The sequence below is a fragment of the Loxodonta africana genome, chromosome 15, assembly GCF_030014295.1.
Source record: "Loxodonta africana isolate mLoxAfr1 chromosome 15, mLoxAfr1.hap2, whole genome shotgun sequence".
NCBI classification, from domain to species: domain Eukaryota; kingdom Metazoa; phylum Chordata; class Mammalia; order Proboscidea; family Elephantidae; genus Loxodonta; species Loxodonta africana.
In genome coordinates this window covers 84,975,919-85,120,097 of record NC_087356.1, presented here as the reverse complement: position 1 = coordinate 85,120,097, position 144,179 = coordinate 84,975,919, and the positions used below count along the sequence as shown (strand labels likewise).

General features: G+C 45.2%; 1 protein-coding gene across 1 annotated transcript; it reads left to right on the top strand.

Annotated features, from left to right (window-relative positions):
- Nucleotides 1-50,188: 50,188 nt before the first annotated feature.
- Nucleotides 50,189-126,098, top strand: NCAM1 (neural cell adhesion molecule 1). The gene is made up of 20 exons (XM_064268336.1): nt 50,189-50,273; nt 54,372-54,446; nt 56,171-56,389; nt 57,468-57,611; nt 57,998-58,135; nt 59,252-59,369; nt 59,818-59,984; nt 72,448-72,590; nt 79,080-79,109; nt 83,321-83,471; nt 83,830-84,014; nt 84,543-84,639; nt 84,907-85,077; nt 86,211-86,342; nt 107,370-107,494; nt 109,173-109,350; nt 119,823-120,030; nt 121,671-121,787; nt 122,997-123,803; nt 125,299-126,098. The coding sequence occupies exons 1-20, from the start codon at nt 50,189-50,191 to the stop codon at nt 125,420-125,422; spliced, it is 3,414 nt and encodes a 1,137-aa protein (XP_064124406.1). The 3' UTR covers nt 125,423-126,098.
- Nucleotides 126,099-144,179: the final 18,081 nt, after the last annotated feature.

Genomic DNA, 144,179 nt, shown 5'->3' with positions numbered 1-144,179 from the left:
ACCTGTCTTGATTGTCGTAGCCCTTGAATCACTTATGTCCTATTACTAGGTGGTTTGGGCTGTTACCAGATATATAAGCCTAAGAGTCCATTCACTGTTCTTGAGTGGAATCTGATTTTGGGTCATCAAGTGTGGTGCAGACTGTCACCTATCCACCTAGAGAAGTAGTGGTGATAGTTTTGTGCACCAGATTCTAGTAGCAGCGGGGTTTCACACTCCAGGGGGGGCAGGATGCTGACAGGCTTCCCCCAAGTGCCAGTGAGGTAGGTGTGTCTCTATTCCTAAAGCACTTTGGTGGGTGGGCTCTGCAGCTGTACCTTAGGCCCCCAATGCAAGTACCTCTACAGATTGGTCGGTGTCACCCTCCTTAGACCCCTAAGGCAGGAGGCTAGGTGGTCTGGGGGGAGCTTAATCCCTCAGTTCCCTGTTGTGGGTCAGTGAGGGCTCTGTTGAATACGCAGAGAAATCAGACCTGGGAAACTTGTCTTTCCAGTAATCCGCTAAAACAATTGCGGTCAGATCCCTATCAGAAATGCCTTTGCATTATAATAGCCACCTTGTTCCCTGTAGGGATGAAAGCCCAAGACTGTGGATCACATATGTTTGGCTGGAGCTGGTTCTGTGTTTTTAGTCCAGTCAGGGAAGGATTTTTAGTCCCTGGGTTTTTTGTAGCTGCTTCTCTCAGGCCAGGAGAATGGGTTAGGAAAAGACAAAAAAAAGAAAGAAAGAAAAACTGCAGTGCACTTCACTCTCTGGCTGAGGAAATTCCAATATTAATGAAGCCACCTGGGAAGGGGACGGGAGAGTTCAGATAAATAGGAGAGAGTAGTACCCCGGAATATAGACAAAGTTACTAATCTTGCTTTGGATGACTGTTTTATCTGAGATTCCCGCAGGGCACGTTGACTGTGTGCGCTGGCTGGGTAGAGATTGCCCCCGAGGGTCAGGTCCGCGTCCTGTGCTTGCGCTGTCTCAGAAGCTGTGATCAGTTCCCCCACTCCCAGTCCAAAGCCCAGCGCCAAGGTTCCCCGGCTGGGACGCTGCACTGCAGGCTCCAAAACCAGTCGCTACCTCCTGGTGACTTCTCCTGTCAGCCACGTCACTGCGCTGCCTGTGTGCACTGGCTGGGCTTCCCGTGAGGTCACTTCTGGGGGCTAGGGCTGTGTCCCTTGTTTGCGCCGTCTCAGGAGCCGTGCTCAGCTCCCCTCCGCCCAGTCCAAAGCCCGGCGCCAAGGTTTCCTGACTGGGTTGCTGGCTCCAGGCTCCGAAAACAGTCACTGCTTCTCCATGGTTGTTCGTTCTCAATCTCTGTCACTCAGGTCAACTCTTTAGATCTGTGTTTGATGGTCAGAGTTTGTAGATTGTCATGTATGTGATCGATTCACTTGTTTTTCCAAGTCTTTGTTGCAAGAGGGATCCGAGATAGCTTCTACTAGTCAGCCATCTTGGCCCTGCCTCCTCAGCACGTTTTTCATTTGCTTGTGGCAAAAAGAAACCAGGTCCCATGAATATTTTTACTAAGGTAAAGAAAGAGCTGCCATCGAGTTGGCCACTGACTTATGGCAACCCCATGCACAACAACACAAAAACACTGCCCATCCTACACCACCCCCATGATCCGTGTGAATCAGACCATTATAAGCCATAGGGTTTTTATTGGCTGATTTTCAGAAGTAGATGACTGGGCCTTTCTTCCTAGTTCATCTTAGTCTGCAAGCTCTGCTGAAACTTACTGAGCATCACAGAAACACTCAAGCCTCCCCTCATGGTCAGGTGGTGGGGACTTACGAGATACACTGGCTGGGAGTCAAACCCAGGTCTGCCCCATGGAAGGTGAAAATTCTACCACTGAGCCATGATGGAGCCACTGAGTCATGATGGATATGGTGTCTTGTGGGCTGCTGTGTTGCTGAAAGCTCCACCACTGGTGTGTTAATACCAGCAGGGTTACCATGGTGGATGGATGTCAGGTGGTGATCAAATTCCCAAAACTAGCCGACAAAAACCCTATGGATCACAACACAATATCATCCATGCCAATGATCATGAGAATGACACAAGACCGGGCCACATTTTTTTCTCTTGTGCATGGGGTCACTATGAGTCAGAGCCTACTTTACAGCAGCTAACAACACCACAGAAACAGCAAGCGTGGTGAAGAGAAAAACACAGTGTAGAAGGTGGATTAGGGTATGGGGGATCTGAGCAAGGAAGTCTCTCTTCGATGTGTATCCCACCAAACGTGTGCATACGATAATGGACTCACTCCAGGCCCAGCAAATAAGCCTCCATCCTGAGAGAATATAGCCTTTGCATCTGCTGGAGGAGGTTGTGTGTGTGGTGTCTGCACATGAGTTGGAGACTACAAGGCTTCCTCCTTGAAGCCCTTACCAAATAAAAGTCTGCAGAGGTGCCTTGGCAACTGAGATTGCTGGGTGATGCCATACCGTTGTGGGAGATCTGTATTTCTTAGATTGACTGAAACCTTCAAACACTAACTTTGATGTGCTATGTTAACCATCTGGAGACGTTTTGAAGTTGTTGTCGAAAGGTTGACTGAAGTCTCTAACGCAACACCAGGAGTTGATGGAAGCTTAATAGTTTACCAGTTGCACTGATTTGTGAATGACAGCACCACACTAACCCTTGGCCCAGGAGATGGAGGCTACGTGTGCTGTTGGAATGAAGGTGGCAAGAAGTGGAATGTGAATTGTGCATTTTGTAACAATTTGGAAGGCACTCGAATTGTGTACATCAACCCTAGTTGGGAAACTTCGCCCTGCTGGTCACATGTGTGTTGTTGATTTATTTACCACTTATTCACTTTGTTGAAAGTTCTTTTGATTAAGAAGTTCTGCACTTCAGTCCCCAGTCTTCAATACCCATCAAGTCGATTCCAACTCATAGCAGCCCTATAGGACAGAGTAGAGCTTCCCCCATAGGGTTTCCAAGGAGCAGCTAGCTGGTAAATTCAAATTGTTGATTTTGATTAGCAGCTGAGCTCTTAACCTCTGTACCACCAGGGCTCCAAATTCTTCAGTAAGCAGTGTGATATATTTCTATATACAAAACCAAAAAACCTGTTGCCATCGAGTCATTTCCGACTCACAGCAGCCCTATAGGACAGAGTAGACCTACCCCATAGGGTTTCCAAGGAGTGCTAATGAATTTGAACTGCCCGCCTTTTGGTTAACAGCTATATCTCTTAACCCCTGCACCACCAGGGCTCCTTCTATATACTGCACATGTGTATTTGGTTTTGGAGTCCCTGGGTGGTATAAAGAGTTACCACGCTGGGCTGCTAACTGAAAGGATAGAGGTTTGAGTCCACCCAGAGGTGCCTCAGAAGAAATGCTGGGCAATCTGCTTCTGAAAAATGAGCCATTGAAAACCCCCATGAAACACAGTTCTACTCTGACGCACACATGGGTTCTCCATGAGTTGGAATCGACTTGATGGCAACTGGTAACTAGTTTATTTGGTTTTAGACCTAGGCCAGAATTAAGCTTCTAGGGAGTTAGCCTATGTGCCTCCACGATCTTGCTAGTGAGACGGTAGGACCTTCAAAAGGATGGATCTTTGAGCTTTGCTTGTTGTTTTCATTTGGAGAAACAAGTGGATATCTTTGTGTTCATACAATTTGCCATTGTGAAAAAAACATTAGATACACTCCCCTCATATCTGTACACATAGTTGTTTCCTTATATTTATAAACTTAACACATTTATGTGTGTATGTAAATATGCAGATATAAAAGCACAGGAGAGAGGGAACAGAGAAAAAGACAAGAATAATTAATATGGGAATACTGTTGAAAAAAAATAAATTGGATGCAACAATACAGGAGCTGGTGGGTGGGTAGAAGAGGAAATGATGTGTGAGTGAAGACAAGAGGATGATAAGAATGTGGGTAGCTGGTCAAATCACCACCAGATGCTGTCTTTTTTGTTTTTGACAAAATACAACAGGTTGTAGTAGAATAGGGCCTAGTGATCAGAGACTTGAATGGGAAGAACACAGAGCTGGGAATCTGGAGATCAGAATGGGTTCACTTAAGTACCTTCATCAACTCTGTTAAGCCCCAAGGAATGCGCCAAGAATCAGGCTGGTCCTAGGGGTACAAAGGTCAAAGACAAGGCCTGACCCTTGCAAGGCTTAAAGCTGTAGGAAGAGTGCTCAGTAGCCTTTTAAAAGCAAAGGTGTGTGGTAGATTCCTGATCTTACTCTAAATTAAATTCTGCTTTGATTATGTTGAAGAGTTAGTACCAGGAAGTAGCCTCAAGGTCAGAAAAGATGCTAGCTGTTCTACAACTCTCGAGGCAGTTTCATCCACAACTGCTGGGATCATCATATTTTACAAGAGATGAGGTGTCCAATTCTCAGACATCTTGAAAAACAATGAGGGTCTGTTCTGAAGTCACATCCCACACCACCTCTGAGAATACCCACTAGTCTGGGAAGGATAAACACAAAACTCTCCACATTTTCAAGGGAGATATTATGGGTTTTGGCAAAGATTGATTTTCTTTCAGAGTTACATCTTAAGATATGACATCTCTGTAAATCTCCCCATTGTTTTGTTTTTGTATGTTTAATTTATGTGGTTTTTCTCTGTGGTCACTGGGATGGGGCCAAATTTAACTTAAAAATTCCTAAAGGCAGATACAGCCAATGCTTCCCAAGTGTTTCCACTGTACCATAAAAAATATATATACCATTTATTTCCCAGCCTGGTGGGGAAAGTTAGTCAATCAATTTTTTATGAAGATTACGTCCTCGATGAAAAATCAACATGCGGAAGGACATGAAAGTGATGTGCTGCTTTGGGTTTACCAGAAATGATCAACTTGGCTTTGGAAGATTGGAATTCATGGTCATGCTTTATCTTCTCCAAGCTTCTCAAGAAATCGTTCTGGCCTGACAGTGTGATAGGGCTCATTGGCAAGATCACAAAATGTTACCTCAAACATATCCTGGGATATATTTTCCTGGCTGTCTCCAATTCACAGATTGCATATTTAAACATATCTAGGGTTGGAATGTTTGTAACACTGGTGTTCCTCATACTCATGTGCGAAGTAGGCCTGGGTGTAAGCTGCTGCCCACATGGGGTGATTTGAAAGGCAATGACTCTTCAAGCCTCCATCTGTCCCTGGCATTTCCACCACCAGGCTAGGTTGCTGCCCTCCCTCCTATCTTGGTTGGCCTGAAATTCTCTCATTATAGTCATTTCTCTAGATCAGGTTGTAAGACAGATACCTTGTCCTCAAAAAGGCCACTGTTACAGTCATCTGGAGGATCATCACATTTTTCTCATAGTTTGTCATCAAACACAACCTTTTTTGAGAGAGGCAGGAGGAGTGTAGGTCAGATCCACGGTGGAGATTAGGCTGATCTGGGAAATGCCGACTGTGGTCCATAGATTTGAAAGGATCCTGGGAGCAGCTGAGGTGGGACTGCCCTCCCATATCTCTCCATTTCTGGTGTTTCCTTCTTATCCTGTCTGTCTTGTTTGTTATCTTCATATTCTCTCTCCTTCTTTCACTCGCTCAAAAGAGATGCCTAAGCAACAGTGAAAGGAGAATTCACTAGAGGGGAGTGGGTAGGAGAAATACTATGTTAGAAAATTATTTTCTAAATAATTTTACAGCCAAGCTGTAAAAAGAAGTGCCTTGAAGACTGTGTGGGATTGAAAACCCAAGAAAGAAGCGAGATAGACCATACAGATGAAATAAACACAGAGTTGCCCCTGCCTAACAGTTTCCTTCTTTCTTTTTCATCCTATTCTCTCTGTGCCTCCATATAGAAGAGAAAACGAAGGGGGAGAGAGAAAGCGTGCCTTTGAGAGCAGAGGAGAGTCAGGGTGACAGACAAAAGGGGCCAAAGTGGAAAGAAAAGCACAGGAGAGGAGTCATATAACTTAGTAGGGGAGGCACTCATGCTATACCACACACCTCCTGAATAGATACGTTGATAGTAAGGCTGCTCCAGACGCTTCTCGTAAGGAAGTTTCCTGAAAATAGGCTGACAAGGAAACAAGGTGGGCTGGTCTTCTGCCCTTAGCATCCAGAGCGGAAGCTGTCCTGCACCACCATCTTCTGTACTGCCATCTCCTCCAAGCCCGTCCTCTCCTGATAGGCAGGGGGTTCATCTCCTAACACAAAGCCTAGCTTCTCACCTTAGAAATGATTGGAAGTCAGTAGCAGGATGATGAAACATGGGGGCATATACCAACTGTCTTGAAATGAAATAGCACATTCAGGCTGGTCCTGTATCCTATCCATGGGGCCCTGATGAAACTCCTTGATCCTAGAGGCCGACCAGTTTTTTGTTTGGTTTGGTTTTTTGCAAGTTTCTCAAAAAAATCTGGGTTTTTGACAAATGTGGGGTAACCGAAGCAAGACTGCCTCCTGGGGGTCAGGAGGAAGAGCTCAGTAAAAAAGAAAAAAGACTCATTTCTTCTTCAGTAAAAGGCATGGAGCTCTCTCATTGACTTCGGAACTTAAAATGTTTGCTGGATTTCTGAAGAGTGAAGAACCTGAAGGTTGGTAGAGGCCAAGGAGTGATAACTGCATGGAAGATTACAGTAAGGTCTTAGCGTTCCGGGACAGCTGGCCTTTGAAGCACTGAAGCGTGTTAGTCTAATTTGCATCACCTCATTAACTTGCGCAAATACTATGTGAAGATCCACTCGTGATTCTGTAACCCAGGATTAGGGCTTGAATGTCAGCAAGGATAGCAGTATGTTGGAGCTGGCTTGTATTGGCTAACCAAAAAAAAAAAAAAACCAAACCCAATGCCGTCGAGTTGATTCCAACTCATAGCAACCTTATAGGACAGAGCAGAACTGCCCCATAGAGCTTCCAAGGAGCACCTGGCAGATTCGAACTGCCGACCCTTTGGTTAGCAGCTGTAGCACTAAACCACTACGCCACCAGGGTTAGAGAGAGCCAATCAGCAACATGACGTTGGTAGCAACATGATGTTTATAGTTTCATAGTGCGAGTATTTATACCACAGAAATCGGCAAGTGCTGCAAATCAGAGTTCCCACCTCTAAGAGCTGGTTGATAAATATTTAACAGCACACCACTGATCAGGGGGAAATACCCTGATGAAAGTGTATTACATATTTTAAAACCATCAATTATTTTTAGAAAGTAGTTGCCATCATTGTTGTTGTTGTTAGATGCCGTGAGTCAGCTCCGACTGATAGTGACCTCACCTACAGCAGAACGAAGTGTTGCCTGGTCCTGCACCATCCTCACAACACTGTATCAGACAATGTTCTGCTGCTATTCAGGTTTTCACTGGTCAAATTTTTTTTGGGGGGGGGAGTAGATCACCAGGTCTTTCCTCCTTGTCTGTCTTAGTCTGGAAGCTCCACTGAAACCTGTCCACCACAGGTGACCCTGCTGGTATTTGAAATGTTCATGGCATAGTTTCCAGTGGCAACACGTAGGCCATCACAGTAGTACACGCTGACAGGCAAGTGGAGTAGAGTGGATTCCAAGTCATGGCAACACTGTGTGTGTCAGAGTAGAACTGTGCTTCATATAGTTTTCAATGGCTGATTTTTTGCAAGTAGATCTCCAGGCCTTTCTTCCTAGGTGCCCCCATGTGCGCTCAAACCTCCAACCTTTAGGTTAGCAGCCAAACATGTTAACCATTCATTTTTAATTGTTTTAAAGCCTAGTCTTATTCTCTCTGAGAGTGTATGTTTATGTATGTACCCCCCAACTTGTTGATTCCCAAGTAAAAAATTCACCATCCTTCAGCTATGAAGTAAAATGAGAACACATTTCCATTTTCAAGGTTTGTTTAAGAATTTTTGCAAGAAGTTGGAAGAAATCATGTCTGCTCAGCTAAGCAATTTGGTGTCAGTTGATAGCCAGACAGCCTGGGAAATTATCTTTGCCTCAGCTCACCCACTGTGCAAGGGAATGATGCTGACAAGCTGCCTGCTTCCAAAGGCCTCTCGTGTGGGACTTGGCAGCACAGTGGCAAGGGAGAGGCAGGTATATGATTTCGCCATCTCTTGCTCTCTCTCTGCTTTGCATAATAAATGAACGCAGCCAGACAGCATTTGTGTGGCTTTCTGTCAGCACTTGGGTCATTTCTTCTCTTCCATCCCTCGGGGTGGGGGGCTGTGATAATGTATAGACAATTACCAATACGATTTTAAAAACAACCTCTGCTGAACCACATGGAAATTTCTAGAAATAGGAGGATGTTTGAAATTTCCTTAGCATGAAAATTCACAACTTCTTTTGCTTTTAAATTATGTCTCTTAAAATATGGAGACCCTTGGCTTTGGTGACAGTGATCTTTAAGGGGTATCATGGGAAATAGGAGAAAGTGGATAGAGTGAGTGCCTTAGCCATCTAGTGCTGCTATAACAGAAATACCACAAGTGGATGACTTTAACAAAGAGAAGTTTATTCTCTCACACTCCAGTAGGCTAGAGGTCCAAATCCAGGGCACCGGCTCCAGGGGAAGGCTTTCTGTCTCTGTCAGCTCTAGAGGAAGGTCCCTGTCATCAATCTTTCCCTGGTCTGGGAGTATCTCAGTGCAGGAACCCCGTGTCCAAAGGACACACTCTGCTTCCAGTGCTGCTTTCTTGGTGGTATGAGGTCCCCATGTCTGTCTGCTCACTTCTCTATTTTATATCTCAAAAGAGATTGGCTTAAGACACTATTTAATCTTGTAGACCTCATCAGTATAATTGCCGCTAATCCATTTTATTGCATCGTAGTGGTAGGATTTACAACGTATAGGGAAATCACATCAGAAGGTAAAATGGTAGATAGTCATACAGTCATACAAAGGAGTCATGAGACAATTCAATCCATGACAGTGAGATTCAACTCATTAATATTCTAGAGTCCAAGAAGGTTCATATTTAATCTCTGTGACTTTATGAATGAAGGAATTGGGGAGCTAGAGGTTATGTGACTTTCCTGAGGTCAGCACACAGCACAGGAGCCCAAATGCCCAGACAGCAACGGGAGCAGCTGCCCCTGCCGATGTTCCATCTTCTCTCACCAGCACTGTTTGTCCAGCCCTGACTGTGGCAGGCACTGGGAAGAACTTTCTACACGCTTCCTCCTTCATCGTGTAAGCATCAGGCATCTGCTGGGGCGCAGGTATCAGCCGAACACCTGAAAGACGCAAAGAATGGCAGGACATTACCCTTGTCCTAAGGAGGCTTACAGTATCATTCTAGGAATAAAACATACCATGATAAAGAGTGCTTTGAGGTTGAAGGGCAGGAGAAAGCAAATTTGGTTGAGGCTTACCCATTGTTGTCTAGCTGATTCCAACTTACAGCAATCCTATACGACAAGAGTAGAATTTCCCCACAGGGTTTCCAAGACCATAATCTTTATGGAAGCAGATTGCCACACCGTTCCCCTGTAGAGCTGCTGGTGAGTTCGAACTGCCCACCTTTTGGTTAGCAGCGGAGTGCTTAACCACTGCACCACCTGGGCTCCTTTTGTTGAGGCTTATGACTATCCCAAAGATTCTTTCTTGGGGCTGCATTTGCTAAAAGATGAAAATAAACTTTTAGAGACAAAGGCAATAGGGCAGAGTTTTTCTTGGCATGAGACTTTGTGCCTAAAGAATTATACGGCATATTCTCTGAAATGATCTTTCAAAAAGCCTAGTGTCTGGGAGCCTGACCCGCAGCAGAGCACACCCACAGGGAGCACTGGGTCTCTGAGAAGTGTGAGCATGATGCGTGAGTGTGCAGCAGAGCACACCCACAGGGAGCACTGGGTCTCTGAGAAGTGTGAGCGTGATGTGTGAGTGTGCAGCAGAGCACACCCACGGGGAGCACTGGGTCTCTGAGAAGTGTGAGCGTGATGTGTGAGTGTGCAGCAGAGCACACCCACGGGGAGCACTGGGTCTCTGAGAAGTGTGAGCATGATGCTTGAGTGTGCAGCAGAGCACACCCACAGGGAGCACTGGGTCTCTGAGAAGTGTGAGCGTGATGCTTGAGTGTGCAGCAGAGCACACCCACAGGGAGCACTGGGTCTCTGAGAAGTGTGAGCGTGATGTGTGAGTGTGCAGCAGAGCACACCCACAGGGAGCACTGGGTCTCTGAGAAGTGTGAGCGTGATGTGTGAGTGTGCAGCAGAGCACACCCACGGGGAGCACTGGGTCTCTGAGAAGTGTGAGCGTGATGTGTGAGTGTGCAGCACAGCACACCCACGGGGTGCACTGGGTCTCTGAGAAGTGTGAGCGTGATGCTTGAGTGTGCAGCAGAGCACACCCACAGGGAGCACTGGGTCTCTGAGAAGTGTGAGCATGATGCTTGAGTGTGCAGCAGAGCACACCCACAGGGAGCACTGGGTCTCTGAGAAGTGTGAGCGTGATGCTTGAGTGTGCAGCAGAGCACACCCACAGGGAGCACTGGGTCTCTGAGAAGTGTGAGCGTGATGTGTGAGTGTGCAGCAGAGCACACCCACAGGGAGCACTGGGTCTCTGAGAAGTGTGAGCGTGATGTGCGAGTGTGCAGCAGAGCACACCCACAGGGAGCACTGGGTCTCTGAGAAGTGTGAGCGTGATGCTTGAGTGTGCAGCAGAGCACACCCACAGGGAGCACTGGGTCTCTGAGAAGTGTGAGCGTGATGCGTGAGTGTGCAGCAGAGCACACCCACAGGGAGCACTGGGTCTCTGAGAAGTGTGAGCGTGATGCGTGAGTGTGCAGCAGAGCACACCCACAGGGAGCACTGGGTCTCTGAGAAGTGTGAGCGTGATGCGTGAGTGTGCAGCAGAGCACACCCACAGGGAGCACTGGGTCTCTGAGAAGTGTGGGCGTGATGCGTGAGTGTGCAGCAGAGCACACCCACAGGGAGCACTGGGTCTCTGAGAAGTGTGAGCGTGATGTGTGAGTGTGCAGCAGAGCACACCCACAGGGAGCACTGGGTCTCTGAGAAGTGTGAGCATGATGCGTGAGTGTGCACTGCAGTGACAGACTTCCCTGTAGCATTGCTGGCTCTTTTCTTCCACCCTCTCTCTTAGAATTAGCAGCAAAGATCTGTATTTATATGAAAAAAAGTAGGAGAAATCAGTCTTCTATTTGAGGCCCCACTGGAGGCATCATGATGCAAATCCTAGCTCTTAGCTCCCCAGTTAGCTGTGTAATGTTGAGCAATTCACTTAACCTCTCTAAGCCTCAGTCTCCTCATCTGCAAAATGGGATAACAGTAGCCTCCTGCAGAAGAGGATGTAAGGTTCAATGACGCAGTCCCTGAGTGTGCAAGGACTGTGCTGGCTCTCAGAGATGACGTTTGTAAATTGTCTAGCCCGGAGTTAAACGCTTGGTTGTGGATGTGAGTGTTGCTGTGTCAAGGATGGTTGTGTTGCAGGGTGCCATCTAGTGGGTTTGGACTCATAGCGACCCCATGTGACAGAGCAGAACTGCCCATTTAGGGTTTTCTAGGTTGTAAACTTTACAGGAGCAGATTGTCAGGTCTTTATCCCATAAAGCTGCTGAGTGGGTTCGAACTGCCGACCTTTTGGTTAGCAGTTAAGCACTTAAACGCTGCATCACAAGGGCTCCTTGTCTAGAATGGGGGCCTTCATTTATACCATAGTTTCTCTTTACTATTCAGTACAACTTTCAACCAGAATAAAAATATCTCTGATCTGGAATTAGCAAGCCTGATTCTTCTGCAAGGGCTTCTTTGTCATTTTGTTTGACTGTGAGAATCTGCTTAGAGGAATTTGCACCTGATTAAAGAGGGCAGTGAGAACTGGTCTGAGCATCTGTGGTGTGGGGGCATTCTGGGCAGTCTCTTGGGCACTGTCAGCCGTGTGGTTCCAAGCTTCCCACTCTCCTCCTGCTCAAGTCAGCACCACCCCCGACCTTCATTTGTGGGATTTAGACTGTCTGGCCTTGGCATGCACAGACTCCGAGGCCTGAGGACCTGTTGTGAGTGTGAGCAGGCCTGCAAAGATATGACCAGATTTTCCATAGGAAAGGGGTTCACCCTGCGGTTTTGTTCCAGACAGTTTTTCCTCCCTCTGCCAGAAATCGGACTGGACCTCAGAAGGACCCAGGGGTCCTGGCAGTGCTTGGCTTGTCCGGCCTCTCTGGTTCTCTGAGGATTTCACTACACTGACAGATAGCCACCTGGCATTAGACTGAGAGGCTCCACTCTATTTTTGACACGCTAGTTTCCAGAGTTTAAAATTCTTTGAATGAGGCCACTTAGCCACTTTAGCTTCAAAAAGTATTCCTTGAAATAGGCCCCAGGGGTACATCCAGAATATGCACGTCTATGTAGCTACTACTGCATAAACCCAAGGGAAAAAAAAAGAAGGAGACAAATACAGGCAACAATTTCTCTCTAGCCCCTTGGTTTTCTTATAGCCCTGTTGCAATGACGTTATTTGGTAAAACACCGCTTACTGTCCTCGGAGTTATCCAATCACCTTCCTTAAGTCCGTAGGGATTGCTTAACACTTGAAGAAACATCAAGCTTTTTGACTCTACGCCAAGGGGATTAAAAGCCTTGATAGAAGAATAGTCTGTCTTGTCTTCTATTTTTCCTAGCTCCCTCTTCCACCAGACGGTAATACGTCCAGGGACTACTAGAAGCACATTAGAGAAGTGCAGCAGCTTAGCTTCTATGATTCTTACTGTCGGTCAAGCCAGAGGTGCAGAAAGTAGGTCTGCCAGCTCCATTCACTCATCACCCACTGGGCTGGTTCTTTTCTTGTTTTCACAGAATATAATTAACAACTACCTGGCACTTCCATTTTTCTGCCTTATATCAGGGTTATTGGAATCCCTGGGTGGTGCAAATGGTCAGTGCACTTGGTTGCTAAGGGAAAGGTTGAAGGTTCCAGTACATCCAGAGATGCCTCAGAAGAAAGGCCTGGCAATCTGCCAAAAAATCAGTCATTGAAAACTCTACAGAGCACAGTTCTACTGTGATGCACAGGGGGTCACTATGAGTCAGAGTTGACTAAACAGCAGCTAGTTTGGTTTTTGGCTTTTGCCTCTACTTTTCTCCTAATTTATAGCTGTGGCACCAGTGCCACGTCATAGATGAGAAGATTGGAGAGCAGACTTTGACCTCCTGCCCCATGGGTGCAGCGGTTCTCTTTCCAGTGGACCTCTGCCTTGCTCTTGGGGATTGTGCTGGGCATTTCTATTGAAAGCAATTTCAAACACATTTTTTAACCGAGTAGTTTAAGAAATGATATTCAAGGGGGGTGGGGCCAAGGTGGAGGAATAAACAGACGCTTCGGCGAGCCCTCTTACAGCAAAGGCCCAAAAAAACAAGTGAAACAAGTATATCTTATAACAAGTTAGGAGCCCTGAACATCAAAGACAAGGTTAGAAAACGAAATGAGGGTAGGGGAAGGAAGAGACAGTTCAGAAGCGGAGAGGAGTTACTGGACCTGAATCCCCGGGAGCCCTCAGGCACCATTGCCAGAATGGTGGCGGTGGGCTGGTACTAGCGTTCAGCCACAGTTTCCTCAGGGAAAAGCAGCCAGCCACACAGCCTACTCACACCTCTGGAACCAGAGAAGAATGGCGCTCTCAGCAAAAGCTAAGTACTTGCAAATATTTTACTGTGCCCCACCCCCCGCCCCCACCAGGCAAGCCGGCCTCAGCGGCTGACTTCCCTGGGCCTGAGATAGGCACTGTTGAGCACCTACAGCCATCCTCCCAGGCTTGGAGAAGGAATAAATTTGCAATTTGTGGAAAAGATAATTTGCCAGGTCCACTAACCGGGGGAGCTCAGCACAGAAGCAGCTCCTGTCCAGGCATAAACGGTCCATGGACTTTGAGTATCTTTCCCCTCTGTATGGACCTGTGTGGGCCTATTTCAGGAGAACAGGCCCTTGTTAGCAGACTACAACTATTTCAGCTGTGCAGTGGAGAGGTGGGTGTTTGATATTCGAAATTGCTTTGCCTATTAAACAGGGTCCTCACCTACCCACATCAGGGACCTAAGGACTGGTGGCTCCACTCAGGAAACCTAGCCACCTGTGACAGGGGTCCAAGGATAACTGGAACCTCCCAGTCCTTAGAACCAAAAACATCAGGTGCCCATGATCCACCTGCAGAACCCACCCACCTGTACGCTCTAGGGAACAAAGACACCCTTTCCTCAGAGACACTTGGGGGATGATTTGCAGCCCCCTGCCTTGTTCAGAGCATCACACCCTGCTGCAACCAGATACCGGTACCTACACCAATCACCCCTAGCCCCTCTAAGACTGTAGACAGAGCCTGAACCACAGTTGATGATCAGCTACCTGGACACCTGAGCTGAATTCATACAAGAAAAGTGAACGGACTCCTAGACTGATATACCTGATAACAGCTATAACGATCTGGGGACAGGACGTCAGAGCTCCAAAGGCAAAAATAATCAAGCCAGCTCACTCAAGCAACCCATTTGGGCGTATCAAAACAAAACAAAGCAAGAAGCTATGACACAGTAAGCAAACATAAAATAAACTAATACAGTAACTTATAGATGGCTCGGAGACAACAGTCAATATCAGGCCACATAAAGAAACAGACCATGATTGCCTCAACAAGCTCTCAAAACAAAGAATCGAGAAACCTTCTAGATGAAAGCCCCTACCTGGAATTACCAGAGGCAGAATACAAAAGATTAATATACAGAACCCTTCAAGACACCAGGAAGGAAATCAGGCAATACGCAGAACAAGCCAAAGAACACACAGATAAAGCAGTTAAAGAAATTAAAAAGGTTATTCAGGAACATAATGAAAAATTTAATAAGCTGAAAAAATCCATAGACAGATAGCAATCAGAAATTCAGAAAATTAACAATAATATTATAGAAGTAGACAGAGGAGCAGAATTGAGCAAGTGGAAGGCAGAATTTCTGAATCTGAAGATAAAGCACTTCGCATCAATATATTTGAAGAAAAATCAGATAAAAGAATTTAAAAAACGAAGAAACCTTAAGAATCATGTGGGACTCTATCAAGAGAAATAACCTACGTGTGATTGGAGTTCTGGAACAGGAAGGGATAACAGAAAATACAGCAAGAATGTTGAAGATTTGTTGGCAGAAAACTTCCCTGATATCGTGAAAGCTGAGAAGATATCTGTCCAAGATCTCATCAAACTCCACATAAGGTAGATTTTAAAAGAAAGTCACCAAGACATATTATAATCAAACTGGCCGAAACCAAAGATAAACAGAGATTTTAAAAGCAGCTAGGATAAACGAAAAGTCACCTACGAAGGAGAGTCAATAAGAATAAGCTCAGACTACTCGGAAGAAACCATGCAGGCAAGAAGGCAATGGGATGACATATTTAAAAAATTGAAGGAAAAACATTCCCTGATGAGAATCATATATCCAGCAAAACTGTCTCTTAAATATGAAGGTGAAATTCAGACATTTCCAGATAAACACAAGTTGAGGGAATTTATAAAAACCAAGCCAAAACTACGAGAAATACTAAGGGAGCCCTTTGGTTTGAAAATCAATAATGTCAGGTATCAACCCAAGACTAGAACACTGGGCAGAGCAATCAGAAGTCAACCCAGACAGGGAAATCACAAAAATAAATCAAGATTAAAAAATGCTCAAAACAGGGAAACAGCGATGTTACTATGTAAAAGAAGAGAATGTTAAAACAATGAAGACGGACTAAGAAAAGTAGTCATAGATCTTCCACAGGGAGATGAAGACAAGGCGATACAAAGAAATAAAAGTTAGGTTTAAATTTAGAAAAATAGGGGTAAATAATGAGGTAACCACAAAGGAGACAAACTATCCCACACATCGAAATAAAATACAAGAAAAAAATACTCAGCAGAAACAAACTCAACAACAAGGAATATGAGGAAAGGACAGTATATGAAAATAATCTACTCAGCACATAAAATTAAGTGGGAAAGAGAAACTATCAACACACAAAAAAATACATCAAAATGATAGCACTAAATTCATACCTATCCATAATTACACTGAATGCAAATGGACTAAATTCACCAATAAAGAGACACAGAGTGGCAGAATGGATTAAAAAAACAAGATCCGTTTATCTGCTGCCTACAAGTGACACACCTTAGACTTAGAGACACAAACAAAGTAAAACTCAAAGGATGGAAAAAATACATCAAGCACACAACACTCAAAAAAGAGCAGGGGTGGCAATATTAATTTCTGACAAAATAGACTTTAAAGTTAAATCCATCATAAAGGATAAGGAAGGACACTATATAATGATTAAAAGGACAATACACCAAGAAGATATAACCATATTAAATGTTTATACACCCAATGACAGGGCTCCAAGATACGTAAAACAAACTCTATCAGCATAGAAAAGTGAGATAGCTCCACAATAATAGTAGGAGACTTCAACATACCACTTTCGGTGAAGGACACGACATCCAGAAAGAAGCTCAATAAAGACACAGAAGACCTAACATCCACAGTCAACCAACTTGACCTCATAGACATATACACAACACTCTACCCAACAGCAGCCAAGTGTACTTTCTTTTCTAGTGCACATGGAATATTCTCTAGAATAGACCACATATTAGGTCATAAAGCAAGCCTTAGCAGGATCCAAAACATTGAAATATTACAAAGCACCTTCTTTGACCATAAGGCCATAAAAGTAGAAATCAATAACAGGAGAAGCAGGGAAAAGAAATCAAACACTTGGAAACTGAACAATACCCTGCTCAAAAAAAAACTGGATTAGACAAGATATTAAGGATGGAATTAAGAAATTCATAAAACCCAATGAGAATGAAAACACTTCCTATACGAACCTTTGGGACACAGCGAAAGCAGTGCTCAGAGGTCAATTTATATCAATAAATGCACACATACAAAAAGAAAAAAGGGCCAAAATCAAAGAATTCTCCCTACAACTTGAACAAATAAAAAGAGAGCAACAAAAGAAATCCTCAGGCACCAGAATAAAAAAAATAATAAAAATTAGAGCAGAACTAAATGAAATAGAAAACAGAAAAACAATTGAAAGAATTAACAAGACCAAAACCTGGTTCTTTGAAAAAATCAACAAAATTGATAAACCATTGGCCACACTGACAAAAGAAAAACAGGAGAGGAAGCAAAAAACCTGAATAAGAAATGAAATGGGTGATATTACAAAAGACCCAACTGAAATTAGAAGAATCATATCAGATTACTATGAAAAGTTGTACTCTAACAAATTTGAAAACCTAGAAGAAATGGATGAATTCCTAGAAACACACTAACACAAACAGAGGTAGAACAACTAAATAGACCCATAACAAAAGAAGAGATTGAAAAGGTAATCAAAAAACTCCCAACAAAAAAAAAAGCCCAGACCCAGAGGGCTTCACTGCAGAGTTTTACCAAACTTTCAGAGAAGAGTTAACACCACTACTACTGAAAGTATTTCAGAGCATAGAAAAGGACGAAATACTCCCAAACCCATTCTATGAAGCCAGCATATCCCTGATACCATAACCAGGTAGAGACACCACAAATTACTGACCTATATCCATCATGAACTTAGATGCAAAAATCCGCAACAGAATTCTATCCAACAGAATTCAACAACATATCAAAAAAAAAAAAAGTCCACCATGAAACAGTGGGATTCGTACCAGGTATGGAGGGATTGTTCAACATTAGAAAAATGATTAATGTAATCCACCATATAAATAAAACAAAAGACAAGAATCACACGATTTTATCAGTTGATGCAGAAAAGGCATTTGACAAAGTTCAACACCCATTCATGAGAAAAACTGTCAGCAAAATACGAAGAGAAGGAAAATTCCTGAACATAATAAAGGGCATTTATACAAAGCCAACAGCAAACATTATCCTAAGTGGAGAGAGCCTGAAAGCATTCCCCTTGAGATCAGGAACCAGACAAGGATGCCCTTTATCACTACTCTTATTCCACATTGTGCTGGAGGTCCTAGCCAGAGCAATTAGGCTAGATAGAGAAATAAAGGGCATCCAGATTGGCAAGGAAGAAGTAAAAGTATCTCCATTTGCAGATGACACAGAAAACCCTAATGAAACCTCAAAAGAAACTACTGAAACTAATAGAAGAGGTCAGCAGAGAATCAGGATACAAGATAAACATACAAAACTCAGTTGGATTCCTCTACACCAACAAAAAGAACATTGAAGAGGAAATCACCAAATCAATACCATTTACAGTAGCCCCCAAGAAGATAAAATACTTAGGAATAAATCTTTCCAGAGATGTAAAAGACTTATACAAAGAAAACTACAATACACTTCTTCAAGAAACCAAAAGAGACCTACGTAAGTGGAAAAAACATACCTTGCTCATGGATAGGAAGACTTAACATTACAAAAATGTCTGTTCTGCCAAAAGCTACTATAATTTTAATGCAATTCTGTTTCGAATTACAACAACATGTTTTTAATGAGATGGAGAAACAAATCACCAACTTTATATGGAAGGGAAAGAGGCCCCGGAAAAGTAAAGCATTACTGAAAAAGAAGAACAAAGTGGGAGGCCTTACTCTACCTGATTTTAGAACCTATTATACCGCCACAGTAGTCAAAACAGCCTGGTACTGGTACAAGAGATACATAGACCAATGGGACAAAACTGAGAATCCAGACGTAAATCCATCCACATATGAGCAGTTGATATTTGACAAAGACCCCAAAGCAGTTAAAAGGGGGAAAAGACTGCCTTTTTAACAAATGGTGTTGGCATAACTGGATATCCATCTGCAAAAAAAATGAAACAAGACCCATGCCTCACTCCATGCACAAAAACTAACTCAAAATGGATCAAAGACCTAAATATAAAAACTGAAACGATAAAGATCATGGAAATAAAAATAGGGACAACGTTAGGAGCCCTAATACATGGCATAAACAGTATACAAAACATAAAGAATGCAGCAGAAAAACTAGATAACTGGGAGCTCCTAAAAATCAAACACCTATGCTCATCCAAAGACTTCACCAAAAGAGTAAAAAGACTACATACAGACTGGGAAAAAGTTTTTAGCTGTGACATTTCTGATCAGCACCTGATCTCTAAAATCTATATGATACTGCAAAAACTCAACTACAAAAAGACAAATAACCCAATTACAAAATGGGCCAAAGATATGAACAGACACTTCACTAAAGAAGACATTCAGGTAGCTAACAGATACATGAGGAAATGCTCACGATTCTTAGCCATTAGAGAAATGCAAATAAAAACTACAATGAGATTCCATCTCACTCCAACAAGAGTGGCATTAATCCAAAAAACACAAAATAATAAATGTTGGAGAGGTTGTGGAGAGACTGGAACACTTTTTGTTTTTTTTTAATTAACTTTTATTGAGCTTCAAGTGAACGTTTACAAATCAAGTCAGACTGTCACATATAAGTTTATATACACCTTACTCCATACTCCCACTTGCTCTCCCCCTAATGAGTCAGCCCTTCCAGTCTCTCCTTTCATGACAATTTTGCCAGCTTCCAACTCTCTCTATCCTCCCATCCCTCCTCCAGACAGGAGATGCCAACACAGTCTCAAGTGTCCACCTGATATAATTAGCTCACTCTTCATCAGCATCTCTCTCCTACCCACTGGAGACTGGAACACTTTTACACTGCTGGTGGGAATGTGAAATGGTACAACCAGTTTGGAAATCGATTTGGCCCTTCCTGAAAAAGCTAGAAATAGAACTACCATACGATTTAGCAATCCCATTCCTTGGAATATATCCTAGAGAAATAAGAGCCTTTACACGAACAGATATATGCACACCCATGTTCATTGCAGCACTGTGTACAGTAGCAAAAAGATGGAAGCAACCAAGGTGCCCATCAATGGATGAATAGATAAATAAATTATGGTATATTCACACAATGGAATGCTCCGCATCGATAAAGAACAGTGATGAATATGTGAAACATTTCACAACATGGAGGAATATGGAAGGCATTATGCTGAGTGATATTAGTCAGTTGCAAAAGGACAAATATTGTATGAGACCACTATTATAAGAAGTCAGGAAATAGTTTAAACAGAGAAGAAAATATTCTTTGATGGTTATGAGAGTGGGGAGGGAGGGAGGAAGGGGTTATTCACTAATTAGTAGACAAGAACAATTTAAGGTGGAGGGAAAGACATCACACAATACAGGCAAGGTCAGCACAACTGAACTAAACCAAAGGCAACGAAGTTTCCTGAATAAACTGAATGCTTTGAAGGCCAGCGTAGCCGGGGCAGGGGTCTGGGGACCATGGTTTCAGGGGACATCTAAGTCAATTGGCATAATAAAATCTATTAAGAAAACATTCTGCATCCCACTTTGGAGAGTGGCATCTGGGATCTTAAACGCTGGCAAGCAGCCATCTAAGATGCATCAATTGGTATCAACCCACCTGGATCAAAAGAGAATGAAGAACATCAAGGACACAAGGTAATTACAAGCCCAAGAGACAGAAAAGGCCACAGAAACCAGAGACTACATCATCCTGAGACCAGAAGAGCTAGATGGTGCCTGGCTACAGCCGATGACTGCCCTGACAGGGAACACAACAGAAAACCCCTGAGGGAGCAGGCAAGCAGTGGGATGCAGACCCCAAATTCTCATAAAAAGACCAGACTTAATAGTCTGACTGAGACTAGAAGGACCCCAGTGGTCATGGCCCCCAGACCTTGTGTTGCCCCTGGACAGGAACTATTCCCAAAGCCAACTCTTCAGACATGGATTGGAGTGGACAATGGGTTGGAGAGGGATGCTGGTGAGGAGTGAGCTTCTTGGATCAGGTGGACACTTGAGACTATGTTGATATCTCCTGTCTGGAGGGGAGATGAGAGGGTAGAGGGGGTTAGAAGCTGGTAGAATGGACAGGAAAAGAGAGAGTGGAGGGAGGGAGCGGGCTGTCTGTTTAGGGGGAGAGCAATTGGGAGTAGGTAGCAAGGTGTATGTAAGTTTTTGTGTGAGAGACTGACTTGTAAACTTTAACTTAAAACACAGTAAAAATTTAAAAAAAGAAATGATATTCACCTTAGGAGATAAAAGATGAATGAAAGGAGGGATGCCAGGCTATGAAGAACATTTTTGGGAACCTGCTGGGTATAAAAACAAAAAAAAAACAGGTACTAGACACTTTGAAATTACCAAAAAAACTTGACCTCACTGTAGATTGCTTATAGCCATGCTTCCGGGTGTCATCCTCCTATTTCCCTCTTTTCCTCCCATTTATTTTACTTGAGTCATCTCTTAAATACTTTTATCAGTTTCTAATCTAAGATCAAGATGTTTTCAGCTACAAATTATTTCACACTAGAACTTGAGGGTTGGGAGTTTTCCTCTGTTAATTTGCATGGATCATGACTTAACTACCTTGGACTGCCATGACAAAATACCTCAAATGGGTGGCTTTAAAAAACAGAAATGTATTGTCTGTCAGTTCTGAAGGCTTTAAGTTCACATCAGGGTCTCAGCCCTGTCAGTTTTCTCTGAGGACTTTTAGAGAAGAACTGTCCCACGCCTCTCTCCTAGTTTCTGGTGGCGGCCTGCATTTTTGGTGTTCGTTTGCTGACTCCAGATGCACCTGCTTACGTCCTCACGTGGTGTCTTCCTCTGTGTGCCACTCTTTCTCAGTTATCTCCTTTTGTAAGACACCACTCAGGGGGATTAGGATTTTTGGACCCACCTTATTCCAGTATGACCTTGTTTAACTGAATTGATAACAAAAGAAAAGCGCTATTTCCAAACAAGGTCTCTTCACCGGTACAGGGTTAAGACTTCAGCATATCTTTTTTCGGGCGACACAGTTCAAACCACAACAGGCCACTTGGAAATCCAGTGCGAAATCATCATCTGGTGCATGGGTGACCGTCTGAATCCTGAAGATTTTGAATTCTGCAGATTAACGTCCTCAGGAGAGCAAGCTCTGTTTGAGTCTTCAGTGTAATCTGAGTTTCTTTTGATAGTTTAAAATATAGAACCATACTTTTCATATATGGTATGAGGTATGGATCCAGGTTTATTCTTTTGTTTGTCGAAATCCTGTTGTCCCAGCACCATGTATTAAAGAGACTATTGTTTTCCCACCTGGTAGACGTGATACCCTTGTTGAAAATCAGTTACCATAGATATATGGGTTTATTTCTGGACTCTTGGTTCTGTTCCCTTGGTCTGTATGTCTGTCATTATACCAGTACCACAACACCTTGATTACTGTAGCTTTATAATTCATTTTGAGGTGCGGAAGTGTGAGTCCTCCTACTTTGTTCTTTCTCAAGATTGCTTTCAGAGCCCCTTACAAGTTGCATGTAAATTTGAGAATGGGCTTTTCCGTTTCTGCAAAGAAGGCAGTTAAAATTTTGAAATTTGAGTGCTTGGGGGACACTGAGCTTCTGTTGAGGGTGATGGAGAAATTTGGAAACAGATAAGGGTGATGGTTAAACAGTATGATGACCATGAGTAATGCCGTTGATCTGTACACGTGAAGAATGTTGAAGTGGCAGATGTTTTGTGACATATATATTTACCACAAAAAGCAAAACAGAGGGAAAAGAGAGTTTATAGGAAAATATATTTATACCTTTTCTATCAAGGCATTTAATCCCCTTGGGGTACAGTCAAAAAGCTTCATGTCACTATGAGTTTGAATCGGCTCGATGGCACCAGGTTCTTCTATAGCTCCTACACGTAGGCAACTTATAACAAGACTGAACTATAGGGAGATCCACACTGAATGGTCAGAAAGATCTATAACTCCAATGGAAACGGCGTCATCATTCAAGCAGTAGTTATGAATTTCCACTTTAGTGAGAGAGATAATGAATCATCACATGGCTTTTTCTTTTAAAGTGAGGCATCTGTTGTAGGGAGGGAAGAAAAAAATCAATGAACAAGCAGAGAGTTATTAAGAATAAATAATAATCTTCTTCATGTAAGAGGATCATTTGTCCTTGGAACTCTGCAGCTTTGAAAGCAAGACGAATCCAGCCAAGAATTGTCTGAAACAATTGGAAGTTTTTTTTTATCGGGTTAAGCAGGGGATTGAGAGGCCTCGTTAATGTTCCGGTAGAGGTTTGAAATGCATCGATATTACAGGATAAAGGTAAGACGCAGGTCGCCTCGTATTCTGTGGATCACGAAGCTTTCTTGGCTAAAAGTCTGGCGTTTAGTCCTGGGTATACTTTTTAACTGCCGTTTTGAAGATACTATAGTATTAATTCATCTTGTTTTATGATTAACAGCTAATTCCACGTTTCTAAAGACTTTGTAACTTCTGAACACCAAAGTCTTATTAGAGGAATATTGGGTCTGATTCCTCATGCATCTCCTCACCTTTCTTTTGTCTTATGGTTAACAGTGCTCTGCCCTGAACTTCCAGAAGGTATATTCTCACCCCACATCCACTTAGTGACCAGAACATTTATCTGTGGGAAATTTAGACATGACTTATACAGGGAACATTTCAAGCTGATCTGCTTTACAAAGCAAGAGGAAGATGACTGAGTTGATCAACTGATGCTCACTGAGACCCTCCATTTGCAGCACACAGGTTGCCATCCTGGACTAAGGGTGGGACCCAGGATACCAAACTGTATATTATAGAAAGTGGTACCCACTTGTAACTTCCCATCCATTTTGATTGGAGGTCATACTCATTTGTAGAAAAGCATGATTTCTTTTTATTCCTTTCTTTTCTTGAACAGCATTACTTATTACCTGCCTTATGCTTTCTAGCTGTGTTTCGCCATAACTCACATGTTCCCCGAGCCACTCTTTTATCATGAGGAGAAAAGCATGATTTTTAAATGTATGTTGGTTTTGAGAGTATAGTATAGGATTATACTTCCTAAAGTACTAGTGTGGCAAGCTTGAAACAAATGTATGAAATTTAGGACTTTCTACAGAGCTGTGTCACATTGTTTAATGTGATAAATGGCAAAATGGACAGAACAACATAAGAACAATTGTAAACTTCAAAAATTTCAGGCAAAGGGAGGCGGGGCCAAGATGGCGGACTAGGTGGACGCTACCGTGGATCCCTCTTGCAACAAAGACTCGGAAAAACAAGTGAATCGATCACATACATAACAATCTACGAACTCTGAACAACAAACACAGACTTAGAGATGGAAAACGAACAAATACGGGCAGACAGCGACCGTTTTCAGAACTAGGAGCCAGCGTACCAGGCAGGTGACCTTCGGAGCCCAATCTGGGGCAGAGCCCAGGGGGGCAGACGGCAGAGACAAGGGGCCCAGCCCTACCCACCCCAAACCCATCCCGGGAGGGAGTCTAGCTGGTTGGCGCGGGCGGCGTAGCAGCGCTGCCGGTGGGAGAAGCACCCGGGAGGCAGTGACTGATCTTGGAGCGGGGAGAGCAGCGTCCCAGCCGGGGAGCCGTCCCGCCAGGAGTTTGGCGGGAAGCAGGCGTAGCGCGAGCGGGGGGATCAACTATATTTCCCTAAAGCGACCCCGGGGCGGGGCCCACACGTTCGTGCGGGGGACGCCCACCCAGTGCGCGCGTGCGGCGCACCGGAGGGAGAAGTCCCCAGGAGGAAGTGACCGGTCTTGGAGCGGGGAGAGCAGCATCCCAGCCGGGGAGCCGTCCCGCTGGGATTCTGGCGCGCGCGGGGGGGCGTGACCGCGGGGTCCAGTTATATTCCTCTGAATAGACCCCGGGGGCGGGCCCCCCTGGTTGTGCGGGTGACGCCCACCCAGTTCGCGCGAGCGGTGTGGCGCACCGGAGGGAGAAGTCCCCAGGAGGAAGTGACAGCTCTCGGAGCGGGGAGAGTAGCGTCCCAGCCGGGGAGCCGTCCCGCCGGGATTTTGGCGGATGGGGGCAGAGCGTGAACGTGGGGATCTGCTCTATATTCTGTGGTGCTACACTCCTAGCTCTCTGATCCCTCCCCCACCCTCCCCAGGCGGCTCCATTAACATCCGAATACCCTGAGCTAGAGGGAGAATTCAGATAGGGATCTGACTGCATTTTTTTATAGCTGATTACCTGGAAAATCTAGTTTCCGAGTGATGGCTCGGAGACAGCAGTCCATATGAAACCACATAAAGAAACAGACCATGACAGCTTCTCCAACCCCCCAAACAAAAGAATCAAAATCTTTCCCAAATGAAGATACAATCTTGGAATTATCAGATACAGAATATAAAAAACTAATTTACAGAATGCTTAAAGATATCACAAATGAAATTAGGCTAACTGCAGAAAAAGCCAAGGAACACACTGATAAAACAGTTGAAGAACTCAAAAAGATTATTCAAGAACATAGTGGAAAAACTAATAAGTTGCAAGAATCCATAGAGAGACAGCATGTAGAAATCCAAAAGATTAACAATAAAATTACAGAATTAGACAACGCAATAGAAAGTCAGAGGAGCAGACTCGAGCAATTAGAATGTAGACTGGGACTTCTGGAGGACCAGGGAATCAACACCAACATAGCTGAAAAAAAATCAGATAAAAGAATTTAAAAAAATGAAGAAACCCTAAGAATCATGTGGGACTCTATCAAGAAGGATAACTTGCGAGTGATTGGAGTCCCAGAACAGGGAGGGGGGACAGAAAACACAGAGAAAATAGTTGAAGAACTCCTGACACAAAACTTCCCTGACATCATGAAAGACGAAAGGATATCTATCCAAGATGCTCATCGAACCCCATTTAAGATTGATCCAAAAAGAAAAACACCAAGACATATTATCATCAAACTTGCCAAAACCAAAGATACACAGAAAATTTTAAAAGCAACCAGGGAGAAAAGAAAGGTTTCCTTCAAGGGAGAATCAATAAGAATAAGTTAAGACTACTCAGCAGAAACCATGCAGGCAAGAAGGGATGGGACGACGTATACAGAGCACTGAAGGTGAAAAACCGCCAACTAAGGATCATATATCCAGCAAAACTCTCTCTGAAATATGAAGGCAAAATTAAGATATTTACAGATAAACACAAGTATAGAGAATTTGCAAAAACTAAACCAAGACTGCAAGAAATGCTAAAGGAGATTGTTTGGCCTGATGACCAATAATATCAGGTACCAGCACAATACAAGGTCACAAAACAGAATGTACTGATATCAACACAACTCAAATAGGGAAAGCACAAAAACAAACAAATTAAGATTAATTCTAAAAAATAAATAAATAAACAAAATAATACACATAACAGGAAATCATGGAAATCACTAGATAAACGATCACAATAATCAAAAAGAGGGACTAAATATAGGAGGCATTGAACTGCCAGATGGACAGTGATACAAGGCGATATAGAGCAATACAAGTTAGGTTTTTACTTAGAAAAATAGGGGTAAATAATAAGGTAACCACAAAAAGGAATATCAATTCCATAACTCAAGAAAAAAGCCAAGAAAAACGTAACGACTCAACAAACATAAAGTTAAACATTATGAAAATGAGGATCTCACAAGCTACTAAGAAAAACGTCTCAGCACAAAAAAGCATGTGAAAAAATGAAATGGCCAACAACACACATGAAAAGGCATCAAAATGACAGCACTAAAAACTTATTTATCTATAATTACGCTGAATGTAAATGGACTAAATGCACCATAAAGAGACAGAGAGTCACGGACTGGATAAAGAAACACGATCCATCTGTATGCTGCCTACAAGAGACACACCTTAGACTTAGAGACACAAACAAACTAAAACTCAAAGGATGGACAAAAATATATCAAGCAAATAATAAGCAAACAAGAAGAGGAGTAGCAATATTAATTTCTGACAAAATAGACTTTAGACTTAAATCCGCCACAAAGGATAAAGAAGGACACTATATAATGATAAAAGGGACAATTGATCAGGACGACATAACCATATTAAATATATATGCACCCAATGACAGGGCTGCAAGATACATAAATCAAATTTTAACAGAATTGAAAAGTGAGATAGACACCTCCACATTTATAGAAGGAGACTTCAACACACCACTTTCGGAGAAGGACAGGACATCCAGTAAGAAGCTCAATAGAGACACGGAAGACCTACTTACAACAATCAACCAACTTGACCTCATTGACTTATACAGAACTCTCTATCCAACTGCTGCAAAATATACTTTCTTTTCTAGTGCACATGGAACATTCTCTAGAATAGACCACATATTAGGTCATAAAACAAACCTTTGCAGAATCCAAAATATCGAAATATTACAAAGCATCTTCTCAGACCACAAGGCAATTAAAGTAGAAATCAATAACAGAAAAACTAGGGAAAAGAAATCAAATACTTGGAAACTGAACAATACCCTCCTGAAAAAACACTGGGTAATAGAAGACATCAAGGAGGGTATAAGGAAATTCTTAGAAAGCAACGAGAATGAAAATACTTCCTATCAAAACCTCTGGGACACAGCAAAAGCAGTTCTCAGAGGCCAATTTATATCGATAAATGCACACATACAAAAAGAAGAAAGAGCCAAAATCAGAGAACTGTCCCGACAACTTGAACAAAAAGAAAGTGAGCAACAAAAGAACCCATCAGGCACCAGAAGAAAACAAATAATAAAAATTAGAGCTGAACTAAAAGAATTAGAGAACAGAAAAACAATTGAAAGAATTAACAAAGCCAAAAGCTGGTTCTACGAAAAAATTAACAAAATTGATAAACCATTGGCTAGACTGACTAAAGAAAAACAGGAAAGGAAACAAATAACCCGAATAAGAAACGAGAAGGACCACATCACAACAGAGCCAAATGAAATTAAAAGAATCATTGCAGATTACTACGTAAAATTGTACTCTAACAAATTTGAAAACCTAGAAGAAATGGATAAATTCTTGGAAAAATACTACCTACCTAAACTAACACATTCAGAAGTAGAACAACTAAATAGACCCATAACAAAAAAAGAGATTGAAACGGTAATCAAAAAACTTCCAACAAAAAAAAGTCCTGGCCCAGACGGCTTCACTGCAGAGTTCTACCAAACCTTCAGAGAAGACTTAACACCATTACTACTGAAGGTATTTCAAAGCATAGAAAAAGACGGAATACTACCCAACTCATTCTATGAAGCTACCATCTCCCTGATACCAAAACCAGGTCAAGACATTACAAAAAAAGAAAATTTTAGACCTATATCCCTCATGAACATAGATGCAAAAATCCTCAACAAAATTCTAGCCAATAGAATCCAACAATACATCAAAAAAATAATTCACCCTGATCAAGTGGGATTTATACCAGGTATGCAAGGCTGGTTTAATATCAGAAAAACCATTAATGTAATCCATCACATAAATAAAACAAAAGACAAAAACCACATGATCTTATCAATTGATGCAGAAAAGGCATTTGACAAAGTTCAACACCCATTTATGATAAAAACTCTTACCAAAATAGGAATTGAAGGAAAATTCCTCAACATAATAAAGGGCTTTTTTTTTTTTGCAAAGCCAACAGCCAATATCACTCTAAATGAAGAGAACCTGAAAGCATTTCCCTTGAGAACGGGAACCAGACAAGGATGCCCTTTATCACCGCTCTTATTCAACATCGTACTTGAAGTCCTAGCTAGGGCAATTAGGCTAGACAAAGAAATAAAGGGTATCCAGATTGGCAAGGAGGAAGTAAAGCTATCACTATTTGCAGATGACATGATCGTATACATGGAAAACCCTAAGGAATCCTCCAGAAAACTACTGAAACTAATAGAAGAGTTTGGAAGAGTCTCAGGTTATAAAATAAACATACAAAAATCACTTGGATTCCTCTACATCAACAAAAAGAACACCGAAGAGGAAATAACCAAATCAATACCATTCACAGTAGCCCCCAAGAAGATAAGATACTTAGGAATAAATCTTACCAAGGATGTAAAAGACCTATACAAAGAAAACTACAAAGCTCTACTATAAGAAATTCAAAAGGACATACTTAACTGGAAAAACACACCCTGCTCATGGATAGGAAGAATTAACATAGTAAAAATGTCTATTCTACCAAAAGCCATCTATACATATAACGCACTTCCAATCCAAATACCAATGTCATATTTTAAGGGGATAGGGAAACAAATCACTAATTTCATATGGAAGGGAAAGAACCCCCGGATAAGCGAAGCATTACTGAAAAAGAAGAAGAAAGTGGGAGGCCTCACTCTACCTGATTTCAGAACCTATTATACAGCTACAGTAGTCAAAACAGCCTGGTACTGGTACAACAACAGGCACATAGACCAATGGAACAGAATTGAGAACCCAGATATAAATCCATCCACGTATGAGCAGCTGATATTTGACAAAGGACCAGTGTCAGTCAATTGGGGAAATGATAGTCTTTTTAACAAATGGTGCTGGCATAACTGGATATCCATTTGCAAAAGAATGAAACAGGACCCATACCTCACACCATGCACAAAAACTAACTCCAAGTGGATCAAAGACCTAAACATAAAAACTAAAACGATAAAGATCATGGAAGAAAAAATAGGGACAACCCTAGGAGCCCTAATACAAGGCATAAACAGAATACAAAACATTACCAAAAATGATGAAGAGAAACCAGATAACTGGGAGCTCCTAAAAATCAAACACCTATGCGCATCTAAAGACTTTACCAAAAGAGTAAAAAGACCACCTACAGACTGGGAAAGAATATTCAGCTATGACATCTCAGACCAGCGCCTGATCTCTAAAATCTACATGATTCTGTCAAAACTCAACCACAAAAAGACAAACAACCCAATCAAAAAGTGGGCAAAGGATATGAACACACATTTAACTAAAGAAGATATTCAGGCAGCCAGCAGATACATGAGAAAATGCTCCCGATCATTAGCCATTAGAGAAATGCAAATTAAAACTACGATGAGATTCCATCTCACACCAACTAGACTGGCATTAATCCAAAAAACACAAAATAATAAATGTTGGAGAGGCTGCGGAGAGATTGGAACTCTCATACACTGCTGGTGGGATTGTAAAATGGTACAACCACTTTGGAAATCCATCTGGCGTTATCTTAAACAGTGAGAAATAGAACTACCATACAACCCAGAAATCCCACTCCTTGGAATATACCCTAGAGATACAAGAGCCTTCACACAAACAGATATATGCACACCCATGTTTATTGCAGCTCTGTTTACAATAGCAAAAAGCTGGAAGCAACCAAGGTGTCCATCAACGGATGAATGGGTAAATAAATTGTGGTATATTCACACAATGGAATACTACGCATCGATAAAGAACAGTGACGAATCTCTGAAACATTTCATAACATGGAGGAACCTGGAAGGCATTATGCTGAGCGAAATGAGTCAGAGGCAAAAGGACAAATATTGTATAAGACCACTATTATAAGATCTTGAGAAATAGAAAAAACGGAGAAGAACACATACTTTTGTGGTTACAAAGGGGGGAGGGAGGGAGAGGGCTTTTTATTGATCAATCAGTAGATAAGAACTGCTTTGGGTGAAGGGAAAGACAACACTCAATACAAGGAAGGTCAGCCTAATTGGACTGGACTAAAAGCAAAGAGGTTTCTGGGATAAAATGAAAGCTTCAAAGGTCAGCGGAGCAGGGGCTGGGGTCGGGGGAACTTGGTTTGAAGGGACTTCTAAGTCGATGGGCAAAATAATTCTATTATGAAAACATTCTGCATCCCACTTTGAATTGTGGCGCCTGGGGTCCTAAATGCCAACAAGCGGCCATCTAAGATACATCATTTGGTCTCAACCCACCTGGAGCAAAGGCAAGGGAAGAACACCAAGGTCACACGACAACTAAGAACCCAAGAGACAGAAAGGGCCACATGAACCAGAAACCTACATTATCCTGAGACCAGAAGAACTAGTTGGTGCCCGGCCACAATCGATGTCTGCCCTGTCAGGGAGCACAACAGACAACTCCTGAGGGAGCAGGAGACCAATGGGATACAGACCCCAAATTCTCATAAAAAGACCATACCTAATGGTATGATTGGGACTAGAGGAATCCCAGAGACAATGCTCCCCAGAACTTCTGATGCCACAGGACAGGAACCATCCCCGAAGACAACTCATCAGGCATGAAAAGGACTGGTCAGTGGGGGGGGGAGAGAGATGCTGATGAAGAGTGAGCTAATTAAATCAGGTGGACACTGGAGAGTGTGTTGACAACTCTTGACTGGAGGGGGGATGGGAAGATAGAGAGAGAGAGAAGATGGCAAAATTGGCACAAAACGAGAGACTGAAAGGGCTGACTCAATAGGGGGAGAACAAGTGGGAGAAGGGAGTATGATGTATGTAAACCTACATGTGACAGACTGATTGGAATGGTAAATGTTCACTTGAAGCTTAATAAAAATTAATTAAAAAAAATAAAATAAAAATAAAGCTATACAGCATAAAAAAAAAAAAAAATTCAGGCAAGGGCGTGAAGAGTTTAAATGGGTTTGATGTTTGTAATTCATCTTTTATCCCAGGTAGGTTGCTGACTAGGCCAGGGATTGCGAATCTGGCTGCATATCAGAATCCCCTGAGGAGAATTTTTAAATTACAACTGCTAGGGTCCCACTGTAGAGGTACTGAGTCGGAACCTTCAGGGGTGCAGCAAGGGAACTTGGTACTTTTAAAATGCTCCCAGGTGGTTCTTAAGCAGCTAGTCTGATATTGGTCCTTGGCCTGCACTTAGGAACTATTAGGTTGATCTGAACCTAATAGTCATGAAAAGACCTTCAGGTTAATTCAGCAAATGTGTTTTAAGGCATACTATTCAATGAGTTTAGGTTTTACATACCAAGTGGAATCCCTGATTGGTGTAAGTAGTTACCACACTCTGCTGCTAATCGAAAGGTTGGAGGTTTGAGTCCACCCAGGGCCACTTCAGAAGGCAGGCCTGGCAGTCTACTTCCAAAAAATCAGGCACTGAAAACTCTGTGGAGCACACTTTTCTGCCACACAGGGGGTCACCATGAGTCAAAGTCAACTTGACAGCAGCTGGCTCATTATATATCCATCATTATTTGAAGGCTTAGAGGTGCAAAGACTCAGTCCTTGTAGAGGCCAGTGTTTAAATAGAATTAAACAAAATATATTGCATTATGACCCAGGTAAGTGCTGTGATGAAGGTATAGTTCATTGCTACTGAGCAAGGTGAATGATCCAATTGTAAGTGAGCATAAATAAGTCCATGCTTATCTTGCTTATTGGGTCATCTGCCCTTGTCAGGGATTGTAAACTTGAAGAGAGGACTTGATTTTATAGGAAAGTGCTGTGGGGTTGGGGGAGAGACAGATGCCAGCCATACCTACAAGCAGAATCTTTGATTTAGTTAAAAAATGTGAAATTGTTCACTATAGATGATCTGGTAAGCAAGGTAAACACCATGCTTACCTTACCATGCTTACCTTGCCTATTGGATAATTTGCCCCTATTATGGAGACACAGAGGAGGGAGTGATCTTCATATCTCTACCTTCAAATTTCTTTCTATAATGGCTTCCATGGCCTTAAAGAATCCTGGGACCAGATTTTGATAGTTAAGGCCAGGAGATAGAACCAGATCAGCCCAGCAGTGGCCTGGATTGGTTTTTCATGGAATGGGGAACCCTGAAGTGTCACTTTTTCAGAACCATAAGGGACCATGCTCTACTCCTTTCTATCTAGCCTGTGTGACTCTCTGTGCAGATAGTAGAGGTCTCTTTGAAGGTCCTGGTGAAGACCTCTGAGTCCAGAGCAGACAACAGGAAGGAAGAGGCTGTTCACACATAGCATGGGTGTGAAACTGATAACATAATTGGTGGTTTCGGGAAGGTTATGAGAAGCATCATAAATAGCATATAAGGTGGCTTCTTACTGAGGCTCATAACAGGCTGTCAGTCACACTATGTTAATATGTCACTCGGTTAATTCCATCTCTTTATCCTAATGGCACTTTCCTTCTAGACTGCCATTCTCAGCTCTTCTCCTTGACATATTCCCACCTTTGCAGGTTTGCCCTTTGCAACTGGTATCTAAGAACTTCTTCCACTACGAGAGGAGACCCCATCTCTGGGCTGTACAGCAAGGCCTTTCACTAAGAGGCTAGGCTAAGTACCCCGGTTTGGCTCAGCATTTTTTTCCTCCGTGGAGAAACGCGGGGAAACTAGACCCAGCCCTCTTGACTTCAGGCTCTGGTCTCTGGGTCAATCTCCCTCAAAACACTACAGAAATGGATATGGTCCAGGGTCAGGAACAACCCTAGATTTGAACCTGCTTTGGTCATTTGATAACCTTACCCTCAGGGTTCAGAAAAAAGAACAGAGCAAAGGGTAAGAAGTCTTTGACATGGTAGTTTTTTGTTTCTTTTTTTTCCAGCATTATAACTTACCTAGCAGTTTGGGGGCCGGGGGGGAGACTTGGATTTTATCATCACCTCTCCTTACCTGGAAACCCTGGTGGCATAGTGGTTAAGTGCTATGGCTGCTAACCAAAAGGTCGGCAGTTTGAATCCACCAGGCACTCCTTGGAAACTCTACGGGACAGTTCTACCCTGTGCTATAGGGTTGCTATGAGTCAGAATCGACTTGACAACAACAGGTTTGGTTTTTGGTTTTTTTCTCCTTTCTTGAGCCCCGGTGGCACAGTAGTTAAAGCCCTCAGCTCCTAACCAAAAGGACGGTGGTTCAAGCCCACCAGCCACTCCGCCACCTGGTCTGCAGGAGAAGGATATGGAAGTCAGCTTCCATAAAGATTTACAGCCTTGGAAACCCTATAGAGTCGCTATGAGTCGGAATCAACTCAACAATGGTGGGTTTGGTCCCCTTACCTAGGAAACAGACATATAACTCACAGTCCAGTGACTTTTAAGACTGACATTGTGCAGATTGGAGATGTTAGTGTGTGTGTATGTGTGTGTGTGCATGTGCGTGTGCGTGTTTTGGAAATATCTTTGTAGGCTCTTCAAAATGTGTCATCTTGCTTGAATGGACTCATTGAGAAATGGACAGCTACGCGTAGACCCCATACAGAAAAAGAGGAGGTGTCAAGTCGAGAGTAATGGCTTATACCCCAAGAGAGTAGGATGAGTTCAGAGACAGATCCATTGTCCCAGAGGGAGTGTAATGGCACTGCTAGGACTGCGTACTCTTTTTTCCTCTAGCCATTTACCCTGGCAATTCTGGCCTTTTAGTATACTTGGTTGTCAGGTTGTCACTGTTTCATAGCTTTCTATAAGATACTGGCATCTTTAAAGGCCAACAACTGATGCTGAAAGCAAAGCTATGAGTTGTTTATAAAATACTGACAGCTTAGCCCTGTTATAAAATAGGGCACACTGCCTGAACAGGGGGTATATATCCATGGGTATCAGTGCTTTTTCTCGTTGGCTAGAGTTTGTTGCCATTGTTGTTGTTGGGTGTGTAGGACTTCTGTCTCTCTGTCTTATGGAAGTAATTTGAAGGTCGTTGCTGAGAATCTTACATCAACAGTATTGTGTGTGTGTGTGTGTGTGTGTGTGTGTGTGTGTGTGTGTAAGTGGGGAGAGAGGACTGAAGGAGACCATATTAGGGACTCTGTTAGACAAAAGACAGGTCTGTTGAAGAGAGCCCAGCCCATGTGAATCCAGTGGCCCAGCCTGTCACAATTCATTAGAATAGGAGACCAAAAACCGCACTTCAAAGAGAGCTGCCTAGTGACCCCAGGAGTCTAGAGTCATCCTGAGAGCAGGAGGGGGTTTCTGATGCAGGCAGCGGCATTGCTGCTATAAGCCAGTAGCAAGCACAGCATCGGCTGTCTGTCCCTAGGCCCCTGAAGCATGGAGGTTTTTAATGGGATAAAGAGAACCGAAAGTTAAACTTCTCGTCACAAAGCAGCATCACCTTGTGTGAGCTTCATGATTTTAAAAATGTTCAGATTGATGTAAGTCTTAGGGCTTCTTGGTTTTGTAGCTATCAGCTCAGTTTGGAATAGAAGCTAGTTTCTGTGCCTCGAAGTTTAGCTACTGTTGATCCTATTTTTATAAAGGAAAATTTAGTGACAGATGACCTGAGCTTTTTTGAAGGAACCCAGTTTCACCTGGTCACTGTGACTTGACACCATTTTGAAAGTTCAAAGGGTTAGTTTCCAGAGGGTAATTCACTGTCTAGGGAGACAGGGTGAGGAAGAATTGTGTGTGTGTGTGTGTGTGTGTGCATGTGTGTGCATGTGCATGTGTGTGTGTGTCCTCCCTGTTTCCAGTCCAAGTCTCTCATTTAGAATTGTCGCTGGAACTGCCAGGGAGGACCACCATGGACGCTGTAAACTCCCATTACCCAGAAAAGGGGCTCAGTCTTCTGAAGATGGGAAGATAGTTTCCACAAACCTCCCCTGAAGAGGGCATTTGTCTCTTGGTAGGTTTTTCCCTCTCATACTGACTAAAGATCCAAGAATAAGAAGCTTTAGGTTACTTGGTTTTAAAGTTGCTTTTAACTATAGTGTGTCATCTTAAGGGGGAAGCTGAGACACTTTGCCTCTGTAAAACTATTCCCGAAAGAAGATTCTGCTGCCATAAGATGGGTTTGGTTTATGTTTGTTTCTCATGGGTGAGCCTCATTATTGCCCCTGACCTTTGAATTGACTCCTTGGGATCCCACTCGGATTTTAGTCCTTGAACATCAAAGTACATTATGACACGGTGCCATAGGGGAACTGTCTTTAATGTTTCTGTCTTTGAATTTGCAGACTGGAATTCAAAGGCTGTACTGCCTATTGGATAAAGCAAAATGAATTTGTCAAGGACAGTGGGGGAGGGGAGGAGGCTAAGTGAATAATGAGAGAACTCAGTAATGGCTGCTTAAAAAAAAATCTTACTGCAATACCAAATTCAAGCAAACAAAAACTATAAGGGCTATCATAAGGATATCATTCCGTATTTTACTTCAGTTCTTTAGGGTTTTAGCATTATTCCAAGTCAGAAAGAAGCATGCTGAGCACCTGGGGAAGGTCCCAGCTATCAAGATGGGTGCAAACATGGAGGATTTGATTGTGTTCTCTCAACCTTCTTGCTCCTACCCAGTGGAGCCATTTTTTCCAGTCCTCCTAGCAAACCCTACTCAAATCTTTAATTAATTATAGGACAGAAAAGATTTATACCGACCCAGAGGGTAGCCAGAGGCTTTGCTGTTATTAGCTGTATAAATTATAAGGGACAAGTACCAAGAATGAAGATGGAATATCACTAACCAGCCTAGGGTTGAGGAAGGGTTTGGGGGACTCTTCAGGGTCCCTAAAATCATACGGTGTGAAGACAAAAAGAGGCCATTAGTGGAGCCAAAGGACTTTTAACTGAGAATTGGAAATTAATGTTATGGGTAATTCTATGGATCGATGGTTCATAAAGTTGGCGTACATAATGCTGCAGACTCACAGAACGAGGATGTTCTTTGGATGTGCCAGCACTGCCACACAGCCACCATCTGCTGCTGCCCTCTTCTCTCCCCTTGTCCCCCGCCCTGGCTGCGAATGCTTTCCACTCTAAGTTCCTGATAAGCCATCAGAATAATGATGGAGAGGCATGGATGCCAGGGTCAGCTTCATTATTTGTTCCCTAACTCAGGAAAGCTACACAGTTGTTTCTTAGAATAGTGGGTGTACCATATGGAAAGTTATTTTTTAAATGCCTGGGTTTTATACTGCTCAACCCTCTCCAAAATTTTGTATAATTTAGTTCCATGTATTATTCAGAGACCCTGGGTGGTATGAACAGTTAAGCACTCGACTACGCGCGGAAAGGTTGCTGACTGGAACCCACCCAGAGGCATCTTGGAAGACAGGCCTGGTGATCTGCTTCTGAAAGGTCACAGCCTTGAAAACCCTATGAAGTAGTTCTGCTCTGCACACAGGAGGTAGCCAGGAGTTGGAATTGGCTGGATGGTGTTATGGATTTAATTGTGTTCCCCCAAAATGCATATCAACTTAGCTAGGCCATGATCCCCAGTATTGTGTAGTTATCCACCATTTTGTGATTTTGAAATCCTAACCCCTGTGATATTAATGAGGCAGTTATGTTAATGAGGCAGAACTCAATCTACAGGATTAGGAGTATTTTGAGTCAATCCCTTTTGAGATATAAAACAGAGAATCCAGCAGAGAGGGATTCCTGTTGGTGTTCCCACCTTGTCTACTGGTTGTACAGGCCATTCTCTACTTCCCAGCTACTGCCACTGCCAGTCAGATGGTGCCTGACCTGTTGAATCATACGGTAGAAAAGTGTTGTTGTTAATTGCCATATGTCTTAGTTACTTAGTGCTACTGTAAGAGAAATATCACAAGTGAATGGCTTTATTCTTCCACAGTCTAGGAGATTTATTCTCCCACAGTCTAAGAGGCTAGAAGTCCGAATTCAGGGCTCCAGCTCCAGGGGAAGGTTTTCTCTCCCTGTCAGTTCTGGGGGAAGGTCCTTGCCATCAATCTTCCCCTGGCCCAGGAGCTTCTCAGCTCAGGGACCCTGGGTATGGACACGCTCTGCTCCCAACGCTTCTTTCTTGGTGGATTCTCTGTTTTGGGGCCTTTGTCAAATATCAACTGCTCATATGTGGATGGATTTATGTCTGGATTCCCAATTCTGTTTCATTGGCCTATGTTATCTGTTGTTGTACCAGTACTGGGCTGTTTTGACCTCTGTGGCGGTATAATAGGTTCTAAAATCAGGTAGAGTGAGGCCTCCCACTTTGTTCTTCTTTTTCAGTAATGCCTTATTTATCCAGGGCCTCTTTCCCTTCCATATGAAGTTGGTAATTTGTTTCTCCATCTCAATAAAGAAGGTGGTTGGAATTTGGATCAGAACTGCATTAAATGTATAGATTGCTTTTGGTAGGATAGACAGTTTTATAACGTTAAGTCTTCCTATCCACGAGCAAGGTATGTTCTTCCACTTATGTAGGTCTCTTTTGGTTTCTTGCAGAAGTGTATTGTAGTTTTCTTTGTATAAGTCTTTTACATCTCTGGTAAGATCTCTTCCTAAATATTTTATCTTCTTGGGGGCTACTGTAAATGGCATTGATTTGGTGATTTCCTCTTCACTGTTCTTTTTGTTGGTGTAGAGGAATCCAACTGAGTTTTGTATGTTTATCTTGTATCCTGATTCTCTGCTGACCTCTTCTATTAGTTTCAGTAGTTTTTTTGAGGATTCCTTAGGGTTTCCTGTGTATAAGATCGTGTCTTCTGCAAATAGGATAATTGTACTTCTTCTTTGCCAATCTGGATGCCCTTTATTTCTCTATCTAGCCTAATTGCTCCGGCTAGGACCTCCAGCACAATGTTGAGTAAGAGCGGTGATAAAGGGCATCCTTGTCTGGTTCCAGATCTCAAGGGGAATGCTTTCAGGCTCTCTCCATTTAGGATGATGTTGGCTACTGGCTTTGTATAAATGCCCTTTATTATGTTGAGGAGTTTTCCTTCTCTTCCTATTTTGCTGAGAGCATTTCTCATGAATGGGTGTTGAACTTTATCAAATGCCCTTTCTTCATAAATTAATAAAATCATGTGATTCTTGTGTTTTGTTTTAGTATCAACATTTTAACAAGGGACGATAGCATCAGGAGGAATCCATAGATGGAAAAATCCAATTCACAGCCTCTGGCCCTATCCCTGTTGGTGGCCACCACCAATACTGGGCACTAGAGGCAGCAAAGAAGGCTACAGGTAGGCAGTGAGCCTGGTACAGATGGTGGGGAGAAGGGGGAGTAAAGAGGTTTTAGTTCAGGGAGGACGGCAGGGCTACAGCAGGCAGAGGAGTGTGGCCTGGTGGGCTCAGGAATTCAGGCACACTGAATTTCCAGCCCTTGTTCAAAATCAGTATCTCCTCAGGTCTGAGAGGTCCTGGGGTAGTGCAAGCAGTTTGCACTTGACTACTAACCTAAAGGTTAGTGGTTCTAGCCCGCCCAGCAGCACTGCAGAAGAAAGTCCTGCCGATCTGCTTCTGTGAAGATAGGAAGCCAAGAAAATCCTATGGAGCAGTTTTACTCTGTAACACATGGGGTCGCCTTGAGTCAGAATCGACTCATTGGCAATGGGTTTGGTTTTGGCTTTGGAGTCAGTATATCCCCAGGTAGATAGTGTTTTTGTTCTACTTATATTCCTGTCTGCCAGTTCCTCTAACAGAAAATCAACCCCATTTTCATGAAAACCAAAAACCAAACCCATTGCCGTCGAGTCAATTCCGACTCATAGTGACCCTATAGGACAGAGTAGAACTGCCCCATAGAGTTTCCAAGGAGCGCCTGGTGGATTTGAACTGCTGACCTCTTGGTTAGCAGCTGTTGCACTCAACCGCTACACCACCGGGGTTTCCCATTTTCATGAAAGTCGTCTTTAATTGAGACTAACTTTAAATGAATATGTACTTAACAGCATGGACCCTGAAACTGGATCTGCCTGGGTACAAGTCTTGGCTCTACCATTTACCAGCTGTGTGACCTTGGACAGGTTACTTTACCTCTCAGTTCCTCAGTTTCTTCATTCATAAAATAGGATTAAAACGGTACCAGTGGTAGAATTCTCACCTTCCGTGAGGGAGACCAGGGTTTGATTCCCAGCGAATGTAGCGCACACACAGTCACCGCCTGGCAATCCGCTTCCCAAAATCAGTCAGTGAAAACTCTGTGGATCACAATGGTTTGATCCACATCCAATCATGGGGATGGTGAAAGGACCAGGCAATGTTCCGTTCCGTTGTGCTTGAGGTCACCTTGAGTCAGAGGCCAACTCAGTGGCAGCTAATAATAACATCTCATAGGATTGTTGCGAGGATTAAATGAAGTAAATTGCTTGAAATGTGCCTGGCACATAACAATCACTACATACGTCTTCGTTTGATAGTGTGGAATTTTTCACTTGGCAGAAGCCAAATTTAAGAATTCTTTGCACTAGTTGTTTGAGTGATTGTAAGCCTTTTGTGTTCTCAATAGTCCAGATGTGCTTAAAGCTATGAACACATAAAGACATTTCTAAAAGATACGGGCAGGAAGTAAAATTCTCACGATGAAGTTGCACGCTAGCATTCTTTAAATTTCTAATTTCTGGGTGCAAAGAATACAACATCTGCAAATAACAGCTGGACAAATATTGGAAGATATTATTCCAAGTTCTTGCTGTGTTGGCAGAAGCTGTTGGGAGGGAGGGAGAGGATCCGCCTTATATCGCTACCTTTTTATAGCTGGAAGAAAAGAAACTCCATGAGTCATTTTGTCAAGACAAGGTTTGAGGAGAGAGGATTTAAGAAAACGTTGTCAGGGGCATCCCGGAAGCAATCAGATAGTTTGCAGCCTTTTACTAAGAAAGTCTGGCTTATCAGCGCAGATTGACAGATTGTAGACTGTTTATCTGGAGAACCTTAGCTGAGTTCCAAACATCTGTTTGGTCCCTGCGCTACATTTCAGTAACTCTGCTTTACGCAAAGTGCTGGCCTGCAAGCAGGGTCTGCCAGCAAAGGGAAACAACACGGAGGACAGTCTTTGGAAAAAGGGGCAGGGAAGAGAACATCTGTTAAAAAGTAACCCTGGTGTTGGAAGTAGGGGACAATTTCATCAACTGTGACAGCCTAGTAGAGCACACACCGTTGTTCCAACATGCTTCTTGTTGTTGTTAGGTGCCATTGAGTCAGTTCCAACTTGTAGTGTGACCTTATGTATAACAGGACAAAATGTTGCCCTGTCCTGCACCATCCTCACAATCATTGCTATGTTTGAGCCCATTGTTGCAGCCACTGTGTCAATCCATCTCATTGAGAGTTTTCCTCTTTTTTGCTGACCCTCTACTTTACCATGCATGGTGCCCTTCTCCAGGAATTGGTCACTCCTGAATACAATGTCCAAAGTAAGCAAGACGAAGTCTCGCCATCCTCGCTACTAAGAAGCATTCTGACTGTACTTCTTCCAAGACACATTTGTTCGTTCTCCTGGCAGTCCGTGGTACATTATTACCTGCAGTTAATAGAACAGCCCTTTCCCTTTGACAATTCTTGCTCTTTTGGGACAGAAGTGAGACCAGGGGAAACCAAAGAAAAAACACTTGGTGAAACAGCTACTGAGAGCACCCTAAGAAAATGTGGCCTTAGGTCAGGGGTGAGCATGTGGGTTCTGACCCCAAGGCTTTTGAGCCTTACTGTAGGGATCTGAGATGTCTGCTCCTCGCATTTCCCATCTGTAAAATGAAGGGTTTGGAAATTGTGTATCAAGTCCCTTCCAGCTCTTTGTTACTGAAAGAATGTATAATCCTGACTGAGGTCAATCACATGGAGCAGAAGATTGAGAAGTCATGTTATAAAGAGACCACATTGACTCCCTCTTGGTGTACACTCATGCCCTCAGCAGTATGCCCTTCAGAGCAAGGAGCCACAGAACATTCCTGCCTTCACCCCTGGTGGGACTATACCAGGCTAAGGCTGGCCCACTGTAAAAGGATTGCACTCCTGGCCTTGAACCTGGCCTATCTCAAGCTCAGTGGAGATGCTTCTGACTTTTTGATGCTTTGATCAATGAATCTTCCTTTCTGAGGCTCGATTAAAACAAGCAAACAGACAAGCTCCTTTTTATCAGAGTCAGGCTGGATTCCCTCCTGGCTGTGTTTCTGGTCTGTGGGTTTGGTGCAGAACTTGTTTGGCTCAAGCCCCTGCTCACTACCCGCTCTGAGTCACTTCTCCTGACTACCCATTAAAAATGGCTCTGAGCACTGTAGTAAGAACTGTGCTTTCTTAGCCATGGAGGCGGCTTGTAGGAGGAAAGGCCTGTGGAACAGCGTGATTCTGTTACTTTCGAGCAGATTAAAGCAAGGTATAGATTTTCTTGCCCTGCAATCAGAAGCACAGGACACTGTGTGATGTGAAATTAGGCAGATTTTCTAACTGTTAGTTGTTAGTAGGGGTAGCAACCCTGGTTTGAAACAACTAACTTCTTTCTATCAAACTAAACCATCTGATTTTTAGAATCAGTCCTAATGAAATGCTAATTTGACCCAGGGAACCTGGGAGGCCAAGAGAGCTGAAGCCGGTATCTGCCTTGGCTCTGTGTTCTGATTTGAAGTCAGCACGTCCCCACCGCCCCACTTGGAACAAAGCCAGTACCCAATTATTCCTGATTTCTTCCCAGCAGTTCACATAATTTATTATGCTAAGAAATAGAGCCTCCTGCTTCTGGAAATGTTGTTTCTGTTGTTTGGCAACCAGAGGTCCATAGGATAGAATATTTGGGGTGATGGGCTATCAGATTCATTACCTGGGCCTCAGTTGTACAGTGACGTGAAATATTTTCTTTCTTACTATCAAGCCATTGCAACCTATTGCATAGAGTACTGGAGAATTCTGAAACCATGTCCATCTTCTCCATACCTCCCCCTTGTCACTCCATTTGGAAGAGTCATGGAATTTGAGGAAATTGAAGAGAATTTCCACCGGGACTACTTATTTCATAGTTTTTGTATTTGAAACACTGCCCAGTTACAGTGGCTTTATTAAAATGATAGACTTTGGCAACATGCTTGGTATATGAGTGTAAAGAGCCCAGTGTCTCTTTCAAGTGAATTTGGTTTAGAAATGTCTGTGTGACTTACCTTCCTACCAGGAAACTCCAGTTTCCCCATTCTAAAACAAACAAACGACAACAACAACAAAGAAAAACAGTTGCCATCAAGTCAATTCTGACTTAGGGTAACTCCATGCGTTTCAGGGTAGAACTGTGCTCCGTAAGGTTTTCAAGGCTGTGACCTTTCAGAGGTGGCTTTCCAGCCCTGTCTTTTGAGGTGCCCCTGGGTGGGTTTAAACCCCAAATCTTTTGGTTGGTAGTCAGGTGCTTAAGCATTTGTACCACCCAAGGTCTACTTTCCCCATTCTGGTGGTATAAAAAATGAAGCCACCACTGCCGCCCCCAAGAGTCAGCTTCCCCTCACCCTTCAATTCAAACTCTGCTTTCACATGTCTGCTATGCTATGTGCTATTGTTCCTAACCAGGAAAGACCACAGCTTCCTTGAGGGTTTTCTTCACTCTCTGGGCTGGCTTGCATCTTGGGGGACACCAGGGGCTCAGGGACCTCTAGGAGTTTACACAGAGGGCCTCCCAAGGGTTATATTCAGTAAATCTCCATATATTGGTCTCAGGTTGGAAACTCTAGCTAGATTACTTCTGGGTATTCAGGTTTAGAAGGGAATTAGAATTCTCAACATTTATATAGGTAGGGCCCCAACTAGACTGACTAAAGAATTGTCAGCAAAAAAACTTCAAATTAGGAATACTCAGCCCTAAGTATGACTTCTAGATGATTTCACTTGCTGCTGTGCGACAGCTTTGAGCAATGAGGACATGTACAGGGGCAATTAGACTATGGTCTGCCATTACGATACATTATATAGAACCGGAAGCCAAAATCTATAAGAACATGTATTTCATAGTTCCTTTTAAATGGCACTCTTGGGTTAATATTTGGAAATAAAGTCATCTGCCCCTTTTTTCTTCTTCTACCCAGCTTTATCTGTGATGTTATACATAGTAGCTCAAGCCAGAATTGTAGGATCCACATATCAAGTCCATATACCATGGACTGCCAAAAAAATGAACAAATCTTGTCTTGGAAGAAGTACAACCAGAATGCTCCTTAGAAGCAAGGATGGCAAGACTACATCTCACATACATTGGACATGTTATCAGGAGGGATCAGTCCCTGGAGAAGGACATTATGCTTGGTAAAGTAGAGGGTCAGCAAAAAAGAAGAAGACCGTCAATGAGATGGATGGACACAATGGCTGTAACAGTGGGCTCAAGCATAGTAATGATTGTGAGGATGACTCAGGACCAGGCAGTGTTTTGTTCTGTTGTACACAGGGTCTCTATGAGTTGGAACCGACTCAACGGCACGTAACGACAACAACATGTCAAGTATGGATGAGAACACGCTGTCATTCCTGATAGATACGCTTACTTAAGTCCAGCTGCTTCTCGTAACAGTATCAATCAGACAAATTACATTACTCTATTAACACATACACACATATATGTTTATATAGGCTCTCACTGGATGTATCTGTATATACACAGAGATACAAACACATATACACACACACCTTAATAGACTGTGGACCAGTTGAATCCAGAACTATATGAGATATTCCTGCTGTCTCATTCTCATCACATTATTGTTTGTTTTGTGTGTGTATAGCTTCAAAATACTATCACACGTATAACGTCATATTAAAAAAACACAGCCTGACCCAGTAAGACACTTCACTTACATTGTGTTCTAAAGGATCTCAACATCCCTGTGAGATCACTAGGGTCATTCTGTCATTTACAGATGAGGTAAACATTTACAGATAAGGCCCTGAGATTTGCCTGAGCTGTCAGAGTTGGAATTTGGACCCAGGTCCTCCTGTCTCCAGATCTTGAGTTCTTAACCATGACACTCTGCTAATTGTTTAATTCTTGTGATGGTACAATCATATGAATTCAGCTCTACTGCCGTCCCTATTTCACAGATAAAAAGACTGAGGCCGAAGTGGAGTGACTTATCTAGACCCCTCGTCCCTGCGTTAGCGGGTTTTGGCTCTGATTGAATTCAGTCTTATATCTGTAACATTCTAACCGGGAGTCCCGGGTTAGTGCAAATGGTCAACACGCTCAGAAGAAAGGCCTGGTGGTCTAGCTCTGAAAACCCAGCCAAGGTCTCTCCTGTGGCTAAGTGAAAATACTTTCTTCTTAAAAGGTTATAAAGACACTGACTGCTGAGGAAGACGGACTGAAGACGTGCAGTGGGTCTAGGGCCAATGTAGGCACATCTGAGGAAGATGTCCTGGTCCCCAACTTATGAGATGGGAGAACTACAGAGGATTAATCTGATCAGTGACAATGCATGAGATAAGGGAAACTTCCAGCACCTGTTTAATAGCCACTGAGAATTTTTGAAAAAGGCATCGAATTGTGAATATATTTGGAGCGAAGTTCTACTCAGATACACATGGGGCTGCCATGAGTCAAAATCGACCTCACAGCAACGGGTAAAGTTTTAACCACCAAGTAAAATATCTTCGGTTAATGTAGAGGGTGCATTCATGGCGCACGCAGTCAGTTGGATCAGGCGGGAAGGTTGCTGTGTTTTAAACCATACAGTGAAATGCTGCTTACGTCAGAAGTAGTAACCGAAATAATTTCTTTAGAAAGTGTAGTTACGATAGGCTTATTATGAATAATAACACTTAAAAAGTAGTAAATGCTTATTATGTGCCAGGACTACTCTAAGCGTTTCATACATTATTAATTCATTTAATCTTCCTAGCAACCCTATAAGGACGATTCTGTTTCCCCATTTTACAGACAAGAAAACAGAGGCACCAAGCCATTAAATAACTTGGCCAAGAGTGGTAGAGCTGAGGTTCAAACTCATGTACCCTGGCCCCAGAGTCCTTGGCCTCAGTCATTTTGTAGTACCGCCATGGTAGGTTTAGTTTTACTTTCAGATTAATTTGGCAGATTTAACCATGAGGATGCTCCTTGTTTTCCTTGGAGTACTTTGCAAACTGCCACAGGTAAGCACTGGTACCTCAGTTATTATCGTTGTAGTCCAAACATCTGGATTTCCCACAGCTATGGTAAGATGAAAGACTTTAGCATTCAGTTATACTTTGAAAAATAAAAAATAACTCTCCATTAAAGAGGTTAAAGATAGCAATATTTAAGGGTCATTTCTAGAACAATAGCAAAGCAAACATATAGCTACAATTTGATGCCTTTTTCAAAAATACTCAGTGGCTATTAAATAGGTGCTGGAAGTTTCCCTTATCTCATGCATTGTCACTGATCAGATTAATCCTCTGTAGTTCTCCCATCTCATAAGTTGGGGACCAGGACATCTTCCTCAGATGTGCCTACATTGGCCCTAGACCCACTGCACGTCTTCAGTCCGTCTTCCTCAGCAGTCAGTGTCTTTATAACCTTTTAAGAAGAAAGTATTTTCAGTTAGCCACAGGAGAGACCTTGGTTTACTCTCTGCTCTCACTCCTACCACCTCAGGTACGTTAGAATCTGAAAAGAAAACCAGTAAAATTAAACTGCCACAAGAAGTTGCTGACTCAAGTAAAATCTAGAAGCTCCTTTTGAAATCAGAATCATTCTTCTCTGCTGCCTTGCCTTAGCAAGATGCCCACCTCTTCTGAGAAGCACCACAGCATCTTTTATGAACCACAATTTTAATTCACTTTTCTTTAGCAACTAAGACTTTATAGCCTACTTCTGCTGTGGAGTTGGGAGTTACACAACTCCTATCTATGCCTGAAGCTGTGTGCTAAACGAGTTGATAAATCTTTCAGCATCAATTAAAAAAAGAGAAAAAAGACATTTAAACAGAAAACACATTTTACAACACGTAAGTTTCCCACAAGGTTATTTTAATTTTTCAGTAAGATAGGGAAAGAGAGAATCCTTTAATTTTCAAGAGAACTTTTTTCTACCTGTTCACAAAGGATAGAATAAGGTGAGAGAAAATGGCTGGGACTTGATTCCACCATATCTAGGTTTGAATCTTGGCTCCACCAAAACCATTGCTTATGTCTCTGACCCTCCACTTCCCCATCTGTAAAATGGGGGTTATAATACTGTGATTATCTGTGAGACATGAGGCCAGTTATAGATAACCAGGACAGAAATGATGGCAACTGCTCTTTCTGACCTGTGATTGGAAAGAGAGCAAATGGTAACTAAGTACCTGTATTAATGTTGTTGTTAGGTGCTGTTGAGTCAGTTCCAGCTCATAGGGACCCTGTGCACAACAGAATGAAGCACTTCCTAGTCCTGCGCCATCCTCACAATCACTGCTATGCTTGAGCCCATCGTTGCAGCCACTGTGTCAATCCATTTCATTGAGAGTCTTCTTTTTTGCTGACCTTCTATTTTACCAAGCATGATATCCTTCTCCAGGGACTGATCTCTCCTGATAACATGTCCAAAGCATATGAGATGTAGTCTCATTCTGGTTGTACTTCTTCCAAGACAGATTTGTTCATTCTTTTGGCAGTCTGTGGTATATTCAATATTCTTTGCCAACACCACGACTCAAGTGCATCAATTCTTCTTCGGTTTTCCTAACTCATTGTCCAGCTTTCGCATGCATATGAGGCAATTGAAAACACTATGGCTTGAGTCAGGCACACCTTAGTCCTCAAGGTGACATCTTTGCTTTTCAACACTTTAAAGAGGTCTTTTGCAGCAGATTTGCCCAATGCAATCCGTCTTTTGATTTCTTGATTGCAGCTTTCATGGGTGTTGATTGTGGATCCAAGTAAAATGAAATCCTTGACAACCTCAATCTTTTCTGCATTTATCATGATGCTCCTTATTGGTCCTATTGAGAAGATTTTTATTATCTTTTTGTTGAGGTGTAATCCATACTGAAGGCTGTGGTCTTTGATCTTCATCGGTAAGTGCTTTGAGTCTTCTTTCAGCAGTCAAGGTTGTGTCATCTGCATACCGCAGGTTGTTAATGAGTCTTCCTTCAACCCTGATGCCCTTTTCTTCTTCATATAGTCCAGCTTCTCGGATAATTTGCTCGACATACAGATTGAATAGGTATGGTGAAAGGAAACAACCCCGACACACACCTTTCCTATCTTGAAACCATGCAGTATCCCCTTGTTCTGTTCAAACAACTGCTTCTTGATCCATGCACAGGCTCCTCATGAGCACAATTAAGTGTTCTGGGACTCCCATTCTCTGCAGTGTTATCCATAAATCGTTATGATCCACACAGTCCAATGCCTTTGCATAGTAATAAAACACAGGTAAACATCTTTCTGGTATTCTCTGCTTTCAGCCAGGATCCATCTGACATCAGCAATGATATCCCTGGTTCCCCGTCCTCCTCTAAGTCCAGCTTGAATTGCTGGCCGTTCCCTGTTGATATACTGCAGCAGCTGCTTTTGAATGATCTTCAGCAAAATTTTGCTTGCATATGATATTAATGATACTGTTCAATAATTTCCATATTCAGTTGGATCACTTTTCTTGGGAATAGGCATAAATATGGATCTCTTCCAGTCAGTTGACCAGGTAACTGCCTTCCAAATTCCTTGGCATAGACGATTGAGCACTTCCAGCACTGCATCCGTTTGTCGAAACATCTCAATTGATATTGTCTCAATTCCTGGAGTCCTGTATTTTACCAATGCCTTCTGCGCAGCTTGGACTTCTTCCTTCAGTACCATCAGTCCCTGACCATACGTTACCTCTTGAAATGGTTGAATGTCGACCAGTTCTTTTTGGTATAGTGACTCTGTGTATTCCGTCCATCTTCTTTTGATGCTTCCTGCGTCGTTGTAATATTTTCCCTGTAGAATCCTTTCTTATTGCAACTCGAGGCTTGAATTTTTCTTCAGTTCTTTCAGCTTGAGAAATGCTGAGCACGTTCTTCCCTTTTGGTTTTCTATCTCCAGGTCTTTGCATATGTCATCGTTATACTTCACTTTGTCTTCTTGAGTCACCCTTTGAAATCTTCTGTTCAGTTCTTTTACTTCATCATTTTTTCCTTTTGTTTTAGCTACTCAACTCTCAAGAGCAAGTTTCAGAGTCTCTTCTGACATCCATTTTGGTCTTTTCTTTCTCTCCTGTCTTTTTAATGACCTCTTTCTTTATCGATGATGTCTTTGATATCATTCTACAACTTGTCTGGTCTTCAGCCATTAGTGTTCAATGCACCAAATCTATTCTTGAGATGGTCTCTAAATTCAGGTGGGATATACTCAAGGTCGTACTTTGGCTCTTGTAGACTTGTTCTAATTTTCTTCAGTTTCAACTTGAATTTGCGTATGAGTAATTGATGATCTGATCCAGAGTCAGCCCCTGGCCTTGTTCTGACTGATGATACTGAGTTTTTCCATCATGTCTTTCCACAGATGTAGTCAATGTGATTTCTATGTATTCCATCTGGCAAAGTCCATGTGTATAGTCACTATTTATGTTGATGAAAAAGGTATTGGCAATGAAGAAGTCATTGGTCTTGTAAAATTCTATCATGCAATCTCCAGCATCATTTCTATCACCAAGGCTGTGCTTTCCAACTACCAATCCCTCTTCTCTGTTTCCAGCTTTGGCATTCCAATCACCAGTAATTATCAGTGCATCCTGATCGCATATTTGATCAATTTCAGACTGCAGAAGCTGGTAAAGAGCGTCAGTTTCTTCATCTTTGGGCTTAGTGTTTGGTGTGTAAATTTGAATAATAGTTGTATTAACTGACCTTCTTTGTAGGCATATGAATATTATCTTATCACTGACAGTGTTGTATTTCAGGACAGATCTTGAAATGTTCTTTTTCATGATGAATGCAACCCCATTCCTCTTCAAGTTGTCATTTCTGACATAGTAGACCATATGATTGTCGGATTCAGAATGACCAATACCAGTCCATTTCATTGCACTGATGCCTAGGATATTGATGTTTTTGTGTTCCATTACATTTTTGACTATTTGCAATTTTCCTAGATTCTTACTTCGTACATTCTGGGTTCCTATTATTGATGGATGTTTGCAACTGTTTCTTCTCATTTTGAGTTGTGCCACATCAGCAAATGGAGTCCTGAAAGCTTTACTCCATTGACGTCATTAAATTCGACTTTACTTTGAGGAGGCAGCTCTTCCTCAGTCATATTTTGAGTGCCTTCCAACCTCAGGGGCTCATCTTCTGGCACCATATCGGGCAGTGTTCTGCTGCCATTCAGAAGGTTTTCACTGGCTACTTCTTTTCAGAGGTAGACCGCCAGTTCGTTCTTCCTAGCCTGTCTTAGTCTGGAAGGTCAGCTGAGATCTGTCCACCATGGGTGACCCTGCTGGTATTTAAATACCAGTGGCATAGCTTCCAGCATCACAGCAACACACAAGCCCCCACAATGTGACAAACTTACAGGTGGGCAGGGGCCTGTATTAATAGGTTTTATAATATGCCTGTTCAGAGGCAAACAAAAGGTGGGTAGCTGGATGAGTTGTGGAGTATAGGGGAAAGAGCTTGAGCCTTAGAATTGTTAACTGCCACTGAGTTGGCCCCTGACTCGTGGCTACCCCATGCACAGTGGAACAAAACACTGCCCGATCCCGCACCATCCCCATGATCAGTTACAGATTGAGCGTTGTGATCCATAGGGTTTTCATTAAACTCATTTTTGAAAGTAGACCACCAGGCCTTTCTTCCTTGTACATCTTATTCTGGAAGCTCTACTGAAACCTGTTCAGCATCATAGCAACATGCAAGCATCCACTGACAGACGGGTGGCTGTTGCACATGGGTGCGTTGGCCACAAGTTGAACCCAGACCTCCCCCACGTGGAAGGTGAGAGCTCGACCACTGAACCACCACTGGCCCTGCCATGGGATCGCTGCTTTGTGCTGTGAAGTCAGTTCTCATAGCAACCCTACAGGACAGAGTAGAACTGCCCCAGAGGGTTTCCTAGGCTGAGATCTTTATGGGAGCAGATGGCCAGCTCTTTTCTCCCACGGAGTGGCTGGTGCCTTTCGGGTGGCAGCCAGGCACTTAGCCATTGCATCACCGGGGCTGCTTTGCCTTAGAGTTAGGTGCTTTTTAATCCTGGCATTGCTACTCGTTAACTGAGTTATCCCGGATAAGTCATTTAATTTCTCTGAGCCTCGATTTCCCCTTTGGTGTAGTGGAGACATTAATATCATCGTTTTTCTCTCTCAGAACTGTTGTGAGGATCAAATGAAATAATGAAGTGAATTTTGTAAGCCAGAAACTGTGAACCATCACACTGCAAGATGCTTTGGGGGTTGAGTAGTTACTGAAGGCAATATGGAAAAAGCACTGAATGAGGGCGGTTCTCAGCTCTGCCCCGGGCCCTGTCCACGTCTTAGCGTCTACACTTCTAAAGCATGTATCTTTGGATTCAGCTATGTGTTTATGCAAAGGTATTTATGCAAAGCAGGAGATGGGATACTTTTTCAGTGAGGACTGTCTTCATATATGTTTCTTTAAAGGTGTAAGTTATACCTGGGTAGGAAATTTCACTTACATATGCAACTGAAGAAAGGTGAAGGTTGAGATAGGCGTTTTTATTGGAAATAAGGAAAGGATGAATAGAGTAAGAAAAAGGCAGCAAGAAGTGGAGGGAAGGAGTTTGGGGTTTGGTGCAGAATTTCCATTTATCGTTACTAAGCCATGTATTTCAAGGTTTGTCGTTTGGGAAAGAATAACCAGCCATTGTCTGCGTCCTGCCGTGGAAAATCTCCAAACTCTAATTTTCAGAGAGGCTGGGGTTCCTCTGGCCCAGCTTTGTCTCCAGTGTTTTGAGGGAGGAATTGCTATCTTTCCCATAGTTCAAAAGGTCAGGAGTCTAAATGGATATCTGTTCTTTTAAAAACGTCTGTGATGATAAATATGTACATGGGATCTGGCCAAGCTTGGAATTCCTTTGAAATTCTCGTTTCTTATTTCTCTCTGTGGCCCAGAGGTAAGATACTGGCCACATTTGGGTAGGAAAACCCCTCAGCCTTGCCTTGTTCTCCTGCCCCCTGAGAGTCGAGCTCGGTTTGAAAAGAGATGAAAAAATGAAGACTGTTTTTTCAATTGAGATCAGAATATCCTTCCCCAAGCAGAAGAGGCCTCTGTGAGAGTAACGGGATCCATATGTTGAAGCTGGCTGCTAATGCTCAGCATATGGGCCAGAGAATCTTCCAGACAGAAATATGCCTCTCCTTCGCTAAAGAACGCCCCAGTAAACTCCAAAGAGACCATTACTTAGGTGACAGATGGCATAGATATAGCTTCCGGATGTATAGGCCTGCCCATTATTCCCAAGGAAGGTGAACCGTAGAAAAGGTCCTGGTTTAGCCTTGAAATGGATGTCCCTGGCATATTACTATATCTCCCTATAAGGCCATCCAGGACACAGATCCTGTGTTCTTCACATACTATGGGGCCTTAGAACCCTGGGCTTATTCACTTCTGTTACTGATGGTTGTTACTCATGGCACCAAGTTGTTTGCTAAACTGAATGGAAATATTTTACCCTCCCCTCTCAGAGGTAGCATTCCATAATGGAAAGAACATCCCCCTAGGAGCCAGGAGCCCTGGGCTCTGGGGCCACCTTGGCCCTCACTAGAAGCAGCCTTAGGGAAACCACTCATCTGGAAAATGAGGAGTCAGGACACGGTTGGGCTGTTGTTCCTAGGAACCCCCAAAGTTCTCCGGCTTAGAGCGGGACCGTAAGCCTTCTCAAGGGGTCAGGAACATTGAAGGCAGAAAGCCAGCTGCTGTAGAGTCGATCCCAATTTGTTCTGGCTCTGACATTTTAGAATGCAGTGGAACCCGGAAACGGAGCCCTAGCCAGAAAAGAAGAAGAGAAAGCAATCACAGCTAGTCACACTTGCCAGTAAGGCTTTTATTGTGCTTAGGTAAGAATTCAGTCCTAAGCCAGAAATAAGTAGTCGTCAACAGACTGAGGGAGAGACTCCAAAAAAAAAAAACCAAACCTGTTGCCATCAAGTCGATTCCAACTCATAGTGACCCTGTAGGACAGAGTAGAATTGCCACCATATGGTTTCCAGAGAGCTGCTGGTGGATTCAAACTGCTGACATTTGGGTTAGCAGATGGAGGCTTAACCACTGTGCAACCAGGCCTCCAAGGGAGAGACTGGCTGCCCAGATCTCCCCAACCAGAGTTTTGAAGCCTTGAGTTCCCATCTCTTGTTCAGTGGAATGTGCAGCGTGCTCTCCTTTTCTTGCCCCATGCCTGAGTTCCTACCCCAGGCTCCTCCCCTGTCCCAGGCTCCTCCCCTGTCCCAGGCTCCTCCCCTTTTCAGTTCCTTTCTCCCCCAAGTCATCCTTTTCTTCCTACAGCTTTACAGGGTTTCCCATGAACTGTGTTATCTGTTGGTAGAATGGCTAGGAAGGCTGTGCCCCCAGTAGCTGAGTTGCCCGCCCCCCAACCCTTCCTCTCCCTTGCCCAAGCAGGGCCCAAGCAGGCCTTTTGATCCCTGTATTCCTCGGAGGCACATCTGTGGTCTCTTCCTGGAATGAGCAAATGAGGGAGACCTGCAGCAGCCATGCCTGCAAGTCGGTCACCATGGCAACGAGCACTGCCTCCATTCTACTGTGAAAAGAAAATTGCTGTTCCACAGAGGCGTTCACTGAGCCTCTCCTGCCGGCCTGTCTTGTTCAGGCACCTCCTGCATATTGCTTTTAAGAAGCTGCATGCATTGAACAAAATGCCCGTTTGCCTTTAGCTTTCAAATTGAGTTTACTTAAGAGGAGGAGAGCAGAAGGAAGTTGAATTCAAATGAATAAAGCATTTTTTCCTCCTAAACCCTATTTTCATGAGGAGTGGTTATCTGCTCCGAGCAGATAAACCGGGAACAGAATGAATACAGGGATCTGTGAGATCTGGTGCAATGTATTTCATCTTATCAGTGGAGTGGGATGACAGAGCATGTGGATATTTAAATTAAAATTCCACGAGAGTAACCAAAGAATACAGGGTCTCCTGCAGGAAGTAGCCTACAGAATTTCAGAAGAGTATCTGACTAATTGGGTTGACAATGTTTGATGCTGGCTTCTGTTGTGGCAAGAAGCAAGCTGGTTCTCTTTCTCATGAGGTAACATGAATGTTTGTCTGGCAATTCAAAACCGGTTTGAATCTTCACATTATCTTTCTCCATGGCTATTAAACAGAGGGCAAGAGGGCAGGGAGAATTGACAAAAGACTTTTGTGCATAGTTCCAAAGTGGTAGGCTTCCTGCTGGCTCAATTTGGTCTCGACACACTCTCTGCCTATGGGGATACTTCCAGTTGATATTTGAAAGGACCTGGTTGGACACATGGGGTTACCCTGAGTTGGAATTGACTCAATAGCGACAGGTTTGGTTTGGTTTGATTGGTTGGGTTGGTATTCTGGTGAATCCAAGAAGTTTTGAGCAGGACCATAAACCTCCTCACGGGGTCAGAAACATTTAGGGCAGAAAACCAGTTGCCATGGAGTTGATCCCAACTCATGGCGACCCCATGTGTGTCAGAGCAGAAGTGCTCTGCAGGGTTTTCAATAGCTGATTTTTCAGAAGTAGATCTCCAGGCTTTTCTTCCAAGGGGCCTCTGGGTGGACTTGAACCTCCAACCTTTGGTTAGGAGCCAAACACATTAACCGTTTGTACCACCCCGGCACTCCACTGAGAACAGAAGTCACCCCAGATCTGATAGGGAGAGCACTTTTGTCTGGCAGTGGTCTCGACCGTGTCCACTTCTGGCTGCAGCATGAGGAGCTGTAGATACTTTAGTGGTGACAAGTTTTCAAATCCCAAACAAGTTCCTCCCCTTACTCTTTCTTAAAGTGAGTTGGAGGAGCCCATTTTTTAATGGGAACTCTGGTTTCCTTTCTCAAAAGTTTCAAAGTATGTTCAAACTGGACTTTCTCTTTTTCAGTGTCTCTGCAGGTGGATATCGTTCCCAGCCAAGGGGAAATCAGCGTTGGAGAGTCCAAATTCTTCCTGTGCCAAGGCAAGTCCCCCGTGCCCCTCTGTGTTTCAGAATTTGCCTGAGACAGTCCTGGGGCAGAGCGGGAGCCAGTGGGCCATGCCTGTGCCAGGCTGATAGTACCATGCCTAGAATTCTTGCCATTGCTATGCTGTAGGATCAGCAGTGCAGCCCTTCAAGTCAGGGGAGCTCCAGGACCCTCTTCCTTCCCCTTTCAAAGGCTTCCCAAGGCAGTTAAACGCGTCATCTAGATTCCTGCTTGGTAATGGAGGGGAGTCTAGGGACTTACTTAGGAAAATTAACACAACTAATGACAGACTAGTGAGTCCTCCCCAGACCTCTCTGCTCAATTTACGTCCAGAGTTCTGCCAGTGTCTCTCGAGAACAGCACTGCTTCAGAAGTAATACTTCAGTGGGTTGCTTTAAGGCTTATTTTTTAGAATCTCCCAGAACAGGAAAATCCAAGAAGGTCTAAAACATGCCTGAAAGTGAATTGAGGACTGGTTTCCCTTTAGCTGTGAGGCCATACGTCCTGAGTTTTCTAGGGCAACTGTAAACGCAAATGCTCTGACCTGTTGTTCCAGCCAGAACGCTAGGATTTATCAGACCTGGTGCCCTTGTTTCTTGTTTAGAAAATACACCAGCTTCCACAGCCTCAGATAATGACCAGGAAATGTCTGGTGGGGGAAAGGGTTCCAATTAGGTGGCGGCTTCTCTGGATGTGATATTTCTGGGGTTGGGAACACAGGAGAACCAGGAAAGAGCTGAGCTAGGTGTAAACTGTGACATTTAGAAAGCAGCTTTTGAGGGGAGGAGCCTTTAAATGCAATCATGATTTGCGTTGGATGTGGGGGCTGGTGGCTGGCGTATGTGTTCGCTACAGTTTTGCCTTCGTTACAGCAATTTAAATGATCTGGAGTTGCAGCCGTGGAGCCCACAGCACATCTTGCAAATAGTGGTATTTATTGAAAACATGATGGGCCCTGAAAGGAAGGCTGCCTCATTTCCATGCTAAGCATCTGTGCAGGGCCAAGCCACGTAGGCTGGGGAAGGGCGCTGTGCAAGGTAGGGCGGAGCCACATGCAGGATCCAAGAGCCCTGTACCCTGCTTGGGCTCAGGGTCTGCGAGAGCTAAGCAGCAGTCTGGCTGTCTTAGGTGCCTGGGGATAGGAGGCATGGGCGATCCTGGCCACCTTCTTGGCTGCATTTAGTAAATTTGTCTGTCTGAAGCAGGGTGTGCTGAAATGGCAGATGCTAGAATGAAATGGTTGGAACCCATAGTCCTAGATGAGCTGTTGTCTAGTCCTCAACTCAGGAGTCCGTAATCTAAGCCCTCGCAAACAAGCTGACCAGCTGGCTCAGACCAGCTAGGCCCTTGAGCTCGGATTCTGTGCGTGTTAACTCCCTTTGTTCCCCATGCTGTGTGGCTTGTAAGTACCTAGTTTAGTGGCTGGCACACAGTAGGTTGTCAACAAATTTCTCTTCCCTCATCAAGGATTGGACCACTGTGTGAAATACCAGCACAAGTGTTTGTTGAGTTCTTTCCAAACATAAACCATAGAAGGTGTTATGAGTATATTAATGAAACACAGAAGCCAGAATAGAGCCACAATGATCATCCCTCCCTGACGGCCAAGCCTGACTGATCCGTTGTTCAGTAGCTCATAGTGAGCACCCACTGTCACTCTGGAGGGGACTTTGTCTTTTCATCTTCCTCCTGGTTTGAGAATAATCTTCTTTTTCCATAGTGGCAGGGGATGCTAAAGATAAAGACATCTCCTGGTTCTCCCCTAATGGAGAAAAGCTCACCCCGAACCAGCAGCGGATCTCAGTGGTGTGGAACGATGATTCTTCCTCCACCCTCACCATCTACAACGCCAACATCGACGACGCTGGCATTTACAAGTGTGTGGTCACTGGTGAGGATGGCAGTGAGTCGGAGGCCACGGTCAATGTGAAGATCTTCCGTAAGAGCCTCTATCTTCTCCTGCTGTAATAATCCCTGTCCCTTCCTTTGGCCACGGAGACACATGGGTAGTAAAAAGGATGGGGTGGCAATGCAGGGACAGGACGAGGGCTTGGCAGGTCCCCTTCCCTCTCCCTAACTGAGCTAAGAGCTCCGATACACTCTTAAACAACCTTTGGCCAACTCGGAACTCACAATCCTGGTTCACACTGGTCATAGTCACCCCCTGCTCCCTGAACTCCATCCTCTAAATTCAAATTACACAGTTTTCAGAGGGTAGTTAGGGGTCCCCCACCCCTTCTCCAAGCATTGACTATTAATACCATTCAGGTTTTCTCTTCTTATTTCACACTCCCCTCCTGGTAATGGAGCCCAAGTGTTCAGTGGGGTTGGGGGATTATATCCAAACACCCTGTGCCACTCAGAGCAGGCAGTTCCCATTGCCACTGAAACCCTGTCTGGAGGTGGCATCTCAGTAGATATTATCATTGCATCTGTCCTGTTGGGCAGTGCAATGACAACTAATGGAACAGTAAGTAAGTAAATAAGTTAAGGAAGTAAGGGTGACAGCTAATGGAACAGTATTGATTGCCATAGTATTTATTGCCATTAAGCCTGCTTTTCTTCTGTTCTCGTCCTCAGTGGGGGCGGGGGGGGGGGGACAGAGTGAGAGACAGGGAAAGGACTGTCTATTGTTCACTGTAGAATAGGTATTCTACCCATTCGTTCCACCTTTGCGTTGTCTTTCTTTAGCACCATCCCACATGGCAAGGGGTCCTTGGTAAAGATGGTCCTTTCTCCCCATGGACACTTGTATGCACAAAGTATGATAAATTTGTCACTCAAATGGGTAGATATTGGCTGCCAAACAATGAAGACACATGCTGACATTACTTGTGCCAGCTTCTATGCCTAGGTGTCTTTGGCCAAGTGCTGGGTACAACCCCTTCTTATACAACTATGTATAGGGATTGAGAGTTGCCCGGGACTCAAATCCAGCCAGCATGGCTCTAGTGGAAGGGGATCTCTTGTGGGAGACACAGCTGCCTCCCCTCACTCTTGTCTTGCTCATTTTCCAGAGAAGCTCATGTTCAAGAATGCTCCAACCCCACAGGAGTTCAGGGAGGGGGAAGATGCTGTGATTGTGTGTGATGTGGTCAGCTCCCTCCCCCCAACCATCATCTGGAAGCACAAAGGCCGAGATGTCATCCTGAAAAAAGATGGTGAGACCTGAATTTCCTGGCAGCTGCCTTTTCCCCAGGGCCACCGGGTTCCCTATGTTTTCCACCTCTGCCAGCCGTTGAAGCATCCCAGTCCAAAGTCAGATTCAAGCGCCCTAAAAATCCCATGCAGTTTCCAGGGCCAAAGTGGTCATATATCTGTCACTAGTATATTCAGGTACTTGGTTTTCTCTCCAAAGCAGAAGATAAGTTTCCAGTAGACCTTTGCTCTTGGGTGTATTCCAAAGCTAGGGACACATTTTTGTATTTCAGCTTAAAGCCCCACCCATAAGACTGGAGCTAGGCAGAAGGAAGGCCCAGCTACCTGTCTGCAGATACCAGAGTTCTCTGACTGATCCTTGGATGAACCTGCCTCTTGTCTCTTCCAGTCCGATTTATAGTCCTGTCCAACAACTACCTGCAGATCCGGGGCATCAAGAAAACAGATGAGGGCACTTACCGATGTGAGGGCAGAATCCTGGCTCGGGGGGAGATCAACTTCAAGGACATTCAAGTCATTGTGAATGGTGAGGCAATCCATTCTTCCTGCTGTCCACATTGCTACAACCTCGGTTCCCCAAAATCACTCTCGTTAACTTCCTCTTCGGTCTGTAAAATAAACCCTGTCCTGTCTCGTCTCGTTCATTCATTTCAGATGAATCGTTCATAGCCTCTGGCTCTTTTTTTTTTTTTTAATACACTTGCTTTTTTGGTCTCCCTCTATTATGGGGGCTTTTGGTGTAGTTATGAATGTCTTTCATTGTCTTATAAATCTAGAAACTTTCCCCAGACTTGCTAATACATCCTTACTCATCCTAATTGTCCTTGGCGTTACAGTAATTGTGAAGTTCATCCCCTGGTTCAGTGTTCAAAGGAAATATTCCAATCAATTCAGGCCTCAGAATAGTTAGAATCATGGTCCATGGATTTAGTCATCTTAATTTGCGGTGGCAACTAAACACACCCGTGGAATCAATCTGACATTTACAAGATGTTTACAGGAAATTATAATGTCAGTACTAAGAAAATAAGTAAATCATGGTTGAATTGTTTTGGTTATTGATCTGTTTTTCTGCCAAACTCTTCCCCCTTTCATTCCTTTGGTAAAAACCGTTTGTGCATTGGGTCGTTTTTGACAATCCCAGAGAAATGTCACTTTCTAGTGAGCTGGTACTTTGCAAATTGGTATTAACCATTTAATCACCAGAAAGAGTGGTTTCCAACCTTTTCCAGTATTAAGAGGCCCTTTTTAACATGAAGTTCCACTGACCATGGTAGTTGTAAGTTTAGTGTGCATCGACTGAGAAAATAAAAAAAAAAAAAATACATAATGATAAATAGCTATTGTAAATCTAATACCATTTTAAAATGAATGGAATGCGTTATTATGACTTCTAAACTCTTGAAAAACAGTAATGCTTGTTTTGGGGTGAATTATTTATTTAGTTAGAAGTACTTATTTTGTACACACATGAATTTAGATCCCTTATGCTAACTCCGGAGCCCCTCCCCCCCATACACACTCTTGACCCGTAGGCTGGGACCCCTTGATCTGGGGCTCCCTGAGAGTGTTTCTTCTCCAGTCCGTTGGGTCCCTTCATGTTTTTCATAACCACCTCTGACGATATTTTCTTTCCCTCCAGTGCCACCCACCGTCCAAGCCAGGCAGAACATAGTAAATGCCACCGCCAACCTTGGCCAGTCGGTTACCCTGGTGTGCGATGCTGAAGGCTTCCCAGAGCCCACTATGAGCTGGACAAAGTAAGGCATGGGCTCAAGCCTTTAGCCATGGACTCAAGGAGAAGGGAACATCATGAGGCCCACTTTTGGCCCTGTGTTGGCATTTCACTGGAATGAGTGGGCTTCTGGGGAATAGCAACTCCAGACAAAGAATGGATTCTTTTCTGTAAGGTTCTCTTGCCTTGTGCTTTGAATTTCCTAATTTTCAGTCTTGTGGGGCCAGAACCAGACAATGTGACCTGGGGGGGGGCACTCCCTGAGCCTTTGGGGGTACAGGTTACAGTCCTTGGACAGAGGATTGGATGAGGGAATAAAGAATATCCATAGAAGTACAATTTGCCACCTTAGCCTTTTGTGAAGAACGAGTACTTCCTATTGGTTCTGCCTGCATTTTATGGAAATTAATTAAAAATAAACATCTTATCTCTGTAATCAAAATCATGGCACTTTGCATTTCTACACCCTCCAGGGATGGGGAGCAGATAGAAGATGAGGAAGATGAGAAGTACATCTTCAGCCATGACAGCTCTGAGCTGACCATCAGGAAAGTGGATAAGAACGATGAGGCCGAGTATGTCTGCATTGCGGAGAACAAGGCCGGCGAGCAGGACGCGTCCATCCACCTCAAAGTCTTTGGTAAGGGCAACGGGGTCAAGAAGACTGCTCTGGTATATGCTTCTTACCTTACACCTTGATGCATCAGTAAGACCTGTCCACTTTACCTGGGAAATATATTACAAATGCAATCATATCTTGTCAGCTTCACCACTGAAACCCTAATCCAAGCCACCATCATCCTCACTGGATATCTTAGTTACCTAGTGGTGCTGTAACAGAAATATTACAAGTGGGTGACTTTAAAGAACAGAACTTTATTTTCGTACTGTTCTGGAGGCCAAAAGTTCAAATAAAGGTCTCAGCCGTGTCAGGAGCCTTGGGCTTTCCTTGGTTTTTGGCCATCGTCACGTGGCATCTGTCTTCCCCAGTATATGTGTGCATGTCTCTGTGTCTAATATGCTCCTTATATGACTCAGAAGTGGTTAAGTTTTGGATCCACCCTAACATAGATATGCCCTCAACTGAATAATTGCATTAAACTAGATTGCATTATAGAAGGTGATTATATTACATTAGATTAGATTCCATCCACAGGTAAGAGGTTAGGATTCCAACACTTTTTGGGGGAAGGGGACACAGATCAATCCATAACACCTGGACAATGCAACAGCCTTTTGCCTGGCCTCCCTGTTCCTTCCATCTTCCTTCTTCAGTCCCTCCTACTCACAGTAGCCAGGATGATCTGAAGTGCCACTCCTCTGTTTAAAATCATCCACTGGCAACTAGAATAAATCCCAGACTCTGTACTATGGCCTACAAGGCCAGCCACGGCCTAATCTCCTGCCTTTTTCTCTATCTTCATCTTTCCTTCACTTTACTCTGCTTTTAAAGCTTTCCAGCCACAGGGGCCTTCTTTTTGTCCCTCAGACACACTAAGCTCATTCAGTATCTCAGGGACTTTGCACTTGATGTTTATTCTGCTTGGAATATCGTTCCCCCAGATCTTCTCAGAGCTGCCTCCTTCTTAGCATTCAGTCTCAAGTCCTACTCACCTTCTCCCTGAATCCTGCCCTTGCTTCCCCGGCTATGTGGCTCCCCTACTGCCTCCACCAGCCCTGCTAATCTCTTCCCTTTATTTTACTATTTCTTCTTCACTGCACTTATCAGGACCTGAACTTAACGTGTTCACGTATCTGTGTCAGGGGTTGTTTGTCTCCCACCTCCACTAGTGTGTAAGGTCCAAGATGGCAGAACACTGGCTATTTTGTGCATTGCTGTATCCCTAATCCTCTAAACAGCACCCTACGCATTCTGTTGTTGCTGTTAGCTGCCATCACGTTGGCTCCTGATCCATAGGTACTCCATGCACAATGGAAGGAAATGCTGCCCAGTCCTATGCCAACCCCATAATTGGTTGCAGATTAGACTATTGTGATCCACAGGGTTTTTGTTGGCTGATTTTTAGAAGTAGGTCTCCAAGTCTTTCTTCCTAGTCTGTCTTAGTCTGGAAGCACCACTGAGACCTGTTCAGCATCACAGCAACACACAAGGCTCCACTGATAGACGGGTGGTGGCCGTGCATGAGGTTCATCAGCCTGGAATCAAACCAAGGTCCCTTCGTAGACGGTGAGAACTCTGCCACTGAACCACCAGTGCCTGCGACCCTTCATCAATATTAGTGGGAGGCCCGTGGGTGGCACAAATGGTTAAGCACTCAGCTACTGTCCAAAAAGTTGTCAATTCAAGTGCACTCAGAGGTATCTCAGAAGAAAGGCCTGGCAACCTACTTTCAGAAAATCAGCTGTTGAAAACTCCGTGCAACACGTTCTACTCTGACACACGGGGTCACTGAGAGTGGGAATGGACTTGAGGGCAACTGGTTTTAGGTATTAACGACTGGCTGGCTGGCTGCCTCGGTCTCCCTTTGCTTCCTTCCCTGGCCTGTCTGAAATGGTCTCATGAAAAGGGCCCCCATGTCTCCACTCACTTCATCTCTATAAGCTTAGGAAACTTCCTTTAATGTAAGGACTGAAATGTGTTTTGACTTGACCTTGAAAAAAGAATTCGTTGTGGAGAAATGTTTAACCCAGTGGCTTTCAACCCTATCTGCTCATCTGTTTAAAAAACACGGATAATTAGGTCCAGTGTAAACTTAGCACCAGAGCACAGATGCCAGATAAGCAGCTGTGGGGTGGGGGGTAAAAATCTCCCCAGTCGTCACAATGCCCACCTGCTTGTTTAGCCCGATTAAAAGTGTTTGTAAACACAGGCCTTTGGAAATCAAGCATTTACCTGCAAATGTCCATGCTAATCACAGATGAATCCTGTTTTTTCATTTCCGACAACTGAGTTTAGAACCATGTTATCAGTGTGGTTTGAGTTAATTGCATGTAGTTGAAAAGAAAAGTGAAACTTCTTGGAAAATATTCTTGACTGTCTTTTCACTGCTTCTGACTGATCTTCACCCCAAACCCGCTGCTGTTGAGTCGATTCTGACTCCTAGCAACCCTATAGGGCAGCAGAACTGCCCCATAGGGTTTCCAAGACTGTAATCTTTTACAGAAGCAGACTGCCACATCTTTCTCCTGAAGCACGGGCTGGTGGGTTCAAACCACCGACCTTTTGGTTAGCAGCTGAGCACTTAACCACTGCACCACCATGGCTCCTCTGATTTTCCCCGGTCAGTCTGATTTTATGAAGTTTTTCCATACTACAGAAAAAGGCTGAAGCATTTGTTAATTTTTTCTTTCATTTAATAAATATTTGTAGAACACTTACAGAAACCCTGGTGGCGTAGTGGTTAAGTGCTACAGCTCCTAAGCAAAGGGTCGGCAGTTCGAATCCACCAGGCGCTCCTTGGAAACTCTATGGGACAGTTCTACTCTGTCCTAGAGAGTCGCTATGAGTCGGCATTGACTCGACGGCACTGGGTTTGGTTTTTTTTTTTTTGTTTCTGTTGCTGGACACAAGGGCTATAGAGACGAGTTAGACATGGCCCCTTGACCCTGAGAAGCATGAAGAAGGATATAAACATATGAGCATATAAACTATAATCGATAGTGTCAGTCAGGAACCTGTAAGTGCCTGCTATGGGTCCAGTATTGCCAGGGTTAAAAGATTAATAACATGGAGCCTGTTCCCATCAGTAGGTTCACAGGCTGACATAGGTGGCCAATGCTAAAATCCTGAACCACAGCCCATTGTAATGTATAGTGACAATAGGTACAGAATTTCATAGAAAAAAAAAGATGTCTTGTCCTGCATGACAGAAGTTAGAGAAGTCTTCACAAAGGATGTGCTATTTCCTAAGTAGGAGTTCCCCCAACAAACAGGGATGGGTGATGTTTTGGCAGCTCAGGTACAATCCCTGAGGCAGGAAAAGCACTTGTGGTGGAGAATATTAGCTTCGTGGGCAGGGTCTTGTGTCAATTTTATTCAAGTTGTATTCCCAGCACCTAAAATAGTACTTGGCATATAATAGGTGTTAGTATTTGAATGGGGCAGTGGTGGTTCAGTGGTAGAATTCTCACCTTCCATCTGGGAGACCCAGGTTCGATTCCCAGCCAGTGCGTCTCACGGTCAGCCACCACCCCTGTCAGTTGAGGCTTTCGTGTTATTACGATGCTGAGCAGGTTTCATTGGAGCTTCCAGACTAAGATGGACTTGGAAGAAAGCCCTGGCAATCTACTTGCGAAAATCACCCAATGAAAACTCTGTGGATCACAAAGGTCTGATACAACCGATCATAAGAATGATGCTGTTAGCTGTGGTGGAGTCAGCCCCTGACTGATGGTGACCCCATGCACAACAGTGCCAGGAGCATTTTGTTCTGTTGTGCATGGAGTCACCATCAGTCAGGGGCCGACTCCACCACAGCTAACAACAACCACAAGTATTTGAACAAATGAAGGAATAGCAATGAATTCCATGTGAATGAAGCATAATGTAGGTGACAAGGAAATGAGCCTGGAAACACCTGTAATTATCACTTGTGGCCCCTGGCTTTGCATCTCTGTTCTTTAGGGAATTGTTTTAGACATTACCTTCATAAACTAAAAATAATATTCCACATGAATGGAGCATTTGCCATGTGCTAAGCATCATGTACAGTGCTCTCCGTAAATTCACTCATTTAATCCTCATCACGACCCTGGGAGGTAGATTTTTAATTATTTATTATCCCCAGTTTACAAATGAGGAAACTGAAGCGCAGATTAGGTGACCTATCCAAGGTCACGCAGTTAGTGTGTGGTGGAGCCAGAATTCAAGCCCAGGCAGGTAGCTTTAAAGTTCTTCCTAAGTTAAACAATGGTGGAAACTACTGGTGGTGTAGTGGTTGAGAGCTCAGGCTGCTAACCAAAAGGTCAGCAGTTTGAATCCACCAGCAGCTCCTTGGAAACCCTATGGGGCAGTTCTACTCTGTCCTGTCAGAATCGACTCAACAACAATGAGTTTAGCTTTGTTTGGTATCTGAATTATATGTGGTATGACAAGTAATAATAAAATTAGTGTTCTGTATTTTTACTGCCATTTAAAACATGGTTCATGTGTAAAAGTACAATCAGCTCTAACTGGGCTGCTCAAGACACATCCTGTCTTCTCTTCCAGGTCTTTCTGGTGATGATGGCTTTCCCAGAAAGGAGGGCTGGGTACGGAGCGAAAGCCATGTAGGAGGCATGGTAGAGTGAAGAAAATGGGAACGGGCCAGGGAGAGGGAGTAACAAGGCAGGGAAAGTAGGATGCGGGGGATACTGTGGCAAGAAAGGGTTTGTCCTCCCAGCTTCCTTGTACACCATACACCTCCTGTTTGCACAAGGGCATGTGCGCACACACACATTTCCTTCCCAAGGCTGCAGCTGGAAGAACGTACATTAGACAGCAAATAGAGGACAGGTGGCGAGGCTCCTGGAGAGGGAGGTAAGAAAGTCATGGACTCATAGGGACTGCATCTAATCCAGCCCTGTCCAGAATGAGAACCCTCCTCTGTAATATCCTAAGGAGAGCTCATGTAGCCTGCCCATAAATGCACCCTTTCCTTCTCCAAATCACCTTCTTCACCTTCTTTCACTCCTTCTCCTCTTGCCTCCCTCATTGGTTTAAGAGATGGAAGTGTGGGCCAAGGAGCCAGGTGGGGACAAGCATGCTAGCCAGAGCTTCATCTTTCTCCTCACCCTTTTTTTTCCTTCTCTTTTGCCTTCTGGCTTGCCACCTGGACCAGCACTCGGGGAGAAATGGGGCAGGTTCTTCAGTGGTAGCAGAAGCTACAGCGATGAGGTCGAAGAGGAAAGAAACCTGTAGCTTAGAAAGTTAAGAGCTCAGAACTCCTGCGCCTTCAAGAAGTATGTAAGGGGTGTGTCTAAATCAGGGACTTCCGTAATTGGACCTAAGTGACATCATTTTTTCCTGAGAAAAGGACATGTTCTAGCGTGCGTTGCCCTAGTTATCAGCTAAGCTCTTTTTACTAAGTCATTGCATCCTGCCTGCCTTTGTATTTGGCAGTGAGTTTCCTTCCATTGCGCCTCTCCCCATGGGCCCTTCTGAAGAAATGTTTTTGTCTCCACAGATTGTTACTATGCTTGTGCTAATACACTTGGCATGTCAGGCTGCTGTGGGCTTGAGGCATGTTCACCAGTGGACAGAGGGCCTTGCCAGCTGACCCTTGTGAGTCACAGTACAGGGCAAGGGCCCGCAGGAGGGCGCACTGGTCATGGCCTTCAGGGGACTGTTCACCCTCTCCTTTCAGGGAAGCAGGGCCCCAGGAGCCTGGATGGGAGTGGGGGAGCAGGCAAGGTTGGCCCTTAGTGGCAGAGTGCAAAGCCATGGGCATGCTGGAAGAGAAGAGCAGACAGACGTGCTTGGAAGCCTTATAAGGAATGCTGTCCTCACAGAAGGGCCCATGGGAAGAGGTACGTTGGAAGTCTATAGCGTTCAGTCCCGTGGAGACAGGTGGAGAATAAGAACAGAAATGCAAAGCCAGGGGCCCACAACAGAGGTTAATTAACACCAAGCAAGAAATTTTTTTCTAAGAACCATCAGAAGATGAAGCCTGAAGCGATCCCTCTGGATGGTGGCATACAGAGGGAGGGAGCCTTTTCATAAGTAGGGTGACCCTGTGTCCCTATTTGCCTAATAATGCCTGTGGTCCCAGTGTAATTATTTAGAGCACCCTTTCACTCCCAAGAGTGTCCTAGTTTAGACAGTAAATTACAAGATGTCCTATTTATAAGGCAGTACTCCATGCATTGAGAGTTCATTCTGACAATAGCACAGCTCCTGAAGTGCAGAGAGAATTAAGTAATCAGGAAGAAGCCTGCCTGCCTTCCAACAACTATAGACTATACAAAATTAGCCATTGGTAATATTGCTTTTAATAAGAATATAATTTTCCTTTTTTTTTGAAGACTTGTACAATGCACCTTTTGTAACCATCTGGGAAGTGGAGCTGCCAAGACCAAATATTAATATATGTTAACTGACTCTCATCTGTCTTCTCTTAACCCTTCAGGATGAAGGGATGAAGGTCTCAAAAACACTGTCTAGATCCTAGGTTTCAAGCAGCCAGAAATTCAACGTTTCTGTGACTGTTTCCAGACCCCAAGAAAACTGTTCAGTTTATTGAATTAGTTTTTTTGGCTGATTTTTTTTTTTTACCTTTTCAATCTGTGATTCTAACAGTATAGCAATGCAACGTTTATTTTACCTCTCCAGAACCTCCTGTTCAGCAGCACTTAACACTTATTCCTTCCAGTAAGAGCTGTAATCTCCTTGAAAGTCGTATTTATTGAGATAATTACAAAGTCTTCCTATAGGAAAACCTCACTCATGTGGACGCTATTAATTTGAATTTCTGATCATTTGACCATGTTGACCTGACACATGTTGTTGTTGTTAGGTGGCGTCAAGTCAGGTCTGACTCGCAGCGACCCTGTGTAGAACAGAACGAAACACTGCCCAGTCCTGCACCATCCTCACAATCGTTGCTATGTTTCAGCCTATTGTTGCAGCCACTGTGTCAATCCATCTCACTGAGGGTCTTCCTCTTTTTTGCTGACGCTTTCCTTTACCAAGCATAATGTCCTTCTCCAGGTACTGATCCCCCCTGATAACACGTCCAAAGTATGGGAAATGAAGTCTCACCATCCTCACTTCTAAGGAACATTCTGGCTGTACTTCTTCCAAGACAGATTTGTTTGTTCTTCTTGCAGTCCATAGTATATTCAATATTTTTCACCAACACCATAATTCAAATACATCAGTTCTTCTTTTGTCTTCCTTATTCATTGTCCAGCTTTCACTTGCATGTGAGGTGATTGAAAATACCATGGCTTAGGTCAGGCACACGTTAGTCCTCAAAGTGACATCTTCGCTTTTTAACACTTTAAAGAGATCTTTTGCAGCCAATTTGCCCAGTGCAATACAACATTTGATGCCTACGTGTTAGCCATTAAAAAAGTATTTGCTGAGTAGGCTATTGGGTCAGATTTGGAATCCCTAGGTGGTGCAAACAGTTAATATGCTTGTCTGCTAACCAAAAGGTTGGAGGTTGGAGTCCACCCAGAGGTACCTTGGAAAAAGGCCTGTCGATCTTCCAGAAAATCAGCCACTGAAAACCCTATGGAGCATAGTTCTACTCTGACACACAGGCGGTCACCATGACTTAGAATAAACTTGACAGCAACAGGTTATTGGTTTTTAGGACAGATTAAATTTAAGAGAATATTTTGAATTATACAAGTGATGTTATATAAAGGCAGACATTTGCTACAAAAAAAGAAAAAATTATAGCTTTGTCTTTGTTTTCTGTGTACTAAAACAGAAATCAAGGGCCTCAACTTGGAAGACATATGCAGGCCATAGCTCGTTATCCTACTTGGGGTTACTGTATGAATCTTAATATAAAAGAAAAGTGATTCTTTCAAAAACTACCCAGAATTCTGATTTTCTGTTTGTTTATCTAGCCTAGGCTTTTTCTCTGTTCGTCAAATAAGTTACATTTGTGCCATGCTGTCTTTTTTTCTTCTATGGAAGATTCAGCAATTTGAGAGTATAATTGTTTTAAATTGGGAAAATTCAATTTTCTCTAATGTTTTAACATTTAGCTCTGCTTTGGAATGCCTATGTTTTCTTGCATTACCCAAAACATTTGGAAAATCAACTCATTTCATCTCATCTCCTTCACATCCCCAGCCCCACCCCACAGCCCCCAACTGGTTACTTGCCTAATTTCCTTACTTGACTTCATGCTAATAACATTCTCCTGGTCATTAAGAATCTCAGAGTCATTTGGACTCCCTCTCCTTTCTTTGGAGTCTTCCCGTCCCAACTTGCCCTCTGTTGCTTTGCTACTTCTTATGAAATTTTCCTTCAGCATCTCTCTTGAAGCTGCCATATTCTTCTGGTATCCCCTGAAACGACCTAGTTCAGGATGGTATAACCTCACATCTGGGTCATTGCCAGAGCTTCCAAATTGGTTTTCCCACCTCAAGGCTTTCTCCTCATTCTAAATCATCTTGAATTTTTTCCTAGATTAACTTGCTTGAGATACAAATGATCATTTTGTCCCCCTGATCAAAAACTGTCAGGGGACCTCCACCAGCCACTGGATAAAATACAAGCCAGTACTTTAACCAGGCAATCAGGACTCTTCCTGCCAGGGGCCAGCACCTTCTCTTTCTGCTTTGAGGCATGAGCACTTGGCTCATGCCATACTGTTCTCTTCACAGCCTTCCCTTTACATGTTCTTGCTTCTTTGTTTTTATTGAAGCAGCTTTCTCCCCCATGAGTCTGTCAATTTGTCATACTATGGGAGCTTGTGTGTTGCTGTAATGCTGGAAGCTGTGCCACTGGTATCCAGGGTCACCCATAGCAAACAGGTTTCAGCTAAGCTTCCAGACTAAGATAAACTAGGAGGAAGGACCTGGCAGTCTACTTCTAAAAAGAATTAGCCAGTGAAAACCTTATGAATAGCAGCGGAACATTGATATAGTGCTGGAAGATGAGCCCCTCAGGTTGGAAGTCACTCAAAAGACAACTGGGAAAGAGCTGCCTCCTCAAAGTAGAGACGACCTTAATGACATGAATAGAGTCAAGCTTTGGTGACCTTCATTTGCTGATGTGGCCCAACTCAAAAGGAGAAGAAATAGCTGAAAACGTCCATTAATAATTAGAACCTGGAATGTATGGCGTATGAATCTAGGAAAATTGGCAATTGTCAAAAATGAAATGGAATACGTAAAGATCAATATCCTAGGCATAAGTGAGCTGAAATGGACTGGTATTGGCCATTTTGAATCAGACAATCATGTGGTCTACTATGCCAGGAATGCCAACTTGAAGAGGAATGGTGTTGCATTAATCGTGAAAAAGAACATTTCAAGATCTATCCTGAAGCACAACGCTGTCCTTGATAGGATAATATCCATACGCCTGCAAGGAAGACTGCTTAACACAATGATTATTCAAATTTACGCACCAACCAGCAAGACCAAAGATGAAGAAATTGAAGATTTATACCAGCTTTTGCAGTCTGAAATTGATTGAACATGCAATCGGATGCGTTGGTAATTACTGCTGATTGGAATGCAAAAGTTGGAAACAAAGGTTTGGTAGTTGGAAAATATGGTCTTGGTAATAGAAACAATGCTGGAGATCACATGATAGAATTTTGGAAGACCAACAACTTCTTCATTGCAAATACCTTTTTCCACCAACATAAACAGTGACTATACACATGGACCTTGCCAAATGGAATACACAGGAATCAAATCGACTACATCTGTGGAAAGAGACATTGGAAAAGCTCAATATCATCAGTCAGAACAAGGCCAGGGACCGACTGTGGAACAGACCATCAATTGCTCATATGCAAGTTCAGGTTGAAACTGAAGAAAATTAGAACAAGTCAATGAGAGCCAAAGTACGACCTTGAGCATACCTCCCCTGAATTTAGAGACCATCTCAAGAATAGATTTGACGCATTGAACACTAATGACCAAAGACCAGACAAGTTGTGGAATGACATCAAGGACATCATAAATAAAGAAAGCAAGAGGACATTAAAAACAGAGGAAAGAAAGAAAAGGCCAAAATGGCTGTCAGAAGGGACTCTGAAACTTGCTTTTGAACATCAACCAACTAAAGCAAAAGGAATAAATGACGAAGTAAAAGAACTGAACAGAAGATTTCAAAGGGTGGTTCAAGAAGACAAAGTAAAGTATTATATAATGACATGTACAAGGAGCTGGAGATAGAAAACCAAAAGGGAAGAACACGCTCGGCATTTCTCAAGCTGAAAGAACTGAAAAAATTCAAGCCTCCAGTTGCAATAGGGAAGGATTCTATGGGGAAAATATTAAATGATGTAGGAAGCGTTAAAAGAGGTGGAAAGAAAACACAGAGTCGTTATAACAAAAAGAATTGGTTGACGTTCAACCATTTCAAGAGGTAGCATGTGATCAGGAACCAATGGTAGTGAAGGAAGAAGCCCAATCTGCACTGAAGGCATTGGCAAAAAACGAGGCCCAGTAATTGACGGAATATCAATTGAGATGTTTCAACAAACAGAAGCAGTGCTGGAAGTGCTCACTTGTCGATGCCAAGAAATTTGGAAGACAGCTACCTAGCCAACGAACTGGAAGAGAGCCATATTTATGCCTATTCCCAAGAAAGGCGATCCAACAGAATGCAGAAATTATCGAACGATATCATTAATATCACACACAAGCAAAATTTTGCTGAAGATCATTCAAAAGCGGCTGCAGCAGTATGTCAACAGGGAACTGCCAGAAATTCAGGCTGGTCTCAGAAGAGGACGTGGAACCAGGGATATCATTGCTGAGGTCAGATGGATCCTGGCTGAAAGCAGAGAATAGCAGAAGGATGTTTACCTGTGTATTATTGACTATGCTCAGGCATTTGACTGTATGAATCATAACAAATTATGGATAACATTGCAGACAATGGGAATTCCAGAACACTTAATTGTGCTCATGAGGAACCTGGGCATAGATCAAAAAGGCAGTTGTTCGGACAGAACAAGGGAATACTTCATGGTTTAAAGTCAGGAAAAGTGTGTGTCAGGGTTATATCCTTTCACCATTCCTATTCAATCTGTATGCTGAGCAGATAACCTGAGAAGCTGGACTATATGAGAACAGGGCATCAGGATTGGAGGAAGACTCATTAACAACCTGCGTTATGCAGGTGACACACCTTTGCTTGCTGAAAGTGAAGAGGACCTCAAGCACTTACTGATAAAAATCAAAGACCACAGCCTTCAGTATGGATTACACCTCAACATAAAGAAAAGAAAAATCCTCACAACTGGACCAGTAAGCAACATCACGATAAAGAGAGAACAGATTGAAATTGTTAAGGATTTCATTATATTTGGATCCACAGTCAACACCCATGGAAACAGCAGTCAAGAAATAAAAAGAAGCATTGCATTACGCAAATCTGCTGCAAAGGACCTCTTTAAAGTGTTGAAAAGCGGTGTGCCTGGCCCAAGCCGTAGTATTTTCAATCGCATCATATGCTTATGAAAACTGGACAAGGAACAAGGAAGACTGAAGAAGAATTGAAGCCTTTTAATTGTGGTGTTGGCGAAGAATGTTGAATATACCATGGACTGCCAAAAGAACAAACAAATCTGGCTTGGAAGAAGTACAACCAGAATGTTCCTTAGAAGCAAGGATGGAGAGACTACGTCTTACATACTTCGGACGTGTTGTCAGGAAGGATCAATCCCTGGAGAAGGATATCATGCTTGATAAAGTACAGAGTCAGCGGAAAAAAGGAAGACCTCAATGAGATCGATTGACACAGTGGCTGCAACAGTGGGCTCAGGCATAACAACAATTGCGAGCGTGGTGCAGGACCTGGCAGTGTTTCATTCAGTGGTACATAGTGTCGCTATGAGTCGGAACTGACTCGACTGCACCTAACAACAACAAAAACAACCTCAAAGTTCCACCTACTGAAAACCTCGTTGCTGAGCCCGAGAGCTGTCTCCTTCTGAAGCATCCAGCCAGGAGAGCACTTCTCTGCTGAATGCCTCCTGCACGCATTGCCCTTAGCACTGGTGAGATGTAGGATACTGTTTTCACTGTGATCATTTCCATGTTGTCATTTGCCTACTTCATTGTCAGCTCCTTGGGGGTTCAGCTCTGTATTTCTGACAACACCCGGAATAGGGTCTTGTACTTAGTAAATGGAGTCTCTGGGTGGTGGAAAAGTTTAACACGCTTGGCCGTGGAAGCTCATTTGAGTTTGGAGGTTCGAGTCCATCCACAGGCTGCTTGGAAAAAGGCCTGGTGCTCTACTTTCAAAAAATCAACCATTGAGAACGATATGGAGGAGCACAGTCCTCCTCTGATACACATGGGGTCTCCATGAGTTGGAGATGACTCAGCGGCAACTGATTTGGCTCACTTAGTAATTAGATAACTTCTGATGAGTTGGGTGCGTGTCATAATTTAAACCCAGAAATGGAAAAAAAAAAAAAATCAGATAAACTTACAGAAATGTTTTATCTTTTCAGCAAAACCCAAAATCACTTACGTAGAGAACCAGACTGCCATGGAGCTGGAGGAACAGGTTACTCTTACCTGTGAAGCCTCGGGAGACCCCATTCCGTCTATCACCTGGAGAACTTCCACCCGGAACATCAGCAGTGAAGAAAAGGTATAATGTTGCCCAAGAGTTTCAGGGCCGAGGAATGCAGACATGACGCAGTTTGGGCCTGCTCCATGCCCAGTCATCTTTGGTGAGCCAGAAGATGGGATGTGGCCACCAGCGGCCACAGTCTAGTCTTGTGGCCTCCTTCCCCCAGCCTATCCAGACATGTCCTGCTTAGCATTCCCTTGCAATGAAACGGGCACAATTCCTTGCATAGATTTTCAGGGGTGTAATGTTAGTGGGTATGGTCAAGTTAGGCATTCTGGGGAGGAAGGGAAGAGTGATTTTCAATCCCAGGGCTAGGGAGCTGAGAGGAGCAAGGAGAAGCCAAGATCCTGGTGCACCAGGTGATACTATCATCATCTCGGGAGCACCCAAGGAAATGTCTCCTGGAAATAATAGGGATCAAAATGACCCTATTGATTCTTTTCCTTATGTTCTGTATACTCACGCTATACTTGCACTATACACACAAAAGCTTGGTTGCCTTTGTGTCTGCCTGTGTTCTTAGTCACTTATGGATATCATTGTCCTAAAGGCGAAAATAATTAGCAGTTTTTAAGTGATGATTGCTACACCCAAGCTCCGGAACGTATTCACTGAAGGTTTGAGAACATAGTAGCAACCTTCCTCGTACATTAAAATGACTGGGGCATTTAGCATTAAAGCACATGGATTTATAGGCTACCAGAAAGCTATCATTATTATTGACATTGAATAAAAGTGAGGTGACCCCTACATTATGCAGCCATTTTGTTATTGAGTGGGCTAAAAGCTGGAGGAGGAAGAAGCTTGGTTTGAAACCAACTTTAACCCTCTTATGGCACTTCTCCAGCCTCATCTCATACATCTTGTAGTAACGGGCTTCATTTTAGATGCCCAAGGTTTTGTCACCTATTCAGGCATAATGGCCTTCGCCTTAAAGAGCAGTTATAATGGATTGCTTATTGACCAGAATGTCAAAAATGATAGATCTTTATGCTTCTTCCTGCCTAAAGGAAATCCCTAAAGAGGATAAACTCAAATCAAGCTAAAAAGGGATAATGTGAAATACCAGAGTCAAATTTGGGATTTGCACTTGAGCAACTGTCTTCTGTCCTGCTACTGGAAACAAAACCAAATCACAGGGAACAGAAACTGTTGTTCTAAATAACTTGTTATTAATTTTTGCAAGTTTTAACTCCAGAGTTGGATTCAACTTACCAAAAAAAAAAACCAACTGAGGAACTGCTAAGTATTTTTGAAACTTACATATGCTGTTTGATATCATGGAAATCAACTCTATTAAGAAATGTGGTGTTTACTTGGATAATTTCTTTATCAACATTGGAATTAAAGTCTTGGCTAAGATTTCAGCTCCCATTGTGTGTGTTGTATGGATAGAATGTGCATCTTAGGACTTAAATCACAGGGCCTGCAACTTGGAGGATCTTTGTACATCAGGCTTGGGAGCAGATTTGTCTGGAATGACCCAGTCAGTGTATATCGTTGACCTACAGTGAAGGGCAGAAATAATACCTATCTCAGATGAACGACACTTTTAAATTCTATGTCTTCTCTAGAAATAGCTCAATAGCCAAACTAGACCAGAAAGGTTACTAAGATTTGTGCCTACCTCAGGTTCTTTAGTATTTGGCACTTCTGGCTTATATCAGTGAGTTCATTTTTACAGAATGAGCGCAAATAACCAGACACTAATACATACTCAGGTGTCCATGGGTGGCGCAAATGGTTAAGCACTCAAGTACCAGCCAAACGGTTGGAGATTTGAACCCACCCAGAGGCACCCTGGAAGATAGGCCTGGCAATCTGCTTCTGATAGGTCACGGCCTTGAAAACCCTATGGAGCAGTTCTGCTCTGCACACAGGAGATGAAAGAGACTCAACAGCAACTCACAACAATAATATATACTCATTCTTCCTAAATATTACGAGACCCAAGGTTCAGTGGGAACTATCTCAAGCACAGTGGGGACTCATTTTTTTTTTTTTAATTCAGCTATCTGTGTAGAGCATCTCTCTTAATCTGAGATAATTTTTTAAACCCAGCCACAGAGATTTTAACTAACAACTTTTAACTAACAACTGTCTTTAAATCTACTTGAAGTGACATTATTGGGACAGGAGTGAATTGGTGTTAGAACAAGTCCTCCAAGCCAGCCAGTGATGTGACACCAGATGGTTAACATATTTGCCTAAATTAAACACTATACAAGAAAAGCTGCCATTTCTATTAATTATATGTTGATAACAAAGAGGCATGATGGCTGTCTTCTACAGTGGATAGCTGATAGTTAAGAAAACAAATAAGGCCCATTTGTGAGCAAATTGGACTTCAGATAATAAATTTCACTTTTTCTTTGGCGGCTTCTCCCCATGTTGGAGCCATTTAAAGTTGCATTATATATAACTAGGCACCAAGATTACTAAAGTCACTAAATTACAGGAGTAGCAGAAAGTAGTTTTCTTTTTAAAATCGTAATGATACGCTAAGCAGATGAGACTAGACAATTTTTTGTCTAATTGGTAAGAAGGTAAAGAAACTTCCTGAGAATTGGATCACATGCAATGCTGGAATCATAAAAGGTTGGAAGGCACCTTGGCGGTTCTCTCATCTCACCTGGCACCCCTTTCTAGAATCCCTGCCAAAAGGCCACTCAGTCCTGGCTGAGGGTGATGGTATCATTCATTCATAGCACAGTCAGCCAACAGTGATGGTTAGAAAGGTCTCCTTCCTTGCCCCTTCCATTTCTCATTCCTTCCCACCTCTGCCCTTCAGTCCTTTGTATGAGAGCTATGAAATTTGAAAGTAACTGTTAGATTCTCTACCAACGATTGTGAAGGTGGCTCAGGACTAAGCGGTGTTTCATTCTGTTATACATGGGGTCACTATGAGTCAGAACCAACTTGAGGGCACCTAACAACAATAAATTAGGTTCTTTACCCTTCTTCCCTTTAACACGCCCAGTTCCTTTTGCTGTTTCCTATGGGTCATAGTTTCTACTAGACAGCTTCAGTCCACTAGTGTACTTCTAAAATTTCATGGTGCCCGGAAGTCCAGACACAATCTAACTAATGCACACATCAGTGGAGCTATTGTCTCCCTTGATCTGGATGCTATAATGTAGTTAAAGTTGCATTAGCTCTTTAGCAGATTCCCTATCCTGATGCCTCATGTTGAGCTTGTAGTCAACTAAGATGACTGGGTCTTTTTTTACATGAACTTTGTTTAAGCCACATATTCCTATCCTGCTCTTACGCAATTGATATCGTAACCCATAATTCAGAATTTTATATTTACTTCTGTTAAAAATTTTGTCTTGGTTGTTGCAGACCAGTGTCTCTCAGTGGAGTCACTATTGGAATTTGAATGAATCTTCCTTGGGTGGGAATGCCCTATGCATTGCAGAATATTTAGCATCAACTGGCTCCCTTCCCATTAAATGCCAGTAGCAACCAGCAATCATTGTGATTACCAAAAATGCCACATTTACAAACAGCCCCTGGGTTGGAACCACTGTTTTAACCCATCTTTCTAACCAGTCTGGACTGGCTTTCATCAGAACTGTCTTTTGTCCCTCAGAAGTCCTTGTCCAGGACATTTCAACCCATATGGGTCCCACTGCCTCATTTATGTATATTCAGTCCATGGCAACCCAACCCCAAGCACAGGACCCAAAGACAAGCAACCAGGTAGCCTTCCCATTGTATCTGTCATCTAACATTTGTATTAGCTGTTGCTTCCAACCTTGTATGAATACTTATTTGAAATATCATTGTCCAGGTTACTGATAAAACTGTTGACTGGGACATGGTCAAGTACAAAGCCCTTGGAAAGCCACAGGCCTTCCCTCTGGGTCAGTGTCTCAGAAGGTAGAGCATCTAATGTCATGGTACTCACTGAGGATTTGATGGCTTTTGTGGAAGACTCAATGATTCCTTTAATAAACTTAGATACACTATAAGCTAATTAAAGCAGCTCTCTCTGTCTTTTGCTTCACTGCTTAGTACAAAAACCGTAGGGTCTAGTATTATGCTTCTTAAAAGAAGAGAGAAGAAAAAGTTTTCAACCATAGACACGTACTCGGTGACTTCCTTCTGGAATACCAGATATTCTTCTTCATTTAAAAAAAGAAAAAGAGAAGCAAACTGAAAACAGCACAGTGAGCCTGAATGTAACACCCTATCTTTGATGGTGTCTCTGAGTTGAGTTCAGTTACTTGAGATTGATTATCATCAATCTGTTCAGTAAGCTTCAGCTAGTTGGGTTGATTTAGCTGAACAACTGATAATAACTAGACTAAGTCAAATCATTTGTATCCTTGAGATCGTTAGGGTAGGTCAATTGTCTGAAAGTTAACCTATTAAGTTGTGGCCACTATTAAGTTGACCAAAAAAAAAATTTGCCTGTTTGATAATGCATGTGGAGGTCACTGTGATGCTGCAGATACATAGAACGTTTGCACATCCACCCCATCTTCATTACTCATCTTACCCTGATTCATTTTAAATATTGCCAGGTGTTGAGTGGGTGGTGGCAATTTCTACGTAGCATTTACATATTGAATGAGACTCATAGATCAAAGACTCCTGATGGTTTGGTCAGTCCATCCCCGGAAGAACAAACCCACTGTATGCTTATTTGACCATCTCAGTGCCTTTGAAATGACCGGTAAAGAAAGGCACATGAAGCCTTAATGATTAAAGAAAAGGAGAGGGGTGAAGAGTTAAGATCAGAAGAGACAGACAATGAAAAGTATTTTAAAAACCTTGAACTTCGGTTGACCAAGTGTCCTGTAAATAAAACTTTTGAAATTCTGAATTTTCTAGAAATCGAAGCTTTGTTTTCACTAGGTGTGGGGGAGAAGTTCTTAATTCAGGAAAAACCCAGTACCCACTTTTAAACATTGGAAAAACTGACTGCAATGAGAAATCAGAGCCTAGTTTACCCACAGGGTAGTGGGCACGTGTTTCACTGGGAATGCATAGGGTAAGCATAGGGATACTCAAGTGTATATACATGTTCCTGCACACTGTGTGTAAGACAGTAAAATGTGTTAACATTTAAAGAACCTAGAACTGATTCTTTTTGGAGCATTACTAATCATGTTTTAGTTTATTTTATGTGTATATATTTGCATATCTGATTAAAGTAGCCCATACCTTCACTAAACTGTCAGGGCCAAGACACACACAGGTAGCACTGTGATTCCTATTAGAACCACTTATTCTAAAAGCCACAAAAATCAGAGGACAAAAGCTTTGGGAGAGACAGAAGGAGCATCAGATTTGAAAAGCAAACAACTGCATATGATATAGACCCTCAAAAAAAAAAAAAAAGGTCTTGCTGAATCCAACCCTGGCATGTGACAGACAAGCTTCTAAGTGTTGTGGAATTGGCAACCACATTCGACATGTTGGCCCACTGTTACTGTGGTCTTTGCATGTTCCTCTGTTCTCGCAGTTTTCTTCATTCCAACATCCTGTGACGTAACGCAACATTTTCATCCTCGTTTCTCACAAAAGCACCTTGCATTTAGTAGACTCTTAGTAAATGTTTGCCAACTCATTAACATTCCCCGGAGTGCATTACTATGTTGCTAGCATCTTTTCTGTCCTTTTTCCATCTGAACACCAGGGACAGTCAGACAGTCATGCCACCTAATATAAAGAACAATGCAGGTATGATGTTTTTGACTCCTGGTTTGAAAACAGAAAAACTGTAAGGAAAGTAGGTCACCAAGTTTCAGATCAACAAAAACTGCAAATGTAAAGTGCCCCAGTTCTCTATGTTTCTGTGTTGGCTCACTCCCTTGTGAATGCCATGTTTGATGAAAGTGGAGCCTGCTGGAGCCTGCATGCCATCCAAGCATTCCTCTGCCTTTAAGAGGTGACGGGAGCCCTGCCCCAGCACTCAGCATCTGTATCCTCAACTCTTCCTGACCCATAGTTTCAAGGACTGCATTCTTCTCACTCCTAATGTACCTCTCTGGTACTTGCTTTTTTTTTCCCCTTGTTTAAATTTTTTTTAATTATTTCTAACAGAATGCATGCAAAGAGTTATAAAATGCATGAGCATAAAATGGCATTAGTATACCTACGATAAGCTCTGTAATAAAATCCAAAAGAGGCAGCATACTCTCTAAGTATCTCTAGATCATGGGATTAGAACTAGTCTTGCTACCCAACCCACGAGGAATATTTACGACCTACAACAGGAGCAGTCTACTATGTCTGCTAAGACCCCTATATATGTCTACCAAAGCTTAGGGAAGGCTTTACCTTTAATGGGCATAAGAAAAAAAAAGTTGAATGTAAACTGAATCCCAAGTTCAGGTGGGTGATAAACACAGCACTGAAGTGGGCCTTGGAAAAAGTTCTGAACTGAGAAAAGCTGCATGTGCAGGGACTGCGGTGTGGTACACCGATCTCTGAAGCGACATGTTGTAAAATTTCACTGCTTTCTTGTTGTGTTTTATATCTTATTCTCTCCAGGCTTCGTGGACTCGACCAGAGAAGCAAGAGGTATAGCTTACCTGCCTACTAGCCAGTCTTTAGTTCGGAAAGCATTGCAGTTTAACTCGCTATTATAGTTTAACAACCAGACATGCTAAACTAATCGGTCCTTCCGTTAGATTACGGAATAGGTCAATAGCGGTAGCCATTACTTAGCAATAGTGTCATTGTTGGATGAGCAAGCAAGCTGTGTTGGGAGTGGATGAACCAATCCTTATTATTTCCTAAAACTGGATCTTATTCTCTTGCCGGTGCTGGTAAAACCATACCCAGGTAATTATACTTAGAGAAATAAATTGCCCCACTTACCAGGCCAGGCATTTGGAAATGGTGAACTTTTTTTTTTATTCACCTGGTGAACGGGGCTTTGGATCATAAAATCACAGAGTGAGTGTTCTAGAAACCCCCTCGGCCCTTTCCTTTTCCAGCTCTACTCACCTTGTTGCTTGCTCGTTTGATATTGGTCGGTCTTGGTAAATGATCACATAACGTTTCATCTCAAAAGCAATGCAAATTATACCTCTCGTTGGTTTTCCCAAATTGCTAAACACATCTCTTACTTTTAGAGTCATTCCATTAATGAGATTAGAGTGATTTGGCACAAATGATTTTATGTTTTTCACAGTCAGTAAAAGCCTTTGAAATTTCTCTGACTACTTGCTTCAGTGTGGGTAATGTGGAACTTAGTTTGAAAACAAATGCCAAATATTAATCTTTAGGCTTTAATTGCTACACCCCGAAGGTCCTGCTTATGATCATACCCATCATATTTTTCCCTGATTTGTGTGATTAAGTGACATATAGTGAAATAAAAACCAGTAGACTTTAAATGAGAATCAAGGATCAAATCTATAAATACCATCTTAAAGAGTAGCTCTTGTCCCTTTTTTCCAGATGGAACTTTGGGATTGTAATATTATAACTGCAGCACAGGAAGATCCTGTAGACTGTGTTTTAAACAGGTAGATCTATCCTCTGAGTCTTTCGGGATGGATTATTATTCAGAATACATAACTCATGTGTCCAGGTCGTGGACATGAATATTTAATGCTGTTTAATATTTAAAAGTTGACTGCCTGTCCTCAGGCACTGACATTTGTTTCTGCATGTGAACATGCTGCCGTCATTGAATCTAGTTCGTTATAAGCTCCCTTTGTATTATATCTTCCTTGATGTCATAGGGACTACAGTTAAGTGCATGTCCTCTCTGAAATGCTTCCCTCCTATGGCACAAGACTTGCTTAATGCTGTCACAGGCTGGATGTTTTATTGCCTGAAAGTCATGAACCCACTGGGATTGGGGAAGGGACAGAAGAAGGGTTAATTATCAGCTCCTCTTGAGCAGCCACAGATCTCATTTTGCTTGGCCCTGTACATCCCCTCCTGTCATTCTGATTTAGACCTGGTTAGAGGAGGAGGAGCAGAGATTTATCAGGGAACATTAGGGGATAATCTCTTAGGGGATGTTAAGAGAATTATTATTATAAGTGGAAGTAATAGGTTTACTCCCAGGAAAGCAGACGCTTCACTCCGTTATCCAGAAGTATCCTTATCTTGAGTATCTCACTCTGAACCTAATTGACTTTCAAGTGAGCAGTGTCCCTGGGGCTCAGAAGTTCCATTCTCTCCTATCTGTCTCATTCAGAGATGAAGACCCTAGTCCAGATGAGTTCCACAGAAGGCCTGGGCTGTGGCCAATTCTATTCTGTAAGCTCTCCAAAGCCTTCGTACTTTTACCTGGAAAGAGGGAGACAAAATGTTTTGACGATAATAATGATAATTAGCCTTCATACTGTTTTTTTTAAAAAAAACAGGGTCTTGCCATAATCTTTTTGTCCTTGCCCAGAGCACATATGCTCCCTCTGCCATAGCCTGGACTGTCAGTGTGACTTGTGGTCTGGGTGGCACGTAGGGGGCACTTCCTGACTTTGTCCTGGTGCCAGAGTGAAACATTTCAGGAGGAAATACTCCAGTTGCAGTGGAGTCTATCTGCATCCCCTCAGAAAGAGAACTCAAGGCATCTGGCAAATAATCCCCTCATCAGTTCTTTGTGAGCCACTGCAAAATAAGCATTCTCTATAGAGGGCTACCTAATGGTCTGTTGACAACATTAAATGAGAGAGGTTTCCACATAGAGAATTTTAGGAAAAGAGGAGATGAGATGGAAGAAAAGAATGTATAGCTATCAATGCATCCATTTTTCTGAGCTCCTCTTGAACCACCTCTTAGTCTGAGTTAAGACTGCTCCGTCCTCTGCTTTGTTGTTGTTTCTTCACACCCTGTTCTTACCTACCTGACTTTCTTTGCCTCTTTTGCTGCAGTATCTTTTCCTTATGGAAATGTTCTCTTGACTTCCTGAAGGCTCTGGTCGGTTTTTCATGTTTGGACATGGCAGCCCTGGACAAGTCCCATCTGTGTCACAAAGAATCATAATTCAGTCACTGGCTGCCATCAATGTTGGACTGAACTTGTGTTTTTACCAGATAACCAGAAAGGCCAGGGGGGACCTTGAGCTCCCTCTGCCTTCATTCCTGCTGTGTTTTGGGTAACTAGGAGCAACAGGCAGGTCAGGTCAGCTCGTTAGAGATACCTGCAGGGGACGACTTCATGCTCTGGATGCTCGTAGTTAGAGTGATGGGTAAAGATTTTGCATGACACATGAAAATCGCCACTGGGATCTATCAACACAGCCTTGCCACCCCACAGGAAAAGAGGTCCCAGAACCGAGTGTTTTCAACACACTGGATGTCTTGAGGCTTTCTAATGAAGTGCTCCACACCTATCTATTGTCATCTCTCATTAATATGTGACATTTCATGGGATGCATCTTCTCAGTGCCCCCCTCACAGATGTACAGGTCAAATGGAAGCTGAGAGCCACAGCCCTCAGAGCATTCATCTCAGAGAGGAGAGGCACTCATAGCAGTAGGTGGCGATGGTTTTGCTTGGCTTTTCTGTCTTCTTATGAGTGGCCGTGTTGTTCCAGCTTCCAGATGTGAATGTGATGGGATTTAAGTGACTGAACTAGATCTGATCCAATAGTGACAATGAAAAAAGGACTTATTGCAGTAGATCTGTTGAGACCGCTATGAAAAGCCAGTGGTGCCTTGCTTTTGAGTTCCCCAGCCTGGCTGCTGTATAACATTGAATTTTTGGGTTTTGGACTTCCCACTTACCTTATCAAAAGAACCCGAAGCCAAGTATTCTTTCATTCTTTAAAGGCCCAACCCCATGAGGTAAAAGATGCTGTATCCAGAGCACCCTCCTACCCATCTCTATAGCACATATCATGGCGATAACAGGGTGGCCCAGACCACAAGGAGCAGCACCCCTTCAGATTACCACCTTTCTTGAGGATCTGAACATGGGCCACATGCCCAGACTCTTCCAGGCCTCCCAAACCTTTTACTTAGAGTGTCAAGGGAGGAAGAAAAAAACTCATGGAAATATACCAAGTATTCACTACCCAAGGATTTTACTTTTAATCTCTTTTTGATCAATCATTGTAATTCCAGGGACTTGGGAAGCCAATTATAGGATCAAGGACTGGATAATGGTGGTGACTATGGTGTCAAGGATCCCAAATCAGTGTGGGACTCTCTGTACTGCCATTTCCGGGGAAGGGACACAGTTACCCTCACTCCCATTCTGATAGTCCCTGAGCTGAGTTGTCTGACTTTTTTGAATGGAATCATTTTACTTTTATGCTTGCAGAAAGAGAGGCATCTGCAGAAACAGGGGTTTCTTGTATGATTTCTTACATTTGGGCACATCCAAATTTCCCGTTACTTGTGCATGCACCGTGGAACTGGCGGATGGGCAGAGGGTTGGAAGGAAAGAATGGGGAGAACAGGTTTCCCAGAACCTCACGAGGGAAGGCTGATGCTACTGAAATACCTGCTCCCCAGGGCTTTTGCTTCCATCTTAGACACCCAGATAGAGTCATCTTGGGGGGCTTTGCCCATGCTTGCCCCAACCCAACCTTGGCACATAGTTTAGGCTGTTTGACGTATATGGAGTCCCTGTTTTGGATACACCCAAGTTCCCATGGTGCTCCCCAGAGCTGCCCACGTTAGATGGTACTTAAAGTAAGACTTAGATGTTGGCACAGAGAGGAGGGAGGATGTGAGACTGATCATAAACAGCCCCCACCCTGCCCTCAGCCACGGTCGTCCTATGCTCTGCTCCGGGCTCTGACGCATCCCCCTTCCCTCCTGGCAGACCCTGGATGGGCACATGGTGGTGCGCAGCCATGCCCGCGTGTCCTCCCTGACCCTGAAAAGCATCCAGTACACAGATGCTGGAGAGTACATCTGCACTGCCAGCAACACCATCGGCCAGGATTCCCAGTCCATGTATCTTGAAGTGCAATGTGAGAAGCAACTGGAGGAGGTCGCGGGGAGGAAGGGAGGGCAGTGCAGGATCTGGATGAGAGCAGAAAATAGCGGCTAGGATGCTGCACTCTGAGCTTTGGCCATGTCCCCTGGGTGGTTGGCCCTAGGGCTTGTCCCCAAACCCACCCACACACCTTCCCCAGGCTCCCTACAAGCCTGCCTGGCCTTGAGCCTGCCCACGTAGCTCGTGTGCGCAGGAACACCGAAACGGCACCCAGCTCTATGTTCAGGCATTAAGTGCTTTGGGACACACCTCGTCTTCTAGTGCAGGAAACAGGCTATGTGAGGCTCAGTGATCACGGAGGTCACCCTGAGAGTCATTTTCATTCGTTGCAGATGCCCCCAAGCTACAGGGCCCTGTGGCTGTGTACACTTGGGAGGGGAACCAGGTGAACATCACCTGCGAGGTGTTTGCCTATCCCAGTGCCACAATCTCATGGTTCCGAGATGGTCAGCTGCTACCAAGCTCCAACTACAGTAATATCAAGATCTACAATACACCGTCAGCCAGCTATCTGGAGGTGAGTGGTGGGGGCAGGGGCACGTGGAGAAGATGCAGCTGGACTATGGGTGGGCTCCTGTGGGCAGCTAAAACGTTCTCTCTTGCTTCCCTGGCACATTTGGGGGAGCCGTTGGCTGGAGAAGAAACTAAGCCCCATCCCAGGTCACCTTTCTCTCCTGCACTGATTCTCTCCTGGGGGCGGGGTCCATGAGCCCCTTTTCTGTTCTCCTCTCTGTGTAAGTCTGGGCTGGAGTCTATGGTTCATGTTTTACTGGTTCAGTCCCTGGGTAACACAGATGGCTAAACAGTTACTAACTGAAAGGTTGCAGGTTTGAACCCACACAGAGGTGTCTCAGAAAGAAAGGGCTGGCAATCTACTTCCAAAAATTCAGCCATCGAAAACCCTACAGAACGCAGTTCTACTCTGACACACATGGGGTTGCCATGAGTCGGAATCGACTCTGCTAAGTTAAACCAATAAATAAGGATCTGAGTCTATGGCCATCCCATGGTACACCTGTCACCCAAGGGCTCCTTCCTTCTAAAGGTGACCCCGGACTCTGAAAATGACTTTGGAAACTACAACTGCACTGCAGTGAATCGCATTGGACAGGAGTCCTTGGAATTCATCCTTGTTCAAGCAGGTGAGTACCCCTTAGAGAGACTTCCCACACCACCTCACCCTAGCCAGCCCACTTGGCATACTTTGGTGATGCTAGGGCTGTGGGAAGCCATTAGATGCCTGGGGATGTGGGCATGGGGCATGTGGGGAGACAGTCACATGATGTGGTGGGCAAGGAGGACAGGATTTTCAAGAGGGCAGGGATGAGAGAGACATCCTTTGCAGTTGCAAGTTTTGGTGTTGGGCCAAATGGGGCTCACGTGTGTCTCCATATCTGCCCTCCCCACAGACACTCCATCCTCACCATCCATTGACCAGGTGGAACCATACTCTAGCACAGCCCAGGTGCAGTTTGATGAACCAGAGGCCACAGGTGGGGTGCCCATCCTCAAGTACAAGGCTGAGTGGAAAGCAGTGGGCGAGGAAGTGTGGCATTTCGAGTGGTATGATGCCAGAGAAGGTAAGTGGGAAGAGGCACTGTGTCTCTTAGAGTCATGGCTGCTTTGTTAATCCGTGTTGGGGCACACTCAGCCTCAGCGTTCACTAGCCCCTCGCTGCCTGTGTGGGTAGGGTGGCACATACCACTCTCACCTACCGGGGGATGGTAGGCCCCACCACCTGAAACACCATTCCTGTCCCTCTAGAATTAGGTCGCGGTCACATCTCCATCTAGAGTTGGGCTTCTGTCCCCTGGCGCTTCAGATCGTGAGTCTCAGGTCCCTGCCAGAAGCAGAGGAAGCCATCCAAGCCGTGTTCCACTCAGAAGCCCTGCTCAGGGGCTGAGCACAGCCAGAGGCTTGCAGCCCACCTCCTACTCTGCATATTCGGATTACTCGTGTAGAACAGGCTTTCTGCCGACACCCAGCCAGTCCTGCTTTAAGTCTGCTCTTAAATCAACCCTATGATATATTTCCAAACCAAAAATTAGAGGGAAAAAAAACCTCGGATAATGCAATTTGAAGATTCTGAGCTATACTGTCTTTTCCCAAGGATGGAGTATATTGTTTAACCTCCCCACTTTTCGGTTTCACATACCTGGGTGATGCAAACGTTTAACATGCTCAGCTGCTAACTGAAAGGTTGGAGGCCCAAGTCCACCCAGAGGTGCCTAGAAAGAAAGGCCTGGCAATCTACTTCCAAAAAAATCAGCCATTGAAAATCCTATGGAGCTCAGTTCTACTCTGACACACATGGGATTGCCACGAGTTAGAATCAGCTCAACAGCAGCTGGTTTGGGGTTTCATTGGAATAATTTAGTGAAGTGGGATTTGTTCCTGTAGAAATGTTTAATCCCGGTCTGATAGGTGGTACTAGGGTGGAATTGGGAATGGGTTGAGACATCAGAGTTACAGCCATTCAGAGACATCATCCAGCCCACTTTTACGGAGAGTTAGTTCCTCCAGAAAGCTTTAGCTTCTGGAGGCAGAGGGGCTGGAGGGCATTAAGATTAGAGCTAGAAGAATTCACTCCATTTGCCTTCCTAACTTCTCCCTGACATCTCATTTCCAGTTTACAAAGGCAAGTCGATTCCATGCTAGTTTGTCCACTCAGCTTTTCACTCTTTTGTGATCCTCCTCCGTGTTCCCAAAACAGCCAACATGGAGGGCATTGTCACCATCATGGGTCTGAAGCCAGAGACGACGTATGCTGTACGGTTGGCAGCCCTCAATGGCAAGGGGCTGGGCGAGATCAGCGCGGCCTCCGAGTTCAAGACGCAGCCAGTCCGTAAGTAAAGCCAGCTGCCCTGCCTCCTCCCCATGCCCACCCTCTCCTCCCAGGGCAGTGGGGGACCCTGAGCTGACTCAACTTACTGTTCAGACAACAGCTTTTTCTCTTTCAGATCCCCCTGCTCACGATGGCCCCACATCCTAGCTCTCTGGCTCTCAGTGGCTGCTGATGCCCATCCGTTTATCTTCTGTCTCTCTGAGGGTTGGTGACACTGTCACAGTAGCTAGTACAGCTTGTTAGAGTAACAGCCAGGGAGAAAAACGGGTGACACTTTTATTAAAGAAAATGGTGAGGGAAACAGCAGTGTGTTGTGCAGGGATTTGGGAGATGCACTTTTTGACATGGTCACCAAGGCCCCAAGTACCCTGTGACTTGAAGAAAGAGGGTAAGGACAGTGACAGCCACAGCCACATAATTAGCTACGGGATTTTTGATACAGCAGAGATAATATGTTACAGAAAAACAGAGACTGCTGTAGCATCTATGAGCAGGAGCAAAAACACAGCAACGGAAGAGGGAGAAGGACAGCTGCGGCTTTTGTCTTTTCTGCCCCTCCTCCCCAGCCCATACCAGGAGCACACGGGGGTCTCCTTCCCATGCAGCCTCTTTCAAGGGGGGTACTTCTTCCTGATTCCGCTCAGAGCTCAATCTCTGTTTTCCTCTGTCATGCCCTCTTTCCTTAAACTCGGCCTGCCATGCTGTGCCCTTCCTGCTCACAAATAGCCAGGTCGTGGGCAACCTTTACAGACCTGAGCTGTAGCCCGGGGAAGTTCCAGGTTCCCTCCAGCTAAGGAAAGTGTTGGAAACACTAGACTCTTTTGCTGGTCACAGAATTCCCTGGGCTCTCTCTGACCCCTGAAATTAGAAAATGCATAGAGGGATCCTTTGCTTCTTTCTCTTTGGGACCTGCAAATCGACCCCATACCTCTTCCCAGAAATAGGAAGCCTGCCTCGTCTTCCTGCTACGGGATTTGCCTCTTTCTGGATTTGAAATAATTTGAGTTTCCAACTCCATGTGTTCTGTGGATTCTATTCATTTCTTTTACATCTTATTTTTTTCTCTTGGGTCTGTCTCTTTTCTTTTCGTCTGTGTTCCATCCATGGGAAATGCAGATAGCCCTCCACGTAAGTGCCTCTTCTACCTCATTGCCTGTTTCCATAGTGTTAACATCTCCTAGTCCTAGTTCTAAATTTAGTTGCGGTTCCTTCTTTGTTCCCTAGCGGCTGCAGTAGACGACACTGCCTGGGCCCTAACCACACTGACCTTAGTCTAGTTTTACTCTCGTTAATGTCTGTAGGTGACTCCGAGAGGCTAACACTCTTCCTCTTTTAGAGCATGCAACTTCTGTGTCTTTTTGAAATAGTGTATATTTATGACTTTGTGTGTGTAACCATCGTCCTGTGGCAAAGAGGATGTTTGCTGAGCCAACCATGGTGGAAATCTGCAGATGGACCCTGAGTAACAAGCTATAGAGCCACTTCACCATTAGCCAGAATTACAGAAAAGTGTACCACAGCCTCATCAGGCCCGTAGTCAGAATCTCTTCAAGGGAAAAAGACCCTGAAAGGATTCCCACGTTTGCTTTTAGGAGATAAAGGAATTGAGCTCATTGCTCCCCTCCTTTTCTGCCTGTCAGGTTGGTAGCTGGTGGGCAGTTGGAGGACTGGTTGGGGAACCCCATGCGGCAGCCGCAGTCGTAAAGGGCTAGCATGACCCTGGGCTACAAGTCATGGACACATATTGTAATGAGCTGTTGGGGAGTTAGTTAAACCTTGGTTCCAGCCAGCTCTGGTCTTTGGCACCTGGTTACTTGCAATGTGCATTTCCATGTTTGGAAAAGACTGGCCACCTGCCCTAGTGACTCTGCTGTTGGGCATGGAGATCCCCCACTGGAAGAGCACCCCAATGATGTGGGCTGGAAATAGAGGGCGCAGGAAGCCAGGGTAGCAGCGAACTGGCCTCTGCTAGAGAGAGCAGATCTGTGGTCCAACCTCCTTAGCCTGCATTGATGACCCCAAGCTTCCCTTTAGCTGAGGCTTAGCTCTTTCCTCCCAGGCTAAGCTCTGAGAATAGTGGAGGGACATGTTGTTACTCAGAGAGACTCTGAAGAAAAGGTATTCAGGAAGGTTCATACTCTTTTAATAAAAAGCTCCTAGTTCCTGAAAGGCACTCAGGGAAGCTTATCTCTTTAAAATTTATTCAGGAGTATTGCAGTCACAGCAGAATCTAAGCGACTAAGTGTAGGCGTTTGGAGATTTTGAGCAAGTGCTAAATCCACTACCTGAGCAGAGCTGGTTCCTGAATGAAGTAGTTCTGGAAAGAGCCCTAGCGGAGGTATGGGGTTATCAGGTAGGACTGATAGGTGTCTGCTCTGGGCTGGCAGCTGTGCCTTTAGCGAGCTCTGGAGGAACAGCTCTGGGTGAAGAGCACCTCCCTCCAGGCAGTGAGCCTAGTGAGCTGCTGGTCCTTAAACCCAGTCCTCAGGCTTCCTCTTCTCTGGATTTGTCAGTAGGTGAGTGCTGGCTTAGATACGTAAAAGACAGGAAGGCTGGGATGAGGCCTCCTCTGGAGTTTCTAACCAGTAATTGGAGTTCAAGCACTGAATCAGAGTAACCAGGTCTTGGACTCCAAAGGCCACAGTGGTTTTCATTCATTGCCAGCTCAGCTCTTATAAAGGTGAGGGTTTTTATAGTAGATACTATGTTTTTAACAGTCGATGTTTAATTTTTTTTTTTTTAAAAATAAGGCATCTAGACCCTTGTTGTTTTTTATCTGCTTATATGAAAACAGATCCTTGACCAAGACTGCAAGAAGCCTTTGAAAATGGTGGGTCATCTCTCCAGTCCAAGCAGATCATGAAAATGATATGGCAGCTGGCACAGCTAGTGGCATGAAAAGTCAATTTTCTCAATCATATGATAAAGTTATGGTTCAAAGAATTTAAAAGCAAACTTCTTTTAGATATGGAGAACAGTGGAAGAGACATGGAGTTGAGTGTGCCTATTTCAAGAACTCCAGGAGGATAAAGGTGGCACACACATGAGAACGTGCGGGAACATCATACTTTCACTGAAGATACGTTGCTATTGTCTTTCCCTGCATCCTCATAACTTTCTAGAGCTGCTGAAGTAAGGGTCTACCCCAAGGGGTATCCCGCTGGCCCTAGACCCGTCCTGTAGAAAGATACAGTTGAAAGGATGATGCCAGCTTTCACCACTGCTGAGACGAAACTCACAAGACAAATTTTAGGAAGAACCTTCTCAGAGTTCTCTCTCCATTCCTTGCAAGACACAAAGGTTGTCTGAACAAAATCAGCCATCAGTTGAGCTGCGTTCCTACCCTGAGCCCAAGACCAGTGGTGTTGGTTGGTGACATGGGGCATCCCACACACAGGCATTGCATTTTTATCCTGTAACACTGCATGGCCTGTCCTATGACACTGAAGCTTAGGCCCTAGGAAAACTCTGAGCCCCAAGGAAGAGAAGGCACAGAGCAAGCAGGAGCTGACATACTGGAAAGACAATCTGTTGCTTTCAGACCTCTGGATTGAGAAGGGTTAGGTGAGGGTCAGCACACTGGGCAGTAGTCCATCACTTGAGGAAATCACGTTTTCAGTGTCAAAGAGTTAATTGAGCTGTCCCAGTAGTGGGGTTGCTTTCTTGGTTCCTTAGTAGACTTCTCCAAGTTGGTGGGCATGAATATGCCAAAGCAGGGATGAGCAGGTGAAACTAGCTAAGGCCCCAAATACATAAAGGCCTCCAGCTTCCTGAGCTTACAGACCAGAAAGCTGTTTGGAGATTCCTTTGTGTGCAGTTGATAAATGTGTGCGAAGGTAATGAGGAAGCTGTGACTCAGAATAAGCAACTCTAACCTGGGAAAATGTTCCCATTTCTTATGTTTTTAACCCAAATGCCTGTGTGCTGTCAGGATACTCTGAGGTGGAAAGGTCATGACCTCTGTTTGACTTGGGAGAGGCTGCTGCCTGTGAGAGCTGCTAAGAGAGTAAAGAGACAATGCTACAATTTATTATTAAATTTTTCCTCCAGGATTGAGACATTTAACCTTTAGAATGTAATTGCCTGAATGTTGCCTCTTAACTTACTTCTGTGCCATGAAACAAAATGGGTCATTTTTTCCAGGGTATAGAGATTATGCATGAGTCTCTACTTTTGAAAAGGGGCATTTTGACATTTTTTGTTTTTACATTTTACCCCCCAGATGACACATTACAAGCATAAATTAAATGCACCATATACATAAATGCACATACAACTTCATCCTTTTACCGGAATAATTATGCAAAGTTTTGCAAACAATTCAAGCCAGAAGAGTAAGAGAAAGAGAAAGAGACTTTCACCTGAGTTAACCAGACCCTGAAATCATGACACGTTAGCAGCCTGCGTTGCTTTGACTCCAGTGACACTAGCCTTCCATGGTTTATTGAGGCGCCCGCATCTGGAAGGCTAAACCATGAGCATCAAGGCAGTGTTGGCAATAGGTTGACGTGTCGTCCAGTTCTACTTCTCCAAATTTTTGTATAACTCGCAATGGGGACCTTGTTTTGTGATTGTCGATGGGACAACTTCTGAATATTTGCCAGTGAAAAACTAATGATCCATTTAGCCTTGCAGTGCCCATGCAGAAAGTTGGTCAGTATTACTTGGTTAGCCCAGGCTCTTCAGCATGCCCTTTCTCTGTGGGAGCGAGAATATCACTGAGCATTATTAGTGTTGCTCTTCACACACACACACACACACACACACACACACAGAGTAGCACAGCAGCAGCAGCATCCAAGTAATCACGTTTAACCCACTGCCAGTGAGTCGATCCCGACTCATAGCGACCCTACAGGACAGAATAGAACTGCCCCATAGGGTGTCCGAGAAGTGGCTGATGGATTTGAACTGCTAACCTCTCAGTTAGCAGCAGAGCTCTTAACCACTATGCTCCAGGGCCCCAATCACTTTTAGTAGGAATCTTTTTGGAGAAGGCCCGTGGTTGTAGTATCCACTGTGTGCCAATCATGGACTTTAATCACTGGTAAACATTAAGCAGGACAGTCTTTTCCATTTCATTCAGGTACAGAAATTAGAGAGTGAGACAGATTTTGTAACAAAATGTGCCATATATGTAAATACATGCCATGTATATAACTACATGCCATATATATAAATATATATAAAGCAAAAACCATATCCATTGCTGTCGAGTTGATTTTGACTTATGGCAACCCTGTAGGACAGAGTAGAACTGCTCATAGCGTTTCCAAGGCTGTCAATCTTTATGGAAGCAGACTGCTACATCTTTCTCCCGAGGAGCCAACTGGTGGGTTTGAACCGCCGACCTTTCAGTTAGCAGCCAAGTCCTTTAACCACTGCACCACTAGGGCTGCTAACAAATTCAGTTCAGGTCCACCCAATGGACCCTTGGAAAAGAGACCTGGAGATCTGCTTCCGAAAAATCAGCCTTTGAAAACCCTGTGGAGCATGGTCCTACTCTGACACACATGGAGCCGCCATGAGCGGGAGTCTACTCGACAGCAACCGGTATAATGAAAAGCCTAACAAAGTCCGTTTCTCCATTACTTGATCATCTTAAGCAGAGGGCCAGGTTCCCATCTCTCCTGTTCTGTGATCCTAGGTAGACAGCTGGTCCTGCTGAATTGGCTATTTGTTTGCAGTCAGGCTTTAAGGCTTCTGCAGCTGTTCCTGGCCAAACCCCTTACCTGAAGTGCAGGGCTTGGCAGGCACACAGGCTTATGGTCTGAAGTCAGAAAAAGCCCTGCTCTGGCTGCCCCTGCAGCTCTGCTGGCCACCTGTTCTCATGCACGCTGTTTTTCTTCCCATTCTAACTAGCGTCAGCGCCTCGTACTGACACCCCAAGTCAGCACTTCCATTTTCTAACTCAATATCTATGCCTCACTGGTCTTTTTCCCCTCTTTTTTATTGTGCCTTCCTTTCTCTTTCTTCAGCAGCTCCTGCTAGCTCTCCTACCCCTGTTCCATTGTCTCCTCCAGATAGTGAGTATCATTTTCCCCATCCCTCTGTAGCTTGCTTTCTACTAGCCACAGTGCAGTCTGCCTAATGCTATCTCCTCCACCAGGTGATGATTCAACTATGTCAGCAGAGAGCAGCGCTGGATTTTAGAAAAGCAAATGAGAGGAGAAATAGGCTTAGGGCCTCTGGCGTTCAGGGTAGGCAAGCACTCCCAGAAGAAGAGAGAACTGAAAAGCGTTGCTCCCTCAGAAAACCCTGCAGGCAGGCACCCTGAGGGTGCTGAAGCCCAGCCTGTCCTTTGGGTTGGGCCGAAGCTGGTATTTGGAGAAGCCAAACGAATTTGCCAAGAAAAATATCTGTCCTGCAGGGTCATAAGAAATGTTTTGGAGTGTTGGGTTTTACCTCTCATTTTAATTGGCGCAGTTGGAGTCAGACATTGAAATTAGATAGTGAAACCTGTAGCTTTTGCTTTATCCATAAATGTATCCATTGCTCATGAACATTTGTGGGAAAATAAACAGATGTGCCTAGCAGTAGGCACTTAGGACAAATTGTTCAACCCTTCACAAGGGAGCTTCATTATTCTCTTCTCTAAAATTGGAATGAGTCGTCTCCTTTCTCCCCCCAAAAAAAAAACAAAGAAAAAAATAGGCAAAGAATAGGCTTATCAAGCTCTGCTTTGCCCATCCTGGACCAATGCCACTGAACCTGGTCATAACACCAGGTGGCTGGGCTCAAGCCTTGTCATCCTGGCTGAGCCTCATCATTTCCAATCTTTTTTTTTTTTGCTCCCTTGTCCTTTTGTTCCCCTAAGTCCTGAGGAGTAAGAACTGCAGGCCTGTCCTATGTAGAGTTTTGAACCCAGATTTCCAGGGAGGGAAGCAAAATGAGACAGCCGCTGAGTAAGGTGCAGGCCATATTGCCACCATCTCTTAGAGCTACAGATAACAGCAAGCAGTTTAAGGGGTGGCACCTCCAGATTGGCCTTATTCTCCTTATTATATCAGAAGGCCCTGCCATTTGGGGTTGGCCTCAGGAGATGACTTAAGCCCCAAGATCAAAAGCCCTCTGTTGCCATCTATTTGACTCAGAAATATGACCACCGCCACCTGCCTGCCCTATTATCTTCCAAGGAAGTGCACCATAGCGGAAAGAGTTCAAGCTTTGGAATCTGACAGATCTGGGTTCAAATCCCAGCTCCACGACTTTTACTCAGAGCTCCATGACCGTATATCAGTCACTTGACCTCCCCAAATCTAAAACTTCACATCTAAAATGAAGGATAAATTCCACCCGCCTTATAGGTGTTTGTGAAAATTGAAGATTAAATATAAAAAACATCCAACAGAGTTCCCAACATGTTGGTGGTGTTAGGTGCTGTCGAGTTGGTTCCAACTCATAGCAACCCTATAGGACAGAGTAGAACTGCCCCGTAGGATTTTCAAGGAGCGGCTGGTGGATTTGAACTGCAGACCTCTCAGTTAGCAGCCAGGCTCTTAACCACTACACCACCAGCATGTGGTCACTGTAATTAATAGTAACAAGCAATGAGGGTGATGTTATTTCTTGCCGTGTGAGAGTAATTTGTCAGCAAAATCACTTTAAGATATATGTTTGAATAATGACAAATCAGGGAAGAAAGGAGTGAGAGAGTATCTCCTTCACCGTCTCTGTCTTTTCTTTATAATGATGCTTGAAAAAAAACACATATATTTGACTTTAATTTATTTCTACTCTCCTTCACCTCTCTGTACCCTTTCTGGCCTTCATGTTCCCATAGCAACGTGGCCTCTTCCTGCCCTGACAACCACAGAAGTGTCCAGTGAGTACAGAGCTGAGGGCCAGAATTCTGACTGCTGCTTGTGGCAGAGCTGGCTTCCAGTTCACAGAGATGCCAGTAGTGCTTCCTCCCTTTCCTTAAAATGCATGAAGGTTCCTAGCCTGGTGTGGTCTCCTAAGCATGCTGTTTTTTTGCCAAGAGAGCAAACCAGGCATTACCAAAAGAGCTGAGGTGATTATTTGAAGAGGACTGTGCATGAAGAGGCCTTTCCAAATTTACTCTTGAGTTAAAAATAGAAAAGGATTAGGGAAATGCTGGGGAGAAGAAGGAACAGCATCGCCTGCCCAGCTTTGGCTGCTCCTCGTCTCTAAAATACACACACACACATGCAGGCACGCACACACACGCACACAGGCACGCACGCAGGCTAATATAGCAAGAGCTACAAGACGGAGAACAAGGGAAGGGGTAGAATATGATTGCTTGGGGGAGCTAGAAGGGCAACGCAAAGAAGGAAGGAGCTGCATACGCTCCTTTGTCTCACCATGCCGAAGCGGCCTGTACACAGAGCACATATGGGAAGGAGAGGCACTTTGGTCTCCTCAAGCCGTGGCCTCAATGCCAGAAAAGCCATGAGCAGAAGAAGCCAAGTCCAGGCTCTCTGGAGTCAGCGCTGCCTGAGAGTCCGATGAAAGTGCTGGATTTCCCCTCCTGAAGATAGTCAGGACCACCACCAGTATTGTCTTTACCATCCAAACATTACACTGAACTGCAACATTAACATGCTCCAAGATAGTACTTGTGAAGTAAGCTGGTATGCTGACGACTTAAATTCCCTGACAAGTCAACTTTGTGTGTGTGTGTGTTTGTGTTTACAGTGTTTAATCACCAAAGCTGTGTGGGCGATTCAGATTTTATACTATTGCTGGGTGCATAGAAAACTTGGCATGTATCCCGTTAGGCAGTAGCCAGAGCTAGAAGACAGAAACAGGTGTGGCAAAGTACAGCTCTCCCTTCCTGAGCCAAGCTTTCTGATTCATAATTGAACGAAGAAGCAAAGAGTTTTCCGGGTTCTGTGTGCTGCATGCAACGCTTCCTTCTTCGGCTGCAGACTATAGCGCCGGCCCTGCTTTCTCAGTGTTCTCTCAGTGTATGTGCTGCAAAACGAATTTTAATTCCTGGTGCCTCTGAGGTTTCACTTTGTCAGCAGAGCGGGTGACAACCAGTGTGTGTGCTCGCACGGGTTCAATTCCAAAGATGGCTTTTTTTGCATTTGGAAAAGGAATGCAACTAACAGAGCCCTTTCTTCTTACAACAAGCAGTGTTGCTCCTGTCCTGTGCCCGAGTGGGTGCTGTGTGTGTGCTAGGCCCAATAGGAGCAGACTACGGGGGGCGTTTGCACCACTTGATTCATATGTTGTGTCTCCTTTGGAACTGAAATGCTAACCCAGGTCAAGATTTTTCCTTAAGGAGGAATTAGGTATTTCTTCCCCTGAAATGTCTTTAACTTTTGAAAATCAGGCATTTCTTCTCACAGATAAAATGCCTAGCTGTGGCATCCAAAGGCAAGGAAGTTTGAGACTTTTTTTTTTTTTTTTTTAATTTGGATTCGTTTGACTCTTGACCCAAATTGTAAGTCCTGGTGGATGCTGGGATAAAGAAAAGATGGTCACAATTGGGCAGCAGCCTGCATTTAACATGCACGCAGTCCTCAACAGTCAGGCAAACTCTAGCACTTGTGAACTACAGGGGAACTAATAGCAGAGTAGCTGTGAGCACACAAAAATCCATCAATCAATGGGGTTGAAAATAAATAATACTTCTTGTTTTTGCTTATGTGTGTGTGGGTGTTTTTGTTTTTGTTTTTTGGTCAGTTGCTGATGATGAAGGAATAAACGTATCCTCATTAAAAAACAAAGAATGCTTAATTTTGAATAATCCCTGCAGGGCCATCTTGGTAGGACCATGGCAATACCTGCGTAATGTCGCACAATAAAAACCACACATTCTGTCAGCTCATAGTGCCCAGGGAATATACTACTTGGTTAAAGCATTCCCCTTGAATTATTTTTAAACAGCAGTGTACTTTGAGCCAGAAGATATCATTCAGTAACACATTAGAACGTAGAGCTAACGTAGGACAAAAACGAATGTTTGGATAGGTCCGAACAAGGACAACTCTTCTTGTAAATCTCAAATCCATGTCTTATCGGCACAGCCACAAGCCTAAGGGTTAAATAACTTTATCCACAGGCCCAAGTATATGTTTAATATTAGACTTTCAGCTCACTGGTCCACACATTCAGTTTCTGCTGTTCGGTGTGGACAGAGGTATTGCCTCAACCTCCAAAAAGAAACCTGTTCCCATATCTGAATTCGCCTCTTCCGTTGCGTGTTCTTGAATTTGGGGAGTCTCATCAGGGGTGTCAGGGATAATGTGAGTAGGGGGCTAAAGAAGTAAGAAAAGATCTTTGGGGCTACCCTCTCGGGCATGTATCCACCAAGCCTCACTCAGCCCCTATGCCCTCTCCTCATTGGGCGAAGGAAACACAGAATGCCTTTTAATTTAATGTGGTCTTTTGTTCTTACAGGGAACACAATTTACGCCTTAAAAATGGTGGGACTTTTCCTTGATGACCCGTATTCTGTTTGATTTCCCTTGTTTCCAAGGATGGAGCCGTTTCTGGAATTTGTGAACATTAACTTGCTCTTTTCTCCTCCTTTAACAGTCTCCTGGATTGCCTTTGACATCTGGGTCCTGGCAGATAACACCTCCCCATTTAAAAAAAAAAAAAAAGTGTACCTGTTCCTTGATGTGGTATTAATATATAATGTTGCAACTGTAGCTAACGCTTATTGGTGTTGTTAACCAAATGTTCTTTATGATTTATTATTCTTCTATTTCCAGGCGGTTTTACTGTCCTCCCAGTGTTCCCTGTATATGCTGCTAATTTAATTTGATTTCTCCCTTTATTTAGTCTGTGATTTTGTGGTTGATTTTTCTCCCTGCCCATTGTTTACATCAGTTTTTAATTTTTTTGTATTTTCCATGTGATCTCCTCCACTTTCCTTTCAACCAATCATGTGCGTGCGTATCATGTGACTTTGTCATGTGGCTTGCATGGTGCTGATGATGTCGTCCACGCTGGTGAACAGAAGGTAAAACTCTTTGTTCTGATTAGTGAAATAAATCTGGGACCAAGCCTGGCACCTCCAGCCCGCTCATTTCTTCCTGTCTCAGATTTCCTAAGTGTAGCCACTTGAGGGATTTTCTCTTGTTCTCAGTTCACGACCAGGGTTCATCATTCCTTGCAGCCTTGGCAGGACAATATGATAGATACCAGGAAAGCCTTTGGTTCAATATTTTGCTCCCCAAAATTTGGTCACACAAATTCTACCTACAGAAGGCCACTTTAGCCGAAGCACAGTTTGCAAATTGGATTTTTACCGGTAGGTCATAGAATTATTTCCCAGAAAGCAGTTTTGTAAACTAGCTCTATAGCACTGTTACTTAATTTTATCCAGTAGTTCTGAAAATTGTAGTAGCTCTAAAATGAGTCACTTTCATGTGGAAACATGGAAAAGCCACAGAGAGAAATTTAACAGTTGCAAAGGTTATATTTGTTCAAAACCCATGCAAGTGCTTCCTAAAATCTACACAAATGGAGAACTTTCTGAAATAAGAGATTTAAGAATCAGAGCAGTTCGGCTGTGCTTGCTGAGTTATCTGTCACTTTTCAAGAGTGACTCTTCCCCAGGCAGGAGGAGATTAAACAACCCAGAGCAAATGTCACTTAGCAATTACCAGGACTGGAGAGCTCCGTGTAATCAAGAAGCAGGTGATTGACCCTCGAAGCAAAAGAAATAAAATTATAGCCTAATTAAGCACCTAGCAGTGACAAAATAATTAGTTAATATTGTGACTGACACAACCTTGTGGAAACATTTCTTGCTTGCCTTAAAGCAAGAAGGGAGCCTCTCCTCACGGCTTCCCCCAGTAAAATCAAACACCTATTCAAAACCTGCCCCCGGGGATCATACCCACCTCATTCTCTTATGACTGAAATTTTTTACATCAAATCACAACCTGAGACACATATGGGCTGCACTGATCACCAAAGCAAAACTAACACCAGTAACTGCCCGGTGTGCCCATGCATGCAGGGTTTGACCTCACTTCTCTGAGAACTGATTGGGCGACATCCACTCCAATAAAACCATTCACAGCTTGTCTCGCATGTTCTTTGTTCCTGCCCTGTCCCTTTGTTCGCTGCTCCCCCTTTGTGTGAACGTTGTGTGTGTTCCCGAGTGTTCACCCTCCACCTTTACCATCCTGAGGACTTCAGCTTTGTAGGTGTGGAGACATTGCCCCAATTCAGTCCCATTTACAACCAGACTCCTGGCCAAAGGACTTGGATATGACCTGTCCTCATTTTCCGCAAAAGGAAATGTTCGATATTTAAATTTTATGTGATAAAGCGGGATTATCGCCAAAGCAAAGGAACATCTCATGCAGTTCGCTCTAATAAATGTGACCCACCTTTCAAAAGTTATTTTCACCTGGGAGTCTTAGGGCAAAGAAAATTGGGAGTCGAAGATGTGCTAAACTCCAAGCCCTCCTCCCAAAAATAAAGAAAATCATGTTTTCTTTAATTCCCAAAGGTTGGTCATCAGCAGGACCCGACTTCTCTCAGACTTGGGGTGACTGCTCAGTATGGGTACAGTTGTAGGGAAAGGCCAAGTCCATCCTTGTGAAGTGGGGCAGATGCTGGATTGAAACCCATTAGCTTCTTTTTTAAAACAAGCTTGGTCATTTCTAGGCAATGCCTTAATTCTGAAGAAAAGCAAGCACACAGAGAACAAGGTGGAAACTAGCTCATGCCTCTGAAGAGAATGGTTTGAATGTTTCCACCAGTTCCCCTAGAAAAACGATGTAGTAGTGGTCTGCACTGTCAGTAAAAAAAATGTGGCCAGTACTAAAAAAGTCACTGAGGGTCTTACAGCATCCTAAAGCCATGATTATCACTCATCAAACCACGTTCCCATCCGTGACAGACGTTCTCCAGCCATATGCAAGGGTGCAGACGAAGGATTGGTTTATCAGGTGAGCAGCAAGGAGCAGGAAAGGGCCTTTAATAATGGAATTTAAGGGAATGGAGAGGTCAGAGCAAATACAGTTTATGGGAGAGAGAAATAAAGTTTAGATGAGGACAGTTACTGCCTCCTTTCTCTGGGCATTAGGAGGGATTTAAAGTGAGTTGCCAGGGTGGTGCAAACAGTTAACATTCTCGGCTGCTACCCGAAAGGTTGGAGGTTCAAGCTCAACCAGAGGCACCTTGGAAGAAAGACCTGGTGGTCTCCTTCCAGAAACTCAGCTGCTGAAAGACCAATGGAACACACTTCTGTTCTGATAGGCGTGGGGTCACCGGGAGTCAGAGCTGGTTGTTGTCGGCGCTGAAGTAGGAAGGTTTAAGTGAGCTGGGAGCCTTTCTCCTGCCAGCAGTTGGACACCCAAAAATTGATGAAATCCAGCATTCCTTATATCACCCCTCCTCCCCTCCTGGGCAAAAAAAAATTACCCGGGATGCACTTAAAACATCCTGGACATTCTGCCCACCTTAGGTTCAGCTCAACAGTGTTTACTGAGCCCAGCAACTCTGAGCGAACTAAGGCAACTCAGAAGAAGAAGGGAGGTTAACACAGCGCTGAGCCCAGCCCCCAAGGCTGCTTAGTTTCTGAGCCTACTGGGCTATAGACACCATAGGGGTTCATGCCACGTAAGCCAAGGCACCTGTCCCAGGATGGCAGGCACGGGCTTGCTGAAGTGAGCTAAGGACACACCCAACGCCAAAGTATTTCTCATATCTTGGCGTTGTGTAAAGGTGCCCTGGTGGCTTAGTGGTTAAAGCGCTTGGCTGCTAACTGGAAGGTCAGCAGCTGGAACCCACCAGCCACTCCACGGGAGAAAGATGTGGCATCTGCTTTTGTAATGGTGACAGCCTTGGAAACCCTATGGGACATCTCTACTCTGCCCTGTAGGGTCACTATGAATCAGAATCAACTTGATGGCAGGGGGTGGGGCATTGTGTAGCTGCAAGACCTGGTTCCTCCAATGACTCCGTAATGCCATGGATTTGTCCATCAGCTCCTGAGGACTCTGTGTAAATGGGACTCGCCCGCCACCCCGCCCACCAGCATGTGTGTAATGAGATCCCCCCGTCCCCGGCCCTTTCTCTACACGCACTGCATGTCTGAGCATGGACCCTCCCCACCCATTCATAATGATCTTTTTTCTTTAGCTACTGACACTGACTCGTACTAGGAAATGCTGATTCTGACGAACTAAACTCTTTAACACCCACTCTTTCTCCTTAGATTGAAAACATCACTAACTGCCCCTTCCACTCCCTCCTTTGTTTTTTACAGCTGTGTGTCTGGACTGCAGCAGGATCTAGCAGGTCGAAATACTTTTTACCAGGGTCAATGAGCTAATTGCCTTTATTTGTAATGATGCCTTGCACTGGTGGTTACCAAGTTAGAGAGTTAGCGTGAAGGGAATGAAGAGGAAGGCAGTGGTGCATATTAGCCCGAATCCTATGGGCACGGACCCCAGGCCCCTGCTGGCTATAGAATCTGTCAGTTTCCCTAGGGTTACCAGTATAAGGGCTGAAGAATCCCAGGAGCCTCATACTTCTTACTAACTAATCCAACCTCCATGAAATAGTGTCCAAGACGTGCACAAATCCCTCTTGTGGCCTTGGAGGCAGGAGCCGAGTTAATTGTTGATGACAGCACTTATTTCTGTCATAACTTCCTCAGCTTGGATCAGCCCCATAACCGCAAGCCATACCTTCGTGGTCATATTTTCTTTTTAGGATGATGAAACAAAGATAATTGATCAATTAATCTGTTGATGTTTTCATGACACCCAGGAGAAGGGAATTGGTATTTTTGTGGTTCAGTCTGTCAGAGTTCATTTGTTGCTGTTTAATTTGTACTCTGTGCTACCATCCCACACCACCACCACCACCACCCCCCCCCCCCACACACACACACTCACATTCGTAATTCCTGAGAAAACTGGTGCTGAAAAGGATTTGCAGACTAGATGCCTTGGTGACCTTGGCCACAGAAAACTAAGCATTCCTTGCAAAAAGCTGGGGGACTGGTCGTGTTGACAGTCACTAGTTCTGTATCTCAGCATTCTGTACAGCCCGGGACCGGGATAGCAAGGAGTCAGGACAGTCACCAGTTCTGTATCCCAGCATTCTGTACAGCCAGGGACCGGGATAGCAAGGAGTCAGGACAGTCACTAGTTCTGTATCTCAGCATTCTGTACAGCCCGGGACCGGGATAGCAAGGAGTCAGGACAGTCACCAGTTCTGTATCCCAGCATTCTGTACAGCCCGGGACCGGGATAGCAAGGAGTCAGGACAGTCACCAGTTCTGTATCCCAGCATTCTGTACAGCCCGGGACCGGGATAGCAAGGAGTCAGGTCGCTCAAACGCAAGCAAATCCTTAGCACCCAAAAGAAGAGAGTTGAGGAGAAGAAGGGAAAGCCATTTCGAAGGCCTGACTTGGGAGAGCAACGCTTAAGACAGCTTGACACCCATCTCTGGATTGTCAGGCTGCTCTTTTTGATTGTCAAAAAGCCATTTCGCCAAGGTAGATTGCCAAAGAAGCACCCAGACGAGCTGTGAAGGGCCAAGGATGTACGCAACGTACATCACATTAGATTTGATTGCTTGTTTTGGTTTGTCTGACATCTAGGGCCCAGAGGTCCGCTTCAGGAAAGAGAATTAGTGGTCTAATAACTTTAAATCCTGATTCCCTAGAGACCAGTCAAGATACTAACCTCTTGATATAATTGTAAATGTTCTTGAGTTGGAAAAACTGAATAGACTTCATACATGAATAGCTAAATCATACCCTTTGGGCTTTTGAAACAAATAGTAAAAAGGTATACATAGATTGCTTGTAAGAAATAATCAACAAAAGATGACAAGAGTTTGAATAAGCAAAGCAAACAGTATTTTTGGTGCCACGCAATCCTATTTGATAGTAAAAGTAAAAACAGTTTTTAATGCACACCCTACCTCCATCACTGATTTATACTCAGACCCCCAAAACTCTGAGGACTCCCACAGGAGAAAAAGCAAAGTGAATTATCAGAGAAATGGGTCCAGCCTTCCACAAGGATGCTAGCCACTACTTCAGCATTTCATTCAGAAACTACAACTTTTGGAGCTTGAGCTTTTTTAAGTGAGAGGTAGAAAGAATATTGTTTTCCTTCTAGAATTCACAAATGCTGGCCAAATGCCCTGAACTTGCTATAATCTTTGTTATGGGATTCAGATACCTGGCGGCCGTTTCTCATTCCAGGGCTTCTGTTGACAGAAGGGAAGGGTATGAGGCCGACTCAGATTTAAGGGCACCGTCGCCCAGTAATTACAAAGGGGGATCCTACAATCTACGTGGCCAGAAACATACATTTCAATTATGGTTTATGGAGGAATTTCACAGGACCTGCCTGTAATGTGTTCTGACTGTATGTGGCCTCATATTCTTTTTTTTTTTAATTTTCTTGAGTACATGATTTGTATTCTGCTAGAAAACACCAGAACTGTCTAGAATTTCATGTGTATTATTGGCAAAGCTCATTTTTAAGGTTTTAGTCTTTACGTAAAATATTTTGGGGGAAATTTTTGACTCGTGACAGAAGCTAAATTCAGAGGATGTAATTAACCCCAGAGGTTTTCTTGGAGCAACCTGCCAATTGCTGCCGAATTGCAAACCAACGTTTACAAATAATTACAATATTGGTTTTGCTGAAATTACCCATAATGATTTCAATCAGAGCAACCATCTCAGAACAGAATGCACATTGGGACCCGCTAAATAATTTCCTCTGCTACTGTGTTCACTAAAGCGGTGAGCCTCCTAAATGCCAAGGGCCAATTCTCTGCGGCAGCCCCTCCCTTGTCAGGCGTGGCTGAAGCCGCGTTTGTACAGAGAGCTTAGGAAATAGTTTCTTTAACCCAGTTCCTAATCTTTAAAAAAAAAAAAAAAAAAATAGGCAACAGTAAACATTTGAAGATGAATAAGGCAATTGGTTAAGCAAATATTGCTCCTTCCACATCTTAATATACTTCCACAGCCACAAAAGTGGTCAGAATCTGTATGCTGTTAGTTGAATATGATCTTCCTTTAGAAATACTATCAAAAAAGGGATTATATTTCTGACCAAGGGCTCCATCATTTTTTAAAAGAATTTATCATAATTATGTTGTTCCTTTTAGCAAAAAAAAAAACCCCATGTCTTATTCACTTTTGAAACTTCAATGCCTAATGGACTATTACTGCCTACTAGGTGGAGCCCTGGTGGCGCAGCGGTCAAGAATTTGACTGCAAACCAAAAAGATCAGCAGTTCCAATCCGCCAGCCGCTCCTTGGAAACCCTATGGCGCAGTTCTACTCTGTCTCGTAGGGTTACTATGAGTCAGAATCAACTCAATGGTTTGGTGTTTTGGTTTTGGACTTGTCACAGTTATGACTTATCACAGTGATGAGCACATCAGTAAGTCTTAGCTGTTATTTCTCTGACCATATTTTCTGAATAAAAAAAAAAACCAGCAAATGGGTGGACCCAGTAGGTACTCAATATGCATTTGTTGAGTAAACCATATTTGAAATATTCTAAATTGTATACCTGAACATTAAAAAAAAAAAAAAAATTTTTTTTTTTTTTTTTTTTTTACATGATATAAAATGTTCTACATTCTCCGAAACAATGTCAGAGGAACATGGTAGTCGCTCAGGTGAAATGACAGTAAGTTAGTGTGTTACAACTAGGGTATAGTTTCAGTGGCTTTTGTGTGATTCCAGTTATATTTTTCTGAAACAAAACCAAGGATAAGAGAACACCTTCATCAGAGCTGTTGGTTTCTACATTGATTCCTTGGAAAAATTTTGTTCATGGTATCTTCGAAGAGACTTGGCATCTCTTTTTGAGGATAGGACTTTTTTAAGACAACTTTTTAGAAACTAAGTTTCTCTGAAAACTTTGGGCCTTAGAGATAACAAATTATTGATCTTAGGGTGCATCTCCCTACATTAGGTGAATGTCACATATTTTATTTGTGTTCTGTCTTCCACAAGTATCAAAAGAAGTGACAAGGGTATAACTGGTAGTCCCTCCTGAGGTCAACGGCTGTCATGGTGTCACAGTGCTGTCAGAGCTAAAACCCTATAGAGTATCTAGGGCAGTGTTTTGCAGCTGTGGTGATTGAGGCAGTAGCTTTTCTGAGGCAGCAGACAGCCTGTGCTCTCTCGTGGCATTTTTAGCATTCAGCTTTAGAGAGATCTTCACAAACGTCAGGGAGAACATCGCTTCTAAATAGATACTCCACAAAGAGCTGGGTTCAGAGGGACCGTTTTGTGGTGTCAGTTCAGCCTTGGGAACTCGCAATTCCGAGAAATACGAAGGAAGGCACAGCCAGAACAGCCCCAGTGGAGTAATCCCTATCTACCTTCCAAGGAAGTCTTGGGGGAAGGGCTGGTCCTCACCTTGGTGGGTGTGTTAGAAGGGCCACTGACGCTACTTGATGAAATTACCTCCTTCTTAGAGCAAATAGGAAACCCTGGTGGTGTAGTGGTTAAGAGTTACAGCTGCTAACCAGAAGGTACAGCAGTTGGAATCCACCAGGCGCTCCTTGGAAACCCTATGAGGCAGCTCTACTCTGTCGTATAGGATCGCTATGAGTCGAAATTGACTCGATGGCAATGGATTTGGCTTTGTAAACCCTGGCGGTGTGATGATTAAGAGCTGCGGCTGCTAACCAAAAGGTGAGCAGTTCAGCTTCACCAGGTGCTCCTTGGAAACCCTATGGGGAGGTTCTACACGTTGCTGTGAGTTGAAATCGACTCGATGGCAACAGTTTGAATTTTTTTTATTTTAGAGCAAATAGACCATTCATCACAGAGCCAGTGTTTTGATTGTGAGTGCAGAAAGTTACAATGATTAATGTCCACTCCCAGTCAGTCTAGGATGACCAAACTTTCTGGTTTGTCTGGGACTAAGGGATTTCCTGGTGTGTGGACTTTCAGTGCTAAAACCTGGAAAACCCCAGGCAAATCAATAATGAATTGGTCACCCTAATTTATTCAGAGAATAGAATTTCTAAAGTTCTACTGCATCTGCTACTCCCATTTGCCCAGCACTGGTGAGTCTACACGCACCCACCCTCTTCTAAAACATTCTCCTTAACATGTTTGGGTTTCTTTTTAGTGCTGCTTATTTATAGTAATAGGGGCATAACTGAGTTTTTGTCTAAGACTTAAAATGATCCAAAAGTATTTGAAACATCTGCATACCTTGACATTATCTAAATGAAATTTCAAATGTTTTCTAATGAATAGTTGGGGCCAGCAGCTAGATAGGGCTTAAACAAGCCTTTGCCTGCAAGCCCCTTTGTCTTTTTATTTGTTTGTATTTTTGTCTGAATTACTGATTTAAGAAAACAAATGGCAAGCACAACCACCCTAAATATTGTACCCCTCAGACTTCAAGATATGTGTCCTCCCTGTGGCAGTGTTTATGTGCCCCCATTACTACAGCTTCTCAAACTTAACGTGCACACGGGTCACCTGGGGATCTTGTTAAAATGCAGGCTGCGTCTCAAAGAAGCTCCCAGGTAGTGTGCATTCTGCTAGCCAGGTCTGAGTAGCAGGGGTCTACGTGAGATTTCTCACTCTCTGGTTCCTCTTTGTATCAAAGGGAGAAGCAGGACACTCAGGCCACATCAAGGTTCCAAAGTGGTTGAATGAGGAGGATGGGCTAGACTCTGATATTGCCAGAAGTCTTCTTACCACTGGCCAAAGGTACACTTTTAGGAGGATTAGGTCCAAGGCCTGGTGACAAGCCCTTCTGTCACATATCTGTGATTCCCTCTTGCAGAGAGCAAGCCAGGGTGATCACCCAGAAGGTAACAGTTTAGCGGCCTTTGCAAGTTTTCTGAAGGCCCCTGGGTGATGCAAATGTTTTGCGCTCAGCTGCTGACCTGAACGTTGGTGGTTCAAACCCACCCAGCAGCACTGTGGAAGAGAAGGCCTGGTGATCTGCGTCCGTTAAGATTACACCAAGAGGACCCTGTGGGGCAATTCTGCTCTGTAACACATGGGGTCATCGTGAGTCGGAATTGACCCACCACCAACTAACAACAATAAGCAAGCATTCTATCTGATGTCCTGATACAGATACAGAGGGCTCATCACGGGGCGGGTAGGATTCCCGAGGTGTTCAATCTTAATTTTAATGTTGGATATCAGATGTTATCTCATCCCATCGCTTTTGGTAGACACTAATGAAGTAGTTTCTTTTAAAGTAAATCAGCATCTGACTCTGAAGAGCTAGCCCAGCTCTTAGTGTTGTCCCATACAAGCTCGTCTGCTTTCTCCATGGTGGATTCACAGTGCTACAAGCTGAGCGTATTCTGCAAATAAAGAGAAACATTGACCTTTTTCTGCAATGCTACATTTTTTTTTTTTTTCCTCTCTCCTCTCACAAAGAAAAAGACTTTCACAATTGTTACTTTAATACAAAGTGCCAAGGATGATCACTCAGTCAGTAGGGCCGTAAAAAGAGGATGCTCACCGGGACAGTGTCTGTGGCAAATGGTGCTTTATTTAATCACAACTGAAAACTCGTCATCGTTGTTGTTGTTTTTAGCTTAATGAATCTAAGTTATAAAATTTAATTCATGAAAAGCAAGTCTGAAGGAGGCAACGCCCCCCTCCCCACCCAGGGATGAGTCATGTATTCAGGGAAGAAACTGGGCCGCTTTGAAAAATTATTTTATGGGTGTAGGTTTTCTACTCAAACACTTGAATTTTCCCATATTTCAGGCTGCTCCTCAAAGTGTATCAGGCTTATGAAAGTTAAATCTACAGTTTTAAGATCAGCTAAAAAGAGAATGCAAGTAGCAGTGAGAGAGACAGAAAACAAAGACTTTGTAATAGGGAGAGTGTTTTCTAGAACATCCCCAAAGGGTATTCCCCGTTTGAGCCAAGTCCGAGGCATCTAACTGGGATACAAAGTTTTATATTTACTGCTTTTTAATAACCATTTGAATTTCTGAGAATACAAGAAAGGAGTCCAGCCCCACCCATCACTGCATCCCATTCTGATGGATTTGATCTTCATGCTCCGGATGAGAATTTCACGTGAATGAACTGGCTGTTTCAGGAGAACCCAGTGCACCGAAACTTGAGGGCCAGATGGGAGAGGATGGAAACTCTATTAAGGTGAACCTGATCAAGCAGGACGATGGTGGCTCCCCCATCAGACACTACCTGGTCAAGTACCGCGCGGTGAGTCCCCACGTTATCCAACCTTCACCCCGAGCCCTGAAGCCCGTGACATCCTCCTTGTTTGGCAGCAACAGTGCAAAGCTGAGTAGGGCAGTGCCAGGACAGTCTTGCTCTGTGTTTGTTACAGATGGCTCATGGGCCCTGGTCAGGGTTTTAAATCCCAAGACTGACCTACAGCTGCTAGGCTGTGTCTACCCAGTAAACCCAGTGCCGTAGAGTCAGTTCCAACTCATAGCCACCGTATAGCGACCCTACTGCTGGGACCATTTTAAAGCCTCTAAAATGACTGTGGAGCCCTGGTGGCACAGTGTTTACGGGCTCAAGCTGCTAACCAAGAAGTCAGCAGTACAAATCCATCAGCCACTCATTGGAAAGCCTATGGGGCAGTTCTACTCTGTCCTATAGGATCGCTATGAGTTGGAATCGAGTCGACAGCAATGGATTTAGTTTTTTGGTTTTTGGAAAATGATTGTGATGGTGACAATCTTAAGCCACAATTGAGTTTTTTTTTGTTTGTTTCTTGAAGTTTGCTGTGAAATTATTTGGCCATTATCTAGTTTTGGTTTTTTTTTTTTTTTTTTTTTTTTGCAAACAATGTCCATATAGCTAGTTACAGCCGCCTTTGGTGAAGTTCTAATCCTGGGTAATGATGAACTTGGCTCCAAGCCTTCTCTTCCCGATCTAGCTCACCGCCAGTGTAAGATTTTCCTCACTCCCCCTTTCATCCCTAACCCCCAAATTGAGAATTACTCTCTCCTTTTTTTTTTTTCCCCGTTGGGTTTTGGAATGACACCTGGCCATTGCCCACCATCTCCATTTGCTGAGAGGTTTAGAGGCATTATCCGAGAACTGGCAATAGCCTCTTGCTAAGATTTCTTAGTAGTAGAAAATAATGAACCACAGAGCATTTTTCTTTCTTCAAATAGCTGCACACACAAAAAAAGAGCTTTTTCCAGGAAACTCCCTTTCTGCCTTTTGATCAGCCTTGGAGTAACATGTGAGTCGTTAACTGGTTAGGCTTACGGAGTGACAAAGCAGCACAGAATGCTACCAGGAGTACTTCTCAGCTGGTGAACAAGACCTGTCAATCCACTCAGCACTCTTTCTTACTGAATTGCTAAGTAATGTGTGGGCCTGGAATAATAAGAAAAGCTTCAGGTTTTTTTTCAGGTGCTCAATAAATGATAGTTTTTATTTTTAATAAAACCCCTGGAATCTACACCAGGTCCACGTGTCAGGGAGGTGAACTGCACACCAGAATGTGAACAACATTCTGAAATATGTCCAGGAACATATCTGTGTTACTGCTTTCTAGAACAGTCCTTTGGTATGTATGCCCAGCATTCTTGAGTGGGGTTGGGCCAGTAGGCAGTGCTTGAGTCCCTCCCTGCATGCCCTCAGGGTTATGGGACATTGACGGATTGGCCCAATGCCACACTAGCATCTGCTGCTGTTTATATTTGCAAACACGCACAGTTGACCTCCGGATATGTGTAATCCTTAGGACTCATCGGGCTGGTAAAGAATAAAGACCATGTCCTATCGCTGCTTTTAATTTTTATTATTTTGTACCAACAGTTGTTGACTCCCTTAAGTTCTGCCTTTTAGCTAGTCTTCCACTGTTTATACCTGAAACTCTCTGGTGTCTTCTATCCTCTTTGCCGTTTTTTCCCAGAAGCTCTCCTCAGAGTGGAAACCAGAGATCAGGCTCCCCTCTGGCAGTGACCACGTCATGCTTAAGTCCCTGGACTGGAATGCAGAGTATGAGGTCTATGTGGTGGCTGAGAACCAGCAGGGAAAGTCCAAGGCGGCTCATTTTGTGTTCAGGACCTCGGCCCAGCCCACCGTCATCCCAGGTATGCCCGCCTCTGCTTCCCGTTAGTCTCCCGCTTTGAATTAACGCACCGGTGCTGCACCTCCTAATGTGCCTGAACGACCCCTGACAACTTGCTTGCTTACAACCATCCTCATGATTGATTGCCCATGCAAAGCTTAGTTTGCTTTGTACCTACTGTGCAGTGGGTTGAGATGTACTGTCCCCCTAGGGAAAGGTCCTGTCTTGCAGGACTGATGCTAAGCCGATCCATGGAACCCTCAGATGGGAAGACCCCCAGCTCCAACCAAGCCTTGGAAGCTGGTCGAGTAAGGATACCTTTTTTGACATCTAATCTGCCATCCACCATTTAATATCAGGACCACATAACTGTTGTTGGAGCGCTTCTATGTGATGCTTGTTTCTCTGCACAACCATGGTCCAAGCCTCTTCTCTGTGGGAGATGGTGCCCAGTTGGTTAGAAATCCTGTCTGCCAAGGGCCTCTCAATTGAAACAAAGATTAAATTGAACCACTTGAAACAGAGCAAGTGGAGAAAATAGATTTTGGAAAACCATCAATTAAAGGCAGTCTCGGCTGCTGGAGACCATGATGGGAGCAGTTCTCCTAGGAGATGCAGATACGTCTCTAGGGATCCAGAAGCAGTGTAAGTGTGGGAATAAAGTGAGAGTTCTGCTTTCCGGCCCAGCTGCCTTTTTGCTGATGGCCACGCTCTTCAGTGACCACATCCCTCAGGACAAATAGAGGTCTTCAACATCACTCTCTGCTCTTCCAAAGCAGCCGAATGCCAACCACAGGCAGGAGAGGGGGGCATAGAATATAATCTGCAGCTTGGCAGAAGGGACCCCATAACTCTCTGCCCTGTTCCAGTATGGTAGAAAGATGGTCCACTCTCTTAGTGGCATTGGTCTGATCCTCCACCCCATCTATAGTGCTTGGCTCAGTTGTCATAATTGCTTCTCCTCGGGGGAGACAGGCCAGCAAGGATGTGGGCTGCCTACCACACAGGCTGTATGTGTGAGTGGGTTAGTCAAGCAGCAACAAAGCAAGAGTTCGGTGTGTGGTTTGCAATGGTCATTTGCACATGAATGTGTGTGTCTGGGAAACATTTGGGGAGCTTCCAGGGAATTGGTAGGTGATTTTTAAAACATCGACCAGACACATCAATTTATCCTTCCCTCTGCATTGTCAGGAAGGCTCCCTAGCACATGCTGGGGGTCTCTGCAGGGATTGGGAAAATGATCAGTGGTGAAGGCAAGTCGCATGGATGGGACTGCAAGAAGTGTTCTCATTTCTGTTTAATGGTATCTCCAAATGGGGGTGGCCCTGGCTCTCCCCAGTCCCTTCTTTCTCTGCATTCCTTCGTCAGTCTTGAAATGAACAGTTTGGTGTGAATGTTCAGATCCACCTGGGACAATGCTTGAGAGCTGGGGAAAGGAGAGGCTGGAGCAACCCCTTTGCAGTATGACAGATTTCTTACCAAATTTGTTCCCTGGGGTAAGACTCGATAGGCAGGCAGGCCTGCAGGGCATACTGTGTGCCTATGCTGGGTACCACCAGCAGCATCAACTTCTGGGATTTGGAGAACAGGGGAAGGGGTGTGTATCAGAGTCAGAAATTCTGGGGAGACCTTGTCCTCCATTGCCATGCCCTCTGGCCATGTCAGAGTCCTTGTTAGGACCCAAGCACCCAGTGGCCACAGGGAACATTGGAGGGGATGCTCACCTGGCCTCCAATGCCTCCATGGCTCTACTGCATAGGTCTTAGAAGGTGCCCAGAGTGGCTCTGTGCTCGGTTGGACTTTCCCGGCCATTGTATCAGGACCTGGGAATAAAGCCTCTGAATTGCACATGTCTCTTTATGGTGAAGTTCTGTGGTTGGCGAGATGGTGGAAGGTAAAGGGCGCAGAGCTAGCTCTCCAGTTGCACTATGGACAGGGGGATCTGTGGAACAGGATGAAAAGTCCAATTTCTCTCTGAAAAGGCTGCCCCCTACCCCTACACATGATTGACTGTCTTGTAGTGCAGTAACCAAACACATATCTACCACCACATGTAAAAACCCTGCCCAGAGGCCAGAAGACCACAGGTAGGCTCGCTGACATACCTAGGAGGCTTTTTGCCTTAGTGAAAGGTTAACACTCTCCTAATGCAACTCTTGTGTTTTACTGTGGAGGCTTCTGTTCTCTCACTTTAATTTCATTTGCTCGCTGACCCCTAACCTCCAGATTAACCCTGCTGTGCTGCTTCTGGCATTGCTGAGCTTCTGAACTGGCCTTATGGTGTTGATACCGCACTGAGCTCTCCTCTAACCTTTGTCGACTTAATTTACTAAATTAAATTAACCTTGGATTCTTGTGTTTTCTACATTTGACCTAATTTGTTTTTTCTTCTTATCTATTTTTCCCCCTCTGTTTCTGTCTCTGCCTTCTCTTCCCTTCTTCCCTCTCTCCTCCCTGTGCCTGTCGTCACACATGTCACCTTGGACGTCACTGGGACATCCCCATGGGCACATTTGTTTTTAAACAACCACATTCTCTCTGGGGACCCATTGTGTGACACCTACAGCGACCTTGGGCGGCTCCTCTGCATCCTACACCTTTGTCGCGTTGCTTCTCTCTGCAGTGACTCCTCTCTTGCTCTGTTAGGAACTTGAAAACAAAACATTAAATCTGCTTAAAAGCCCAGTTCCCATGAGAATGATTAGTGCCCCCTTTGGAAGAACCCACCAGGGCTACCCTGTCCACACGGCCACAGAGCGAGCATTCTATATGGAAGAGGAAGCTTTTGCAATTGGGGAAAGCTTTACCTCCAGATGTTTTACCGTTTACAGATGCATTTATCCCACTAAGGACGGAGCTTGCTCCCTTTTTAATCTCAGCAAAAAATTATTTGAGAGCTCTTTTTCTAAATGCTATAAAAAAGCATTCTGCTAGGTTTCCAGAAAAGTTTCTGCCTATCTGCTACCTGTTGGCATTTTCTGTCCTTACCTAAAAATGACATAGCAGAGAAGATTTCTAAGACCTTCTAGAACTTGCATCAGATTGTTAAAATCACCACATATTCCTCCATTGTAACTCCACACTCCTCCTCCGCCCTTCAGCCTGTGGTTGGCTTCACCTTCATTTAAGTGGCCAGGTTAAAAGAGCCAGACCGATTGTGGTTCTCCTGAGCATTTTGCTAACATGATGGGCAAATTTAAGTCACCCTATTGCCCAAGCAGTGGAAGAACTCTGCTCACTGGCTATTTTCTGGGGCCGATGAAATGTTCTGGAGAGCACTGTGGTCCTGGTATCTAATACGGCACCTTACACGCATCTCTGAACAGAGCCGAGCTGTGACATGCCCAACACGCATTCAGCTTTATAGGTGCGTGTCCCCAGGCTGGGTGACTCCCCCTGGCTGCACAGCGCGTGTCGCAGATTCACACAGAGCTTCCGTGTCTTGGAGGTTATGGCCCAACAGCGACTCATGTTCCGGCTATAAGCATCAGCCCACTAGGACCGAGGCATCCACTGTGAACCAGGCGGGAGTCACACTGCAGAGCAGAATGAGAGGAATGGGCTACTCCTGGACTGCCCAGCCCCAGAACGTGAATAGATTTGGACTCAGTCAGCCTGGCAGGACTTCCCAGATACCCCAGCCTCCTACTGGTCAGTTGGTTGAGTGGCATCACTACAATTCTCGTGAAAAGCCAGCTGTTCCTCTCGTCTGTTGGAGAGTCATTCTCTCCACGTACTAAGGAGGAGAGGTGGGGTGTGTTTGTTAAACCAATCACATTGAGCCCAGGAGTGAGTCCTGCTCAGTAGCATCAGTGTATGTGCTTGGGGATGGACCCGCCACAGAATAAAACTCCCCCTCCCCCTCCACTGTGGTCACATATCATTCTATATATTTCATCTCTGAGCATTTCTGCAGAAGCTTGATTTTTGTTCTTTTTGGTTTCTTTATTATTTTTTTTCTGTTGTTACTGTTTAATGTTCAAGGCTAGCCAGCCACACTGGGCCTTTCCCTTTGGGAGTCCAAAATGACCCCATGCTGTCTGTGGTCTGTGGGGGGCCTAGCCCTCCCTCTTCCCCCCCCCCCCCCCGTGAGGGCGCACACCAGCATTCACAGCCACACCCAGACACCAGGGGGAGAGCATGGACCTGTGGCTCAGGCAGGGCAGCTGCCCCTCATGTCGGCCCCATCTGCTTCCAGGCTAGTACAACCTCTCCCCCAGAGCCCCTGACCTCGCTGCAGACCAGGGCAGTGGAAGCAGGCACAATTCTTAGGCACCATGCAGAGGGGCAGGAGAAGAACATGGCGTCTCCTGGACCTGGCGTAGGAATCACAGAGCAATGAGCAAGAGCTGTAGGAACAGCAAGGGAAGGGCCATCTTCACGCCGGTGATCCAGCCATGTCCTCCTGGCTCCCAGCATGTTCCTGGGACCATCTTGGGCAGCAGGCACATGTATTCACCCCAGGAGGGCTCAGCTCAGTGGTCTCCCTCAGTCCTGGCCCCAGTCCCACCCACAGATGAGGGACAGTGCTGGTGCTTCTGAAGGAACCTTTTGGAGATCTGGCACCTAAAGGGCTGACATGACCCTCTCCCCTGAGGACACCCCAGCAGCCAAGCAAGCCTCAGCTGAAGCAGCTTCAAGGTCATTGCTGTGGGGCCGTTCAACCAACCTCATGGTCCGTCACAGTATGCCTTTGGGGAGACAGCATCAGTGCCCACTCAGCCCCACTGGACGCTGAGTTCTCAGTGAAGGCGAGGCACCAGCCCCACAGGAATCCTTAAGACAAAAGGCTTTCCAAGCTCCCTGCAGGAGTGAGCGCTCTCCACTTCCCAGCTGCCTCCGTCTCTGCACCCTATGTTAGTGCTGTCCACAGACCACAAACCATGGGCTCCATGCTTGTTTGGGGATATTTATACAGCAAGTTTGGATCACATTTTTCTACTAATAAGAATGCTAACATTGTTGTGTAGATAATCAGTGAGGCCTTCATGAAGTTTACACCTTTGCATTATTAAAGGAAGTAATAGTTCATGTGAACTCACCAATGTGTTTTGATTTTATTTGATAATTGTGTGCTCCACAAAGTGTCAGAAATCCTTTCTTTCCACCTCACACGTACCTGGATAACTCTGATTTAAATTGGACCCAAAACCCGTAGCCTGATAAATGGAGTTCTAGCCAAAGGAAATACTTTCTAATGAGGAATAATACATTTTTCTCAGCTATCATTAGAGCTGTTATGGATCATTGGCAACTTGGACTTTCCCAGATCCCAGCAGGGAGTGGGAGGGAAAGTGCCTGTGCAGAACTGGGAGGTGGTCATGTTGGGGGCAGGGGCATGCTCTGGGTCACCAGATCCACAACTCTGTGTAGGTTGGTCCGCTCCCTTTCCTCTCCCTGTCAGAGGCTGACCAGATGCAGAGGAATCCTGTGATACAGACAATCTGAGAGAAGGTTCTCTTTGGTAAACTGTCTCCTGTTTGTAATCACACTTAGTGGACATCTCCTGAGACCAACAGGTCTGCTTGGCAGCTTCTGGGAAGAAGCAAGCAGACATGTACAGGGTTTAGGAGTGAACCAGGACCCCAGCCTGACAGTTCTGAGAACCCGACAGCCATGTGGGAGTGGGAGGGGCCCATTCTGCTGCCCCAGGTCCAGTGACACTGTGACTTGACCCACCCCCCCCCCCAAAAAACCATTGCCGTCAAGTCAATTCTGACTCATAGCGACCCTACAGGACAGAGTAGAACTGCTCTACAGGGTTTCAAAGAAGCGCCTGGTGGATTCAAACTGCAACCTTTTGGTTAGCAGCCATAGCACTTAACCACTATACCACCAGGGTCTCCCGACCCACCTAGGCATCTGTAAAATGTGAGAGCTGTATACTTATACTACGGCTTGTAGGAATGTAGGTGCATGTGGTCTCAGTCTCGGGACAAGCCCATTCCTCTTCAGCGCCAACCTCTCCCACCCTAGGAACCACAAAAGATGGGTGGCCCCGAGCTTCCTAATCTCACTGTACAGGGCCACAGTGACCTCTGAGGTTATCCAAGAACTGCTCCCAGGAAGCATTCTTTGTATGGTTGGTCCAGGGCAAGTTAGTTAAGTGAGGTCAGAGAAAAGACCACAGCAAAGATGGACGAAGGTTGGGCTTCTTTTTTCCTTTGAAAAATGTCACATAAGATACAGGAGATCACCTTTGTCCTTAGCTTTCCCAGGCTAAACAATTCTGTAACGTCTACCGAGAGATAACGAGCATTGACTGGACTTGAATACCCTTTCATCTGTATCCTGGCAGTACCCTTTTTTATAGCTTCTTTTTGTAAAAACTACAAGCATCCTCCCTCCAGCTCCAGGAGCATCTTAATTCCTCTAAAAGTCTAGACTCTTTAACAGTGGTGAACTGGGTGGTGCCTCTTTCTTTGAAGGATCATCTTTGCTTTCTCTCCATCTGTTCAGCATGTCAGTTTGGTCCAGGCCACTGGATGAAACTTCACTGTTCATCCTTAGGGGTCAGATCAAAGGATCAGCTGTTAGTCATTGTAACGCAAAGATAGACTAGAAGACTGAGAACAGTTGTCCTCAAATTTAAGTTTGCCTAAGAAACACCTGGAGTGCTCACTCATATCCTGATTCCTGGGACTCACCTCCAGAGATTCTGATTCAGTAGAACTGGGGAGCCCCAGAATTTGAATGTTTAACAAACCACCCCAGGAATTCTACTGCCAGTGGTGAAACATTGAGAGATAGTATTTATTTTTCACGCAAAAATAAAATTACAAGAATCAGCAATTAGCAATGGAACCTACAGAGCATTTTAGTGTTCCAGGGAAAATCCTTCTCAGTACACACTATAGAGGAAATTGACATTAGGGAACCACGCTCCCCGCAGGACATTCCTGACTGTGGGACATCCGACTTGGAATGACAGGCTCTTATGGTTAAAAAAGACTTGAAGACATCATCTATCCCAGGCCCTGCCCTGCACCCAAGTCTCATCTGGAGCATTACAACATCCCTGCCAAGGGGTTGTCTAGTCTCTACTTGAATGCCTCCAGCAACAGGGAGCTCACCCACCAAGGCAGCTCACAGTATGTTTGAATAGTTCTGTTTGCTTGTTCTTTCTTATATGGAGCTGAAATCTGCCCCTGCCCTAGAACTTCCACCTATTGGTGCCGTACAGAATAAGAGCCCTTATTCCTTTTCGTGCTACACCTTTAAATATTCCAAGGCAGGTTTCTCATCTCCAGGCTAAACCCTCATTCATTTGTTCAACAAATATGTTTCGAACATTTACTATGAGTCAGGTTTGTCCTGGATGCTGGGGAACATAAGGCAGACGGGGAACCTGTAGTAATAATAAGGACATCCTGATGATAATCCTGGTGGTGTAGTAGCTGCTAACCAAAAGTTCAGCAGTTCGGTTCCACCAGGTGTTCCTTGGAAACCCTACGGGGCACTTCTACTCTTAGTCGGAATCGACTTGATGGCAACGAGCTTGGTTTGGTTTGGTTTGATAATAAGCATGGAAATGAAGAAAATGGAGACTGGTGGTGATGTGGATGATATTGGGTGGAGGTGCCTCACTATATAAGAGGTCAGGAGGGGCCCCTCTGAGAAGGTGACATATGAGCTGAGGTCTGCAGGACAACAAAGAGATCCAGGGTGCTCACAGGATGAAGTGTTCCAGGCAAGGCCCTGAGGTGGGAACAGGCTGGGTGTGGTCAGAAGGTAGCACCAAGGCCATCATGGCTGGATGGTGCGCAGTAATCAAGGGGACAGTGCCAAGACAACAGTCAGCAGAGTAGACAGAAGCCACATCACCTGCAGGGACTTTTAGGCCAAGATGAAGAATTTAAATTTTATATCATATGAAATGGGCTACCACTGCCCTAGGTATCCCACTGTTTGCTTTATGCTACAGCTAACATCTTTTCACCATCTGCCTTTTCCTCTGACCCTGAACTTACTCATGATGTGTGGCCTTCAGACCAAGCTTCGGAGCCCACATCAGAAGCTGTTCCAGCTGCCGGCCTTCCCTACACACAGAACCAGTTTTCAATCATTTGTTTTTCATCCTTAAGGATATAATTAGTTCCATAAAACCATATTCACATATAAACCTGTGTTTACTGCAATGGGCTTGGCCATTGATTCCAAGAATACAGGCCCCCCCTCAACTCCCGAGCCCCACAAAAATACGTTTTTAGGCTGTTTCTGCAGGAAGTAGACACTGAACACCTATCAGGACATTGTAGCAGCTTGAGTCCTTTGTCACGGATGAAGAGAAGCCCAAGGCTGAAATTTCTTCCTATTCAGGCAAACAGTTTGGGATTCAGAGGATGAGGCGGGATGTGAGGTCTTCATTTCCTTCTGTGCTTTTTGGGTGGAATCTGTGAGGTCCATGGGAACTTTAATGGATGGACTTGTCTCATGAGACAAACCAGAAACACCTGTGCATTGGTGGCTGCTAAGAAAATGACCTACTGGTTGACTGTTGGGACAGTGGCCAGCTTCCTGCCTCCAGAGCCCAGAGACAAAGTGGCTGGAGCTGGGTCCACCAAGCACAGAGTCCTTTACCAGCCTCGGGGACTTCCTAAGGACATGGCTGGTGTCTTCCATGCAGAGTTAGGAGTGCTGAGCCAGAGAGCCTGAGGAGGAAAGGCTGGCAAGGAAGACCAAAGCCCTAAGGAGCCAAAAATATTTGCAAGATGGGGAGACTCCTCCAGCTCAGACCCATCTGTGCCCAGAGTGCTAAGGAATAGGTTGTGGGTGGTCATCTCTGAGATCTGAGTTGGTGACTCATACCCTGAATTGAAGTTTGAAATAAGGACCAATGGAATGGGACTGTGCTGGAGAAGCCCTGTAGTGCCTGAGCAGACATCCTGAGAGTAGTCCCCCCAAGAATACCGACTGCATGAAAAGAGAAAGGGGTGTGGTCCATTGGTGATGCCAGTTACGTTGGTACAAGGTCCTTCCATTCTCTGGCATGACACATGGCAGCCAGTCCACTGGGCCTGGCCCTGGCACTCCCCAAAGGTATGAATGACTGGATATGGAGTCAGGCTGAGGCAGAGACTGAGGTAGTGGTCACAGACCCTGCTTCCAGCCTTCAGACCTGGGTGATCCCTGTAGCCCTGAGGGCACAAGAAACTTCAGACGAGTCTGGTCGTGGGGTGGACTGTTGATTCTGGCACCACGTCCTTCCATAAGAATGGATCAGAAACGCCCAGGTTTCCATCGGGGTCGTTGTTTCTGCATTGGCTTATGTGCAGAGATGGAGAGCTCACATGGGTTCTTCCTTCCCTCCCCACAACCGCTCGTCTCCCAGATGTTGATGGGAATCACAAAGGGGGTGGCAGGTACACCCAGATGACTGACGTCAATCATGACCATGCAGATGAGCACCTGGGCTTCCAGGGAGCTGAGCCAGGAGCCCTCTTGTGATGCCATCCATAGCCCAAACCCTTGAGGGGACTGGATGGACACCAGAGGAGTAAGACACAGAGTCAGAATCATTCAAAGTGAGCCCTGCCAGAGGTGGGGTGCTGGGTACTGCATGAATGTGAGGGGTGCGTCCATCTGTGGTGGACCTTTGTCCTGCACATGAGCATGCCTGTCCTTGTGGGTGTGCGTCTCTGCGTGAGGCGGCTGGCTTCCCTGAAGTCTCATCCAAGCCTGCCTGGTCTCCCAGATGGTGAGTATCCCCAGACCTTTCATCTTGCCCACCAGGCCTGGGGATGCCTCCAGAGTCACCCTTTTGTCTTCCTGGGTGGCAGTGAAGAAGGATAAGCCATGAACCCAGTGTAGTTCAATGTAGAGCTCCTTCGGAGCCTTTCCTAAAGAGAGGGAGACGAAGTGGGGTAGTGCACTGGGGGGTCCTATTACACCTGATGTCCCCACAAGCCTAAAGGAAGCCTTAGGGACTCTCTGCCCCTCCCCCCCCACCCCCACCCAGTAATACTCCTCCTAACTACTCCCAGGAGCAACAGTCCAGCCTGGACCAGTCACGCCTGCCTGCCTGCCTACGCTGCAAAGCCATTAGCAGTTCCCCCTGGCCCAGGGAAAACATAGCAGAACCCTCCACTGTCCCAACTGCTCCATCACCTGGTGTCTTCAGACCCGGACTGGCTAGGCTCAGCCTGCTCCCGGGGCTCATGGGAAGACCAGCTGAATGTGATCTGGGAGAGGCTCAGGTAGAGGTCAGAGATAGAGATGTGGCTCCAGTTCCCTCTCTCGTCCTGATTGTGGGAGCCTCGTTGCCTTCCGTGCATCTGTGTGATGAGGCTGCCATCCCCCCTCTACAGGGATACAGAGAGATCCTTGTCTCAACACCTGGGCATACAAAGACCCCAGGGAAGGTGTTGCTCTGGGCATGAATGCCATGACTTTGTCATATGGGTCCTACCCCATCCCCAGGGACAGTTGCTCTCTGGAGCCCAAGGGCGGTCTCACAGTCTGTTAACTGTTGGCCATCTCTCTCTCCCACTCAAGCCAACGGCAGCCCCACCTCAGGCCTGAGCACTGGGGCCATCGTGGGCATCCTTATTGTCATCTTTGTACTGCTCTTGGTGGTTGTGGACATCACCTGCTACTTCCTGAACAAGTGTGGCCTGCTCATGTGCATCGCTGTCAACCTGTGTGGGAAAGCCGGGCCCGGGGCCAAGGGCAAGGACATGGAGGAGGGCAAAGCTGCCTTCTCGTGAGTACAGCCCCTCCTGCCTCCGCTGAGGTCTGGTCTCTGCCCCTAGTCCTGGGAGGCTAGCAACTGTGCCACTTCTGAGCCATCAGCTGGAATCTTTTCCTCAGCTTTATGGCGACCCCATGTGTGTCAGTGTAGAACTGTGCTCCATATGGTTTTCAACGACTGATTTTTCAGACATAGATCGCCAGGCCTTTCTTCTGAGGTACCTCTGGGTGGACTCCAACCTCCAACCTTTCAGCTAGCAGCCCTGCACGTTTGCACTACCCATGAGTCAGATTCCACTCAGCAACAACTGGTTTATGGTTTTCCTCAGCTTCAATTTCCCCGTTTGGAAACCCCCAAGGGGAAGAAGGAATTAGAATAATTTTCTCAAAGCATAGTCTTTGGAGGTACCTGTTTGAAAAGCAGATTCTTGGGCCCAACCCCAGATCTAGTATACTAGGATTTCACCAAAGCTTGAAAATCCCTGCACTGGTAAAAAATGAGCAGAATTGTCAGAGCTGATCCTGGAAAGGAGCTGGAATGAGGGAGCCAGCTTTTGAGGAACACATTCATTCATATATCATTCAGCAACTATTTATCAAGCAGCTACTATGGCCAAGACAGCACTCTCCCCAGGCACTACTGTACTATAGTAAAACAGTTGTCATGATCCATCCTGTTGTCATGGATCTGATGATCCAGATGCTATCCTCTCCAACATCTGTGGGGAAACAGATCCTGAGCCAATTAGAGAGCCTTCTCAGACTGTCAATGGGTGGAGCTGAGCTACAGCAAGCAGGGAAGGGCTCTGAGCAAGAAAATAAGTTGTACTCAGCGTTCTCCAGAGAAACAGAACCAATAGGATCGATCTATATCTATCTATCTACCTTTTATCTATCTATCTGTGAAGAGATTTATTTTAAGGAATTAGCTCATGGAATTGTGCGAGCCAGTAAGTCCAAAGTCAGGCGGCAGGCTGAAAACTCTGGCAGGATACCTATGATACAGGCTTGAGGCTGGATTTCTTCTCCCATGGAAAACTCAGTTTTTCCTCTTTAGACCTTTAATTGATTGGATGAGCCCCATCCCCCCCACATTATGGAGGGTAATCTGCTTTACTTAGAGTCAGCTGATTGTAAACGTTAATCACATCAACAAAATACCTTCACAGCAACATCTATAGAGTTGACCAAACAACTGGGCACCAAAGCCTTGCCAGTTGACACAAAATTAACCATCACACGTGTACACATATGTACACATACATACTTGCATGCCCATATATATGCAAATAATCTATGTGCAAATTATCTACAGGCTCTATCTGTGCTAGCCACTGTGCTGAGCACTTTGCATACATTATCTCATTTAAGTCTCATAACAACTAGATGAGGTAGATATTATCTGCCCCATTTTACAGATGAGAAAACTGAGACGAAGTGTAATTAAATCAGATGCTCAAGGGCACACAGCCATCAAGGGTTGGAGCTGAGACTTGGGAACTTGTGCCTGGCTCTGGAGTGCCTATGCTCCCCGCCCCATAGCAAGCCTGAGCCCCCACTGACTGCTGAGGAAGCCCACCTCCCAGCCCTTGGACTAAACCTAGGTGCCCTGATCCATAGCTGGGGCTCTAACTAGCAGAACTCTCTTCACAGGAAAGATGAGTCCAAGGAGCCCATTGTGGAGGTGCGAACTGAGGAGGAGCGGACCCCAAACCATGATGGAGGGAAACACACAGAACCCAACGAGACCACACCGCTGACGGAGCCCGAGTATGTGGGTCGGGTGGGGCCTACACCTTCTCAGTAGAGCCCCACTTCATCTACCCTACCCACATCTGCCTTGCTTCCCACCTGCAGCTCCCAGCCAGGCCAGGATTTTGGAGCCCTTGGCCGGAAGACTCACTTGACCAAGAAATGCCTGGCCTCATTCTCTCCTTGTAGAAACCCTGGTGGTATAGTGGTTAAGGGCTACAGCTGCTAACCAAGAGGTTGGCAGTTTGAATCCACCAGGTGCTCCTTGGAAACCATATAGGGCCGTTCTACTCTGTCCTATAGGGTTGCTGTGAGTCGGAATTGACTCAACGGCAAAGGGTTTGTTTTTTTTCTTTTTTCTTTCTTTTTTATTCTCTCCTTAGAGAGAAAGCATTCTCAGTTACATTGGGGATGGCTATGGAGGGGCCCTTAAGAGGCTCCTTGGATAAATGGGGATCCCTAGGTTCTGTTCCCACATTACATATACATCCTGGAAATGGCGTAAGAAGATGACACCTCACTGAGAGAGGCTGACCTTCGAGAAGCAGAGCAGATTCTGCGTAGGACTTCTTAGAATTCTAGGGTTTCCTGTTTTCTTCCCAAAAGGGCAAGGGAAGTTGGGAACCTGGTAAAGTTCCCTGGCCTCCCTGTTGTCTGAAGCCTCGGGGTCCTCAGAGACCCTGACCAGCTACAGTGGCACTGCCTGCCTGGCCATCCTGGGTATTCTAGGTTTGGAGGGAATGGAGTTGAATGGAACCACAGATCATAGGGGCCATTTAGGGTCACATCGTCTACCTATTCCTGACCTTCCGCATCATTGCCTGTGGAGTGGTGCAGGGCGGCTGGGCCCAGCTACTCAGGACCTATGGAGCCTTCGTGGGTGGACACTGAACTGAAGGTTCTTCTCCGTGAGTGGATATTTAGGACGGGTCTATAGGGAGAAAGAGCCCTGTGCAGAGAGCTGGAGGGCAGGCAGCAGGGAAGGAGGGCTGTAGGTCCCTGGTAGAGATGCCGTGTATCTCTGTTGTCTCCTGTGTCCTCTTCTGCCTGTCTGGGCATGTGCTTCTTCTTGGCGTCCTCATCTCTCTGTGGGCCTGTATCCATGTGTGCACGAAGCTGCATGCCCCACCCCATGGCCCTTCTCCTGGCTTCTGCCCTTCTTCCCCTGCTTCTCTGTCACGTCTCGGCTTCATTGTCTGTTCTCTCTACTTCCTGTCCTCCCCACAGGCTGCCTGCTGACACCACAGCCACTGTTGAGGACATGCTGCCTTCTGTCACCACCGTTACCACTAACTCTGACACTATCACCGAAACCTTTGCTACTGCTCAGAACAGCCCCACCAGTGAGACCACAACCCTCACTTCCAGTATTGCCCCTCCAGCCACGGCCATGCCTGACTCAAACTCTGTGCCGGGCCAGGCCGCCCCCTCCAAGGGGCCTGGTGTCTCGGCCTCCTCCCCACCCCCAGCTTCGGCCCCCAAGGTTGCCCCCCTCGTTGACCTGAGCGACACCCCGGCCTCAGCTCCTGCCACTAGCAATTTGTCTTCTAGTGTCCTGGCCAACCAGGGGGCTGTCCTCAGCCCCAGCACTCTTGCCAGTGTGGGTGAGGCCCCCAAGGCCCCTCCTGTGAGCAAGCCAGCCTCCAGCCCAGCCCCCGCCCCAGCTGGGGCAGCTAGCCCCCTAGCAGCAGCAGCTGCCACTGCCACAGAAGCCCCCCAAGGCAAGCAGGAGACTCCCAGCACCAAAGGCGAGGACCCGGAACCCACCCAGCCTGGCCGTGCGAAGAGCCCGGCCGAGGCAGCCCTGGCTAGCCCGAAGAGCGAGGCTGTCTCCATCAGCGTCACAAACCCTTCCCAGGGCGAGGACTTTAAAATGGACGAAGGGAACTTCAAGACCCCAGATATTGACCTTGCAAAGGATGTTTTTGAAGCCCTGGGTTCTCCTGCTCCCGCCGCCAGGGCCAGTGGACAAGCCCCTGAGCTTGCTCCTTCCACTGCAGACAGCTCTGTCTCGCCTGCACCAGCCAAGACCGAGTACGGCTTCTCTCTGTCTGCTGTCGTCGGGTTGTGTCCCGTGGTGGTGTGCGTTTGTGCTGTGCTGTGTCCTCCTTGTTAGATGTGTCTTCAGGCTAATCCAGGGCTTCTCTGAGGCGACTGTCAACCAAGGGGCTAGGAGAAGGCAGAGAGAACGGAGCAGGCAGCTGGGCCCAGGGAGCAGCCTCCTGCTCACTAATTAGGCCATGTTAATTATGCTTTATCCTTCTCGTCCTAGCAGTGGCTTCCGTTGTCCCTGGGGGGGAACCTCGCAGCAGGGCCACCAATGAGCATAACTTGAGAGGCCAGCTAAGGAGGCCACGGTACCCGCATCAGGTGCCCTGGGGCCGACACATTAGCCGGTGCCATCTTGAGCCCCCCTCCCCCACCAGAAAGGCAGGAAGCAAAGAGGTAGACCCCGAGGCCTGGGTTTGAGAGGATATGGTCCAGTGGCCCCACCACACTTTGGCTGAGAAGCCCGCACCCCATTCCCCGCCTTGACTCTCCCGCCCTTGGAGAGGCTGGGAAGACGCAGGGCTCCAAATACTAAGTGGCTGTTGGGTCTTTAAGTTCAAGGGAAGGTCTTTAACCTCACAGGTTTCTTAAATGCAATCCCAAAATACCGTAGCACCCACTGACCCTGGCTCTGTACCTGCCCCAGGTGCATCCTTAGACCTGACTCCTGTTCCTGGGACTGGCAGAGGCAGGAGGCAGACCTAGATTTTTCTAGAGGCTCCTATGACTGCCACCCAGATAAGTTGCCACCAAGAGCTGCAAGCAGAGTTGTGCCCGGACGCCTCGATTTCACAGGGTGTAAAAGGGCTCCAACAGCCCTGCCCACTGAGCCCCTGCAGACTCCCATGCTATCCTTTCTCACAGCAAGCGAGCCCACTCTGGCCTCTCACCAGACTCCCATGGGAAGCTGCTTCAGTTAAAAAGAGCACTTTCTCATCTTACCCAGGCAAGCCATAGCACAGGAAATCCAGAGCACAGGGTGGAGTGGGCCAGGGTTCAGGCAAGGGCAGGTTCTTTGCAAAGGGGCCCCGTAGAGTCAGTCCTGGAAGGGCTGGCTCAGGATGCCTCCTTTATATCAAGCTGAGCTGCCGCTGCTTCAGCTGATCAGGGTGAGGGAAAGGCTGTATCTGCCACCACATTCCGCCACCCCAGACAAAGGCAGAGCCCCCGCCATCGGTTTAGGGCTGGAATAGGGGAGGGCTGAATTCTCCAGCTCAGCGGCTCTTTGCCTTGGCTGCGCATTAGAATCTTCCATGCTTCTAAAAGTCGCCATGTCCAGACCATACTGCAGACCAAGAGTCTGGAGCTCTGGGTGCAGGACCCTGGCAGCAGTGACCCTTAGAGTTCCTGGGTGATTCTGACAAGTAGCTGCGCGGTTGGAGACCAGCGCTATAGTGGCGCCCCTCCTGAGGGCTGGCTGAAGGGGCGAGTTGGTTGTGGAACATGGCTTCAGTGGTGCTCTTTTCCCGATTCTCTACAGGAAGGGCCCTGTAGAAGCAAAGTCGGAGTGCCAAGAGACAGAAGCGAAGCCAGCGCCGCCAGCTGAAGTCAAGACGGTCCCCAACGATGCCACACAGACAAAGGAGAACGAGAGCAAAGCATGATGGGTGTTGAGCAGCAAGCAAAGATCTAAATAGTGACACAACAACTTCACCAGAGCATTTCCAATTATCTCTCTCTCACACACACATCATTCCTCTAGTGTCTTTTGCCTTTAAAAAACAAAAACAAAACAGATAAACATGGGATCTCCTTTTTGTAGGTTTATAGAAAGGGTTCCTTTGTTGCACATTGACTTGTCGGAAAATGAGACAAAAAGGTTAAACCCACAGCCAAACTAGGACACTCCGTTCCCTGAAACCATTTAGAAATCAAACAAAAGGACCCCAAATTAAGAATCTAGGAAGCTCAGAATAAATCTAGGTTCAAGAAGACCACACTTGGTGTTACCCAATTGGCATAGATCAGTTTCGAAAAAATACTTCCAGGCACTAAGACAAACCGAATGAACAAAGTCCACAGTTTATTTTTATACTTTCAGTCGAGTTTGAACTCTGTAAAACCTCATAAGTAAGTTATAATTTCTGTTCACTTTGTATTTGTTCAGTATGCAAAGTGCGTCACCCTTTCTAGCTGAATTCAATTCCCACGTAGACTCTTGTTTTGTAGGAAGAATGCCAAACTGCAGCTTCTGGGGGTAGATTTCAATTTGCAGTATTCGGACTTCTTTTTCTTTCTCTTCTTTTTTTTTTTTTCCACACCCCCTCTTTCCATCGATTTTGTTTTCCAGTGTTTACAGATTGACAAACATTTGACTTTGGTTGTGTTTAAATGTCCATGTAAAATAGCTGCCTTTTTTTTTTTTTTTAAGTAACAAATACCACCTAGAGGTGGTAGGATCATTACAGGCTTGCTTTAGCACAGGACACCTTTACAAAATATGGTTGTTTACAGTGGCTCTTCCCCCATTCTGATTTGAATTTTTTTTTGCCTGGGTCCAGCTCAGGCTTCCCATTCTGGAGTGGCTTTGCTGTTTGGTTTTCGGTTCTTTTGGTTTTTCCTCGGGGGTTAGACCACTTCCTGATGAACCACCATTTGCCTAAGTCTGTGACAAAGGATCTCCTCTCCAGGCGTTCTTGCCCTTCCTTCTGAAGGACTCAGTAGGCTTTGTTGAATGAAACAGAGAAGATTGTATATTTGGGGCTGGTCTTGGTGAACACATTTTTTTTTTTTTTTTTTACCCCAAACATCCCCTTTTTGTAGAAAGCCAAATAAAATATATACATGCAATTTCCTTTTGAGCCCAGAATCTAGATTTGAGCAGAAGAACACACGTGCTTCAGGGAATTAGTGTCTTTTTTTGGAAATCTGTTGAAGTAACATCGGCCTTCTGTTCACTTAGGCAGCATTGGTAGAAAAAAAAAGGAAAAAATATACAACCTGCTGTCCTGAGTCATAACACAACTTTCCTGGACTGGGAACCAAGTGGGGGTGGGAAATACAGGAACTTTAAGGGGGATGGGAGGGGGGAGAAGGGAAAAGCCAGCCCTTTGTATAGAAATTTTGCTTTTTTTTTTTTCTCATTCTACTTTAGAACTGCAAGCTTGTGCACTGTGGATGCGTGAATATTTAGTGTGAAACGTGTTTTTGTCATAGTATTGAAATAAAACTTCAACATAGTTTGGTTGTGGAAGGTATAGGAGATAGTTCAGAAAAAAAAAATCAGGAAAAAAGTCTTAGAAGGAATCGAAGCCTTTAAACAAAGAAAATGAAATAAAAATGATTATGACGAGAAAGATAATGCTAAGTAAACAGAAATCAGTACCCCGGCATGCGTTCCTTTCCTGAAGTGCAGAACGGTGAGAGGTTAGGACGGCAGGACCGCCTCGGAGACCGTTATTCTCCAGGCCACACGCTCCCATGTTCTGACAATTCTGCAGTCTGATCAGTGGCGATGCTAGATGATCATTTCAAACTGTGAAAAATAATGGTCTTGTCATTTGCTAAATGTGGGATTATTTTGCATTTTCTCAGCTCCTAGGGATGGAAATGGAGGATCCCAGCATACTCAGCCCTAGCCCCTTGACTCTAGGGCTTGCACAAATCTATGGTCCAAAGGCACAGGCCCTCAGGAAGAAAGTAAACTGAAGACAGTTCTAGAGCACACACAGAATGGGAAAAGCTTGGATGTCTGAAACAGGGAGGACCCAGGAGGAGGGGTGGCTCTGCCAGTCACCAGATTGTTCAGTGGAATCAGTTTCCTGTCTTGTGATGTTAATGGCTTTGGCCAACTTAGCCAAGCCCAAACCGTACCTCACCAAGACTGGGCACTTCACTCCAGGTAGTTGTGGTTAGGAAAACTGATTTCAGTTCTGATGGTTAGGAAGAGACCAAGGTGTAGTCATCCTTCCCTCAGATAACCCAGCCCAGGGCAGTTGACACGCCCCTTCCCCAGAACCCTGGCTTCACCATTAGCTGGAACCCAAGACTTTGCCCACATTTTGGTCTGCCCCTCTCCCATAACACAGTATAGGTTTGTCTCAGCATGTTGAACTTTCCTTTCTTTTTACAAAATCAAAGAGCAACGCTTTCTCTACAATCCATGAGGGAGCCATTTTATTTCCCAGATGTTCTAACTTTCATGTTAAGAGATAAAAGCTTATCCTTTCCCTTTTTTTTAATTTTTTGGAGGCGGATCAACTCGTATCAGTTTCCGATGTCTCTATGTGTCTATATGTGTATGTGCCATACATGTATATTCACATAAATACCGGCATGGCCAGGTTCTGCTGGAACGGCACTTAGGTGCCATGTGTAGGGTCTCCCAACCCTGAAGGGCCGCAGTATACATAGTGCAGCTTTTGACGTGGCACTCTATTTTCACATTTTTCTACGGAGCCTTCCAAAATCCCAGGTTTTCACTCTAGGCTGTCTGTCTGGATGGTGGTTTTCAGACCTCCATTAACATCCCTACCCAGCATTCCCTACTTCGAGGGCCTTCTCTCTTGTTACAAAACTTTTTACCAAGTGAAACATCGAGACCACCTTTGTTTCCATTCTCACTGGTGTAAATACTGAGTACTAACTGAGAATTTTGACTTTGCATTCTGTCAGAGTACTTGTGTTCAATAAAAATGGAAAGAAAAAAAAAGTATGGTCAAACTGGGATTTATTTTGATTCAGCGAGAGGATGTTACGTGAATCAAACATCCAAGTGTCTGTGGTTGTGCTGAGCACCAGCTACCAGTTGCCGTCGAGTCGACCCCGACTCATGGCGACCCCACATGTGTCAGAGCAGAACTGTGCTCCATAGGGTTTTCAATGGCTGATTTTCTGGAAGTAGATCACCAGGCCTTCCTTCTTCCAAGGTAGCTCTGGGTGGACTAGAACCGCCAACATTTTAGTTAGCAGCCAAGCCCATTAACCATCTGCCTCACTCAGTGACACCATTGCAGAGCAAGGTCACTTAAACTCAGGGTCTTGAATTCACATTGCCTGAATGATGGCTTCTCATTTTTTTTCTCACTGCTTGATAGAGGAGCCCTAGTTTAGAAGGGCCAGGTGTCGGATGCAGAAAGATTTCACTCAAATCCTAGTTCTTTCACTTCCTGACTGACTTTGGGAAAGTTGTTTACTCTCCCTGAGACTGTTTCCTCTTTTGATGAATAAGAAATACCTAGCTAATAGAGTTGAGGTATTGGTTAATGAATGAAACAATGTATGAGTACCTTTTTGGCACATAGTAGGTACTCAGCATAGGGTAGTTATTGCAGTTGAAATACCAGGTGTGTGAGACTGTTCAGACCCAATTGGAATTCAATCAACCCCTGAACTCCAGGGGTCCTACAATAAGACAGACAGATGAGACTTGTTCAAGAGAAAGTGATACCTCCCTCTCATTACTTTGCCATATTTCTCAACCTTTAGAGCATTAATTCAGCCCCTGGAATTTATTAGTCTCCGAGCTAGACAAAGAGCGAAGAAACATTTGCCTCAACTCAAAATTATTTTGCATATGATACTGACTGGATGTATCTGGAGGAAGCAACCACTAGAATGGGAATTATCTATCAAACTATTGAACTGTGGAATCAGGAGTTCCTAGAGAAGATTCGTTCATAGAGCCAGGACTAGGTGATACAAAATGTAAGGAGGCCGTCACTCTCAGGTGCCGACTCGGCACTTACACAATGCTTCGAGTGACGCCTCCATAGATCTGTGCTCTAGGCGCCTCGCTTGCCTCCCCCTGGTCCCTGCCCTGGGTCAGTGGAGACATCTCCTAGGTGCCATTCATCCCCAGGATTTGTCCCTTCATTGGCCCCAGGACCTATTGTAATGAGACAGAGCCACATGACATCTATGTGGTTTCCTGTGCCACAAAATTCGAGCATGCATATGGTGGGGTGGATAGGGGGAGATAAATCACATTGCTTATTAAGATTTGGAGGAAACCTGAAAAGATAACCTGTCCATTGATCCAGGAGGGCTTGCTTCCAGAGCCTTCCTCCTCCAGGCTAGTTTCTCAGATTCCCTCAGTAATTTATTCAGCATCTCATTAAGTACAGCAGTGATATAGCAGTGAATGAAACAACCCTCATGGAACCTACACTCAGTATCGGGGTGGGACGGTCAATAAACACACCAATACCTAATGTACTGTGGTAGCCCTTTTCCTTCTTCCAGGAACGTGGCAGGATTGCACTTACCTGCCCACTGGAAAGAAGCCCTGGTAGCTTAATGGTTAAGTACTATGGCTGCTAACCAAAAGGTCGGTAGTTCAAATCCACCAGGCGCTCCTTGGAAACTCTACGGGGCAGTTCTACTCTGTCCTATAGGGCCGCTATGAGTCGGAATCGACTCGATGGCACTGGGTTTTGTTTTTCGGGTTTTTTTGCCCTCTGGAAGGTAGACGTGGCCATGTGACTTGCTCTGGTCAATGGGAAATGAGCAGAAATTGTGTATGTCTCATCTAGGCAGAGCATTTGACAGCCAATGTATGTCTTCCACAGTTCCCTTCCCAATGGTCCAGATGGTGGGCATGCCACCAACCTGGGCCCAGACTGAGGGGATGTGACTAGAGCCTCCAGCAGATGGAGATGAGTGTGTGTGAGGAATAAACCTTGTGGTGGGCCGAAGGGAGGGGAGCAGGATGTGTGTGTGTGTCTGTGTGTGTATTACACACTTAACTGATATAAATGATGCAATGCAAATACTACACTGTAATGAATGTTGAAATTTCACATATTCAGTTGATACGAATGCTATGGTTCATTTCTGCCAAACTGATATTCACAATCAGCCTGTGATTGAGTGAGGCTCCAGCGCGGATGTTGGTTAACATATTCATTTGTGCTGAGGAGTAAGATGAGAGTGAAGCAATGAAGGTGTGTGCCAGAGCTTCCCTCATTTACCGGGGGCAGCGTCTGCCTTGCTGAATCGGATGGGAACGTTTGAACACTAAAGAAGAATGCTGCCTGGATTTTTGTGCGTTACTCTCAATGTAATGACTGCAAGCATGGCACACTTTTAAATTTAACCTGTGTCATGAGTAGTTTTGCCATCACTTGTTTAAGTGTAGACAAGAACCAAAAAAACAACCCGATCAACCCTTAATCTGTAGCATTTACTGATTTCAGTGAAATGTAAATACTCCCAGTGTGGCTGGTTTCAACGTGTTGTCACTGATTGAGGATTTAGGTAAAGATGTACGTTGTTGCTGGATGTCACTGAGTCAATTCCAGCTCATAGTGACCCTGTATGACAAAGTAAAACTGCCCCATAGGGTTTCCCAGGCTAAAATCTTTATGGGAGAAGATCACCAGGTCTTTTCTACTGCAGAGCTGCTGGGTAGGTTCGAACCACTGACCTTCGGTTAGCAGCCAAGTGCTTAAACATTGCACTAGCAGGGCTCCTTTAGAGATCCATAGTAGCACGGAATTAGATAGTGTTCCTGCCATACAGATACAATATACATAAACTCAAGTGCATACAAAATAGTAAAATAAATAATGAATTTTGAATATTTCCTTAGCTTTTAATATAATTTATTTAATTGTAAGTTTATGTAATTTAATTTTTATTAAGGACTGTGCCTAACAACAGGCTCCCAAATTTCCTGAAAATATAACAATTGGCTGTCTCCATCCAGTACAAGCTGACTTCAGCGATATCATTGGATAAGCCTTTATTGTTATAAGCTTTAGTGTTTGTTACCACAGCATGGTTTAGTCTATCACGGCTAAATTAGTAGTGATAAGTGCTGTGGATAAAAATGAATCCAGCTGAAGGGGTTGAGAAGTGCTGGGAAGAGTCAGTACTGCTATTTTATATAAGGTGGCCAGTGAAGTCCTCTCTGAAAAGGTGACATTTGAGCAGTAACCTGAAAGACGTGAGGGACTGAACCACACAAATATCTGAAGGCAGAGCATCTCAAGCAGAGGGAACTAGCAAGTGCAAAGGTCCTGAGGTAGGAGCTTGCTCGGTGTGTTTGAGGAAGAGCAAGGAGTCCAGTTTGATTGGAGCAGAGAGCATGGGATGGGGTGGGAGGGAAAGTGGTAGAGATCAGAGAGGTACCTGTGAGCCAGATCACATAGGGTCTTGTACACTACTGTTCGAATTTTGGCTTTTTCTTCAGTGAGACGAAAAGCCAAGGGAAGATTTTGAGCAGAAGCCTGAAATGATTTGACTTAAGTTTTAAAATGATCACTCTGTCAGGTAGATGACAGACCACAGGAGGGCAAGAGAGCCTGAATTTCCAGAGGCCAAGACCAGAGATACATGTAGGCGCTGTTGGCATACAACCTGCAGTTAAAACCATGAGACCTGGTGAGATCACCAAGGGAATGACTACAAAGAAGAGAAGAGACCTAGGTACCGAACTCAGAAAAGAAACTTCACTGGCATCTGTGTCTCAAGGAGAGTCGTCAGAAAATCCTACTACTCCATTTGTATCCTAACTTTGTTGGGGGAAGGGGGCAGGAGGTGGAAGGGTGAGAGAGGCAGTGACTCAGTGTCTCCCTTTCACCACGCTTCCTCTTCTTGTTCCCTTAACAGAACTTGCCTCTACCTGTCCTGCTGACCCACAGTATATTGTTGTTGTTAGTTGCTGTCAAGTCGATTCTAACTCATGGGGACTCCATGCATGCAGAGTAGAACTGTTCTCCGTAGGGTTTTCAAGGCTGCGACCCTTTGGAAGCGGATCACCAGGCCTGTCTTCTGAGGGACCTCTGGGTGGGTTTGAATGACCGACCTTTTGGCCAGTAGTCAAATGCTTAACATTCGCACCACCAGGGATTTCCCCAGGAGTCTAGAGGATAGATTTAGATGTGTAGTTAGAAAACGATTTCCTGGGGTCCTTCTCATCCTCCATTCTAGTGAGTGTTGTTCAGGCCCTAATTCACCCTCCTCCCACATGGTGTTCAAAATTATCCCAGCGAGGTCACCTGGGAGGACTGCCTTGGCCGAGAAAGGAAGGGTGAGAACACGTCTGCCTTCCTAATGGATGTAACCGAGCAACCTCTACAGTATCTTCACTTTCCCCAGACCCATCTCTCCTTCAATCACCGCTTCCATCTTAGTTAGTGATCTTGCTTCTTTCTTCTGAATGAAAAGAACCCAGCCCATAATTAAGAGTAATTCCAAAGGATGGATGACTGATAGAAATATATTTGGATGATGCTCTCTTTTCCCTCCTAAGTTCTTCTGCAAAGCTCTGGAATTCCCATAATATGACTAACAAACTCCTCTATACTTTCTTCTTCCACGTTGCCTGTCCTTACCTGGTGCTCCCCTGGAGACCCTGATTCCTGGAGCCTACTATTTACTCTGCACCCCCCCCCCCAGTTCCTTAGGATCTGGGGGTAGAAACAGTGTGTTCCTTGCCCTTGATTGTCACTCCAGGCTACCATTTGCTCATGCCCTGGTAAGGCTGGTGATCCTCTGAGGCTCATGCTTTCAGGACCTCCAGGCTGTCCTTGCTACATGCAGACTCCTGACCGTGACTGTCATGGACTGAATTGTGTCCCCCCCAAAATATGTGTCAATTTGTTTAGACTACGATTCCTAGTATTCTGTGGTTGTCCTCTATTCTGTGATCTGATGTAATTATCCTGTGTGTTGTAAATGCTAACCTCGATGATGTTAAATGAGGCAGGATTAGAGGCAATTATGTTAATGAGGGAGGACTCAATCTACAGGATTAGGCTGTATCTTGATTCGACCACTTTTGAGATAGAAAAGAGAGAATTCAGCAGAGAGGAGAATGACCATACCACCAAGAAAGAAGTGACGGGAACACAGGGTGTTTTTTGGACTGGGGTCCCTGTGCTGAGAAGCTCCTAGACCAGGAGAAGATTGACGACAAAGACCCTCCCCCAGAACTGAGAGAGAGAAAGCCTTCCCCTGGAGCAGGCACCCAGAATTTGGACTTCTAGCCTCCTAAACTGTAGAAGAAAAAATTTCTCTTTGTTGAAGCCATCCACTTGTAGTATTTCTTTTATACCAGCACTAAATAACTAAGACAATGACCTTTGTTTGCTGAAGACCTTAGCTTTTGGTTCACGGTTCTCCTCTCTTTTGAAGTTCCACCCTCATCCTGGGTGACTTCAGGGCCTTATGTGGATAAACCATCCAACATAGTGGCCCCTCAGCTTGGCCTTCTCATCTCTAGTGACGTTGTCCTTCACTCCACTTAACCCGTCCTATTCCTTGGGTAAAGCCTGGACCTGATCATCACCCCAGCCATTCACCCTGAGTCAGAAATTCAGATTTCCCACTCTCAAACACACACTTTTATCCATCCAGCTCACTCACTCAGTTACTCCCATTATATTGGTTGTCCATGCTGACTTCTAGATTTTTCCCTAGCAGCCACGTCCCACCTTCACCTCCCTACATGTCCAGCTTGGATGCCCTGATCCAACCACTCACTCACTGATACCAGAAACTTCCTTGCCTCAATGTTCTCATGTTGCTTCTGTCTCTTAAAAACTCTAACCAAAAAACCAAACCCATTGTTATAAAATCGGTTCCAACTCACAGAAATCGTATAGGACAGAGTAGAAGTGCCCCATAGGGTTTCCAAGGAGCAGCAGGTGGATTTGAAGTGCCAACCTTTTGATAGCAGCTGAGCTCTTAACCACTGTGCCACCAGGGTTCCCTTAAAAGTCTAGTCCTGAAAAAGCACTCTTTGCTTACACCTGGGCAGCTGGGTGCTGTTCAAGAAAAACACATAACCAGGTACATTAGTACCAATAGATACTCAAGGTCACTCTCAACCAGGCTCCCAACACTGCCTGACAATCCTATTAATGTTTCTCACACAATTCGTTCATATTCTTCCCTGTGAACATGTCTTCTCTTTCCCCAAACCAACCTCTCCCTCAACCACCCAGTCTTTCTCAGCCAGTGATCTTGCTTCTTTCTTCTAAAGAAAAAGAGAAGCTGTCAGAAAGGAACACCCTCAACCTCCCACACCAAAGTCTGCAAACCCACCTGCATCCACGTGATCCTTCCTTCTCTGCTGTTGTAAGAGCAGCTGCACCTCCCCTTTCTAAACCCAATCCCTTTCCCTGGGCCTAGGCCTTTCTCTCCTACTTTCATGAGGTCTTTCCGCATCCATTCGATATCCATTCAATGAATGGATATCAAGCACTGCTAAGGCCCAGGAACCATTCCAGATGCCCGGCATACAAAGACCCTGCTCTTGGGGAGCTTACAGTCTAATACATATGTACAAGAAGTCAATGATGTTAAGTGCTATGAAGAAAAATACAGTAAGGTAGGCGGCTAGAACGTTATGGGGAAGGGGCTGGTATTTTACATAGGAAAATCAGGGAAAGCCTCCCCAGGAGGTGGCATTTGAGCAAAGACCTAAGAAAATGTGAGTGTTCCAAGCACTTTGAGCTTTTCTCTGCTGACTCCTTCCCTTCAAGCTTGTGTGGTGGCTAAGATTCTCACATGAATATGAAATGAAATTTGATTCTAATATTGAACTTAATTTCTCTCTCAATCTCCCATTCCCCAAGGTGGTAGAAATTTAACCTCCATCAAATGAGGGTCCCATCCCTCACCTCCTTTGAGGTTGCTGACTAGGCCCCTAAGTACCTCTCCAAGCCCATCCCACAATATCGTTCCTCCACACTTTATGTGCTAGAAAGAGTGGGAAAAAAATTGTGTGTTTTAAAATATAGCATGCTCATTCTCACCTCTGGATTCTTCCATGTGCCCAAGTGCTTCTCACTTTTTCTGGAACACCCTCCAGCACCCTCCCCCATGCCCACCCTTGACTCTTACTCCATCTTCAGGTGTCACATAAATGTCTCTTTATCAGGTAAGCTTTTCCTGACACCTGGTCTAGTTTGCATTCTTCCCTTCTCTCTGGGGCTGATATACAGCTGGTACTCACCAGTATGGCCATATCAGATTGTTAAAATATTGAAATGCTTCTTAACTATCATAAGTAGCTGCTGCTTCAAAGCTCTTTCTGCCCCACAGAGAGCCTTCAGATGGGCCCAAGATCCCTCAACTAAGGTGGTGACACTTGGCCCAGAACAGAGTTCCCAAGACTCTGCTCCAGCGCTACAGCTGGTATCCACAGATATTTTTAACATGTCTTCTGGTTGTATCATAAGACTCCACACGTGTTCAATCTCTAATTTAATGTTTCTCTTTCCTACTGAACCCTAAACCCATTGAGGGCAGATTCTGTGTCTGTCTTAGTCACTAATTTTTTCCATAAAGTGGGGGCTTGATGTTTGTTGGCTTTGGGAGTAACTGAGTAAATGAACATGGGAACGAAGTGATAACATGTATGCATACCAGTCATGGTTTCCTACATATCTGTGTGTGTCTTTATGTGTGTGCACGTGTGTGTACGTGCATGTGGGTGTGCACAAACAGGATCTACATCTGGCCAGAGAAACCCCCTTTGAGCCAAACCCCACAGCAGTCCCTCTGCCTGGTATCCGGAAGATGTCCAACCCTGGGGCAGAGGTGGGGCCCAGGCCCCAGGGTTCACACGTAGCTGGAGAAGGCCTCTACTCTGCCTGCTCTAGCCCCTGATCATGGTCACAACACTTCCTTCTTCTCTCAGGCTGGTGACAATGTCTGGCCAGTAAGCAGCAGCTCTCTGATGGGAGGCAGAGCAGGGAAGACCTGGGTTATGGAAACCGCAAGGCAGGAACATTGCTTCCTGGGTCTGCCCTGTGCCTGGTGCTCAAACCCACAGTTATCTGATGGACCAGGCTGACCAAGCAAAGATAGGGAGTCAGTGGTATGATCTGTGAGGGTTTGTGGCTCCCCAGGCCTAGGTGTTAGTGGTTTGTCCTTGCAGGTGAGCGCACTGTGCTGTTTCCTCTTCCTGAGCCGGTGAGCCTGGGAGCCAGGTTGTCTGCCCTGCTCAGAACAAGATAACCTATATGGTCTGTCTGTTCAGAGAGTTTCCCTTGATGATGGTCGTCAACAGCCTGTTGGAAACATGGAAATGAACGTGAGGAACAAAGCTGCAAAGATCTCTCAGACTGATCGCTGTTGAATCTTTCCAGGGAGACACAGTTTGGAGCCCAGGGACCCAGCCCACAAGCTCTGCCACATTCTGTGTCTTAATGCTAAACGAAGAAAGAAAGTGGGTCCCTGGAGACAAAGAGCAACTCTCATCCTCAGCCACCCTTGGCCCACCTCCTCCATCACCCCTGCACCAGGCCTCTGAGTCTCCTGAGGTATTTGCTTAAACCACAGCTCCCCAGATCTCAGCCATGGCTATTCTGACTCTGCAGGTGTGGGACAGGAAGACTCCAATGTAGGTGGTCCTTGGGCTATACTTGGAGAAACACTAGCAGGCGGATGGCTGGGGCATGTCTGCTTCAACATCTCCATTGAGTGGTACCTGGCCTGGGCTCCCAGTGCTGTCCAGTAAGGGCTGAGAAAACGGTGTCTCTGGAGGCCCTGTGGTACTACATGGATGGACAGGAAGTGCTGTAGACGCAGCCACATGTCTGGATGTCAGCAAGACAATTTCCAAGGCTCATCACACTTCACCACACATTCTGGGAAGCAGAGCTAGCATCCCAAATGAGCTCAGCCCCTTGTGGAAGCAAGCAGCTGAGATAATGTAATGTCATAGGGACGGATGTGAACTTCCGGGCTCTTTCTGAAAAGCCAACTACTGAAGCCTGTGCTGGTAGGATAGAGCTTTGTAGCAGAGCATATTTTAAGTAGAAAAAAAATTTTTTAATTGCCTAGAACTCAGTATGAGAGGCATTACCGTGTAGACATTCAACATACTTGGTAATTTTATTTCAGTATAACACTTATTATATGGAGATATTAAGGGGCACTCCACCTCCCATCTGTCAGTTTGTCATACTGTGGTGGCTTGCATGTTGCTGTGATGCCAGAAGCTATGCCAACAGTAGTTCAAATAGCAGCAGGTTCACCCATGGTGGACAGGATTCAGCAGAGCTTTCAGACTAAGACAGACTAGGAAGAAAGGCCTGGAGATCTACTTCCAAAAATTAGCCAGTAAAAACCCTATGGATCACAACAGAATATTACCCAGTAGAGTGCTGGAAGACGAGCTCCCCAGGTTGAAAGGCACTACACCCTAAGTGCTGGAAGACGAGCTCCCCAGGTTGAAAGGCACTACACCATAGGTGCTGGAAGACGAGCTCCCCAGGTTGAAAGGCACTACACCATAGGTGCTGGAAGACGAGCTCCCCAGGTTGAAAGGCACTACACCATAGGTGCTGGAAGACGAGCTCCCCAGGTTGAAAGGCACTACACCCTAAGTGCTGGAAGACGAGCTCCCCAGGTTGAAAGGCACTACACCATAGGTGCTGGAAGACGAGCTCCCCAGGTTGAAAGGGACTACACCATAGGTGCTGGAAGACGAGCTCCCCAGGTTGAAAGGCACTACACCCTAAGTGCTGGAAGACGAGCTCCCCAGGTTGAAAGGCACTACACCATAGGTGCTGGAAGACGAGCTCCCCAGGTTGAAAGGCACTACACCATAGGTGCTGGAAGACGAGCTCCCCAGGTTGAAAGGCACTACACCATAGGTGCTGGAAGACGAGCTCCCCAGGTTGAAAGGCACTACACCCTAAGTGCTGGAAGACGAGCTCCCCAGGTTGAAAGGCACTACACCCTAAGTGCTGGAAGACGAGCTCCCCAGGTTGAAAGGCACTACACCATAGGTGCTGGAAGACGAGCTCCCCAGGTTGAAAGGCACTACACCCTAAGTGCTGGAAGACGAGCTCCTCAGGTTGAAAGGCACTACACCCTAAGTGCTGGAAGACGAGCTCCCCAGGTTGAAAGGCACTACACCATAGGTGCTGGAAGACGAGCTCCCCAGGTTGAAAGGCACTACACCATAGGTGCTGGAAGACGAGCTCCCCAGGTTGAAAGGCACTACACCCTAAGTGCTGGAAGACGAGCTCCCCAGGTTGAAAGGCACTACACCATAAGTGCTGGAAGACGAGCTCCCCAGGTTGAAAGGCACTACACCATAGGTGCTGGAAGACGAGCTCCCCAGGTTGAAAGGCACTACACCATAGGTGCTGGAAGACGAGCTCCCCAGGTTGAAAGGCACTACACCATAGGTGCTGGAAGACGAGCTCCCCAGGTTGAAAGGCACTACACCATAGGTGCTGGAAGACGAGCTCCCCAGGTTGAAAGGCACTACACCCTAAGTGCTGGAAGACGAGCTCCCCAGGTTGAAAGGCACTACACCATAGGTGCTGGAAGACGAGCTCCCCAGGTTGAAAGGCACTACACCATAGGTGCTGGAAGACGAGCTCCCCAGGTTGAAAGGCACTACACCCTAAGTGCTGGAAGACGAGCTCCCCAGGTTGAAAGGCACTACACCATAGGTGCTGGAAGACGAGCTCCCCAGGTTGAAAGGCACTACACCATAGGTGCTGGAAGACGAGCTCCCCAGGTTGAAAGGCACTACACCCTAAGTGCTGGAAGACGAGCTCCCCAGGTTGAAAGGCACTACACAATAGGTGCTGGAAGACGAGCTCCCCAGGTTGAAAGGCACTACACCCTAAGTGCTGGAAGACGAGCTCCCCAGGTTGAAAGGCACTACACCATAGGTGCTGGAAGACGAGCTCCCCAGGTTGAAAGGCACTACACCATAGGTGCTGGAAGACGAGCTCCCCAGGTTGAAAGGCACTACACCCTAAGTGCTGGAAGACGAGCTCCCCAGGTTGAAAGGCACTACACCATAGGTGCTGGAAGACGAGCTCCCCAGGTTGAAAGGCACTACACCATAGGTGCTGGAAGACGAGCTCCCCAGGTTGAAAGGCACTACACCCTAAGTGCTGGAAGACGAGCTCCCCAGGTTGAAAGGCACTACACCCTAAGTGCTGGAAGACGAGCTCCCCAGGTTGAAAGGCACTACACCATAGGTGCTGGAAGACGAGCTCCCCAGGTTGAAAGGCACTACACCATAGGTGCTGGAAGACGAGCTCCCCAGGTTGAAAGGCACTACACCCTAAGTGCTGGAAGACGAGCTCCCCAGGTTGAAAGGCACTACACCCTAAGTGCTGGAAGACGAGCTTCCCAGGTTGAAAGGCACTACACCCTAAGTGCTGGAAGACGAGCTCCCCAGGTTGAAAGGCACTACACCCTAAGTGCTGGAAGACGAGCTCCCCAGGTTGAAAGGCACTACACCATAGGTGCTGGAAGACGAGCTCCCCAGGTTGAAAGGCACTACACCATAGGTGCTGGAAGACGAGCTCCCCAGGTTGAAAGGCACTACACCCTAAGTGCTGGAAGACGAGCTCCCCAGGTTGAAAGGCACTACACCATAGGTGCTGGAAGACGAGCTCCCCAGGTTGAAAGGCACTACACCCTAAGTGCTGGAAGACGAGCTCCCCAGGTTGAAAGGCACTACACCATAGGTGCTGGAAGACGAGCTCCCCAGGTTGAAAGGCACTACACCATAGGTGCTGGAAGACGAGCTCCCCAGGTTGAAAGGCACTACACCCTAAGTGCTGGAAGACGAGCTCCCCAGGTTGAAAGGCACTACACCATAGGTGCTGGAAGACGAGCTCCCCAGGTTGAAAGGCACTACACCATAGGTGCTGGAAGACGAGCTCCCCAGGTTGAAAGGCACTACACCCTAAGTGCTGGAAGACGAGCTCCCCAGGTTGAAAGGCACTACACCATAGGTGCTGGAAGACGAGCTCCCCAGGTTGAAAGGCACTACACCCTAAGTGCTGGAAGACGAGCTCCCCAGGTTGAAAGGCACTACACCATAGGTGCTGGAAGACGAGCTCCCCAGGTTGAAAGGCACTACACCATAGGTGCTGGAAGACGAGCTCCCCAGGTTGAAAGGCACTACACCCTAAGTGCTGGAAGACGAGCTCCCCAGGTTGAAAGGCACTACACCATAGGTGCTGGAAGACGAGCTCCCCAGGTTGAAAGGCACTACACCATAGGTGCTGGAAGACGAGCTCCCCAGGTTGAAAGGCACTACACCCTAAGTGCTGGAAGACGAGCTCCCCAGGTTGAAAGGCACTACACCCTAAGTGCTGGAAGACGAGCTCCCCAGGTTGAAAGGCACTACACCATAGGTGCTGGAAGACGAGCTCCCCAGGTTGAAAGGCACTACACCATAGGTGCTGGAAGACGAGCTCCCCAGGTTGAAAGGCACTACACCCTAAGTGCTGGAAGACGAGCTCCCCAGGTTGAAAGGCACTACACCCTAAGTGCTGGAAGACGAGCTTCCCAGGTTGAAAGGCACTACACCCTAAGTGCTGGAAGACGAGCTCCCCAGGTTGAAAGGCATTACACCATAGGTGCTGGAAGACGAGCTCCCCAGGTTGAAAGGCACTACACCATAGGTGCTGGAAGACGAGCTCCCCAGGTTGAAAGGCACTACACCCTAAGTGCTGGAAGACGAGCTCCCCAGGTTGAAAGGCACTACACCATAGGTGCTGGAAGACGAGCTCCCCAGGTTGAAAGGCACTACACCCTAAGTGCTGGAAGACGAGCTCCCCAGGTTGAAAGGCACTACACCATAGGTGCTGGAAGACGAGCTCCCCAGGTTGAAAGGCACTACACCATAGGTGCTGGAAGACGAGCTCCCCAGGTTGAAAGGCACTACACCCTAAGTGCTGGAAGACGAGCTCCCCAGGTTGAAAGGCACTACACCATAGGTGCTGGAAGACGAGCTCCCCAGGTTGAAAGGCACTACACCATAGGTGCTGGAAGACGAGCTCCCCAGGTTGAAAGGCACTACACCCTAAGTGCTGGAAGACGAGCTCCCCAGGTTGAAAGGCACTACACCCTAAGTGCTGGAAGACGAGCTCCCCAGGTTGAAAGGCACTACACCATAGGTGCTGGAAGACGAGCTCCCCAGGTTGAAAGGCACTACACCATAGGTGCTGGAAGACGAGCTCCCCAGGTTGAAAGGCACTACACCCTAAGTGCTGGAAGACGAGCTCCCCAGGTTGAAAGGCACTACACCCTAAGTGCTGGAAGACGAGCTCCTCAGGTTGAAAGGCACTACACCCTAAGTGCTGGAAGACGAGCTCCCCAGGTTGAAAGGCACTACACCATAGGTGCTGGAAGACGAGCTCCCCAGGTTGAAAGGCACTACACCATAGGTGCTGGAAGACGAGCTCCCCAGGTTGAAAGGCACTACACCCTAAGTGCTGGAAGACGAGCTCCCCAGGTTGAAAGGCACTACACCATAAGTGCTGGAAGACGAGCTCCCCAGGTTGAAAGGCACTACACCATAGGTGCTGGAAGACGAGCTCCCCAGGTTGAAAGGCACTACACCATAGTGCTGGAAGACGAGCTCCCCAGGTTGAAAGGCACTACACCATAGGTGCTGGAAGACGAGCTCCCAGGTTGAAAGGCACTACACCATAGGTGCTGGAAGACGAGCTCCCCAGGTTGAAAGGCACTACACCCTAGGTGCTGGAAGACGAGCTCCCCAGGTTGAAAGGCACTACACCCTAAGTGCTGGAAGACGAGCTCCCCAGGTTGAAAGGCACTACACCCTAAGTGCTGGAAGACGAGCTCCCCAGGTTGAAAGGCACTACACCATAGGTGCTGGAAGACGAGCTCCCCAGGTTGAAAGGCACTACACCCTAAGTGCTGGAAGACGAGCTCCCCAGGTTGAAAGGCACTACACCATAGGTGCTGGAAGACGAGCTCCCCAGGTTGAAAGGCACTACACCCTAAGTGCTGGAAGACGAGCTCCCCAGGTTGAAAGGCACTACACCATAGGTGCTGGAAGACGAGCTCCCCAGGTTGAAAGGCACTACACCATAGGTGCTGGAAGACGAGCTCCCCAGGTTGAAAGGCACTACACCCTAAGTGCTGGAAGACGAGCTCCCCAGGTTGAAAGGCACTACACCATAGGTGCTGGAAGACGAGCTCCCCAGGTTGAAAGGCACTACACCATAGGTGCTGGAAGACGAGCTCCCCAGGTTGAAAGGCACTACACCCTAAGTGCTGGAAGACGAGCTCCCCAGGTTGAAAGGCACTACACAATAGGTGCTGGAAGACGAGCTCCCCAGGTTGAAAGGCACTACACCCTAAGTGCTGGAAGACGAGCTCCCCAGGTTGAAAGGCACTACACCATAGGTGCTGGAAGACGAGCTCCCCAGGTTGAAAGGCACTACACCATAGGTGCTGGAAGACGAGCTCCCCAGGTTGAAAGGCACTACACCCTAAGTGCTGGAAGACGAGCTCCCCAGGTTGAAAGGCACTACACCATAGGTGCTGGAAGACGAGCTCCCCAGGTTGAAAGGCACTACACCATAGGTGCTGGAAGACGAGCTCCCCAGGTTGAAAGGCACTACACCCTAAGTGCTGGAAGACGAGCTCCCCAGGTTGAAAGGCACTACACCCTAAGTGCTGGAAGACGAGCTCCCCAGGTTGAAAGGCACTACACCATAGGTGCTGGAAGACGAGCTCCCCAGGTTGAAAGGCACTACACCATAGGTGCTGGAAGACAAGCTCCCCAGGTTGAAAGGCACTACACCCTAAGTGCTGGAAGACGAGCTCCCCAGGTTGAAAGGCACTACACCCTAAGTGCTGGAAGACGAGCTTCCCAGGTTGAAAGGCACTACACCCTAAGTGCTGGAAGACGAGCTCCCCAGGTTGAAAGGCACTACACCCTAAGTGCTGGAAGACGAGCTCCCCAGGTTGAAAGGCACTACACCATAGGTGCTGGAAGACGAGCTCCCCAGGTTGAAAGGCACTACACCATAGGTGCTGGAAGACGAGCTCCCCAGGTTGAAAGGCACTACACCCTAAGTGCTGGAAGACGAGCTCCCCAGGTTGAAAGGCACTACACCATAGGTGCTGGAAGACGAGCTCCCCAGGTTGAAAGGCACTACACCCTAAGTGCTGGAAGACGAGCTCCCCAGGTTGAAAGGCACTACACCATAGGTGCTGGAAGACGAGCTCCCCAGGTTGAAAGGCACTACACCATAGGTGCTGGAAGACGAGCTCCCCAGGTTGAAAGGCACTACACCCTAAGTGCTGGAAGACGAGCTCCCCAGGTTGAAAGGCACTACACCATAGGTGCTGGAAGACGAGCTCCCCAGGTTGAAAGGCACTACACCATAGGTGCTGGAAGACGAGCTCCCCAGGTTGAAAGGCACTACACCCTAAGTGCTGGAAGACGAGCTCCCCAGGTTGAAAGGCACTACACCATAGGTGCTGGAAGACGAGCTCCCCAGGTTGAAAGGCACTACACCCTAAGTGCTGGAAGACGAGCTCCCCAGGTTGAAAGGCACTACACCATAGGTGCTGGAAGACGAGCTCCCCAGGTTGAAAGGCACTACACCATAGGTGCTGGAAGACGAGCTCCCCAGGTTGAAAGGCACTACACCCTAAGTG

Bases quoted from the DNA above. Each gene is read 5' to 3' on its own strand.
- NCAM1 (XM_064268336.1), top strand. From the start codon at position 50,189: ATGCAAGCATCCACTGACAGACGGGTGGCTGTTGCACATGGGTGCGTT. The intron at 57,612-57,997 runs GTGAGACCTGAA...TGTCTCTTCCAG, and splicing joins TGTCATCCTGAAAAAAGATG to TCCGATTTATAGTCCTGTCC. The intron at 123,804-125,298 runs GTACGGCTTCTC...GATTCTCTACAG, and splicing joins CCTGCACCAGCCAAGACCGA to GAAGGGCCCTGTAGAAGCAA.